This window comes from Elaeis guineensis, chromosome 10 (assembly GCF_000442705.2).
Source record: "Elaeis guineensis isolate ETL-2024a chromosome 10, EG11, whole genome shotgun sequence".
Classification (NCBI taxonomy): Eukaryota; Viridiplantae; Streptophyta; class Magnoliopsida; order Arecales; family Arecaceae; genus Elaeis; species Elaeis guineensis.
Genome location: NC_026002.2, coordinates 33,706,991 through 33,851,169, shown reverse-complemented (window position 1 = coordinate 33,851,169; position 144,179 = coordinate 33,706,991). Strand labels below are relative to the sequence as shown.

The 144,179-nt window shown below is 36.6% G+C and overlaps 1 protein-coding gene and 1 pseudogene across 1 annotated transcript; both read left to right on the top strand.

Moving 5' to 3' along the window:
• The first annotated feature begins 55,073 nt into the window (after positions 1-55,073).
• LOC105052473 (BTB/POZ domain and ankyrin repeat-containing protein NPR5-like) lies at positions 55,074-69,284 on the top strand. The gene is made up of 5 exons (XM_073245179.1): positions 55,074-55,215; positions 55,301-55,322; positions 60,907-61,015; positions 61,931-62,867; positions 69,202-69,284. The coding sequence occupies exons 1-5, from the start codon at positions 55,074-55,076 to the stop codon at positions 69,282-69,284; spliced, it is 1,293 nt and encodes a 430-aa protein (XP_073101280.1).
• Positions 69,285-83,222: 13,938 nt separating this feature from the next.
• Positions 83,223-116,911, top strand: LOC114914571 (BTB/POZ domain and ankyrin repeat-containing protein NPR5-like; annotated as a pseudogene).
• Positions 116,912-144,179: the final 27,268 nt, after the last annotated feature.

Here is a 144,179-nt window from a genome sequence, read left to right as displayed (position 1 = left end):
TGATGAAAATTTATTTTTTATCATAAAACTAGCTTATTTATGATGAAATATTTTTATCACAAATAATAATCAACTTTTATTTTTTTAACTATTGATGATGAAAATATTTTCATGAGAAATAATACCATATTTATGATAAAAATTAATTTTTATCATAAATACTCAATTATTTATGATATAATTATTTCATCACAGATAATCTATAATTTTTGAATTTTTTAAATTTTTTATTTTTTTCAAATATTGGTGATGAAAATATTTTCATTGGAAATAAATTTAGTGCCGATAAAAAAATGATTTGCATCATAAATACTTAAATTATTTATGATGAAAATATTTTCATCATGAATGTTTGAAAATTTAAAATTAAAATAAATTATGAATTATTTATGATAAAATTTTTTATCATAAATAATTTGTATTTATGATGAAATATTTTTTTCATCACTCATATGCAATTATTCACGATAAAAAAAAATTTCATCATAAATATTTCATTATTTACGATGAATTTAGTTTTTCATCGTAAATACTATTATTGATGATGAAAATATTTGCGTTACAAATAATTTTATCGTAAAAACTCTCTTTTCTTATAGTAATAGTACAAAAATCTAATATATGAATATATCTAGTATCATAATACATACTTAAATATGGGTATCCATTTCTCTTTTCACTCTCAGCCCTGACTGTGTTGCTACAATACCTTCTGTCGCAAGGGATCTTAGAAAAATTTACACTTATATCCCATGGTGGGTATCTCAAGTCCATGCTTACGTCCTGTAGTAAGCATCTCAAGTCCATACTTATGCCCCGTAGTAGACATCTCAAGTTCAGACATCATATACAGTAGGCTGAGAGTCAGGTGATACATATATCATTAACTACATATCAATCAAAATTTCTTCTCTTTTCGATACATCTTTTATACAGATTTGATCCAACTTGATATAGCTATGATACATGCATTTCAATAGGCAACAATCACAATTCATCAAGCTTGATTTGATCATAGCATGTAACATCATTCAATTCAACTCATAAGTCTCAATTCATTAATCAATAATTCATAACATATAAATTTCAGATATATTTAGATCGAAAATCAATTAAAGTGATATATGTCCAGTCAAGGAGATAATATACAATAATTTCATATATAACCGGATCTGATTGAATTTATTATAGTCTGTATCATCTCAAATAAATAAAATGATCTTCACTTGATTTAGATTGCTTAAGATAAGATGCGATTGTCAGTTATAATCATTTATTTCATGTCAAAAATATGATATACATTAGTTTCAAGTGCCATTTGATCAGAATATAATTATCATCACTGATCGAGATAATTCTCACTTAATTCAAGATGAACGTGATAACATGTCAATGATATTTGCAATCATCTATATCATATCAAAGGATGATATAAAAATCCATTCAATTTAGTCTAATTATAGATGTATATGTTACTTACAATGATTAATGATATATCAAAAGATCATCCAAATATCCATTTAATTCTGATTAATTACAAAATATAAGTGTTACTTACCTCCAAGATACCGATAGCCAACAACTACTCACTCTATCGTGATTTATTGAAATATGATAATTCACAACCACGGCTAAGTTAAGAACCCCTAATATTATTTTAGATTACTTTCTAATAACATTTTCAACCTTCCTAGATTTCATTAATTTTCAAAATATCTCTACTTTGGGAAATAGAAAGAAAGAGAAGAGAGGATGCTACAACCTCTCTTTCATCTTTCTTCCTTATAATAGTTCTTTTTCACTAATTATTTATCCTAGCTAGATTCATCCAAAAATTCTCAAATCTTATCTTTAAGTCGACTCATAAGTCAACAATCCTTAATTAAAATTTTAGATTAAATTATCTAGTCACTACGGAATTAAAATTCACCAACTAACTTTGGACAGAATTAATCGATTCCCAAATACAAAACATCTCTCTTTTCAAATTCTTTCTATTTTAATATTTAAAATTTTTATTTTTTTTACCACATTACTCATTTCATCATCTACTAACTTATAATAGAAATCAACTATATTACCTCTACTCATTAGCTTTTAATTGAAATCAGTCTAAATAAATATAAAAGAATGATTAATCATATCTACTAATGAGTTGACCCATGACAGCGATGCAACCTACGGCAGCGACGAAAGGAAGAAGAGAAGAGAAGAGAAGAGAAGCGAAGGAAGAAGTGAGCAGCGACAAAAGGAAGAAGAGAAGAGAAGAGATGGGAGGAATAGAGAGATTTTTTATTTTTTGTTTTTTTTATTTTCTTCTTTCCCACCCCCTCACACACACACACATCCACGTGCGCGCGCGCAGAAAGAGGGAGAGGGGTTCGATTCTCCTCTTTCCTCTCTCTTTTTTTTTTTTTTCTCCTCCTTTGTTCCACCTCCACCACACACAAACACACACACCGGGGGGGGGGGGGGGGGGGGGGGGGGGGGATCTCACGCTACGCACACGCGCATACAGTGGGGGGCTTGGGAAATAGAGAGAGAGGGAAAGAGAAAGAGGGCACTAGAGAGGGAGTGAAAGAGAGAAAGCGAGAGAGAGAGAGAGAGAGAGAGAGAGAGAGAGAGACAGAGAGAACGCGAGAGAAAGGGAGAAGATGGGAGGGAGAGATGCGGAGGAGGGGCTTCCCTTCGGAGTGGAAACAGGGGAGGAAAAAGGAGAGGACACGAGAGATTGAGAGAGAGAGAAGAGCTGGAGAGAGAGAGAGAGAGAGAGAGAGAGGCGGTTGAGGGGGCTTCTGTTCCACGAAATAAGGAGGGGAAAGAGGGGTTTGGGTTTTTATTTCTTTTCTTTTTCTTCGGCGGTGTGTATGCGTTTGCTCCTATGAGAAGCCGCGGTCCGCGACCCCGCATGGCACAAAAAGAGGCTCTTTGGCTCTGTCCTCGTAACCCTATCCTTTTAAATAAATTTTATTTTTTAAATTTATATATTCACACTTAAATCACATTCTCAATTCATCGTTACTCAGCCCACACAATTAATTACAAACTCTATCGATAAATTTCATCATCATTGCTCATATACTAGTTTATGACTAAAATTTTAATGATGGACCTTACTCTTAAGATTTCTAATATCTAAACTTATTGGAGTTCTTATAAATTTTTAAAAATACTTATAAATAATTAATTTTATTAAATTTCACATTAATTCTTGATGCCAGTATCTAAAATTTAGTATCAAAAATTAAAATTCCTTGTTCTGGCCATAAGAATCCTATATTAGCTAGTCTTGGCAAATTTCAAATATTTTATAATTAGAGTACCAAATGATAATCATTTCAGTGTATTAACCTAGATCATCAGAACCATTTTACCATTTATACCAACATAGTTCTCCTCTCTTAACTATCTTAATTTCAATTTCAACATTCCTTCTAATATCAAACTTTTTAGAACCTATTAGTTTTTCCTTCCGTTTCTTTAACAACCTATATCGACATTTATGACATTGGATTCTGTATATTCTTCTACATGACATGCTGGAATTAAACCTTTGTTAAATTCATTTACTTTCTTTTTATAGTGTTACTATAATCAGCATACACTTAACTCTTTCTAAAATAATTCCAATCTTTCATAACTATGTACATATTTATACTATATCTTACGCAAGAAATTATATAAGTAGTAGAATTTTAATTTAAACTTAGTATGTCATTTCTTATTCATTCCAAATCTTAAATTTATTTTCAAGTTCATTAAAAATCTTAATCAACTATCAATCTTTTAAATACATAGATATCACCTTAAGTCTTTTTCAAACCATAGCAAGCATATGGGTTATGGGCCCACCATACTTCCACTGCGCTACTCTGATCATAAAAAAAAAAAACTTTTCAATGCTGCAATCAGAATATATGATAAATAACTATGCCTAGAATAACAAAGAAATTATTATTATTATTATTTTACATCCTATTGTCTAATAACTATCCCACTTACATTCAACGTATGCCTTGATTCTAATATATTTCTATAAACTAAATCTATACTCTGATACTACTTTAACTATCATGCCCTCGATTTATAATTTAAATTAAAATAAAAATTTAGAGGATGTGAGCTGCCACTGCATACCTATAGAATATTGATCCTATAGGCATGCAAGGCTTCCAATCTGACAAAACATCAATATAATATTCAAAATAACATACTCCAGGTAGTGGTAATAACATAACTAATTATCACAAAAATAAATTTTAACTTCAACTTTTTACAACATTACATATCAGTTTTACATTGGCATCATAATATACTTATTGTCTCAAAATTTGTCCCCAAAACTAACCACTTACAACAAACTGGCCTCACCATCTAAATACAAACCTCCAAAATTTTTTAGGTCTGGTCTCCCCAAAAATAATCCTAAAATCTAAAAACAGCAGGTGAAAGTTAATTTATAAGCTTCATGGCTCAGTAAGTAACAGATACATCTATAAAATATATCTAAATCATGATGATCTACAATTCAAATATATCATAAGAATGCGATATCGATCTGACCAAGATCAAAGTTATGAAGTTAAAAATATCCAAGATACAATCTCATGTCAATTTTTCTATAACATGAAAATTAGTAAATAATATAAAGATCCAATATATGTATATATCCAGTATCATAATACTATACTTAAGTATGGATATCCATTTCTCTTTTTACTTTCAGCCTTTACTATGGTGCTATGATACCTCTTGTAGCAAGAGATCTCATAAAAGTCTATGCTTACACCTCGTGATGGACATCTCAAATCCACGCTTATATCCCGTGGTGGGCATCTCAAGTCTGCACTTATACCTCGTGGTGGGCATCTAAAGTTTGGACATCATACACAGTAGGCTAAAAGTCAGATAATACATATATCATTAACTATATATAAGTCAATTTTTTTTCTTTTCGATACATCTTTTATACAGATTTGATCCAATTTGATACAGTTATGATACATACATTTCAACAGACAATAATCATAATTTATCAAGCCTGATTTGATCATATCATATAACATCATTCAATTCAACTCATAAGTCTTAATTCATTAATCAATAATTCATAGCATATAAATTTCAGACATACTTAGATCGAAAATCAATTTAAGTGATACACATTCAGTCAAAGAGATAATATACAATAATTTCATATATAATTAGATCTGATTGAATCTATTGTAATCTGTATCATCTCAAATAAATAAAATGATCTTCACTTAATTTAGATTGCTTATAATAAGATGCGGTTGTCAGTTCTAATCATTTATTTCATGTCAAAGATATGATATACATCAATTTCAAGCACTATTCAATCGAAATATAATTATCATCACTGATCGAGATAATTCTCACTTAATTTAGGATGAATGTGATAACATGTCCATGATATATGCAATCATTTATATTATATCAAAGGATAATATAAAAATCCATTCAATTCAGTCTAATTATAGATATGCATGTTACTTATAATGATTAATGATGTATCAAAAGATTATCTAAATATCTATTTAATTTTGATTAATTATAAAATATAAATGTTACTTATCTCCAAAATACCGATAGCCAACAACTACTCACTCTATTATGATTTATTGAAACTTAGTAATTTACAACCATGGTTAAGTAAACAACCCATAACATTATTTTAGATTACTTTCTAATAACATTCTCAACTTTCTTAGTTCTCATTAATTTTCAGAATATCTCCACTTTCGGAAATAGAAAGAAGAAGAAGAGAGGATGCTACAACTTCTCTTTCATTTTTTTCTCTCACAATAGTTCCTTTTCACTAATTATTTATCCTAGTTAGACTCATCTAAAAATTGTCAAATCTTATCCTCAAATCAACTTATAAGTCAATAATCTTTGATTAAAATTTTATATTAAATTACCTAATCACTACATAATGAAAATTCACCAACTAATCCTGAACAAAATTAATCCACCTCCAAATACCAAATATCCCTCTTTTCAAATTTTTTCTATTTAATATTTAAAATTTTTATTTTTTTTGTCACACTACTCGTTCTATCATCTACTAACTTATAATAAAAATCAACTATATTATCTCTACTCATTAGTTTCTAATTGAAATCAGTCTAAATAAATATAAAAAAATGATTAATTTTACTTATTAATGAGTTGACTCATGATAGCAACACAACCCACAGCAACGAAGAGAAGGGAAAGGAAGGGAAGAAAGAAGTAAGAAGGAGAGAGAGAGAAAGAAAAAGAAAGCAAGAGATTTTTTTTTCTTTTTTTTTTTCTTTTCCACCTCCTCACACACACATCTGCACGAGGGAGAGGGGTTCGGTTCTCCTCTTTCCTCTCTTTTTTTTTTCTTATTCTCCTCCGTTCCACCCACACCATGCACAGACACACACACACACTGTGGGAGGGAGAGGGAGGGAGAGAGAGAGAAAGAGAGCTCCCCCCACTCTATTTCTTTCTGTTAAGATTTGATACCTCAAGATTCAGCTCACATTGAGCCTACAACGAGGTTTGTGATGAAAAATGGAGCCCAACGAGATCAAGATCACCCCAAACGGAGTTTGGATGGAGGAGATACGAGCTTTTGAAGTCGGCACGAGATCCGAGGCGGCAGAGGACTATCGGCGGCCGGCGGTGGGCTGGCGGAGTGGCGGTGGTGCGGTCGCAAGTGGTAGTGCATGGCCCAGGCGGGGCCAACGTGTGGGATGCACGACCCAGACGCACGGCCGAGGCGGGCGGACGGCCCTGCCAAGCACGCGGCCCAGGCGAGCGGGTGGCCCAGCTGGGCGCGTGGCTCTGGAGGGCATGCGGGTGCGGCCCAGGTTCGTGCGCACAGGCCGGCCCAGACCCAGGCACCTTGCCTGGGCCCTGTACCCCGATCCATCGTGGATTGGGCGGTCCACGGTTGGGCCTGTGGACTGCGTGGGCATTTTTCATGCGTATCTCACGATCCACGGTACTATTCTATGGACCGATCGTGATCAGACAGCTCAGAAAGTTTTCGATCTTGATCCGACGATTCAGAGGCTTGATTTGGGCTAATTAAGGAGTCTTGAACCTAATCTAATTGGGTTTAAGCCCTTTAAAAGGCCTGTACATAGGAACAGTGGGTGTGGTTTTGGTTTTCTCCCGTGGATGCCCCGTACGTAACCCGAAGAAGAGAGAGAGGGTTGTGACGCTGAGAAGAAAAGCAATAGCAGGGCTCTAGAGAGGCTTTTGGACAGCGGACGTCAGGCACTTCAGGGGTTCAGGGGGTCTTCCAAGAGAGAGAAAGCTTTTGTGAGAAAAATTTTTAGTGAGAGAGAAATTGAGTGTACAAGGGTTGAGGGTAAGGTCTCCTCTTGTAAATTTTTTTTCATAGTAAAGTTTGTATGCCTCGTGGAGACGAGCCCTTTTGTCGCTGATCCACGTATTTTGATTATTTTTGTTTTGTTTCTTCTTTCTTCTTGCTATATCACGTGGTACTGAAAAGGTCTTGGGAGGTGGTGTCCTGGCCAGACATACACATGCATGCATACCTAAGAATTTTAATAGTAGTATTAGAGCCACGAATTTCATATGCATGAGATTGATATATATGTTTTGAAAAGTATTTCAAAATTTGATCTTTTTCTTGATACATGAGATGTATGAATATTTAATTTAGATCTAAAAATTATTTTAGATCTAATTTTTAGTTCATATGTAGGTTATATGAAGGCATGCGTAGATCTGAAAATTATTCTAGATCATTTTCTAGTTCGTATATGTGATATATGTTTGCATGCATAAATCTGTAAATTATTAAGATCTGATTTATGATTCATATATGAGATATATGATTGTATATCAAGATCTAAAAATTAGTTTAAATTTGATTGATGATTTATATATAAGATATATGATATCATGTCAAGATTTGAATTTTAGTTTAGATCTAAATTTTACATATATATGAGATATATGCTTGTATATTGAATCTGAAAATTACTTTTGAGACTAAAAACTTATCTTTCAGACAAAGAATTTAGAACTGAAATTTAGATTTAAGATTTAACATTAGTGTTTGTGCATAAGGGTATGGTCATGGGTAGATCAAAAATTAGATTATGTAATTAGATTATATCTAAAATTTTGATTTGATCATAATGGATCCAAATCGATTTAATAATTGATCAAACCAAGTCAAGTATTAATTAGAATTAGATCAATTAAGTTTTAGATCATACAATTTGTTGTTGATTGAATCAATTAAATTCAATATGTAGAATCGATTAACCTAAGGACCTAATTCGGCTCAATGGCTTGAGCCTGATTCGCTTAAGCTAACTTATTTGGATCAATTAACCAATTGATATCTAAGATAAGTAATTGAGAGGTGGTTATTTAATTAGAACTCTGAATTTATCAAGGGGGAGCCTCCCATCGATCTCTACTTATCTGACCAATTTAAAAAATTGAGTATTGAATATGGTTGCTTGGTGGTTTGATTTAGCCCATGCTGATTAGATCAATTATCTGATGACTGATTAGATGAGATCTAAACCTAAATCTCTTCATAAATATTAAATCTAGAGATCTTCCATCATTGTAAAAGTACAGACGTGCTACTGATATTGATTGTTCTCGGCTGGTTCCAGTGGTTCAGTTACATTGAGAACACATAACCACTTTATTAGTAAAAAATTGATCCAAAGCAAGGATGGGGTTGGGTCCAATATCTATTAGGTGAGAGACCTAATGATAGCTTTGCACTTACTTATGAATGGTGGGTCGAGCTTAACTAAGGAGTGTGGTCAATATCTGTCAGGTGAGCCCACATGACTTAGAGATCAAGTTGCTGCAACATACTCAGAGAAGCATCTGGATAACGAGTTGTTTATGCATCTGTGTGCATGTTATCAATATCTGTCAGATGAGGTACATGACATCGTGGAACCACAGTACCCATAAGAAATTTAGTTGTCACATTAGGGTTTTCACTTCTCCACCCGGAGAGTGTAGGGATCCAAAAAAATAATGAGAGTTTTGTTTGTTTCTTAAAGTCTCTAGAGTAAATATAAAATTTAAAGTATAAAAGTCTAACTTGAATCTCTAGTCTCTCAGTTAAACCATGTCATCTTCGAACCCTTTAGCCCACGTCCTTGAGTCTAATCATTTGATTGGAACTAATTTTAAAGACTGGCTAAGAAACCTCAAGATTGTTTTGATTTCTGAAAAATGAGAATATGTACTTGACCAGAGCCCTCCAATATTATCAAACTATCCTAGTCTATGTAAAGAGTAGCATATGATAAATGGACGGATGAAGACAGTCAGATTAAGTGCTATGTACTGACTTCCATATCAAATGAGTTGCAGAGCCAGCATGAGCATATGTCTACTGGTAGGGCTATGATCACTCACTTGCAAGGGTTATATGGTGAGCATAGTCGTACTGTGCATTTTGAGATCTCTAAAAGACTCTTCAATATGAAAATATATGAAGGACAGTCGGTCCATGAATATTATATGACAATGATCAAGGATCTTGACGACCTTGAGAAGCTCAGACTAAATATACAGAGAAAATTGCAAGTAGATTTGATCCTCTAATCCTTTATGAGTTTATATAATCAATTTATTATAAATTTTCATATGAATAAACTGGACAGTACTATATCCGAATTGATCAACATGTTGGTCGCTACTGAGAAAACTTTGAAAAGTTCAAGGGGTACTGTTCTTGCTGTGGAGTGAACTTCTTCATCTAAGAGAAAGTTTAGCTGGAAGAAGAAGAATAAATCCATGAAGAAGCAAAAAAAGGAGAGCAAGCCAAACAAGGATGCTCTGAAAAAGGCTGCAGTGAAAGAAAAATATTTTCACTGTGACACTGATGGCCATTGGAGGAGAAATTGTCTACTCTATCTGGAAAGCCTGAAGACTAAGAAGGGCGACACACCTTTGGAAGATATGTTAAGTTTGCTCGTAATTAAATCTAACTTAATAGTTTTTTTACTTCTAGTTGGGTATTGGACTCTGATTCTAATACTCATTATGTACTTTAATGTAGGGTCTAATAGAAAGTAGGAGGTTGAGGGAAGGTGATATGATACTTTGGATCGACAATGGAGCAAAAATTACTGTAGAAATCATTGCCACTTATCCTCTTTGATTAACGTCAAGATTTAGATTAAATTTAAAAGACTATTACTTTGTACCTACAGGTAGTCAGAATTTGATTTTCGTATTTATGATAGCACAAGATAGTTTTGATTTTAATTTTAGTAAAAATTTTTATTATATTTATGTACAAAATAAATTGGTTGCATGTGATCTTTTAATTGACAGTTTTTATCACTTGTATATTGATGCGATTGTGAATATAAACAAGCAAATAGTGAGTGCCGTAGGTCAAAAGAGATCTAGAGATAAAATTAACTAAAAGTACCTGTGGCATCTTTGGCTAGGCCATATTAGAAAGAATAGGATAAATAAACTGAAAAAGGATAGGATCCTTGACTCTTTTGATTCTGAGTCTTATCTAGCTTGTGAATATTATCTTTGAGAGAAATGACCAAGCTATCCTTTGTAGGACATGGGGAAAGGACTATTGAGATACTTGCCTTAGTACACACCGATGTGTGTGGACTATTTGATGTGCAGACTAGAGATGGTTATAGCTATTTCATCATCTTTACCGATGATCTGTTATGGTACGGATATATATTTCTGATGAGAAATAAATCTGAAGTCTTTGAAAATGTAAATAATTTAGAGATGCAGTAGAAAATCAAACAGATAAATCCATTAAGATTTTTTGATCGGATCAAGGAGGTGAATATCTTAGTCAAAAATTTTTGAGATATCTTAAGGACAATGGCATAATCTCTCAATGGACTCCTTTTAGAATACCTCAACTTAATAATGTATCTGAAAGGAGGAATAAGATCCTATTAGATATGGTCAGGTTTATGATGAGCTTTATTAATTTACTCATATCTTTAGGGACATGCCCTGTTAACTATAATATATCTCTTCAATAGGGTACCATCTAAATATGTTCCTATTATACTATATGAGAAATGGCACAGTAAGAAGCCGAGTCTAGGTCATCTGAAGACTTAGGGATGTCCAGCCTATGTCAGAAAATAAATGGCTGACAAACTAAAGGATAGATCTATCATAGCTCATTTTATAAGTATCCAAAAAAAATCATAAGATACTACTTTTACCTTCCATAAGATCATAATATAATTGCGAGTCATCATGCCAAATTCTTAAAAAATTAGTTTATCGAGGATGCTGAGAGTGGGAGATTAATTGAGCTTAAAGAGAAGATCTCTGAAGAGCAACGAGCTATAGATCCTCAAGAACTCATTATTCATGAGTTAGTAGTAAATATTTCTCCACTACCTCATAGATGTAGTAGGATCTCCCGTCTGTTGTGCAAGGTTCCAGCGCACATTTGGTGAGACCCAAGGAGAGGTTGGTAGCCGAAGAGGACTCGATGAGACTCTAGGAGAGGATGGTAGCCCAAGAAGATTTGGTGAGCATGTTAGGACCGTTGCTCCTAGCCAATTTCTCAAAAGGCAAATACCCATTGGGAGGCTGGGTTTATTAGCCTCTATCCACTAGGCACAGGGGCTTCACACCTGAGTTGACCCGTATCAAGCTAGATCATCCTCAATCAGCAGGCTGGACGGTTAGACCCATTTAATCTTACCAATCAGGCATCAGTCGATCCTCCTTGTCGACTCTCATAATTGTTGACAATACATCAGCTATCTTCGGCTACCAACTTTAACCTGAGTCTCATCGAACCTCCTCGGCTACCATTCTCTTCTAGAGTCTCATCGAGTCCTCTTCGGCTATCTCACCAAATCTCCTCAGCTACTATCCTCTCCCAGAGTCTTATCGAGTCCTCTTCGGCTACCAACCTCTCCCTGGATTTCACCAAATGTGTGCTGGAACCTTGCACAACAATTCCTCTCCCCAGCGATATTTTTTTTTAACACTCTGAGGGCCTGCTGAGTTTCGAATTTGCAACCTTGCTCTGATACCACATGTTAGGACCGTAGTCCCTAACTAACTTTTCAAAAAGCAAATGCCCATTGGGAGGTGGGGTTTATTAATCTTTATCCACTAGGCACAGGGGCTTCACACCTGAGTTGATCCATATTAAGCTAGATCACTCTTAATCAGCAGGCTGGATGGTTAGATCCATTTAATCTTACCAACTAGGCACCAGTTGATCCTTCTTGTCGACTCCCATAATTATTGTCAATACATCAGCCACCTTCAGCTACCAACCCCAGCTTGAGTCTCACCGAACTCTCTCAGCTACCATCTTCTTCCAAAATCTCATCGAGTCCTCTTCGACTACCTCACCGAACTCCTTCGGCTACCATCCTCTCTCAGAGTCTAACCGAGTCCTCTTCGACTACCAACTTCTCTCTGGATCTCACCAAATGTGCGCTAGAACCTTGCACAACAATTCCTCTCCCCAGCGATATTTTTTTTTAACACTCTGGGGGCCTATCAGGTTTCGAATCTGCAACCTCGCTTTGATACCACATGTTAGAACTATAGCCCCTAACCAACTTTTTAAAAGATAAATATCCATTGGGAGGTGAGATTTATTAGCCTTTATCCACTAGGCACAGGTACTTCACACTTGAGTTGACCCGCATCAAGCTAGATCATCCTCAATCAGTAGGCTGGATGGTTAGATTTATTTAATCTTACCAACCAGGCACTAGTCGATCCTTCTTATCGACTTCCATAATTGTTGTCAATACATCAGCCACCTTCGACTGCCAACTCCAGTTCGAGTCTCACCAAACTCTCTCGACTACCATCCTCTTCTAGAGTCTCATCGAGTCCTCTTGGGCTACCTCACCAAACCTCCTCGGCTACCATCTTCTCTCAGAATCTCACTGAGTCCTCTTCGGCTACCAATCTCTCCCTAGGTCTCACCAAATGTGCGCTAGAACCTTACACAATACCATCCTCTTGAAAGGTACATGGGTATGCTTACGGAGAATGTAGAAAAAATATTTCTTATAGAAGATAAGGATCATGAAGGAAAAACTATCTTTTTCCTTGTAGGATCTTTCAGATTTCATCAAATCTGAGGTGAAATAATTTTAAAAAAAATTTTATCTTATATTTATTTCAGATATAAATCTCTAGATCTAATTTTATTATCTGATATTAATTCTAAAATAAATCTAAAAGTATGAGGAAACATGAAATACCTCAAAGGTAATCTGATTACCCTGTAGATGATCGCAGCAAGCTTAAGGTTCTGATTTAGCCACGCAGTCGCCTGGCCTCTACCAGTATCCACTCGAGCAGGATCTGAATCATCTTCTCCTCATGAATCTCTACTCCAAAAATTAGAATTAAATCTGATTAGGAAGATCTTCAAAAGTCTTTCTGAAGTTGGAGCAGCAGCCTATCGAAGAAGTCCTGTAGCCTTCCTGTTCAAGGCGTCACCATGCCTTGATCCTTCACCAGATGGAAGTCCAACACCTTGGACGTGAAGAGGGGAGGGAGAACTTTAGATGGGACATGGAGAAGAGGAAGGGGGCGGCAGCTTTGATGGTTTTTCATAAAAACTTAAAACCCTAGGCGCAGATAGGGTTTATGTAGACCCTGCTGTGCTGCGCAGTGCCACATCATTCGACCAATCAAAAAATTTTCATTAATTCTGAAAAAATTCTGATTGGTGGAGTGATGTCATCTGATCACATCAGATAAGAACCCCCACCCTATCTCCTATGTTGGCACCAACTTTGGATAAGCACAAGCAAGGGTTGGTGCCAACTAGTCCATGTTTATCAGGACTCTCCATCTTTATCCACTTGGGGCGCCCACTTAATCCAATTGGGCTCACACCATAATTTGATTATGGCATCCAATTTGATGTGGTTTGGCATGTGGACACTCCACAAAAATTTTTCAATAAGTTCTTGCCAAGTGGCCTTCAGTTTAAGACCCATATGTCAACATTTGACAGATGTCCTAAAATAAAAATGGCAGGTGTCAGGAATTAGCAAGTGTTGCCTTAAATTCATCTCATGAATTAAGACAAGACTTTTTTGAGCTAGACAAGCTTCATTTAGACTGAGAAAAATCTTCTCAAGGTTCTCTGGGTGAGTCAAATCATATTTGGCTCAATCGAGATGAAAAAAATTGCACGAGGAGAAAGTTAGGCTCAATCGTGTGCTAGCATGATTTTCTTGAACCTAATTGGATCTAATCCAAATCAATTGGGCTAGCCCAATTGATGACATCCAGATCCTAACCCTTATTAGTGTGACCCAGTTAGGTTCAATTCTGTATGGTAATGAGACATGTCATGATCTCATCATCGACATCATCAAAACTTCTTTCGATGGACCAGAACTCTTCTGATTCATACAATTAGAATGATCGATCATCAAGATCATTCTAATTGCTTCCAAAATTCATCAGTGACACCTAGCAGTATATGGTGGCAATCCATCAGAACTGAAGATGAACCCCTCGGTGCAGCTACCTGTGTGATTGAGTTCCTCTATCATGAGTCCCGATTGAATTAGGGTTAAGGTGAACTCGTCAAACCCAACATCAGTCATATGAATTAATCGATTGATCTGAGTCCGATGTGAAATCCTAATGAAAAACTTTTTTTCCATTATTTCACTCTGCCATGGCTATGGACTTAAGGACTCGATCTTTCGATCATCATAGGACTACTTCTCTCATCTATCGAGGTTGATAGATCCCATCTTGGTGCGATCTAGTTCCTACAATGAGTATGCTACAGCCAACATACACCTCAGGATTTCGAATGGCTAGAAGATCGAGTTATGGTGTAGTCAAACTATAACACACTCAAGGTGAACTGTCGATGCACCTCAGATCAAAGAACTAGACACATTACTGCAGCATCGAGCTAGTCATCGACGAGAAGGTAGACTTTCTTATGACTGCTCGATATGGTCATGCTTAGTACTCTCGTTCTCAATGAATATCTATACTCTCATTTTGATGTCTCCACACCATAGACTCAAGACACATCTACCCTAAGAAAATGATCGTACACCAACCTTCCGGATCAATTACCATCCTCGTGATGATCCTATGGTCAGGAGCTGTTTATGAGTTAGTTATGTAAATTTATGCCTTAAATTTTCAACTCTTGAAAATATGAATTGACTTTCCTACTAACTCAAAGGATGTATCACAAACACAATGTACACAATGTAATAGAAGAATAACCTATTTATTGATTTATAGTCAAAATTATAAATTTATCCTTATATTTGTACAGGAATATGTCAGCCAATCTGGCATCTAAGGCACACATCTAACAGATTATGGAGATGATCCAAATACCTTTGATGAGATGATATCTGAAATTTTGAGAAATGATTAGATGTAATGAAGTTAGAAATTTACTTGATGCATTTGAACTAAGTATGGACCTTAGTGGATCTACCTGATGGTATATTATCGATCCATTGGATATAAATGGATCTATGAAAAAAAAAAGTGTAGATGGTAAGATAGAGACCTATAAAGTTTAGATCATGGCAAAAGGTTATAGCCAATGTGAATAGATTGACTATCAGAAAATTTTCTTACCTATAGCCATACTAAAATCCATCTGCACTCTACTTGCTGTTGTAGCTTGTTATGATTATGAAATTTGACAGATGGATATGAAAACTGTTTTTCTGAATAGATATCTTGAGGAAGATATCTATATGGAGTAGCCTTTGGATTTCATATCCAGTGATGGTGATCATCGAGTCTGCAAGCTATAAAGATCCATATATAGATTAAAACAAGCTTCTCAGAGTTGGAATCTTTATTTTGATAATGCAATCTAATTGTTTAGAGGAATCCTGTATATACAAAAGAGTCAGTGGGAGCATCATAATATTCCTTGTATTGTACGTGATGATATCCTCCTTATTGAGAATGATATTTTCATGCTGACCTCGATCAAAAGATGGTTGTCCAAAAAATTCTCCATGAAAGATCTAGGAGAGGCATCCTATGTTCTTGGAATAAAGGTCTATAGGATGGATCTAAAAGGATACTAAGCCTATCGCAAAAGCTGTACATAGAGAAAGTGCTGGAGAGATTCAGCATGAAAAATTCTAAAAGAGGACTTCTACCTCTTAGGCATGGTATTCATCTTTTCAAGATGATGTATCTGATCACATCTGAGAAAGTTCAGTGCATGAGTAAGATTTCTTATATCTCGATCATAAAGAGACTCATATATGCCATGCTTTGTACTCGATCTAATATTGCCTTTGCTGTAAGTGTCACAAGTAGGTATTAGTCGAATCTAGGAGAGGAGCATTGGATAGCTGTGAAGAACATCCTTAAGTACTTGAAAAGAACTAAAGATTTATTCTTGATCTTTGGAGGAGATTCTGAGTTGTGAGTCGAAGGTTATACTAATTTAGAATTCATATCTGATCATAATATAGAAAGTCTACATCAGGATATGTATTTGTATGCAATGATGGCGTAGTTAACTGAAAGAGTTTCAAATAATCCATCATAGCAGATTTGAACATAGAAACTGAGTATGTTGCTACTTCGGATGCTACAAAGAAAGGCTTCTAGTTCAAAAAGTTTATCGCAGAGCTTGGGATAATGACATTGGATACCATACCACTGTATTACGATAACAATAGAGCCATAGCACTTACTAAGGAGCTGAGGTCTTATCAGAAATTTAAGCATATCGAGCGACGGTTTCACATCATATGCGACTATCTCGAAAAAAAATATATCAAGATGTGAAGAGTCAACTCCGCAGATAACGTGGCGGACCCATTGATAAAGTAATTAAGCCAGTCAAAGATGAAAATCCATCTTGAGAAGATGAGACTTAGATTAATGATCAATTGGCTTTAGTCCAAGTGGGAGATTGCTGGATGTACGTCCTAGAAGCCAATATGGCTGACACATTATAATAACTCTAAGGCATAATTTTATATTTAAAATATTAATTTGATTAATAAAAAGATAAAGTTTTATTTTCATTCAAGTGTAATATATCCTTGAATTATTCATAGAATTAATACTTACGATACATATTCTCAAGGTGTTGAGAATTAGAAGTATGTATAATTAATTTCTAAAGTGCTCTTAGTCATAGTATCATTATGAGGATGGTGATCAATCCGGATAGACCAGTGTATAGATCGCTTCCTCAGGGTAAATGAATCTCTAGTCTACAGTGTAGAGATACTGAGCGATAAGTGCAGGTAGTTGTTAGAGAACTAGTACTGAGCATAATCATATAAGAGATCACATAGATTTTTACTCAATCGTCAATGATCATCTCGATGCTGTAATTGTGTGAATGGTCCTTTGATCTGTGGTAGCATGATTACTCACAGTAAGACTGTTGGAGTTTGACTGCATAAAAATATGATCTTTTGAATCTTTGTAGTGTATGTTGGCGATAGTTGATCCACTATAAAAGCAAGATATGCATCTAGATGAAATCTATCGATCTTGATAGAAAGAAATAGTCCTATAGATTTGAGAGGCTAAGTCTAAAAATCTATGGCTATAATAGTATAATTGATGAAAAAGAGTTTTCATGAGAATCATAATTGGACTTAAGCTAATCGAATCTATCAATGACTGATGATGAGATTTGATGATTTATTCATGACTTGCCATCAAGTCGAAACTCATGATAGAGGGATTGAATCACACGAAAACTATACCTTGAGTTTTTTTTAGTAATACTGGATCACCACTACATATTGCTAGGTGTCACTGATAGATTGTGAGAGCTCACTAGGGTTGTTCAGGATCGACGATCTTTATTGAGTTAGAGTGAAATCATTTCAATCTATTGAAAAGAGTTTCAATGATACTATGATAGAGATCATAAAATATCTCACTACCAGATAGAATTGAACCTATGGGTCACACAACAAAGAAATTAGATCTGGATTAAGCAATTGGGCTTATGAAGTCTTAATTGGGTTGGAAAAATCTTATTGGGTTCAGGATGACCTTGCTAGCACAAGGTTGAACCAAATTCCTCATTTAACTTGAATTGCTTATTTAATAAGAATAAATTCAAGTTAATTACCTGCATTGAACTTAATTGGATTAGATTCAATGGGCTCCATATGATGGTTGCCTAAGAGTCTTGGATCAAATAATTATGGAGTTCAATCACCTAGATTATTCCTTGATTGTTTGGATTAACTCAATTGGGGCACCACTTGATTTGATCAAGTTGGGTGTGCCCACATGATGATGGCATGAAAGATAAGGGAGGAGCTCACCTCCTCTTCCCTATGGTGTGTGAGAGAGAGGACTAGAGGATGCCAAGTGTTGGCACCCACTTGGTTCACATAGGCGTGGTCAAAGAGTAGGGATTACAAGGAGTCTTAATGCAATTAGGACTCATATAAGGTGGCTGATTTGATTTTGATTAGGAGTCCAATTACTCCTCTATTTAAAGGACCCTCGTTTATTATCAGAATTTTAGCAAGCTCCCAGCCACCCAAACAGCCCCCCATGCCTCCCTCTCTTCCTCCCTTTTGGTTCACATGTCCAAGCCCTTGGACATCCCATCATCACAACGCCCAAAAGGAGTTTGGGCGTCCCTCTTCCTTGCTGGTTTCAAGCTCTTGGTTACTTCCAGATCAAGAAAAGAAGATCAAAAAAGAGAAGAGAAAAGAAAGATTAATGATTGATTAAAGAGTTGATCAAAGAATCTAGGCTTCGTTCAGATTCGGAAAGATCTACATCAAAGAGGACTGATCCAAGTTGATCCTGAATGGATACCCATAGAGGCCATACACTTTTGTGGCTAAGGGAGAATCCATCTTTTTTCAGATCTAGATTCGAAGAAAGAATTAGTGAAATAGGTATGTGATCCGATCATATATTTAATTTCAGCATAAACTCATCATATGTTAATTTTAGCATACGAAATACATCTTTGTGTGTTATGTTCTTATGCATGCATGTTTTAGATTAAAAGAAGTTTTAATCTTTAATTTGATTATATTATTTTGAAAAAAAAAATTAAATACACATGCATGTGTACTGAAGAAATTTCAACAGTTACACCTGATCTTGTTATGATCATCCATCTAATTTTCAGTGCTTTCCATTAGTCGGTGGTTGGATAGTTTGGTAACACTAGAGTTTTTTGATTCTTGACATAGCTAAGCTTCTCAGATCTCAAAATAACTTTCAAGTTCCTGAGCCTGTCCTTATAATTAGGTCGGTTAGTCGATTATTTTCTAAAAACAGAAATAAGGTTGGAGGCAGAGAAATCCTAATAGAGAGAAGAAGATTCTAGTTAGATTTTTATAATTAATTTATTTAGTTTATTTTAGAGATTTTATTTTAAAAATAAAACTATCTCCCACTATTTCTTCAGATCCAAACACTCCTCAGGTCAGAAAGCGAAAATCCTTTCGTGAGTTAGGATTCCTAGCAAGTATTGCGATCTCATCAATTGCCACACCACCTCATCTAACAGATCTTGATGAATGTGTCAACTAATAAGTAGATAACTCTTGTCCAATGCTTCTCAAGTAAATTGCAACAGACTTGATCTCTAAGTCCTGAGATCTCATCTGACAAATCTTGACCTCATTCTTTAGTTAAGTCAGACACACCATTAAGCATGAGTGAAGCCGTCATTAGACCCTCACTTGATAGATCTTGGATCCAACCCCATCTCCACCCCACATATAGAGTGATTGCTTCTCTCCTGATGCAACTGAACTATTGTATCCAGCTGAAAATAATCAATATCGAAGAGGGCACAGTACTCTACAATGGTGGAAGACCCATCGACTGAATATTATTGAGGAGATTTTAATTTAGGTCTCTTTTACATAGTCATATACATCTCATGTACATGACTAGTCTGGTTCAGATCAGCACATCTCATATCTGACTAATTTGATTTAAGTCAGCACATCTCATGTCTGATTAAACTGATTTAGATCAGTATATCTCATGTCTGATAAATCTAGTTTAGCATAGATGAACTCGAATGATTAAGCAATCTTATTTAAGACTTAATCGATTAAGTTAGCCAGGTAAGTGAGATCGCTGAGAGAATCACCTATGCTTGCCTTAGATACTAATTGGATTGGCCAGATAAGCATAGTTTCAATTAAAAACCATCAGTCGAGACTTGTCTTAGACACCAATTGATCGATTAAAATTGAATAGGTCAGCCTAGCGACTCGGGCTCGTTCCACTAAGCCAATTCGATCTTGAAGTAATTAATTTACATCAAATATGAATCGATGTGACCAACTACAACTAAACTCAATCTTGAGCCCCTTTGACCTAATCTTAATCAACATTAATTAGGTTTGAACAACTGCTCAAGAATTGAAAAAGGTTCTAACCTGATCTATCAATAAATCCTAATTATTGCCTAATCACAAGACCTAATTGTTCAACCCATACCCTCATGCACAAACTTAAATTTAGATTCTAAAAATAATTTTTAAATTATATTTAAGTACATGAATTAATGGTTTATGATCTCAAAATATTTTTTAGATCTAAATCTAGAATCATATATTACATATATGGTATTTTAGATCTAAAATCTATGAAGTATATATCATATATATAATTTTTAGATCTAAAACTAATATGACACATATCTCATACATGCAAAACTAGATCTAAAAAGATGATTAAAACTATTTGAAAACACTTTTCAATATCTTACTTTTAGATCTAATATATTTGGTTAGCTTGTTTTGAAAATAGTTTCTAAAATCGATAAACTTTTCATAGTTCTTCCTCTTGATTCATGTAGGCACCCCTTCCACCATAGTCCTCTATAGCAGGATGACCTTTACTATGGATCTCGAAAAGTATTAGGGTACCAAAAATTTAATCTACACATATCACATATGCATCGATTTTATATATTTCATGTATAAAGAAAATCTAATACATCACATGTATCTAAATAAGATATAATTTAATTATTAAATCTGATTTTCAGATCTAATGATCTGATTTTCAGATCTTAAAAATACATGTGAATGATAATCTGACTCTAATACCATTTGAAGAATATCGCACATCTGGGATCATGCATGCATAAATCAGAGTATGCAGATTTTTATTTTTTAAAGATTTGAATGTAGTGGAATAAGATCTGATCTAGATTAAATAATTTAATCTATCTAACATGTATGAAGTAGATTTAATCTATATGCAATAGGATCGATCACATGCTTTTAAGATGCTAAAAAATTAGATGTAAATGAAATCAAAAATTAGAGATCAGATCTCCATACCTTGTGCAGGTCGACAATCTCTGCAGCTAATGATCATGATAATCCGATGAGGTCTTCGTCGAGCCACATATACGTTCGATCTCTATGGATATCCACACGAAGCTTTCAATCCGATCAGAGATTCATTGCTTCATCGGAGTGTTAGCGCCCTTACAAAAGCCACCTCCCGATGGTTGATGCAGAGTTTCTCCATCATTTCTCTCAAACCCTCTCAGAGAACAAGGAGAAGAGAAGGAAGAAGAAGAGGAAGAGGAAGAAAAGATGAAATTCTTTCTTTATTTTTCTCTCTTCCTAAAACACATGCCTGGATGTGCAGCCCCATCCCATGGAACTCGCACCATAACATGACATATCCTAGAGAGGAGATGCCTCTCTTCTCTCTTACGCAACAAAAGATGTCTGCCACCCCATGGAACCCACGGCCTCTTTTTCTTATTTTCTATGGTGAAAATAGATCCTTTTTCACATGAAAATCAAATCCCCACACCCTCTTAATTCCTTCTTATATGGTGTTAGTTGGTAGATTAAGATAAGGTTAAACCATATCTTGATAAGTCATTGGGATGGCGTCCAACTCTGGGACACCTCCATCTTTTGGGTTTCATGCTAATAAGAAGAGAGAGCACATGAGATGAGAGAGGGGTGTGGCTTCTTTCTCGGTGAAAATTATATTTTCATTGCACAAAGTAAATGCCTTTTATGGTTTGGCATCAAAGAAGGATAAGGTTAATCCTTATCTCATAAGGATCCATATCAAATCAAAATCGCTTTGGAATTTGATTTCATTCCTAATCCAAACCTTAAGCCAAGAAAGGTTGGCATGTAAAGAAGACTGTAAGAGGGATGAGGGCGTGAAAAACTTCATGCAAAACTCAAGAGGAGCGGTGGTTAGCATGATATGGCGTGGAAGGTTTTGTGGCGCCTAGGGTGAGAGAGAATCCTAGTGTATTTGGACTCTTTAGGTGGCTGATTTAAACTCTAATCAAATCCTAATCTAATTAGAAATTGATTGAGCCTAAAGAGAATGAAATTCTAGTCCAACTAGGAAGCCAATTTCTCTTGATTAGATCTTAATCTAATTAGGAATTATATGGCACCCAAATCCTAATCAAATTAGGAATTGATCTCTCTTTAAATTGAGTTATCTCATAATTCAATTAGGCTTGATCTAATTAAATCCAAACTAATCTAAATTGAATCTAATTCAATTAGACTTGATTTCAGTCCCATTACTCAGTCAAATTGACTTAATTAGCAATCCAATTGCTAATTAATCCTTCTACAACTCATTAACATTTAGCGAATTACTTTATTGTAACTCTTGCATTGGATCAATCACATGATAATTAGATCCTTTTGTGATTCATAATCACAAATCAACCATCTGATCGGATAAAGATCTTTTTTGTATATGATCCCATGGATCCTATTTTGTCTATTACTGAGATATACTGTGATCCCCATCATAATATCATCGAAACTCCTTTCGATGGGTTGAAATGATTCTAACTCTGTCTATCAAGGGTCATCGATCATCAAGACGATGCTTGATGAGTCTCACAATCCATCAGTAATATCTAGCAATATGTAGTAGCTATCCAATAGAATGAAATATTGAACCTCTAGATGTTGTTACCGTATAATTCAGTCCTTCTATCGTGAGTCCGATAAGATGGAGAATATAGATTACTCGTCAAATCCCATCGTTTGTTATATGTAATATTCAATCGATTCAAGTTCATAAATGGAACTCTGTGAAAATCTTTTTTCATCATTCACTCTACTATGATCATGATCTTCTGAACTCAGTCTCATGAATAACATAGGACTACTTATCTATCAAGATTGATAAATTTCTTCTAGATGCACATCCTACTCCTATAATAAACCTACTACAGCCAATGTCCACTATAAGAATCCATATAGTTAGGGATCAAGTTTATGTGTAGTCAAATTACAGTAACCCCACTGTGAGCAGTCAAGATACTATAGGTCTGAGGACTACTCACATCACTGCAGCATCAAGTATATCACTGACGAGTGGATAGACATCTATATAACTACTTGTATTGATCACGCTCGATGCTATTATTTTTTAACAATCACCTGCACTCTCACTCCAATATCTTCACATTATAGACTTGAGACTCGTCTATCCAGAGAAAAGCAATCTATGCACCAATCTAATCGATCAATCACCATTCTCATGATGATTCATCGATTGAAAGTATTTAAGAATTAATCACCAATGACATATGTCCTAAGTTCTCAACTCTTGAGAATATGTGTCATCATCCTATTAATTTTTTAGATGATTTATGAACACATGACTCAACATGAGTAAAAATTAATCTGATTTATTTTATTCAATTACAAAACTATGCGACTAGAAAGGTTACATGTGTCGGCCGACTAGACTTCTAGAGCATACATCTAACATCAACTAGACATTTAGATTCTCTATTGGTCTATAAAATTTTTAGAGATAGAAAAATCCATAAAGAGAGAAAGAATCTAGAGTGAGAAATTTATAGAGAAAAGTAGAGAGAGAAAATAGATGGAAACTCATAGAGAGAAAATGGAGAAAGAAGGTAGAAAGAGAAACTCTCTCTTTGCTTTTTTTTTTCTTTTTACTTTTTTTTTTCTTTCCTCTTCTTCTCTTTCTCTCATTTTCTTTCTTTTTCATTGAAATAGGAAAAGGGGGTCCTAAGCTATCACACCCTGAACCCAGCACCTAGATTGGATATGTAACGGTCGCATACTTCCTAGGATATGTCCTCAAAAATATGAAAGGCTTAAATAATAAATAAGTCTATAAGAACACCAAAAAAATTATAAAGTTTCAATCATATTTATCAAATCAAAAAAATCCATCTTTATTGAATAATGTTTACACACTACAAGAGAAGAGATTTTTAGCGATGAAATTATTTACGACAGATAGAATTTCTGTCACAAATAATAATATCAATGATGGTAAAAAATTTTCATCAATAATAAAAAAATATTTATGGTGAATAAATTTTTTCATCACAAATAAAAATAATTGGTGACGTAAACATTGCTTGCATCGTAATAAACAAAATATTTGTAATGAAAATTTTTATCATAAATAAAAAAATATTTTTAAATAAAAAATATAGAGATATTATCGATGAAATTATTTTCATCAGAAATACTAAAAGTTTTTTTGATGAAATCAGGTTTTGCATCGTCAATAACATTATTTACGATAAATTTTTTTCATCACTAATAAGTCAAAAAAATTAAAAATTAGATATTTTTAATTATTTATGATGTAAATTTTAGTCACAAATAATTTAACTATTTACGACCAATAAAATTTTTTTATCATAAATTAAAAATATTAATGATGGATAATTTTATCATTAATAGTTTAAAAGTTAGATAAATTAAAAATTTAAAACAATACAAGAAAAGATATTTTTAGCGATGAAATTATTTATGACAGATAGAATTATTGTCACAAATAACAATGTCAATGATGGTAAAAAATTTTCATCGATAATAAAAAATATTTATAATGAATATATTTTTTCATCATAAATAAAAATAATTAGCGACATAAACATTGCTTGCATCGTAATAAATAGAATATTTATGATAAAAATTTTTATCATAAATAAGAAAATATTTTTAAATAAAAAATATAGAGATATTATTGATGAAATTATTTTTATCACAAATACTAAAATTTTTTTCGACAAAATCAGGTTTTGCATCATCAATAACATTATTTACGATAATTTTTTTCATCACTAATAAGTCAAGAAAAATTAAAAATTAGATATTTTTAATTATTTATGACATAAATTTTAGTTGCAAATATTTTAACTATTTACGACCAATAAAAATTTTTTATAACAAATTAAAAATATTAACGATGGATAATTTCATCATTAATAGTTTAAAAAGTTAGATAAATTAAAAATTTAAAATAGAATAATTATTTATGATAAAAATATAACATTGTAGATAACAAAATATTTGTGACAAAAAAAATTTTTGTCAAAAAATATGGGATATTTACGATGAAATATTTCATCACTAATAATTAAAAAATTTAAAAATTTTAAAATTTAAAAAAGTAAGTTATTTGTGATGATAATAAGCTTTTTTTCATGACAAATTTTTTAAAAAATATTTTCCATTGTAAATATTTAAATTTTAAAAATTTAAAAATAAAAAATAATTTATGATAGAAAATTTTTATCATAAATAATGAACTATTTACGATGATAAATCATATTATCATTGTAAATCTTCGATTATTAATGATGAATTATTTTCATCGCTAATATTTAAAAAAATAATTTTAAATTTAAAAAATTAAACTATTAGTGATGCAATAAGTTTTTTCCATCATTAAAATGAGTTTTAATGATGGAATATTTCATCGCTAATGGTTAAAAAATTTTGAAAATTTAAAAAAGCTTTCATATTGAAGGATATATATTATAATAAATATTATTATATTTATAAAAAATTATAAGATAGTTTTTAAAAATAATATGTGTAAAATAAAGTTACGTAGAATATCAAGATATGTGTATATAAAAGGCACGTGAAAAGTCATAGTCTATGAATATTATGTTGTCGCAAATGTTGGGGCATGGGAGGGTCGAAGTGGTGGGGTTGATGAAAGCATGCTCCAGGTGATTACTTTTATTTCTATTCCTACTTTCTATCATGGTATTTTTTCTTATGATTTTTGTCATTCTAATATGCCTTTCTCGAGTCTCTAATTGTTTACATTCAAAAGTTATATTTTCAACCTTTAATTTTGATCTAGAAATAAGATAGATAAATATCAATTTATTTAGTGCAAGATATAAAATATTGTTCTATTTATATTATATAAAGTAACATATAATTTTGTATATATAATCAATATATAATATTGGTCTGGAGTAAAATGAATATGTCGATTAAAATTTTTTTTCTATCTTTGTTTGATTAGTCCATTTTGTGTTTTGAGGTTGCCCTCTCCAAAATACCCCTGGATCCCTAAAAGTAGAGATAAGATTTGATCCCATTTCAGTTGATCCAACAACCAAAGACTTTACCAACTTAATATGTGTACACACACACACACACATATATATATATATAGACACACACATATACATACACATATATATATATATATGTGTATATATATATATATATATATATATATATATATATATATATATATATATATATATATATATATATATATATATATATATATATATATATACATATATCACATATATCATTGCATTATCCAAATTAAAAAAAAAAATTTTGAATGATTATTAGTGATGGAATAAAATTTTCATCGCTAATTATATAAATAGCGATGAAACAGTAAATTTTCATCATAAATAATATTTTTTTGGGGCATGAATTTTTTCAGCAAAATTTTTTTTTATGGCGGGAATTATTAGCAATGAAAAAATTTTTCCATCACTAATAACGTTATTAGAGATGAAAATATATTTTTCATCGCAAATATTTTTTTGTTCAATTTATTTGTGATGAAAATTAATTATTGATGATAAAAAATTACATCGCTAATACCCTGCATCCCTTCATGTCCCATCAAAAATCCATTTTTTATTTTTTATGACTAAAATTTTTTGTCATAAATTAATATTATTTACGATGAAAATAGACTTTTCATCATAAAATATTATCAATGACGGTATTTTTTGCGATGAAATTGTAGCGACGAAATTTTTGTCGCTAATTATTATTAGTGATGAATTTAGCTTATTAGCGATGAAAATTTTACGTAGCTAATAACTTATTTTCTTGTAGTGACAAAATTAAAATATTATTTAGTATCAAAAAATTAACTAACTAACTAACTAAAAACTCTATTGCTCGAAACTCTACGCCCAACCCGATCGATACTATGCATCCTACAAGTCTGAAGAAAAAGGAGGGTGTCAGCTTAACAGCCTAGTAAGAATTCTCCATACTCACATCAAAATGAATATGAAACATCTTTTAACAAATATACACAACTGATAAGAAAATAATAAAATTCATACATCATCAATTTAATAGTTGAATAATATCATCACAATTCTGGTCAAGACATCACATGTCATCAATCAGTAATTCTATTCAATAGTCTTTCAAAGAAATTGCTTATTATTAATTGGTTAATACAGTCTTAATCCACACAACATTATTATTTCGGTACTGAACTAGACCTGCTTATGCTCCAGTCCATTGCAGGCCAACACATACCATATTTTCATTCATGACCTCCACTCACGACTGACATCATAAACATTATGTTTCACACATGCTGACTAGTCGAGATACCCTTCAATTAGATTCAGTTCATCATCTTGATTTGATTTTAGCACTGGACTGGTCACAACTAGACTCCAACCTATGGCAGGCCAAACATCTCAGCCTATGGTTAATATGCCATGTTTTACACATGGCTGACCATCTATATGCTCCTCTTTCTCATCTTTTATGTTTGTCTTTTAAATATTGGACTAATTACAACAATGCTCCAACCCATGGTAGGCCAAACACATGCTGCATCCTAGTTCGAGGTTGACCCAAAACACACACACCATGTTTCTTGCATGGCCAAATAATCCAAATACCGCTCATGCCCCATTCATATTATTAAAGTCATAATCTGATTTTCGGCATTAGATTAGTTACAGTCATGCTTCAACTCGTGGCAGATCAAAATAATGCTGCAATCCAATCCGAGACTAACGTAGTAAGTACACCATGTTTCTTGTATGATCGGTTAACCTAAATGCTGCTCACCCCATCAATTATATTAAATTATATTTTTCTTACTTACCAATCATTAAGCACCAATTAATCATAATTCAGGCAACATCAATTCAACATGTATACACATACCAATAGATATAGAATATACATCAATCATACAGATTTAATTTTTCATAAACATGTAGGTGATGGTGTTGAAGAACTCTTACCTATACTAATGATTGACTCAAACATAGTAAGCGATAAACTTCTCGATCTACGAACTCCAAAATAGAATATTCTGCTCGACGCCTTGTGTGGACAATCACACCTTTATATGATCAGGGTCAAACATATGAATCATAGATGATTAGGGATGGTGAAAAAATTATAGTAAACAACCCTAATATCATAAGTCTAAGATCCCTCCTAGGGTCAAATAATTGATTTAGACTATTTCGATATTTGGACCATCCACTAGTCTAGAAGACAACTAGATAGAGTATATATATATATATATATATATATAATATATATATATATATATATATTCATAAAGAGAGAAGGAATCTAGAAAAAAAAAATTTAAAGAGAGAAAGTAGAGAGGGAGAAAACCTTGTAAAGAGAAAGCAGAGAGAGAATGCAGAGAGAGGAGAAAGGAAAAACTCCTTTTATCTTTTTTTATCTTTTTCTTTTTCTTTTCCTTCTTTTCATTTTCTTCTTTTCTTCTTCATTGAAATAGAGGAAGGGAAGAAATTAAGGCCGGCCACCTTTATGGCCAGGACCCTCATTGACAGCAACCCCCAATAGCTCCAATAGGGTGGCTCCGACCCTCGATGACCCGAGCAAGGCCATCTTCTATTGTGATATCATCTTGCTTTAATATCAGTTATTGTGGCTCTGTGATATCACTTATTGTATAGGATCCGATACCACCCATTACAGCAAGAAGAAAAAAGAAAATAAAATAAAAAATACACAATCAAGTACGTAGAACAGCCCAAGTGCTGCCTCCACAGAGCATGCAAGCTTCACTATGAGAAAAAAATAAATACAAGAGGAGAACATCCACTCTCAACTCTTCATACACATCTCTCTTAATAAGAAGCTATCCTCATAAAAGCTCTCTCAAAATTTTTCAAAGAGATCCTCTCACAGGCCTGCCAGTATCAGGATCCTTGATGTCCCTGGATGCTTCTTATGATGGATTGTTACATCATGCCTTTCCATAGCTGCCCTGCCTGACAATCTGTTAGGCTCTGCCTGCATCTGCTTTGCCTACTGCTCATGCTCGGTGCTATGCCGGACTCTCTCCTGACAACTGCTTGAGCTCCCATTGGCTTCTTCATGGCTCTCTGCTAGCTACCTCAGCCCATGCCTCTGTTGCCACAGGGTTTGGTTATAGGCCTCAGAACCCAAACCACATCAAAATTAGACTCCTGATCGAACTCTATAATGTCTCTAGCTATCCGATTCATGCCGCGACCATTGCTACATGTCCGATCATGCAACCATGCTTAAAAACGCACCTCCCAGCTTCCGCAGCCATTCAATCAAACCTAGAATCAACCCCTGCCATCTGATCGCACCATGTGCCTAGTGAAATGCTCATCGGTCCATCGTGGATTGCGAGAATCGAGAGGGAAATGGGGTGTTTGCTGCATGGACTGTGCTCCATCACCTGTGGACCGTCGATCCACGTGAACCACGTGAGAATGCAGGCTTGTGCGTGCTTGTTGGGCTAGGTTTGCGGTCGGCCCACGCATGCCCGCTTGGGCCATGCACCCATGGTCAGCCTGTGCATGCCTACGCTGTCGGGCCTAGCTCGCTCCATTGTCGGCCTGCACCACCCGCGGGACCCTCCAGTGATCCATGGGTTGTACTATCTCATTTTCGAGCTTCTTTCGTGCGTATCTTCACCATCTGAACTCTGTTTTAACTGTTCTTGAGCTCGTTGGATTCTGTTCGTCATCTTGGACCTCATCCTAGATTTATTATAGATTGAATTTTGAGATATTTTTCTTAACAATCTTCACTTCAACTCGACATTCAGTCTCCATCTGACTTTGAGAGCTTTTGGATCTCACTCCCTTGCCTTGGGGCAATCGTCCGCTACTCATGGATGGACAAACATGGGAGTCGAACCAGGTCACTCGATCCCATCTACATCATATGCTATGCACCTCCTGACCTGAGACCTGCTTCGGGTAGCCTCCTGATGATGTCGCCTATCATCCTTTCGAATCTTCTATCCTGTGCCCGATCCATCTCTACCTGGAGCTCCACCTCGCACTGAGCTTCAGTTGGCGTCCTCCATATAGACGGTTCCTCCTTGCATAAGAAAGCATCGATCAATCCTTCACAGTTGATCTCCACTTTGATGTACCTGTCTTCTCCATCTTCAATCTTGATCACCACCGCCGCAATCTACATCTGGTACCAATCCAGCTCTATACTAATTATTGTGATATCACCTTGCTCTGATATCAATTATTATGGCTCTATAATACCATTTGTTGTATAGGATCCGATACCACTCATTGCAGCAACAAAAAAGAAAAAAATAAAATAGAAAATATATAATTAAGTATGTGGAATAGTCCAAGTGCTGTCTCCACAGGACATGCAAGATTCACTATGAAAAAAAAACAAATATAAGAGGAGAACACCTACTCTCAACTCTCCATAGACACCTCTCTTAATAAGAAGTCACCCTTACAAAAGCTCTCTCAAAATTCTTTAAGGAGACTCTCTCACAGGTCTGCCAGTACCAGGATCCTCGATGTCCCTGGATGCATCCTGTGATGGACCACTATATCATGCCTCTCCACAGTTGCTCTGCCTGACGCTCTGCTAGGCTCTGCATGCATCTGCTTTGCCTGTTGCTCATGCTCAATGTTTTGTCAGACTCTCTCCCGATGACTGCCTGAGCTCCCGTCGACTTCTTTACGGCTCTCTGCTGACTACCTCAGCCCACATCTCTGTTGCCACTGGGTCTAGTTATAGGTGTCAGGACCCAAACCACATCGAAATCAAACTCCTGATCGAATTCTACAACATCTCTGTTCATCCGATCCATGCCACGACCATTGCTATCCATCTGATACCGTGCAACCATGCTTCAGATCATGCCTCTCAGCTTCCGCAGCCATTTGATCAAACCTAGAATCAACCCCTACCATCTGATTGCACCATATGCCCAATGAAATGTAGAGAAATGCTCGTCGGCCCATTGTGGACTGCGACAACCGAGGGGGAAATGGGGTGTCTGCTACGTGGACCACACTCCACTTGTGGACTACCAGTCCACGTGAACCACATGAGAATGCAGGATTGGTGCGCACCCACTGGGCTGGGTCCGTGGCCAACCCGCGCGTGCCCGCCTGGGCCATGCACCCATAGCCAGCCTGCACGCACCCGCACTGCCAGGCCTGGCCTACTTCGCCATCGGGTTGCGCCACCCGTGGGTCCCTCCGACAATCCATGGATTGTACTACCTCCTTTCCAGAATTTCTTCACGTGTATCTTCTCCGTTTGGACTCTGTTTGGGCTGTTCTTGGGCTCGTTGGACTTCGCTCATCATCCATCCTAAGCTTATTATGAATCGAATATCAAGATATTTTTCTCAACATCTTCAGCAATGATGACCTATCTAGCAGAAGGAAAATTAAAAGGAAAGTAGGGGAGGCTCAGTTTCAAAGTAAATCTAGCGACCATAGTCGGCGAGGGCATCAAAGAAGCTAGGAAGAAGGAGAAAGAGGTTCAGAGGCCATATCTCATCTTTGATGAGGTATTTGATCCTCCTTCCTGGGAAAAATTCATGATGGCTCTTGAAAATACTTGGCAAAAATCTAAGAAAATCCCATGGATTTCGTCGGTGACTGATTGAGGATCGGAAGTCGATACACAAGGGAAAGATTTGGAGGCCTTATATTGATCGATTCTTAGGGCTTTTGCCGAAATCCAATGAGCCTTAGATTTTCTATTCCGGATGGAAAATGGAGAAGGAACTAGACTCCATTGGGAGTCTACCTCCCTGCCTCACATGTCAATCACTTGATGTTTTAAAGTTTTTTTTTTTGGTTTCTTCTTCTTTGCTTTGAGATTCATGCAAGGGGTTTAGGCTTAAGCTTTTTTTTTTTGTAGCAGGTTATTGCATAAACCAACCACCTCCTGTAGCCATTGCCTTCTTCGATAGTGCCTTGGGCAGCTGTGGTGTGGGTGTGGCTCTATCTATCGACGATCAAGACAAGGCCACAACCTAACAACTGCAGCCGGTCCAACGGAAAGAAAAGAAGGGAAATAAAAATTGGAGAGGTCCGATCCCTTATGAAATCTGATGGCCGATGGCTTAATCCAACTATCAAAAGCTCCCTACAATTCGAAAAATAGAAGAGAAAGGATAATAGAAGTTTGTTACCTCAACTCCGATATTGGCGGTGGCTCACCAGAAATACTCTACGAAAAGAACTCTCTAATCCTCATGACTCCATCGGCAATTGACTAGGGATTTTAGGGAGATGACAAAAAAATTTAAAGGCACAGATCTCAAAATCTTCATCGGAGTTTGATCAGCCATAGGATTCTTCTTTCGGTGAAACTCAAAAGAGGAGGATGGACTCCATCAGGAGTCTGCCTCACGTGCTCGACACATGAGGACAAAATATTTTTTTATTTTATTTTTTTTAAATTTTTTTCTACTATAAGATTCATGCATAAGAAATTTTTGAATCTAGATCCTTATGTATATATGCAGAGAAGCCTCCAACATATTCGACCAAAAAAAGGGGCGGTAAGTTCCCTGTTATTTCCTTCAGAAAAAAAAAAAAACAAAAAGTTCCCTGTGAGAAAACGTGCTGAGTAGTTGTTAAGATGCATTGCACTTGTCAGGAGAAAGCATAGTGAATCTATGTCAGAATAACTTGGCATATACATCGCCTGTTGCTTTAATTTTAAGACGTACGTACCCGTCAAACTTTTCCATTTCTTTTGGCCGCCTTCTGATGTGGACTGTTCGGCCATTTTTGATCAGAGACACAATAAAAGGATACTGTATAACAAAACAGCACGTACGGCAAAATGGTACGTCCTTTTTTTTTTTTCTCTGGCACGAAAATGCTCCCTTTAATCTTTTAATCTACGCCACCTCGCTGTTAAAACTAAAGCTGGTCTCCTTGTCACAATGTTAAGGTGTTGCTAATTTTTTTTTATCCAAAACATCTTACTGCATTGGAATAGCATTTTGATGTACCAAAAAAGCAAAAACAGGATGCTCCGTGCTCGTGGGAACAGTCCCCATATCCCGCGTCACAAATGTTTTCCAAGGGAGGCCTTATCTGAGATGATTTTTACTTGCATTGCAACCTGGTGCAATAATTTCCATCCTTGCAAACCCTTTTTTTTTTTTAAGCGCGTGTCTAGATTAGACATTTTAAAAGAAAGAAATGTCCATGGCTAGCAAGATTTCTAGACATGGAATGCATGACAAATAGCATGGAAGAAGATTTTTGCATCTCTGCATTTGAAGCAACGGTTTGGATTGTATTTTTTGCAGGAAAGAATGGTGCATCTTTTTATATTACACAAATCTCAGGGCACACCAACCATCCTCTTCCATTTGCCTATATCGATCTCCAAGCAAGCATTGTGCAATCTAATGGTGGATGCCACGATAGAAGGTGAATCATTCTTTCGCACCAAAGATACAATCTGAACCCTTGAGGCAAAGACAGTACTTCCTCTGTTAGGACACAACATTTCAAGAACAAAATGTATTATGGATCAAATTATATGAGAAATAAAATTTTATCAGATGTTGAGAGGATAGGTGGGCCGATGAGATTTCCATGTTTCAAAAAGCAGTAGACCTCGAAATGTTGGCTAAGAGGGGGTACTTGTTTTTTCTGGATTTAAGAGATCTATTGATGAGTCCATGACAGATTCCTTGAGATCTTTCACATTGCTTTCCTTTTTACTCCTTTGTGAATGCTCATGGAGATGGATGTTTCTTTGAAGTCTCATGAGTGTTTCTATTATACGTTTCTTAATCTTGGTGCCTGATAAAGTGAAAATTTATCACGGCTTGCTACTAGAAACAATATTCTCACGAAAGAGAATTTGACGAAGGGAGATAGAAACATCCCAAATGGTCCCTCTATGTGAAATATATATTGAGAGATGGGACTATCGCTCATCTACCAAATGTAGAACTAAATATCTTTAACTTTGCTTGAGACATAGGCTTATTGAACTTTAGGATCCGACATTTTACTTCCAGGGAGAAGACAGTGATGAAGGAATTTATCAAAGGCCAAGACTCCAGTGCTACAAGTTGCCGATGGTGAAATGAAAAAATTGTAGGATTTTTTTGTTAATTTATCAAAATTATTGGCCCTCAAGAATGTCATATATTCTCATATGGTTCTGGACATGGTAATATAGCCGTTTCCAAAGTTCAAAGGATCATTTACAGTACCCTTTCTCTGAGTTGACTTTAGTTGTCCTCTCTCAAATAAAAAAGAAAGAGTTTAGTTGTTCTCTGGCTATTTTTCTTGACCATGTTTTTCATTTTTAATAAAAGAATATGTTGGGGTGAACTATTATCTTTTAATATGCACCTATTGGTATATAAAAATATTTAGGATATATTTGGATGGTTAGATCCAAAATTCTATAAAATTCGTGTGTTGGGCCAATATAATCAACAAAATCAAACTGAGCTAGACCTATATTAATAAATAATCAAAATATTTTTAAAGTGAGCCGGTCCAAATTTCTAACCTCTTCAGTCCAGCTCAATAGTGTATACCTAGTTCAATTCTTTGAAAACAAATTTAACTCTGTTGTATTTTGCTAACGGAAAACAAATGGTGCATAGCCAATGACATTAATGGAGAATAGAAGGTGCTACTGGAGATCATTTGAGGCAAGCAAAGGATCAGAAAATGAATTCAGAGATTGTTAAAATGATCAAGGGAATGTCATTTTTGAAATAACACAACTACTTAATTCCATGCAATTGCTTGACAGGATAAAGTATCACTTATCTGGAGTAGCATTTTTAGTAATCCATCAAGTGCATCATGCAAGGAAAAGCATGCATTAGCAAGGCTTCTACATATAACTATTATTATCATATGATAACATGAAATAACAATTGCTTCATCCTAGTTATCCAAAAAACATTTATCTTATTATAATATTTTTTATAAAATAAGTTATTATGTTCTAAATGAATAGAGATTTGAATATTTGGACCACTGTGTTTAGATTTTTTCCATGCAATCACAATAACTCAATAATTTATGAGCCATAATAATAACAACACCTTAACATGAAGTCCTTGATGTGACAAAATTGCAGTTATTGCTCTTGTTTGTGAACGATTATATTGCTAGTGGTAACTGGGCTGCCCCTTTTAACTATTTCCCCTAAGAATATAAACACAATGTAGTCATACACATACATATGCACATATATAAAGCCCACTTTGTTTCTATTATATACCAAAAGATCTACTTTATTTTTACTTTTGCAAAATAGGTTAACTTTTATATATTTATTAATTTAGTTGGAAATATATTGTTTTGGGGTCAAGTGACATATTATTTGCCTTCCCCAAACACATTTAAGTCATAGATGCAGATTTATTAATTATGGATGTATATATGTCGCATGGGGGCATACGAACAGAAATGGAAAAATGCAGTACTAATATTCTTAACATAGTTATAAAAGTAAGCTTGAAAATGCATCTCATGTGAAAGAAAGAGGGAACATCTTTGACAAATTTTCAAATTATCTAGTTAAATCAAATCAAATTAAGGTTGCAATTTTTTTTAAAAGTATTGCTAATGGCAATTAATTGAAAATGCTTGGTCAACATTTTTAAAATTTTCCCCCTTCTCTGTATTGCATACACCTTATTTTGAATGGTTCCTTTTAATGGGCAAAAGCAATGTTAAAAGTGATCTCCCAAAAAATGAAATTATATCTAGGAAGCAACATAAACAACAAAATGTAGCTTGATTATTCTAATGTTGTATAGAAAAAATTGATCAAATAAAAAATCTCTTGCCTACTTTGCGTGTACCTAATATTTATATATGTTAGCAAATGGACTTTTGTTGATAATAATTGACTTAAAAGCACCATTTCTTGATGAAAAAATCCTCACATATATTAAATTAATATTATATTAATTATATTATATATTTAATATTAATTATATGAATATATATTATATTAATATATTATAAATATATTGATTTATAGATAAATAATATCTATTATATTTATGTATTATTATATTATTAATAAATATTTATTAGTTATGAATAAATCTTACATAGGATTTAGTAATAATCAATATATTTATTTATATACCAAAACATATTAAAATTTTTTCATAAAAAATGTGTTTTCTAATATATATGGATACTTGAGTTAAAAATATTTATTAACTCATTTAATATATATATATATATATATATATATATATATATATATATATATATATATATTCAATATTTAAAATAGTCAATATTGATAATATTTATATAAGTAAATCATAAATGACTGATAAATGGATTGAAGAAAATATCAATACTTGAATTATTTATTCAAGAGTATTATTGAGAATGCGACAATATTTTTATATAAAATTATTTTTAACTAAATATAATATTTTTTTTTGATATTTTTTTTAAAATAATTTTTTTGATACCTAAACATGATAAAATTTATTTTTACTCATAATTATTTTTTAAATAAATAATTTTTAGAAATTATCTGACATACTCCAATCCAACGACTCTCTTGAGTAGTGTTTAAGATGCATTGCACTTTTCAGGAGGAAGCTTAGTGCATCAATGTCAGAACATCATGTAGTCCAAAATGCTCCCTTTATTTTTTACTTTAATCTGTACCTTATCCATACTAACAATAAAGCTGGTCCTATGTTGCAAAGATTAAAATTAAGAAAAATATTTTGTGGCTCAACTATTATTAAAGAGGATTCTAGTTGTATACTAATTGATCTTTTCGAGATGTTGACTGTCAGGTACTGCTGTGCATAGCTCAAAGTAGCTCGGACTTCTTCATTTTTCTGTATACAAATTTCGAAGCAATTATTGCACGATCCAATGTATAGTTGATTGGTGTGAAGGAAGATGAATTTTTTTTTCTTACATGAAAAATTTAATTTGTGTCCTACTAAAAATACGATCTAAATTGACATGCCATGTGGCACAAAAAATTTGGTGTTGTATACAACATGCATTACATCTGCTCCATAAATTGTGAGAAATTTTTGTATAAATTTAGTCTACAATAAATATTTTAGATTAAGTTAATAAAAATAAAAATCAGAATCATATTTTTTGATTGATGGATGGTTGAGAGTTGAATTGCACCAGTGTTAATGTTGAAATAACTAACTTTGAAAAAAATTAGCCCCAAAACATCACCTTTCGTCCAAATTTTAAGCCACCAAACTTTAAGCAAAAGATAAGCCTAGCCACCGCCAGATGATGCCAAATTTGGCACAGACAAAGTTGCCAGCGAACACGTTTAGACAATATGGGAAGCACCAATAGCCAACCAAGCCATCCTTTTGGTCATATCCATTGGTGCGTCTCATGTGAAGAATGACACATGTACCCAAAAAGTTGGGTTTTTAAGGTGTCTTTGCATTTTTTTCACCGAAAAATGGTGCTACTGCACTGGAATAGCGTGTTTGATGTACCAGAAAAGCAAAAACAGGATCCTGCATGCTCGTGGGAACAGTCCCCATACCCGCATCACAGATGTTTTCCAAGGGAGGCCCAATGTGACATGATTTTTATGTGCAATTACTGCCAGATGCAATAATTTCCATTTTTACATTTTTTTTTTCTTTTTTAAAGGGCGTGTCAACATTAGACATTTTAAAAAGAAGAAATCTCCATTGCCAGAACGCATGAAACATAGTATGGAAGAAGATTTTTGTATTGCTCTGCATTTGAAGCAAGTCTCTCTGCCATGACACAACATTGCAAAGACAAAACGTAGCTTTCCTTATGGATCAAAGCTTTATATGAGAAATAAATTCTTTGTCAAATGTTGAAAGGATAGGTGGGTTGATGAGATTCCCTTGATTTAGAAAGCAATAGTTCTCGAAATGTTGACTAAGAGGGGTATCTGTTTTTTCTTTTTTCGGGAGACCCATCGATGAGTCCATGATAGATTCCCTGAGAGCTTTCACATTGCTCTCCTTTTTAACCCCCTTGTGAACGTTCATGGTGGTGGATTTTTCTTTGAAGTTTCATGAGCGTTTCTGCACTATTATATGTTTTTTAACCTTGGTGCCTGGTAAAGTGACAATTTTATCTTGGCTTGCTACCAGAAACAATATTCTCATGAAAGAGAATTTGAGGAAGAGAGAGGAATATCCCTAATGGTCCCTCTGTGTGAAACATATCTTGAGATGATGGACTATCACTCATCTACCAAATATAGATTAACTAAATATTTGTAACTTAATTTGCTTGAAACAAAGGCTTATTGAAATTTAGGATCCGGCATTTTACTTCTACGGAGAAGTCACTGATAAAGGAATTTATCAAAGGCTGGGACTGCAATGATGCAAGTTGTCGATGATAAAATGAAAAGTTGATAGTGTTGGGTGGATGTCTGGCCAGGACATCACCTCCCAAGATCTTTTCAGTACCACGCGATGTAGCAGGAAGAAAGAAGAAACAAAACAAAACAACCAAAATACGTGGATCAGCCACAAAAGGACTCGCCTCTACGGGATATGCAAACTTCAAGTTTTTGTTTTGACAACTTGTCAAAACAAAAACTCGAACAAGCAAACTTTCTCTGTGGTATATTTCATTGTGTAATGTGGGTTTGCTGTAAAACAAACCTTTTTCTCGAAAGATATGAAAGATCTCCCTCCAAGCCGTACATACGACTTTCATCGGTGACAAAACCCTATACTTTTCATTATAAATTTTTCAGAGTTTCTTATGTTGCTTTTTTCATTGCAAAATACTAGAACGATGCTGTCCATAGATCAAATTATTTCGTGGATTGGATTTCACTCGAGAGTTTCATGGCACTTTGATTATCGCAATCTCATTTTCTATAAAAAAAAATTTTACAAGAGGAGATCTCACCCTCAACCCTCGTACACCCAATTTCTCTCTCACTAGAAGTTTCTCTCACAAAAGCTCTTTCTCTTGGAAGACCCCCATGAACTTCTGAAGCGACCGGCGTCTGCTATCCAGAAGCCCTGCTCCTTCTCTCTCAGCATCAAGCAACTCTCTCTCTCTCTCCCTCGAGTTCCTTCTCAGGTTCACGCAGCCACAAGCACTCACGGGTCTTCGTGAGAAAACCAATCCAAAAGACCACACGAGACCACCTTCACCGTTCAGGCCCTTTTATAGAGCTAAAACACAATTAGATTAGGTTTAAGAGTCCTAATCAAATCCAATTAAGACCCCAAACCGTTGGATCATCGTCGGAAACTCCCTGGGCCGTCCGATCATGATCGGTCCATGGAATAGTGCCGTGGACCGTGAGAAACGCATGGAAAACACCCACACGGTCCATAAGGTCTGCCATGGATCGCCTGGTCCACGGTGGATCGGGATACAGGGCCCAGGCAAGGCGCCTGGGCCTGGGCCGGCCCGCGCATGCAGACCTGGGCCGCGCCAGCATGCGGGCCCGCGCAGGGGCTGGGCTGCGCGCCCGCGCCTGGGCCGCGCATCCCGCATGTTGGCCCCACCTGGGCTACGCGTCGCTGCCTGCAGCCGCGCCGTCGCCACTCCGCCGGCCCGCCACCGGCCGCCAGCGGTTCTCCACAGCCTCGAATCTCGTGTCGACTTCAAAAGCTCGTATCTCCTCCATTCAAGCTCCATTTGAGGTGATCTTGATCTCGTTGAACTTCATTTTTCATCGTGAACCTCGCTGTAGGCTCAATATGGACTGAATCTCGAAGCGTCAAATCCTAACAATCTCCATCTCGACTCGATATTCGGCCTCCTCCAAACTTCGAGAGCTTCTGGATCTCCTCGCCCCCATGTCCTGGAGCAATCGCCTACTGATTATGGATGGACAAACATGGGAGTCGAGCCAGGCTGCTTGATCCCATCTCCGTCGTATGCTGTGCTCCTCCTGACCTGAGACCTGCTCGGGGTATCACCCTGCGGTAATAGAAATCTCACCTTACGACGTCGCCTCTCGTCCTCCCGAGTCTCTTGTCTCGTGCCCGATCCGCCTCCACCTGAAGCTTCACCTTGCTCTGGGCTCCGCCTGGCTCCCAAAGCTTCACCTCACACTGGGCTCCCCACCAGGTAAAAATATCCTCTGCTCCCCTTCTTCTCCTCCAGCACAATCCTATCGCCACGTAGCACTCTCAGGATTCCTCCATCAGCTACCATCCTGTAGCCTCTCGAATCCAGTCTGCTAAGTGAGATAAGATTCTGCCTGAAATCGGATATGTATCAGACCTCTCCCAATCTCTTCACTGCACCGTCATGTGTCCTCCAGTTGACCATCCCGATACCTCTGATTGCACAACTCGATCCATCCGGTAGATATATAGTGCCCTCACTGTTCTTCAGAGAGTCAAACTGCTTCTCTCTGCAACATACATGATAGGAGCATGCAGAATCTAATATCCATTACTGAGAAGAAGTAGATACCTCGTCAGATATCTCTAGGACATCTCCATCTGAATCGCTGCCAGCCATCGCTATAGCAGCCACCATCCGATTTTTGAGTTGAAAGTAATCTCTAGCTAGATGCCCCAACTCCTCACACCGGTAACACTTGATTTTGCTCAAGTTCCTCCTGGACTTAGACCGCCCTCGTTGCGATTTCTTGTCGCTCCGTCTACCGCCTCCTACTCTTCCAAAAGCTACCAAAGCTAAGCTACCGCCACCTGAGCTCAAAGCCGGGTTCTCCCTCCTGAGAACCTCATTCTGGAGTATCGCCGCGGTGACCTCGTCCTTCTTGATAGTGCTCTTCCTCACTAGAAGAGCAGTCATCAAGGACTCGTACGAAGGTGGAAGCGATGCTAGCAAAATCAGCATCCTGGTCTTCTCCTCAACATTCTCACCAATGCTGAGGAGGTCGGTGAGGATCTTCTGAAAGTGGCTCAGATGCTCCTGCACACTCTGTCCCTCAGTCATTCGCAGTTGGTAGAACTGCCTCCAGAGAAAAAGAGTGTTGGTGAGAGATTTTGCCATGTATAACTCCTTGAGCTTCGACCACAGCACCGTCGGGAAAGTCTCGCTCAGCACATGGATCACCACCTCATCCGTCAGGTACATGCGGATGGTGCTTACCGCCTGTATTTGTAGCCGTTTTCAATTCCGCACCTCCATGGTGGTCGGATTCTCATCGCACAAGAGAGCATTGATCAACTCCTGTTGGATGAGCACGTCCTTCATCCTTGCCTGCCACAAGGAGAAATTGCTCTTACCATCGAACTTATTGATCTCCATCTTGATTATTCTTGTATTCTCCATCTTCAGTCTTACTCACCACCACTGCAATCTGCGTCTTTGTACCGTCTTGCTCTGATACCACTTGTTGGGTAGATGTCTGGTCAGGACACCACCTCCCAAGATCTTTTCAGTACCACGCGATGCAGCAGAAAAAAAGAAGAAACAAAACAAAAACAACCAAAATACGTAGATCAGCCACAAAAGGGCTCGCCTCCACGGGGTATACAAACTTCATTATGAAAAAAAAATTTACAAGAGGAGATCTCACCCTTAACCCTCGTACACCCAATTTCTCTCTTACTAGAAGTTTCTCTCACAAAAGCTCTCTCTCTTGGAAGACCCCCCTGAACCCCTGAAGCGATCGGCGTCCACTGTCCAGGAGCCCTACTCCTTCTCTCTCAGCATCAAGCAGCTCTCTCTCCCTCGGGTTCCTTCTCGGGTTTACGCAGCCACAGGCACTCATGGGTCTCCGTGAGAAAATCAATCCAAAAGACCACAAGAGACCACCTTCACTGTTCAGGCTCTTTTATAGGAATAAAACTCAATTAGATTAGGTTTAAGAGTCCTAATCAAACCCAATTAAGGTCCCAAACCATTGGATCATCACCGAAAACTCCCTGGGCCATCCGATCGTGATCGGCCCATGGAATATTATCGTAGACCGTGAGAAACGTGCGAGAAACGCCCACATGGTCCACAAGGTCCGCCATGGACTCCCCGGTCCACAGTGGACTGGGGTACAGGGTTAGGCAAGGCGCCTGGGCCTAGGCCGGCTCGCGCATGCGGGCCAGGGCCGTGCCTGTGCATGGGCCCGCATAGGGGTTGGGCCGCGCGCCTGCTTGGGCCATGCGCCCGCCTGGGCCGCGCGCCCGGCTGGGCCGCCCGTCTGCCTAGGCCGCGCGCCTGGGTCGCGCATTCCGCACGTTGGTCCCGCCTGGACCGCGCACCACCGCCGCTCCGCCGGCCCGCCGCCGGTCCTCCGCTATCTCAGATCTCGTGCCAACTTCAAAAGCTCATATCTCTTCCATCCGAGCTCCATTTGGGGTGATCTTGATCTTGTTGGACTTCGTTTTTTCCCGCGAACCTCGCTGTAGACTCAATATGGACTGAATCTCGAGGCATCAAATTCTAACAGATAGTAATTTTTTTTGTTAATTAATCAACATTATTGGCCATCAAAAATATCCCACATTCCTTCTCTTAGTTGACTTTAGTTGCACTCTCTTACATCGGAAAAAAAAAAAAAAAAAAAACTTTAGTTGTTATCTCGCTTCTTTCCTTGACCATGTTTTTCTTTTTTACAAGAGAATCTGTTGGGGTGTAAACTATTATCTGGTACTCAAAAAGTACCCCACTTGGGGAAAGAAAGAAAAAAAAAAAAGAAGTAAAAGAAAATAAAACATGATCTCTCACTATAAATTTGACAAGAAATTCATGGGACATCCATTTCGACGGAATATATTGACATATAGTAAAAATTATATCATATAGATCCATAAGGTGGGCAAATTATATTTTTCTACACCTTATGCACCAACGTGACCATATACTATACCAATCAACTAGTCTTACCTTCTTGTAGGCATCAATGAGTCAAGCACATGCTGAATAGGGCTTACAAGAAGAAGAGAAGGTGATTGATGTGGTGCACGATGGCATGGTGCATACAGTGTCACATATAATTTCTCCGATAGGGGTTTCAATATCATCCGATCAGGCTTTGAGCTATTTTTAGTCAAAAAAAAAAGTTTGGGTCTTGAATCATAGAAAAAACAAGGAAAAATATATGTTTAGCATAAAAGAGAATGTATGAAAATACTTTTCTACACACATCACTTGGCTTATCTAATAAAATAGACCTTGATATATTACCCCTTGTTTTGCACCACAGGCTTCTTATTTCTCGCCATTTCAATAGTGTGATGTTGATTCCATACACTAGCACATAAGTTGTTCACGATCTTTTTTCTTGACTTTCATGTTGCAGTCTTCATTGACGAAAGTATATTGTTCCCCCAACTATTTTCATGAAAAGAAAAACTTGGAATTTTCACAGACAGCAAAGGGCGGCCCACCATACCCACCACCTTCCTTGCCCAGACCCAAAAAAAAAAAAAAGCATTAATTTGATTGGTCATTGTACGTAGAACTATAGTATGACTTGTTTTATCACAATATATAAAAGTCCAAAATTGCAACTGAAATTTAATTATTATCAAGATTTAATTGTCAAATGTGGGATTTAAAGTACAAAAGATCATTGTAGAGGAATCGTTCACTACAAAAAATCTAATTTTTTACGATGAATGAAAATTTTTGTTGCTAAAAATTTATAGAAAAAACATCATAGCAAAAGATCTTAACGATGAAAAAATTTTATTTCATCGTCAAAAATAGTCAACTGAATGACGGAAAAGTTCGCAGCATTAGCGACGAAATACTTTTGTCACAAGAGCTTAAACTTTCATCGCTAAAATTACGACGAAAAATATTTTCGTCGTCAAAAATCAATTATTACTCGTTTGAAATTTTTATTATTATTATTTTTTAATTTTAGCAATGAAAAATAATATTTCGTCGCAAAAATTGACGATGAAAAAAAATTTTTGTTGCTAATTTAGCAATGAAAAAAATTTTGTCACTAATTTAGTGACGAAATATTAAATTTCATCGTTAAATTTGCGACAAAAAAAAATTCATCATAATTTTTGCGACGAAATAAAAAATTTTGTCACAATTTTTGTGATGAAAAAAAATTTCACCAGAATTTTTGCGATGAAAAAAATTGTCGCAATTTTTGCGATGAAAAAAAATATTATCATAATTTTTGTGATGAAAAAAAATTTTCGTCACAAAATTTACAATGAAAAAAATTTCATCGCTAAAAAAAATAAAGAAAAAAATAAAATTTATGATAAAAAAATTTATTTTTAGCGATGCAAATTCTTTTCGTCGAATTTTAGCGATGAAATATAAAATTTTGTCGCAATATATAGTAAAAATTTGAATATTTTAGGATCGTCAAAATTTTTTAATTATTTTTTACAATAAAATTAATATTTCATCACTAAATTAAATTATGGATGAAATAAAATATTTTTTATTTTTTTATCATGAAAGTACCTGTTTAAATATAAATTTTTATCAGATCAAATATATTTTACATAAAAATATATTAACACAATAAAAATATTCAAATTATAAATAGCAATTTCAAATAGCAATAAGTTTCATAACCATCATTGTCATATACAAAATATGAGTTCATATATCATTTAAAATTAAAAAAAACTATAAATTATGTATCATCAGAGTCATTAGCCTCGTTCCCTCCTCCTGCATCAATCTCTGGCATGATGTGTGTCGCGATGGCTGTGCAAAAGCAACATCATACGGCTATAGACGTACTAACTCGGAGGCATCGATACCGAACCGTCCCATCATTGCAGCCACTATCCTCTCGAGCATCTGACTACGATTCATCCAGTAAGTAATTTGATTTTGCATCATGCTCATCGACAACCTAACTGCCTCTAGCATCGAGGCATCATTAGACCGGCTGAACGACGAACTGCGAGATTTTTTTGATCGCATGCTATGCCCAGATCCTAACTACCATCTAAGGATGGCATCCAGGATCGTATCATCTATCATCGAACAAATCTACTGCGATCCAGTATCACTGTCAGATCCAATCTCCCTCATCGTCTGCTCTCTCAATTGTAATATTTTTTTCTTCATAATAGATCAAATAACACCATAAATTTATTTTAAAGTCTTTAAAAGTATTCAAAATGTAGAGTAATGATACTTACATGATGTTGCTTCACCTCCTCGATCACAAACTCATTTTGATAGAATTTACCATAGGCATCGACCCCGGATAGTCCTTATTCAAACAAAGAAAAAGAAGAAAAAAGATATCAAAATAATTTAAATATTTAATAAGAACTTATAAAGTATAATTACAAATCCTCTTCATTTCCTGTGCAAAAGAGGCACTTTCTTGTGTATGAATAAAATCAATCTCTCCTATTCACCTTATTCACCTTCGATCGTCGCTACAAAATATATATAATTATAACCAATAAAAGACATAATAATATCAAAATAACTTGAAACACTAAACATATATGAAATGCCTCACTCCCAAAATGCTTGCATAACCACCGTCAATCGTCACTAGACCCAGCCCAATTTCTATAAGGCTGGGTCACAGGGTCAATCTCCTTCATCTGCAGCTGATTGCAATATTTATGAAGCCTATATCGTCGATCTCTGTATCTATTTGCAGCCATTTTGAGAATATATGCCATCACTTATTCATTGGTGCAATCCTTGAAGTCAATATTATCCTACACATATGAACATTCATCATAACAAAAAGCAAATTTATAGAATTATTCACATAATAAAGAATTATCTATATAACAAAAAATAATATGGATCGTATAATGATGTGCAAGACATTCGAAGTTAATTCTTACCTTGATGTGAGATACTAGGGCATTGCAGTATCGAGGGGTTATATGCTTGAAACTTTTGACAGTCCATAAAAATTTTTTTAATATAATATAATTAATTTTAAATTTTTATTATCATATTATCTTTAGATTTTTAATTATAATAGATATTACAAACCATAATTCATTATGATTAATTAAAATAATTTTTAAAAAATATTTTAATTTTTTTTAAAAAAATAAAATTAATTATTTGTGATGGTATTAGCGATGAAAAATATCATCGTTAATACTTATTAACGACAGCATTAGTGATAATAGCACCATATCTAATATTTTTAAAAAATTATTTAATTTGAAAATTTAAAAAATTAGAGATGACATTAGCGATGATATTTTTTATTGTTAATAATTGACGGCATTAGCCATGAAAATATGTCACTAATATTTTTTTAATTTTTTTTAAAAATTTAATTTAAAAATTAAAAAATAATTAGTGACAAAGTTATTATATCGCTAATGCCATCGCTAGTAGTCATATTAACTATGGTGATGTTATCCATCGCTGATAAGAATATTTAGTGATAATATTTTTTTCAGATTGACTGTTACGACGAAATTAGCGATGGCAATATTATTAGTGATGGCAGCTGGACTATTGGTGATGGCTATTTAGCGATGGTAAATAGCCATCGCTAATAGTTTGGATTCTTGTTGTGACCTAGGCTTGGTCAAAGAATGAAGATTACAAGGAGTCCTAATACGATTAGAACTTATATAAGATGACTGATTTGGTTTTGATTAGGAGTTCAATTGTTCCTCTATTTAAAGAGCCCTCCCCTAAGAGTTTATTATCAAAATTTTAGCAAGCTCCCAGCCACCCAAATAGCTTCCCATGCCTCTCTCTCTTTCTTCCATTTGGTTCACACATCCAAGCCCTTGGACATCCCATCATCACAACACCCAAAAGGAGTTTGGGCATCCCTCTTCCTTGCTGGTTGTAAGCTCTTGGTTACTTCCAGATCAAGAGAAGAAGATCAAAAAAGAGAAGAGAAAAGAAAGATCAAGGATTGATCAAAGAGTTGATCAAAGGATTTAAGCTTACTTTCATTTTAGTATCATCAATATACTACATGAGTCTTGCTTACTTTGCAAAAATATAAAGAACACTTTCATACCACACGTGACCAGTGTGGACATTGATGAGTTAAGGGTCTATAACAATTAGCCTATGTCGTCCTAAATCATACCATCGATACTTGAATAACACAATTCATCGAAAATCACTATATCTTAACTCTATAACCTCATGCAGAATATCAAAAAAATCTATTATTTCACCCTTGTGCTAACCCTCCATGCTTATTCCATAATTTTTGTGGTTCGATAGCGATCGTGATTTTTTGTTACAAACCGCACACTATTGACTATGCATGCTAAATATGCCGATATACGTCTGTCAGATTTTCATACAAGTGCAGCTAAGTCATCACTGATACAGTTAGGATTGTCTATACATAGCTGAGCTATCTACAATTAAAAGAACAATAAGCAGGTTAAGTTTGACAAAATAAATACTATATAAATGAACCTTTAAATCATGGTGAACATTAACATAACTTACTCGTTCGTCAAACCATGATGCGAATTGATTCCTATGTCGTGTCGCTGCTAATGTAGGATTGATTCTTTTGAGCTCACTTTCGTGCCCACTGAAGTAATACAGTAATAACATGTATATTTTAATTTAGAGTTTACGAGAATGTACATTCATACATATATCAATAAAAAAAATAAATGTATATACTCACATCATATATGCTTCCACCTCCTTGCAATTGTTTAGCACATACCAATGCATGTCGTCTGTTTTCTATGGTGTCAACATTCGAAAATTTTTCTTACCATATGATCGGGCAACATTGGAGAACATGGACAATCCATCGGTCAGAATATCGTCAACATCGACATTCTGTTGTAGCCTCATAAATTTGGTCTCCACTTTTTGAAGGTATGTAGAGTAGAATGTCAGACATTCATTCATAACGTGCCTCCACTATTGAACCTTCGGGCCGTGCTTTATTAGCAACAGCACTCTTGTATTCTCGCATCTCCCTATCCAATAAATTATCAATTGATATATATATATATATAATAAAAAATATAATAATTAATAATAAATATTACTATATCATGCAATTATCTTTCAATTGGATATATTCATTTTGTATGTACTGGCCCACCCAATCTAGTCTCATGTAGAAGATGAACTGAAAGATGCACCATGATATCAAAGAAGACAGGAGGAAATATCATCTCGAGCTTACAGAGAATAATGATAATCTTCTTTTCTAATATGTTGATCTGACTTCACCTCAATGTCTTCGTACATAAGTCCCGAAAATAAATTTTCAGATCAAGTAATGCATCGCACACATTATCCGGCAACAATCCATGCAAGCCAACTGAGAGCACATGTTGTAGAAGCACATGACAATCATGACTTTTCATTCCGATGATCTTCTTATCTTTTAGCTTAATGCACCATTTCAAGTTTGAGGCGTATCCATCGAAAAATCTCACTGATCTCAAATATGTAAAAAATTAATTTCTTTCTCTTTAGTTCAGTATATAACATGCCAATGGCTTCACCAACCTATTCTCCTGTCGAATTAAATGTAATTCTTTTATAATCCACATGTCTTCTAAGTCAAGACGAGCCTTCATGATATCCTTCATTCTTCCTTCGATATTGAGGATGGTATAAAATACATTATCAAATATATTTTTTTCAATGTGCATGACGTCAAGATTGTGCCAAAGAAGAAGTATTTTTCAATATGAAAGATCAAACAACTTGCTTCTTTTTCTTCAATTTTTGATACTCGTTCGCATGCCTAATTGGCTGGTCAGATCCTTACCAAATATGACATCCTATGGGTCGGGTAGCTGATTTAAAATATTGTTCATAGACCAGAACCTTAGCTGGGCACGTCGTTCATGCTTTCCGTTAAACTTAAGATTTTTCCTCTATCTATGATCATCTGGCAAGAAACGTCGATGGCCAGTGAAACAAATCTTTCCACGAATACGGCCCGATATAATATCATCGTTACAAGTTGGGCATGCTTTATACCCTTTTGTACACCATCCAGAAATATCACCATATGCAAGAAAATCGTTAACTGTCCAAAGCAGTGCCGCATGCATGCGAAAGATGCCTGCTGCAACATGATCATACATTTTGCACCCTTTTTCCAACAAATATTGCAACTCTTCGATCAATGGCTCTAAACATATGTCTATGTCTCTTCTAGAGGCATGGAGATCCGGGATCAACAAAGCTAGTAGATTAAAAGGTGATTTCATGCACTTTCAAGGTAGTAAATTATAAAGAAACACCATAACAAGCCACATACTGTATATAGTGTTAAGATTACTATATAGATTAAATTCGTTTGTTGCCAATCCTAGTCTGATATTTCATGAACCAGCTACAAATCATGGATATTCACGATCGAAATATTTTCATGCATCTCCATCTAATGGATGTCTCATGACATCATCGTCGATGTTGTTTTCCTCTTTATGCCATCGCATGTCACAGGCAATATGCTTTAACATGAACAATCGACGTAATTGTGGTGTAATCAGAAAGTACTGCAAAACCTTGTATGGTATTTTTTTTTTCTTTTTATCCTTATCATGACTTTCTTTTCATCTGCTTGAATGACAAATCAAACATGCTTATAGATCTTTTTTGTCCTTCCGAAATGGAACATAATCATTCAAACATGCATGTATCTTTTCACAGCGTAGGCCCAAGTCATCGATTCCTAACCTGAGTCTTTTCAATAATTTTTTGGCTTCATAATGACTTGACGGAAGTAACTCTCCCTCAAGCAGTAGGTCCTTCAAAAATTTGAGCAACCAATTAAATGAGTTGTTTGACCACTTATCCAGTGTCTTCATATGTAATAACTTTATTACGACAGACAATAGAGAGTACTTCTTACAACCAGAATAAACGTCACTTTGTGCATCTCTTAATAGACGCTCGAATCTATCATTCACAGGCATGTTACTGTCCTCTTCAGCTTCTTGTCTCAGAATGGGATGCTGATGTTCTGCTCCCGCTTCCACATGTGCTTCAAATAACTCCAAATAAAAATTCTCCAAAATTTTTCTATCTTCTACACCGAGTTTTGCCTTTCTCGACTGGATGATCCACCTACTGACAACAGATTTGTGGGACTCTTAGGGAACATGCTCGAGCTAGTTGGTAAATTTTCACCATAACAAGTCCATCTCTTGTAAGTCACATCTATATCATGTTCGTATAAATGATTTTGAATGTCCAATAGGGTACATCAAAATAAATTTTTACATCGACAATACGAACAACGAGCTTTTCCATCTTCTCTAGTGTGATTGAATGTCACATTCATAAAAGACGTCATACCCACAATATACTCAAGATAGAACTTATCGCACAATAACATCTAGCCACGATTCATGCCTACATGTTTATGATGCAAACTATACAATCAATCTTATGTAATAATAGTTGACTAACTCCTTATATCTCCTACCTATAGGGTGATGGTCCTATCCCATTCAGGAACGTAAGAATTTAATATTACAATATATGTCTTCTACACAAAAAAAAATTTGGCAACATTTCGACGTAGTTCCTCAGATACACAAACACTAAAATTGTGCATGTATGTAGAGAATATGACTGAAAATACCGATAAAACTCTCTGACGTAGAAGCACATGATATGTAATATAAAATTCACTCACATGCCCAAACTATCCACAAAGACAATTCGAGGATAGTGGGTACAACATCAATATTTTTTCATTAAAGGATAAATATTGGTTCATGCATGCTATCCTTGAACAAAAATTCTAAGATTTATAAATTTGTTATGCTATGATTAATATATTATTACTATTATTTTTATTTTTAAATTATTTTCAGATCATGAACTATGCTCCAGAGTAGAATAATAAATAATCATGCCTAACGATTAAAATCAATTAAAAAGGGAGAATAAAAATTTAAAAAATTATAAAAATTAAAAAAAAATTGGGCAGTCGGGGGCGACATGGGGTGGGGATGGGGTCGGAGGTGACACGACGGTGCCACGGGGTTGGGGAGGGGGTCGCTCGGGGAGGGGATCGATCGGGGAGGGGTGGGTGATGGCTGGGAGGGAGGAAGGGAAGAGAAACGAGGGGGGAAAAATAAAATAAAATAAAAAAATAAAATATTAATTAAATATTTTATTATTTGATTAATAAAAATAAAATCTGGATCACGATCCAAATTGGATCGAAGTCGAGATCCGAGTTGAAATCCCGATTCAAATTGGAATCCAGATTAGGATCTGATCAAGATCCGATTGGGATCTGGGTCGTGGGGGGTTGGAGAGGGCAACGGCACTGCAGGGGATGGGTCATGAGGGGTGGGTAACGATGGTGGCATTGCGGGAGCAGGGGTCGAGGGGGCCGAGTCCGGATGGTGCAAGGTGGGTGACGGCACCGGCATTGTGGGAGCAGGGGTCGTGGGAGGTCGAGTCCAGAGCTCATTTAGAAAAAAAAATATTTTAAAAAAATATTTTTAGATAAAAAATATTTTAAAAAAAATAAAAAATCATTTATTATTTTTAAATAAAAAATATTTAAAAAAAATAAAAAATCATCAAGCCTTTGGGATTAGGTTTCGTATTATTATTTTACGTTAATATTATTTTGCATGCTCAACTACTTATAGTTTATTTCATATTTATTGCATAAATTTTTTAATGTTACTGCTGTAATTTATAATTTTTTTTTGTTCCACTAGCATAATGCATATTGCTTTTGCTTATTATAATTTAATTATTTTATATGCTGTTTTGTATGCTTTTGCTCATTATAATTAAATATAAAAAATATTTTTATTTTAGAGAAAATTTTACTGAAATTTTTGATGAAAAAATTTCAATACAGAGTTACTCTTTTTTGATGGTTTACAAATCTATCTTTGGATATACATTCAGAGATGGTAGTTAAATTGCATTGAGCAATAGATTTTCATTCAAAAGTCAATCTTAATCGAGATTGACTCTTGGATATCCCGTATTCAGGCTTTTTGAAAAAGTAATAATCTTATTATTGTTAATAGTTGATATTTTATTTCATTATGTGGTACTCAGTAGTTATCTATCCACTATTTTTCAGGTATATGATGGATAGGATGCGTAGATACCATATTCACATCGTATACTTAGAGAATCATGGAGAGATGCTATCGAAAGTACTATTTATTTTTATGTCACTATTGGTTCTGGGTCTGAAAGCATTAGGTAATGAAATTGATGTATATCTACAATCATTAATTGATGATCTGAAGGAACTATGGGAAAACAAAGTACAGACATATGATTCTATGAGTCGAAAGAATTTTAAGTTGCATGCTTCAATTTTATGGATCATAAATGATTTTTTCGTATATAAAAACTTATCTGGATAGAGCATCAAAAGATATCTGGCATGTCCAATATACAACAAGGATGCATCCTCCTTACATTTAAAGCATGGATAAAAAATATGCTTCATTGGTCATCGGCAGTTTCTACCTAATAATCATTCTTGGAGGACCACCCGTTATAACCAATACTTTGATGGTAAGTCCGACCGACGTCCATCACCTAAGGAGTTAAGTAGAGTAAAAGTTTTAGAATAACTTAAAGTCATTGAAAACGTTCGATTTGAAAAAATATCAAGTACTCGCAAGCAAAAGCGTATTGAAGCTGAGCTGAATTGGATGAAGCGAAGTATTTTTTTCAAACTACTATATTGGAAGCAGCTATTACTTCATCATAATCTGGATGTAATGTACATTGAGAAGAATATTTATGATAATATTATCGGTACTGTATCGAATATCTCAAAAAAAATAAAAGATAGTACAAAAGCTCGTCTTGATTTGTAGGAAATAAAAATTCGATCAGAGTTGTATTTAGTTCATCGAGGTGATAGATTTTTTATGCCACCTGCATGTTATTCACTGTTTGGTAAAGAAAAAAGAGTTTCTATGGATGGTTCAAAACTGTAAAATTTTCCGATGCATACGCTTCAAACATATCATGGTGTGTTAAGAATAACGACGGTAATATCTCTGGCATGAAAAGTTATGACTCCCATGTGATGATGCAACGCTTCCTTCCTGTGATCATGGGTGGCTATTTGAGTGGTGATGTTCAAACTTCATTGATTGAGTTGGGAGTGTTCTTTCGAGAACTGTATTACTGAAAATTAAAGATTAACTTACTTGAGAAATTTTGAAAAGGATATCGTACTCATTCTTTGTAAGTTAGAAAAAATATTTTCACCATCATTTTTTGATGTTATGGTGCATTTGGCTATTCATCTTTCAAAAGAAGCTCTTTTGACTGGATCGATATATTATCGGTGGATGTATCTTATTAAAAGATAAAAAAATTATACACACTTTATCATATCAGTTATAAGATGTAAATATATTTCTAAAATTTAAATTTATTTTTATTTATAAATTCTTATGTACCCTAAAATGGTATGTGCGCAATAAAGCATGGCCTAAAGGATCTAGAGCGGAAGTATACGTAGCTACGGAGTGTGTCACATTCTGCTCGATATATCTTGACGATATCGAAACAAGATTCAATCGTATATATCGTAAAGCAAACCATGAATGGGGTGATAATGAACCGATGCTGTCTATATATAAACAAATGGTTCGATCAATTGGTGGAAGGAGATATGAATTTATGGACGTGAATGAGCTATTCAAGGTATATTTTTATATTCTAAATAATTATGAAGAAATTAAAAAATTTATTAAATATCATCTTAGCATACTGTTTAATATTCTAAATAATTTTTTTATATCGATGTAAAATTAAAAATCATGATTTATTACAGTGAGCACAAGAGTATACTATGTAGAGAAAATAATATAGATGCTGATGATCGACATATGAGAAAATTTATAAAATAATTTGGTGATCTTATAAGTTGCACTAATAATATATTATTTTTAATAATTATAAAAATAATTATTTAAACCAACATAATTTTTTATATTATGGTGTAGATGTAAGTATTTCAATAAAGAAGAAGATGCGATCAATGAGTTGTATGATTTAGCATGTGGTCCCGATCAAAGGGTTAACCACTACACATCTTGTATCATTGGAGGAATAAGATTTCACATAAGGAAGCTTGAGATACAATAACAGATCCAGAATAATGAGATTGCTACGATAGGATATGAAGGAGAAGAAGAAATTAAATATTATGGAGTACTTATAGATATCATAGAACTGAAGTATAGATCAAGTAATTCTGTATTTTTGTTTCAGTGTGAATGGTGCGATATTAACAATAAAAAGATCGATATTCATATCGATCCAGACTTTATCAGTGTAAATTTTATACGAACATGATACCAAAATGAGCCGTATATATTAGCAACTCAAGCAAAACAAGTAATATATTTGAAAGATCTAAAGTATCAAGGTAATTGGTATGTCGTACAAAAAATAACACCTAGAGACGTATATGACATACTAACCCGATTAGAGATGAATGAAAATTCAGATTTACATGAAGAGGAAACTTTTCAAGAGGAAGAACAAATATTAGCCGAGCTTCTTATTGATGAAGATTTTGTAATAACTCCTTTGAATAGGGCTAATCTGCCGCCCAACGAAGTTGAAGCTGATTTTGTATTTAATCTTGATGAGTCAGAAGGCGACGATCAGTTCATAAATGACGATGAGATAGAAGACGATATATATCGATTATTATGATTCGAAGGAGGATCTGCACATCGAGGAAGATACGAATATTGATGAGTAGATCTATATTTTTTGTTCAATCTTCTCTTGCAATAATGGTATGCGATATAATTCTATTTATTAGAATATAATTTATTTATTATTATTATTATTTAATATTATATTTATTTATATATCAAGAATTACAGTTATGGCATCAAGAGATAGACGACAATGTTTGCGTTCGCAGTCTATCCCGGAGGCTGAGGCACCTTCATCGATTTTTACTATCATACCAGCTCTGTTGTCAGAGAATCCTGCACTAGCTGGTTTCAGTGAGGCGGATCCAAGTGGTATTATTATATTTTTTATATAATAAAATTTAATTTTTTTATTTGGATGGCTATCATATTAATGATTTATTGATTGTTATTTCAGATCAGTCTCCACCAGCAGTGAGGTGAGGATGAGGTCCATCGAAGAATCTCACTCTAAAGTGTTGGAGATGCGAGCACCCGGGACAACATCTCCGTATTGAGATGCCATCTGGCTACACCAGGCCCATTAGGAGATGTGCAAGCTGTGGTAGATCAAGCTGGGTATCATATGCCGCAACTATGTCCTCGTGATGCTTTTCAATTGACATCATGTTGTACTGGCTCAGAGAGATTTTCTACATCCAGTTACAGATAAAATAAATTATACTATAAATATTTAATTAGCATGATATTCTTCTAATATTTGTTATTGACAGAGTATATTTGATATTATTAATTTTGAGAAGGATCGCATGCAGCGAGCAGTGGATGCTCATTTATCTTTGTATTTCAAGGAATATCACCACTGCATCCCTCAGTATTGGTACCATATGATGCAGGATCATGAGGTAGTCAGTAGCGGCCCTATGACAGCATCACTATGGATGATTGGACTATCATATGCTGGCATTACGAGGATCCGACATATCAGATTACACATCAAACTTTTTTGTTTTAGAGTTTAATGATTGAATCATTTATTCTTAGATTCAGTTTATTACCTACTAATTTGATTGCTAATTATATAGAAAAGATGTGCTCAGAACATCACGAATCAGATGAGACAGATCGTACCATATTATGGGGATTCGAGGTCGTTCGCTCGTCACATAGAGTAGATGGTAAGTAATTTTTAATTAGTATATTTTAACTCTCTAACTATTTAAAAAAATTTTAATTAATTATTCTTAAATTACAGAGAGATGCTGAGAGTAGCGAGCTTCCTGATAGGATCGATATCTACCAGCGAACCCACCAGTGACAGTCAGAGGAGTGGACAACGGAGAGCCAAGAGCTTTTTATAAGTTTTTTTAATTATTTTTTTCATTCGTAGTTTGATTTTTAGTATGAAACTAAAATAACTATAACTTTAATTTTCAAGATCATATGATAGACATTAGATCCCAGCCTACCCCTGAGGGCTTGATCGCACCCACAGATAATGAGATCTATGATCAGATGCTTGGTACGAGATCCTGTTATGTTAGGGATCTAGGGCATAGGATCACTGCTCTCTCATCCTCATGCTCATCTAGGGCTGACATCCATGCTGCCTGTAATACTCAATTGGTGGAGGTGCAGAGGCAGGATAAGCAGCGAGCTGATGAGTTGACTACATGCGTCAATAAGTACCAGCATTTTTAGATCCAAATGATGGAGCAGATAGCGTAGATAGAGCAGATGATGCAGCTAATGAAGCAGTAGCAGGCTGGTCCGAGCTCATCCGAGTGCTCCCCTTTCCCAGCCCGTTCTCCTTCTACGGATGCTGACACTTGATGGTCTATTTGTATAGCTTTTTATTTTTATTTTAGATCTCTTATAATTTTAATTTAATATAATAAAATAATAAAATTTATTTATAAATTTATTGAGTAAATTTTTTATTTTTAATTTATAAAAAATATTACAAATATAAATTAAATATACATATTCATAAATTATTTTTAAAAAAATATATGTAAATTATTAGTGATAAAATTATTTTGGATAAAAATATTGGTCACCAAAAAATATATTAATGAAGAAAATTGATCTTAAATAATTTTTTAATAAATTTAAAAATATAAAAAATTTATATTAAATTAATAGTGATAAAAATATTTTCATCATAAATAATTAAAATTTTATTATCGATAAAAAGTTATATCAAAAACTATAATATTTACAACATAAAATTTACATCACTAATTTTTTTTAAATTTGATTTTTGTAAAAATTTTTAATTAAATTAATAGCGATGAAAATATTTTCATTGTAAATAATTATATTTATGATGAAAAATTTATGTTGTTATTTTTTTTTAAAATTTGATTTTCATAAAAAATTTTAATTAAATTAATAGTGATGAAAATATTTTCATCACTATTAATTTATTATTTATTAATGATAAAAATTTATGTCAAAAATTATCATATTTGTGATAAAAATTTATGTTGCTACTACTTTTTTTAAATTTAATTTTTATAAAATTTTTTAATTAAATTAATAGTGATGAAAAAATTTAATGTAAATAATTATTTTTTTATTAGCGACATAATATTTCATCATAAATTATCTATCTTTATGATTAAAATTTTTATCCTACATAGTTTTTGAAAAAATAATTTTTTAACGATAAAAATTTTTCATCGGTAATATTGATTATTTATGATGAAAATTTTTTTTATCGTAAAAAATTATCAACAACGTCATTATTTATGATTAAATATTAACGATGATAATTTCATCGCTAAATATTAGTGACGATAATTTCATCGCTAATACTATTAGCGACGAAAATTCATTATTAGCGATGAATTTTTTTCATCGCTAATATTCTGTGTTGTTGTAGTGAGGAAGCCATAGCTTCAACAGAGAAAAAATAAAGAAAAATCATCGGTGTTCGTCAGTGTTCGTTGTGGCCAGCCTTAGAGGAGAGGACAGAGGATTTTATAGGGTAGAGGGGAGGTTGAATCCTTTTCAGATTTGACTTCCTCTCTAATGAGGTCGCACGTAAGAAGACTCCCGGCAGGAGTTTTTAACATTTTCTTTTTTTTATCTCTTTGGCTATTTTGAGATTCGAATTATCACATTCTACTCCTCTTAAAAAAAAATTTATCCTTAAAACTTGATATATCTTCACTCTTTTATCAATAGAAATCTTAATCTTCATACTATCTTTACTATACTCTTAGATCTGGTTCCATCAATCCTAACTTCCTCATCTAAAATGAGATAATTTTTTTTTTAAACAAGATATTGATGAAAATAATTTTTTTAAGAGAAGATATAACATATAGTAGCTTATTCAATTCTATATAGTTATTACTTGGAAGATGTAAAAGAATGAGAAAATTCATAATCAAATAGCGTATGAGCATCTATGGGTTGACTAGAATGGTACTTGTAACTATTTGATTGCTTGCACTGACATCTTGTTCCGTCAAAGCAAATCTCCATGTATTTTCTTATTATTTTTAATCTGCTAGCTTGAAAGTCTTTAAACTATTCTTTTTCTTAATAGAACAATCTCATGCCATATGTTCTATTCTGCGGCATGAAAAGCATGCTCCCAACTTTTTGGGACAAAGTTCATAATGATTTTTGCCACAATATTCACAGATCATAACTTCTTTATTATTCTCTGCAATATTAGTAGAATTTTTTTGTTGATTATTACTCTTTTTCTGTTCTGATCTTTTTATCTCGGATTCTACTTTCAAAGCTCATTCTAGCACATCTTTATAATTATTAAAAATATGAAAAGACAATCGAGACCAAATCCCATATCTTAATCCTTACTCAAATCTACTAGTTTTGCTCATTTCAGACTCCACAAGCTGGGGGCAGAAACGACTTAACTCATTGAATTTATTTGTATACTCTAATACTATCATTTCATCTTTTTATCTTAAAATTAAGAACTCATTCTTTTTTACTAATCTCATTATCTCGAAAAAGTATTGATTATAAAATATTTTTCTAAACTTCTCCCAAGTCAGCTGGTCATCGATATTCTCATAGACAGTCTTTATTGCAATCTACCAAAACTCGACATTCCCTTTTAGCATAGGTATGGCTAATCTGACTTTCATGTTCTCGAAATACTGTAAGGTATCGAACATCTTCTCTATCTCCCGAATCCAGATCTCTGCAACTAAAGAGTCAGGTCCATCTTCAAACAGTGGTGAATTAAGCCTTCTAAATCTCTCATAATATGACTCTAAAAATGGTATAGATTGAGGAGCGGCTTGTGTCTGCTGTTGTTGCTGAATAAGCTAAGCCACCACTTGACATACTCCAGCAATATCTGTTTGAGTGGCTGGCGCATTAGGAGCATGCTTAGCTGACTGATTGACATCTCCCCTCGTAGTTCTTCTTGCTCCTCTCTTTCTACTGACAGGATTTATTGAGACTTCATTCTCTCTGTTGCTTATTGTCACCTAAAAATACTAACATTAATTAACTTCCTTAAATGAGCAACAGAAACTTTAAGAAAAACTTATCTATTCTTATTCAATTAAATATGATCTAGTTAAATGAGATCTATCTATCCATTACTGGACTTTAAGTCTACCAATGATCAAACCTATTGCTCTGATACTATAAAAATCATATCTCAAATTTGAAACATAACATGGCCATGCTATCAAGGAATACAGCCCATGACAACACGAAGCCAACATTCACTTTTTAAATATAATAACAGATGCATCATAAATAAAAATAATAATAAAGTTTAATTTAAATATTTAATTAAATTAAAATTAGTTCAGAGCATCTAAATTCAAAAGTAAATATCAATCTAAATCTCAAGATTCATAATTAAATAACTATAAGTCCATGATCATAAAATAAATTAAACTTTCACTATAAAATTTTCAAGCTTGCTTTAAAGATCTCCAAGTCTGGATTCTCTTCGTCGGTTCTAACCTTATTCTTCTGTAAAAAAAAAATATGAGCTACACTAGCCCAATAAGTAGAACCTACGCTTTTTTATCGGATCCGACATAAGTTTTTCATGATAATATAATATTTAAAAAATAATAGATAATATAAAATAAAATATTTCATAGAATATATAATAAAATAAGTCATAAATCAATCATGCATGTATAAATCATGAACATTACATAAACATATTTCGTAAATCATTCTTGTCATGTGTCTATGTCATGTTTCTAAATCTTGCTCATAGATATTCATACTATGATCACTTTATATCCGTGACAGGGTCAATATTCTTAATCAACAAGTTTATATTTTATGTGCCAACTTTATACCTGCTGGTAGAGCCTGTGTTCTTATGGATGCTAGCTCCAGATGTCGATCTTTCCATAGGAATTCGTTCATAGCTATCTGAGAGCCTTTGAAATCTTTATCTCTTTTTTCTTAAAACATACATATACATAGGTGGAAATCAATAAAATTTATACTTCATAAATATTTTATTTTCATTAAAATATATTCATAAAATTAATGTTCATAATAAAATATATTTTTTTCATATGTCATATGCTGATTCTTATTTTATAAAAAAAATATGATTTCATCATCAATAATTCTTTGCATGAAAAATATGATCATTTAAAAATAAATAAGAAACATAAGATCCACTTACCTTGATCGCTCTAGATCTTTAATCTTCTTTAAATGAAGTGGGTAATCCTATTTAAAATATTAAATTATGATTAATTTTTTATTCTATATATTCAATAAAATTAAATAATAAAAGAAAGTAGTTGACTGGATGGTCAATTTGATAGACCATCCGGATACTAAATCGATTAGGAGTCATCTCACTGAGGTCAACATGGGTCCTTAAAAGAGGAAAGGATGGCTCGATACAAGATCTGTAGATCTTTCTTAGAGAGAGAAAGGAGGAGAGAGAAATTTTAAAGAGAGAGAAAGAGAGAGAATCCTAGAGGGATTTTAAGAGAGAGAGAAAGAGAGAGAAAATTCTCTCTTTTTTTCTTTTTTTTTTCTTCTCTTCTTTTCTTCTTTCTTTTCTCTTCTTTGGCCAAATAGGAGAGGATCTGAGGGAGGTTTGCCCGTGGTTCGGCAGGGTGCGGTGGCACGGTCGATGGTCTGGCAGCGGCGACTAACGACGGTGGAGCCAGAGATGGCTGATGGTGAGGTTCGACCGACGAAAAATTATGAAAAAAAAATTATTTGAAAAATAGGGCATCCTTTTCTTCTCGATTTTTGGCAAAATCGGTGGCCATCAGTGAGGTTTGGGGCCAGAGGAGAAAGGGAAGAGAGAGAGAAAGAAAGGTCGGAGCCTTATCTGAGCTCCGATGGCATCTCCGGCCTCTGTTTTTCGGTGAGTACAATAATAGAAGGCCGCGACTTTAACGAAGAAAAGAGAGAAAAATTGTCAGTGTTCGTTGGTGTTTGTCATGGCCAGCCTTAAAGAAGAGGAGAAGAGATTTTATAAGATAGAGGAGAGGCCGAATCCTCTCTGAATTTGACTTCCTCTCCGATGAGGTCGTGTGAAAGAAGACTCCCAACAGGAGTTTTCAATGTTTTTCTTTTTTTTTTTATCTCTTTGGCTGCATTGAGATTCGGATTATCACACAATCTATCCGAATTCACTGTAAATTATGGTTAATTTTAATTTTAAATGATTTATATATGATAAATGATTGATAGTGATCGATTAATTTTTTTTTAATCTGATTGAATTAGATCGGATCCAATTTTTTTTTTTCCGACACAGATTAGTGTTCTGTCCTAGCTGTCAGTTTTGGAGAGCTGGGCCATCATTTCCATTTTTGTCACCATACTTCCTCTTACATCACACCTCAGCTCCAACTTAGGGTTGTCATTTTGCTTTTCTCTTTGCCGTACTGTGTCCTCTTCTCCATCAATCCCAAGTTCTTGAATTGGGTGACTCTATATCTCTCCCCTCGGTCACTATCTCTATCCCTCTCACCAACTTCTACATTCTTCCTTCTATATTTAACGCAAAGTAAAAACCTAGGATTCTTCCTCTCACCACAGTAACTACCATTGATCCACTTTGGTTTTCTTCGTTGATCTTTGAGTGCAGAAGCAATTGGAGAGCATGGTGGAGAAAGCATCCATCAAGGATGTGATGAAGATCCTCGTGACCTCACACAAGCAGGACATGCACCAGCTCTGGGCCACCTGCTCCCACCTCATCGCCAATTCGGGCCTCCCGCCGGAGGTCCTCGGCAAGCATCTCCCCATCAACATCGTTGCCAAGATCGAAGATCTCCGCCTCAAGCCCGGCCACCACTCCTTCCACACCCATCACAGCCCCTCCACGCATCACCACTTCCCAGCCGCCCCCACCACTGGACATGACGACCACCACAATATCTCAAGCATAAGCCGTGCTCTCGACGCATCCGACATCGACCTCGTCAAGCTGATGGTGATGGGGGAGGGGCTCGACCTCGACAATGCCCTCGCCCTCCACTATGCCGTACAAAACTGCAGTCGTGAGGTCGTGAAGGCCCTGCTCGAGCTCGGAGTAGCCGACGTCAACTGGCCGGCAGTGCCTGCCGGCAAGACACCCCTGCCCATTGCAGTCGAGATGGTGAATCCCGACATGGTGTCGGTCCTCGACCACCATGCTGATCCGAACGTCAGGACCATCGATGGTGTATCCCCGTTCGACATCCTTCGCAACCTGACCTCTGACTTCCTCTTCAAGGGAGCACTCCCGGGGCTATCCCACATTGAGCCCAACAAGCTGAGGCTGTGGCTCAAACTAGTCAAGTCTGCTGCGATGGTCTTATCACGGGAAGAGGAGGCAGTGGGAAGCAATCCTACCGGTGGAAGCAATCCTAACACAGCCATCTATCAGTCAATGAGTACGGAAGGGAGTGATTGCAATATTGCCAGTCACACTTACAGCAGTATGGTATGCCGTAGTTTGGATTCAAGGATGGTGTACTTGAATATAGGAATGGCTGGTACTTCTCATATAGGTTGTACAATTGGTGATGGCTGGCACGGCAGTAACCGTAGTAGAGTTTTTTTTTTAAAATAATATAAAAAAATATTTATCTAAATAATATAAATTCTAACTTATTTATGAAATTAATATAAAAGAGGTAAAATATTATTTTGAATGGTATTTTCTCCAAGCCATGTCACCCACATTTTCCACATAGGCATCATTCAAAAAAAATAAAAATAAAAAACACCATCTTAAATGGTATTTTTAAAAATACCATTTTGAATAACGTTTTTAAAAATGCCATTCAAAATAGTATTTTCTAATTTTTTTCTAAAAAAAAGAAAAAATAGAAAAGAATGAGAAAAAAATAAATTTTAAAATTTTAAAATTATAAATAAATAAAAATTTTAATTTTGAATGAGATTTAAAATATAAAAATTTAAATTTTTAATTCAAATAAAAAATATAATTTTAGATGATTTTTTTCTTTTCAAATTATTTTTTTTAAAAAAATATCTAAACAAAAATCTTACAAATTTAAAAAATTAAAAATATCATAGAAAAAAAAAGAGAAAGAAATGTGAAAGAAATAAAAATTAAAAATTTAAATTTAAAAGAATAAAAATTTTAAATTTAATTCAAAAACATCATTTCAATTTTTTTTCAAAAATGTTCAAAAAAATAAAAAATTAAAAAAATAAAAAGTGCCATTAAAAAATCAAAAAGTTAAAAAATTAGAAAAAAAATAAGAATTATAACTAGAAATTTAAAAAAAAATAAAATTTTTAAAATTAATTAAAATAAAAAATATCATTTTAAATTACTCTCCTAATTTCAAATTAATTTATTTAAAAAAATATTCTAAACAAATAAAAAATAGCCAAAAAATTTCATAAAAATAGGAAAAAATGAAAAAAAAATCAAAAAAATATATAATTATAAATTTGAATTAAAAAAATTAAAATTTTAATTTGAATTAAATTTTGATAAAAGAATAAATGCCATAAAAAAGTGAAAAAAAGAGAAAAAAATGTGAAAAAAAGAAATTTATAAATTAAAATTTAAAAAAATAAGAATTTTAACTTTAATTCAAATAAAAAATATCATTTCAAATTATGTTATCCATTTCAAATTATTTTTTAAAAAAAGTATCTGAAGAAAAGAAAAAAATGTTGTAAAAAAAATAAAAAATACCACAAAACAAGAAAAAAAGGAAAAAAATAGAATTAAAAAAAATAGGAATTGTAATTCTAATTGAAAAATAAAATTTATAATTTTAAATTTTAAGAAATAAAAATTCTAATTATAATTGAAATAAAAAATATTATTTTAAATAACTAAAAGAAATGGAAAAGAATGGGAAAAAATAAAATATATAATTTTAAATTTAGAAATAAATATAAATTTTAAATTTAAATGAAATTTAAAATTTTTTTTTCAAATTAATTTTAATTAAAATAAAAAAGATAATTATAAATTATTTTTTTTAAATTAATTTTTTAAGAAAATATATAAACAAAAATCTTAAAAATTTAAAAAATTAAAAATATCATAGAAAAAGAAAAAAGAGAAAGAAATATGGAAAAAAATAAATTATAAATTTGAATTTAAAAAAATTAAAAATTTGATTAAAAATTTAAAATTTAAAATTTAAAAAAAATAAGAATTTTAACTTTAATTCAATAAAAAATATCATTTCAAATTATTTTGTCTCTTTCAAATTATTTTTTGAAAAAAATATCTGAAGAAAAGAAAAAAATTGATGTAAAAAAATAAAAAATACCATAAAAAAAGAAAAAGGGGAAAAAAATAGAATTGAAAAAAAATAAGAATTATAATTCTAATTCAAAAATAAAATTTATAATTTTGAATTTTAAGAAATAAAAATTTTAATTATAATTCAAATAAAAAACATCATTTTAAATAACTAAATTAATTTAAATTTAATTTTTTAAAAAATATTTTAAATAAAGGAAGAAAATACCTAAAAAATGCCAAAAAGATAAAAATGAGAAAAAATGAGAAAAAAATATAAATTTAAATTTTAAAATTTGAAAAATAAAAATTTTAGTTTAGTTTCAAATAAAAAAAATAATTTCAAATTATTTTCTCCTTTTAAAATTTTTTCTTAAAAAAATATTTCAAAGAAAATCTTAAAAATTAAAGAAGTAAAATATACCATAAAAAAAGAAAAGATGAGAAAGAAATGGTAAAAAAATATAAGGTATAATTTTGAATTTAAAAAAATTTAATTTTAATTTAAATAAAAAATATCATTTCAACTTACTTTTCCCATTTAAAATTAAATTTTTTTAAAAAATATCAAAAAAATAATAAATTAAAAAAATAAAAAGTACCGTAAAGAAGCCATAAATATAAAAAATAGAAAAAAAATAAAATTAAAATTTTAAATTTGAAAGAAATAAAATTTTTAATTTTAATTAAAATAAAAAATATAATTCAAATAAGAAACATCATTTCAAATTACTTTTTCTATTTAAAATTAATTAATTTTTTTTTCATACCACACCGTACGTACCTGTTCGTGCCTATATCAGATCGAGATGTACCAATACGATCCGATTCATCTCATAATTAAATTATTCGATATATTATTATTATTTATGTTATAATTTTTATAGTCCTTTTAGCATAATTTTTTCTCTCCTAATGTTCTGAGACACATTCAAGTATGTGTATCCATATGCACAAAGCATAATATTCGATCACTTGAAATTAAATAATATAAAATAAAATTAATATTTAATATTATTAAATAGAATAAAAATATCAAACATACAAAAAATAGTACAATAAAAATATAAAAAATACTAAATATAAATATAACAAAAACTAAGTCCCACAAGGACGTCGCGATGCCCGTGGTCGCTTGGACCTTCTTAGGAAGGTCCTCGCCGGCTGCTCCTGCTATGATGGCTCCTTCCCTATATCAGTGGAAGAGATCTGCTGATCATGTTGCTCAGGAATAACTGATGCTGTCGGATCATCTATGGACTGAGAGACCCGTTCAACCCTCTCATCTGGATACATGGATGGACATGAAAAGAAAGCATCATACTCATGTGGCCAACTGATATCCGGTGATGTCATCTGGGGGATGTAGGAAGAAGAAGGCACTGCCATCTGTGGATCAAAAGGTGGTGGCATCTGTGCAGCATCTAATGATGACATCTGCGGAATATGCGGTGATGGCATATGTGAAACATATGGTGACGGCATATATCTCACATCTAGCGCCGGGGCTGCTCCATACCAAGATGCATAGCTATATGGATCAATACCTCGCCACTAATATTTCGAAACTTGTTCTCTCCATCTCCCGCAGTATCCGAATCCGTTCGTCCCCATCAATCGTAGATAAAGCACGACGAGCGTCCAACACAAGATCCGACATAGAATCAGTCTACAAAATAAAAATAAAATAGTCAGTATAGTGTAAAATATAAAATAAAAATATAACACAAATAATATAAAGTAATTTTCATAATCTTACCAAAAGATGCACAGCAGAACTCTCGCCCTCGTATCCGAAAACTGCATACCGAGGCTGTCCAATGACTCGCACCGTAATGCTAAAAAATCAAGCCATTTAGTCATAGGTATATGAACGACCTCTCAAAATAGGATCATCATGAACAATGTGATCTCGACGTGCATCCCAAATATTGATGCTCTGCATGTCTGATACATCAGTCAATACGAGCTCTCCCTCGTCGATCAATACAATGAAGTCCCTGGCTGGTATCAAACTGCTCTGGGATGCCCTGAATCTGACCAAACTACCGTAGGACACGATCGAAAAGATGCCACTTTACCACATCAAAATAAATAAGTGGCACCCTAGCAGTCCATATGTCGTGTCCAACTGTACACATCTGCAGTAGTATAGCCAATATCTCATCTGTATATGGCTCCCACAAAAATTGATAGAGTTAAAATAAAAAAATTAGTAAGCTAAAATTTTAATAGATTATGAATACTGTAAAATGATATTTGTAAAAAATTTAAAATTTATCCGTCTATATGTATCAACTAATGTATCCAACTGGCACCTATAAACCCGTGCCACTCTCGTCGATACGTGATGAACGTTGAATAAAACGTTCCATCTGTTTCACAAACTACTCATGTTAAATAAATTTTATCGAATTTAAAATAGTAAGTTTGGAATAAAAAAAATAATATTTTGATACCTATATCTCAATGGTCCGTCTAGTCTGAATGGAACATCAGAATCCTGCTGCTCTGATGGCACTCGAGCAACTGTCGTCGTAATGGACTGATAGTCGGCATACGCTCCCATATCCAAATCTACAAATTTTAAAAAAATCATACATGATATATCCAATGTAAAATATAATTGAATATTATAAATAAAAATTTTTATTCACATACCTGTAATAATACAAGATAACCACCAATCTCACTCTGATCAGCATAAGAACCCCGACCCATAGCTCTGTATAGGCAAGCTAGTACTGCACTGCCCCAATTGAGTCGACGAGCGAAGTCTAAATCCTCTAATAATGGCAAAAACATCAACTTCATCTTATTCGATGAAGTATCGGGTAACAGGACACCACCTAACAACTGCAGCACCTGACCCCTAACATACTGCTGCACCATCTCCTCTGGTGCATCATCCGCAATATGAAAATATCAATAACGATCATCCAAACACTCAATCCTGAGTCGTGAATGATCGAAAAAATATGCGTCAGGCTCAAACCCTAGCAATCGCAAGCACAAAGCCTGCCACTCCAGAATGGTAAGCGTAGGATCAACTCTGATAACTGGATCGCCATCAACTAGTAGTCCAGTAAGGATGCTGACATCCTGTAAAGTGATGGTCGCCTCACCAAATGGAAGATAAAATGTGTGTGTCTCTGGATGCCATCTCTCAAGCAAAGTAGTAATAAGACCAACATTCATCTGTATACGACCAATCCGATATACTCCATAAAATCCCAGATATCGTAAATAATCTAACACTCTATGTGGGATGTCTTCTGTTCTCCAGAAGTCAGCATCGGATTGTCGTAGACGAAGGCGTCTGGGCTCCTACAATAAAATATAATAATTAGATAATGTATATGACTTTTAAAATAAAAATTTAAATAGTAAATAGGATTGAAATGCTTACGCCGCCATCTAAAATAGTCTGTGATCGATGGTGCTCCTGCAATATAAGAATACTGCTGTCTCGAGGACTGGGATACCGCAGATCGTAAGCCATAATACACTAATGAATTTAAAATAACGATATTATCACACGTGTATTAAAAAATAAGACACAATATATTTTAAGAGAAATATATTTTAAATACAATATTGTCACACAATACAACTTAAACACCACTTAAACACAATACAACTTAAACACAATACAACTTAAAATTTTTATTTTTTTTAATTTTAATTTACAAATTTTTTTTCACATTTTTTCCTCTTTTTTTCACTTTTTTATGACATTTATTTTTTTATCAAAATTTAATTCAAATTAAAAATTTAAATTTTTTTAATTCAAATTTATAATTATATAATTTTTCTATTTCTTTTCATTTTTTCCTATTTTTATGAAATTTTTTTAGGATATTTTTTTTATTTGTTTGGAATATTTTTTAAATAAATTAATTTGAAATTGGGAAAGTAATTTAAAATGAAATTTTTTTATTTTAATTAATTTTAAAAATTTTATTTCTTTTAAATTTTAAATTATAATTCTTATTTTTTTCTAATTTTTTTAAATTTTTGATTTTTTAATGGCACTTTTTATTTTTTTTATTTTTTTGAACATTTTTGGAAAGAATTTGAAATAATGTTTTTGAATTAAATTTAAATTTTTTATTTTTCTTAAATTTAAATTTATAATTTTTATTTCTTTCACATTTCTTTCTCTTTTTTTTCTTTTTCTATGATATTTTTAATTTTTTAAATTTTTAAGATTTTTGTTTAGATATTTTTTAAAAAAAATTAATTTGAAAAGAAAAAAATCATCTAAAATTATCTTTTTTAATTTGAATTAAAAATTCAAATTTTTATATTTTAAATCTCATTCAAAATTAAAATTTTTATTTATTTATAAATTTAAAATTTTAAAATTTATTTTTTTCCATTCTTTTCCATTTTTTTCTTTTTTTTTGAGAGGGAAAAATTAGAAAACGCCATTTTAAATGGCATTTTTAAAAACACCATTTAAGATGGTGTTTTCTATTTTTTTTTTTTTTTGGACAGTGCCTATGTGGAAAACATCATGACGTGGCTTGGAGAAAATGCCATTCAAAATGATGTTTTATCTCTTTTGCATTAATTTCGTAAATAAGTTAGGATTTGTATTATTTAGATAAATAATTTTCTTTTATATTATTTAGGAAAAGGACTCAACCGAAGTAGATCTAAAGGAGGCAGTGGAATTGGCCCGCCATCCATGTTTTCTCCGCAGGACTTCCCGTAGCCACATTGTAAGCTGGAGCAACTGTTCCTTAACTCTCTCTCTCTCTCTGATCGTGCTCCACCCCTTTCTCTTCCGGCGACCCAATTCTATATATATATATATATTCTTCTCTCTTTGTATCTAGGCAAGGCAGGAACTAGAATGGGATTAGTTTAGGGTGGAGGAGATAAGATCTCCTTCCTATATAGGTGTTGGGATATACCGACTGACCGGCCGACCGACCGATCGACCGACTGAAACCGGCCGACCAACCGAAGGTACGTCGGTCGGGCAGACCCTTTCTGCCCTCCCGACCGACTGTACCAGGAGGTCCGATGCCCGACTCCCATGACACGCCCGACTGACCGTCGGAGGGTCTGAATCTCTACCCGACGCCCCTCCGCTGGCCACCGACCCAAGGTCGGTCGACTCCTCCGATCGTCGTACTACTGTCAGAGACTGTCGGTCCTGACAACAGCATGCGGCACTGCCGCCTAGGGGCATTATCCCACCTAGAGCATGGGTCAACCCTAGCGATTTGACAGCCTCACGGTGATTTGACACCTTTACGGCGACTCTGACAGTCTACGGTGAATTGACAATTCTTCAATTGTCCGCGCCATTAATGACGGCGCCATACCGCGCTCCACTATATATATCGGGGAAGGCAACAGTGCTAGGGGCTCCGAGGAAAAAACTCCCAGGCTTGCTCTCTCTCTCTCTCTTTCCCTCTCTCGATTGAGCTCTCTGTTGCCCAGTCTCCTCTCTGACTTGACTGTCGGAGGGTCCCCGCCGGAGCCGCCTCCGGTCAGTGCGGACTTTCTTTTGCAGGCGTTCGTTCCCGGCGACCAGGCGACGAGGGGATTGGCCACAACAGATTGGCGCGCCAGAGAGGGAAAACACAAGCAGTAGATACTAATGACAAAGACAAGAGCTCAACGATCGAGAGTCACCGGGTCGGCGAGACGCTCTTCCCCCCGGGAAGAGACCTCTCCGCCACCCTCCGCAGTGGAACCTAGCTCCCCGCATCCCGCGGTCACCATGGAGGCGCAGATCGCGGCGATCGTATGGCAGATGACCGTGCTGACGGACGCCGTCAAAAGCCTCCAGCAACAACCCGCACGGCTGTCGCCATCACCGGTCGGGCAACCAGCGGCGCGTCCGATGCCCTCCAGGAGCAGCCGCCGACGCCCACGCCGATCTTCGTCGTCTCCGCGGGAGCGCCTGCCACAGCGCTCCCACAGAGGGGAGGAGGCGCGGTCGCGGTGCGATGCCCATCGGTCCCAGCAACTTTCTCCCTCCCAGCTGGAACGAGTAAGGAGGGAGAAGCGACCGCGGACGCCGTCCGCCTCCCTCTCGGAATCTTTCGGAGACTTCACTCCTGAGGTCTCCTAGCACCAACGGACGGACGACTACGAACGCCGGTTCGAGAAAATCAACCGTCGGCTCGCGCAGTTGCAGATGGACGGGCGGAAGTCTTCGAACGACGTTGACTTCCAGACCGCCCAACCTCTCTCCTGACTCATCCTTGATGAACCGATCCCCGGTCGGCTCAAGATGCCGCACGTGGGGCCCTACGACGGCTCCACTGACCCAATCGACCACTTGGAGAGCTATAAAGCTCTCATGATGATTCAGGGGGCAACTGACGCTCTCTTTTGCATCGGCTTCCCCGCCACGCTCCGCAAGGCTGCCAGGGCCTGGTACTCTGGTCTTCGATCGAAAAGTATCCACTCCTTCGGGCAGCTCGAGCACTCTTTCGTGGCTCACTTCAGTACCAGCCGGAAGCCGCCGCGAACGTCGGACTGCCTCTTCTCCCTCAAACAAGGAGAAAATAAGATGCTCCGACACTTCGTAGCGCGATTCAATACGGCCACGCTCGAGGTCCGGGATCTCAACGAAGACATGGCCATCTTAGTCATGAAATGGGGACTGAGGGCATCCCGATTCACCTACTCCCTGGACAAGACCCTCCCCCGCACATATGCCGAACTGCTGGAGCGCGCGTACAAGTATATGCGCGTAGACGAAGGAGCCTCCGACCGGCGTTCAGCCGAGTTCAAGGGTCCGAAGGAAAAGCGAAGGAAGGGTCGGGACCCCGCCGAATCTAGCAGACCCCCGACCGATGATCGGGTCTCGCCCCCGCGACGAAACCAAAAGTCGCCCCGACGGCAGACTCCAAGGCCGATACGCCCCAGGTATGACTCCTATACTCCACTCTCCGCTCTCCGTGCGTAGATTTTGATGGAGATCGAGGGGGAAGAATACCTGCGACGGCCTCCGCCTCTGAAGGCAAAAGGCCTCGACCGATGAAAGTACTGTCGATTCCACCGGGGCCACGACCATAATACCGAGCAATGCATCCAGCTTAAGGATGAGATCGAAGCTCTCATCCACCGAGGGTATCTCGATAAATTTCGGAGGAACCCGCCGACTCGGCCAGTGGCCGACCGACAACCCCAGCCGACTGAGGAAGCGACGACTAATCAGCCGACGGTCGGGGTCATCAATATGATTTCCAAATGACTTGGCCCGGGGACGACTGCTGGAGGGGAGCCCACAAAGAAGCTGCACCCGGACGACGTGATTACTTTTACGGAGGAAGACGTTCGGGGCTTCCAAACTTCCCACGACGACGCTGTTGTTGTCTCGACAACAATAGCCAATTATGATGTAAAAAGAATTTTTGTAGATAATGGAAGTTCAACAAATGTTTTGTTTTACTCGACCTTCTCCCGGATGCAACTATCAACCGACCGACTCAAGAGGGTCCCTGCGCCCTTGGTAGGCTTTGCCGGGGACGCCGTCGCGACGGAAGGTGAAATTACCCTGCCCGTGACGGTCGGCACCGAACTACGGCAAAGCACGGTTCATTTGACTTTCACGGTTGTCCAAGTGCCTTCGGCCTACAACGCCATACTTGGAAGACCCAGACTTAACGCCCTCAAGGCGATCGTCTCGACGTACCATCTCCTAGTTCGATTTTCGATCAGGAACGGAGTCGGGGAGATGCGCGGAGACCAACAGCTCGCTCGCCGATGCTTCCAGATCTCCGCTCGGAGCGACGAGTCGAGGGGCTCCCTGACGATCGACAAACTGGACCAACGGGAGGAGGAAGAACGGGGCTCATTGGCCGAACAGCTCGTGTCAGTCCCGATTGCGAAAAACCCCGACCGGAAGGTTTGGGTCGGGTCTCAACTACCCGACCCAGAACGGCAACGGTTGACAGAGCTGCTGACGGCCAACGCCGACATATTTGCTTGGTCGACAGCAGATATGTCGGGCATCCCCCCAGAGACAATAACCCACTGACTCAACATCGACCCGACGATGAGGCCGGTGAGGCAGAAGAAAAGGACTTTTGCTCCCGAAAGACAGAAGGCCATCGACGAAGAAGTGGACAAGCTGCTCGAGGTGGGCTTCATCAGAGAAGCCACATATCTCGATTGGCTCGCCAATGTCGTCATGGTCAAGAAAGCCAACGGGAAGTGGAGGATTTGTATTAACTACACTGACCTGAATCGGGCCTGTCCAAAAGATAGCTTTCCACTTCCAAAGATCGACCAGCTGGTGGATGCGACGTCTGAATTTCGACTGCTCAGCTTCATGGACGCCTTTGTCGGGTACAACCAGATCCAGATGGCGCCCGAAGATGAGGAGCACACTGCCTTCGTGACCCCCAAGGGCCTCTACTGTTACCGGGTGATGCCCTTCGAGCTGAAGAATGCCGGCGCCACCTACCAAGGACTTGTCAATAAGATTTTCAAAGACCAGATCGGGCGCAACATGGAAGTATATGTGGACGACATGCTGGTGAAAAGTGTGCAGATTCCGAATCATGTTCAGGATCTCGAAGAGACCTTCCGCACTCTACGACAACATCGAATGAAGCTGAATCCGACTAAGTGCGCTTTTGGGGTGACCTCAGGGAAGTTTCTCGGATTTCTGATTTCTCAGCGAGGGATCGAGGCCAACCTTGAGAAAATAAAGATGATCATCGACATGCGTCACCCAAACACCAAGAAGGAGGTCCAGCAACTGAACGGAAAGATCGTTGCCCTCATCCGATTCATCTCTCGATCGGCTGAAAGGTGCCTCCCGTTCTTCAAAACTCTGAGGCAGGCGAAGGGCTTCTCTTGGTCGGACGAGTGCCAACGGGCCTTTGAGGATCTGAAGAGGTACCTGGCTTTCCCGCCGCTGCTAGTAAAGTCGGGGGTCGGGGAGACATTGTATCTCTATTTGGCCACCTCCCCAGAGGCGGTCAGTTCGGTGCTCGCCCGAGAAAATGAGAGCTGAACCCATCAGTCCATCTACTATACCAGCAAAGTGCTCCACGGCGCGGAAGCCCGGTATTCGAAGACGGAAAAGATGATTTTCGCCCTGACTGTCTCCGCACAGCGACTCCGACCATACTTCCAGGCACATGCCATTGTGGTTCTCACCAACCAGTCCCTGAGAGCGATATTGCATCGACCCGATACCTCGGGACGACTAGCGAAGTGGGCGATGAAGCTTAGCGAGTTCGACATACAGTACCGACCGCGACCTGCCTTAAAGACCCAGGTCCTGGCCGACTTTATCGCCGAATGCCCGACGGCCGACCAAGGGTCGGAAGGTATGGACCCGGGACGAGACGCGGTCTCCGAGCCAGACCCGATCTCCATCTGGGTACTGCACATCGACGGAGCTTCGAACGCTCAAAGGAGTGGGGCTGGGTTCCTGCTCACCAACTCGGATGGGGTAGTCATCGAGTACGCCCTTCGATTCGACTTCAAAGCCTCCAATAACCAAGCCGAGTATGAAGCGCTCCTTGCCGGCATGAGGATGGCGAAGGGACTTGGGATCGACAGCCTCCGGACGTTCTCCGATTCTCAACTGATCGTGGGGCAGGTCAAAGGTGAATTCGAGGCGCGAGACCCAGCCATGGCAAAATATCTTTAGAAAGTGAAGGATCTCGTGACATGCCTTAGATATTTCAAAATTTCCCACATCCCTAGGACGGAGAACGCCCGGGCCGACGTACTCTCCAGACTGGCGACCTCAGCTTTCGACTCTTTGGGCCGGACGTTCGTGGAGAACCTCGAGCAGTCGAGTATCGACCGGACCGAAGAGATGCTACAACTGACAGCTGAACCAAGCTGGATGGACCCGATTATCCGGTTCCTGACCGACGGGATCGACCCTGAAGATCCCACGGAGGCCAGGCGGCTCCGATGGTCGGCCTCCCGATATATGATCATGGATGGCCGACTCTACAAAAGGTCGTTCTCCCTTCCCTTGCTCAGGTGCTTGGGACCGACCGACGCAGATTATGCTCTCCGAGAAGTGCACGAAGGAATCTGCGGAAGTCATCTGGGGGACAAATCCCTAGCCTACAAAGTCCTGCGACAGGGTTACTATTGGCCCACCATGAGGAAGGATGCGGCTGAGTTGGTCCGGAAGTGCGAACCTTGCCAGAAGTACGCCAACGTACAGCACCGACCGGCCAGCCAAATCGCTCCTATTGTCGCTCCATGGCCCTTCGCTCAGTGGGGGGTCTACATTCTCGGTCCTTTCCCTCCAGCATCGGGTCAAAGAAAGTTCATAGTCGTCGCCATCGACTACTTCACCAAGTGGGTGGAGGCCAAGCCCCTGGCGCAGATTACCAAACGGAAGATGAAGGACTTCGTCCAAAAATCCATCATCTTCAGGTTCGGATTGCCACATACCATCATCACCGATAATGGACGGCAATTCGACAACCAAGACTTCAGAGACTTCTACGCAATGTTTCACATCATGCACCGACTAACTTCAGTTGGGCACCCACAGTCCAATGGCGAAGTCGAGGTGACCAACCGGACCATACTACACGGGCTCAAAACCCGACTAAATGAAGCCAAAGGCCTCTGGGTCGACGAGCTAGGCTCCGTTCTGTGGGCTTACCGAATGACCCCCCGTGTTCCGATCGGGGAGTCACCTTTTGGTTTGGCCTATGGGACGGAGGCGATGATTCCACTCGAGATTGGACTGCCATCTAACAGGGTCGAGCGGTATCGAGAGCCGGACAACTCTGATTGTCGGAGGGCCGACCTAGACCTCCTCCCCGAACTGTGGAACGAGGCCCAACTTCGCATGGCTTCATACCGACAGATGGTAGCCCGGTATTACAACACCAAGGTCAGACCAAAGCTTTTCAGGCCTGGTGACTTAGTCCTGAGAAAGGCAGAGGTCTCGAAGCCCCTGGACCAAGGGAAGCTGGCTCCGAACTGGGAAGGGCCCTACATGGTAGCAGACACCTATGGGCCGAGGGCTTAGCGACTGGAGACTCTGGAAGGGAAACCCATTTCCCGGACCTGGAACGCCGACAACCTGAAGTTGTATCACCAATGAACCTTGTACTTGTTCATTCGAAATACAAATCCAGTTCGAAATTTCAGAGTTCCAACTCTTCGACTGACGATCGGTGCTCACCAAGAAGGTCGGGTCCCGACGTCCCGACTCGGACTCGGTATCCGCGTGAAACCGACGACCCGACCGCCAACGACGTATCGAGCGCTCACAAAGGCCATCCACGGCGACGGGAGTTGACACTCCTTCTACGGTTGAATTTTCGAGCCAGACCGTCGGCTAACCTACCGACTGAGCCCCGACCAAAGAAAGGCGAAATGCCTACGCGATCGCCCTCGCGACTTACCGATCGAGCTATGGCTGGTCGAAGGATATTCGGCTTGCCACCGTCTATCACACAATGCGACCTCAGTCGCATTCATGACTCACCGACCGAGCTACGGCCGGCTGGAAGATATTCGGCTTACCACCGTATATCATGAGGCACAGTATAAATACCCGACATAAGGGTATCGGGATCCGACTTATCGTCGATCCCTCGACTAAATGCGCCGGACAACATTCGACTGAATGCGTCGGAAGAGACCTGACTGCCAAACCATTATCCGGCGGTCGGTCGGCTTTCGACTCAACGAACGCGCCCGACTCACGGCATGGGGAAGGATGCCCGACTTACGACCTCGACCATCGGAGGCCGATCCAAAGTCGGGACTTGTTCTACCTTCGTGGCGGCACGAGTTGCCGAACGTCTTAACCGATCTATATGGGTTAGCGACTTACGTGTTCGGATGCATTCTACAACACGTGAGAAAAGAGAAAAACAGGCAAAGGAAAAAAAATTAAGTCCAAGACTTTGATTTCATTAGAGATCAAAATAGGCTTTACAAAATCGGGCCGAAGCCCGATTACAAGTGTTCTAAGAAAAACAAAAAGGATAAAAGAGGACGAGGCCACGGTCATCCTTTCGAGTCAATCTCCTCAACCGACGAAAGCTCGGGGATGACCGGCGTGTCCACCACGATCGGCACTTGGTCGACTGCCGGAACAGGATTGTCGATCGGCAACAGACTGGCGGTCGGTGCCGGATCACGAGTCGCGGCCGTCTCTCCTTCGAAAATCTGTTCCTGGATGGCCTCTCCCGCCACGGCGACACCTCCCGACGACAGGTCGGCCATCTCTTTCGTGGCTTGGTCCTCGACTCCCGACGGGATGATGCTGCTGAGATCCAGCTCCGGGTACAGGGCTTGAACCGCATCCCGACCATCCTCGTACCCCACCCGGTACGACGCGAAGCTGGACTCCAACATCTCCTCTCGGTACTGGCCGGTGCCGCGAAAGTCGTCCACCGCCCGACTCGCCGACTCCTTCGCTGACCTTGCTTCCGCTTTTGCCCGATCGAGAGAGTCCTTCGCTGACTCCGCCTCTGCCTTCGCTATGTCAGCATCGGCCTGGGCGATCGACAGGTCCTCCTCAGCCCTGGCGAGCTTCTCCAGACTGACCCAGAGCTGCTCGCGTTCGCCCTCGAGTTCGGCGGCGACGCCGTCCTGCTCGCACCGTAGACGGTGAGCAGTCTGACCCTTGCGTTTGGCTTCTTTTCGGGCCAACTTGAGCTCGGACCCGAGACGAGAGACCTCGTCCACCAACTTCGCCTTCCGATCGGTTGACTGTTTCAGGTGTTCGACCAGCATTGCCCAATCGACTTCGACGGCCGCCGCTCTGTCCTTCCAAGCCGCCCGGATGTTCCCGAATCTCCGATACCCGGCTTCAAGTTCAGACATGGTATAGATCAGCTGCGAATGCGGGCACTACGTCAGGAAAATGAAATAATGAAGACACTAAAGAAAGGGGAGGCGAAGTAAAACTTACCCCGACCATGGTCGGGTAAAACGAAGATAGCATCTCGGTTACTTATCGAGACCTCAGCACCTCCACGTCGGTCGGGAGGAGGATCCCCTGGCACAGCCTCCTGGCCAGGTTGTGGTCGGCCAGCACCGACGCTCCTTCGGGGAACTGAGCGCTGGGCGGCACAGTGCGACTCCCTGACCTTGTGTCATCAGCGGGGTCCATCGGGGCTTTCCCCCGATCGGCCACCCCAGCCAGCGGATTCGGTAAGGAGGGGATGCTCGAGTTCGACGCGGCACCCCCCGTTGCAGCCGCAGACGCCGTCGGATGGTGTTCGGGTTCCCGAACGGTATCTGACGCCACACCCGCCGGCGAAGCCGCCGACGTCCCTTCAGCCGCTTCCTCCGCCCGCCGCTCCTCCGGTTGCACCGTCGGAGCCGCGAGTGCTATCACCGGCTCCGACTGGTCGGTCGTCGATGCCTCGACGATCGGCGCCGCTGTGGAGGGTTTCTTCGATGGTCGTGAAGGTTCGGCCCCCGATGCCGGCCTCTTCCTCACCGCATACTGCCAGATTTCGACGTCGGTCGGCCTCATCCTCGACGGTGTCCCTGCGATACCGACAGAAATATTAATATAAGCAAGAGAACGAAAGCCAAATGAAGAGACGACCGGTGGATCGGGCGATACCTAGACGGGGGACCAAGCTCAGGCCAGCGTCATAGAGGGCTTGTTCGGTAACAAGCTCCCTCTGCTTCGGGACCGACATGTCCTTGAGTCGGTGGAAGTCCTCCCGGTCGTCCGCCTCCACCCGGCTGTTCTCATTCGCCTCGGTTCGGGGCACGCCCCAGTGAGAAGGGAAGCCCCAGGGAGAAGAAGATGAAACAAAGAAAAACTGGTTCTTCCACCCGTGGATAGACGATGGAAGGCCAGTGATGAAGGAAAGACCCTTCCGGGGGTTGAAGAGCCACCACCCTCGGGCCTTAGGGTGGGGTCGGAGGATAAAAAATGCCCGGAAGAGAGAGATACGAGGGTTGGTCGGCAGAAGCTGACACAACAGGGCGAAGCTGATTATTAGACGGACAGAGTTCGGCGCCAGTTGCACCGGACAAAGTCTGTAATAATCCAGCAGATTTCGGATGAACTCTGAAATCGGAAGCCGAAGACCCGTGCGAAGATCTTCGACGTACAGCGCCACCTGGCCCGACGGAGGGTTGTTAACCTGACCGCCGACCCCGGGGGCAGAAAGTTGGAACTGCTCCGGGATACGATACTGATCCCGAAGCCGATCAACGTTCGGCCCCGAAAGCGAGAAAACCTCAACTTCCGGAGCCGACCGAGGGTCATCGGTCGGGTTTTCCGATCGAGCCCCCCGAGATGAGTTTCCGGCCATCGCACCAGAACCAAGAAAGGCGAGACCAAAGAAGAAGGAAACGGAAGGAAGGAGGTTTAAAGGAAAGCTAAGGCAAAACAGGAGGAAGCACGAACCCTGGGTGGACCCTTGCGAGAGCGGAAGAGAAGGCAGCTGCCGGCGACGACGGAAGAAGCACTCAGGCAGAGTCTCCACAGCAAATCGTCAAAGATGGGGCTTCAAGCGCAAGTGGTCCTATATATATAGGGCCGTTCGATGGCCAAGATGACCCCGCGCCGACGAGATCTCCCGGATGGGTGACACATGGCGGCATCCCGGGAAGGCCGCACCGCCTTCATTAAATGCAGAGGATGCCGGCCCAACGACCTCCGACATGTGGCGAAAGGGCCACGGTTCAGAGTTAAATCGCCCGCGGTGATTAGCATTCCCGATGGGACGCCTGACAGCGCCCCACGGTCTCAGAACCGGCGCTGGGCGGCGGTTTGCGTTCCCCAAAAAAGCATCGGACGCCCGGTCGTCTGACACCGAATCATCCGGCACCCGATCGTCTGACATCGAATCGTCCGACGCCCGATCGTCTGACACCGAATCGTCTGGTGCCCGATCGTCTGACATCGAATCGTTCAACGCCCGATCGTCTGACACCGAATCGTCCGACGTCCGATCGTCTGACATCGAATCGTCCGACGCCCGATCTCCTGACACCTAATCGTCCGGCACCCGATCGCCTAGCACCAGATTGTTTGACGTCCCATCATCCAACAACGGGACGTCTGACATTGACCTGACCGGACCATCTGTCGGTGTGATCGGCAAACTCGATCCAGGACGTGGCAAGGAATCCACTCCTTTCGCCTGCGTGGTGGCACGGGGTAATGCGACGTCAGGCTCAGGAGTGAGGGGGGCAACTGTTGGGATATACCGACTGACCGACCGACTGACCGATCGACCGACCGACCGATCGACCGACCGACCGACCTTCCGATCGACCGACCGACTGAAACCGGCCGACCAACCGAAGGTACGTCGGTCGGACAGACCCTTTCTGCCCTCCCGACCGACTGTACCAGGAGGTCCGATGCCCGACTCCCACGACACGTCCGACTGACCGTCGGAGGGTCCGAATCTCTACCCGACGCCCCTCAGCTGGCCACCGACCCAAGGTCGGTCGACTCCTCCGATCGTCGTACTACTGTCAGAGACTGTCGGTCCTGATAACAGCATGCGGCACTGCCGCCTAGGGGCATTATCCCACTTAGAGCATGGGTCAACCCTAGCGATTTGACAGCCTCACGGCGATTTGACATCTTTACGGTGACTCTGACAGTCTACGGTGAATTGACAATTCTTCAATTGTCCGCGCCATTAATGACGGCGCCATACCGCACTCCACTATATATATCGGGGAAGGCAACAGTGCTAGGGGCTCCGAGGAAAAAACTCCCAGGCTTGCTCTCTCTCTCTCTCTCTTTCTCTCTCTCGATTGAGCTCTCTATTGCCCAGTCTTCTCTCTGACTTGACCGCCGGAGGGTCCCCGCCGGAGCCGCCTCCGGTCAGTGCGGACTTTCTTTTGCAGGCATTCGTTCCCGACGACCAGGCGACGAGGGGATTGACCGCAACAATAGGTAAATATTTCTTCCATTCTATATTGTCTTGAGGTTGTGGTTCCGTTTTCATTTTCTCATGTTGGAATAGTTAGCAAGGTTCAAGTGTAGTATTAAATCTAGTATTTAATCTTGGATTTCTTTTCTATTTGAGAACTTCAGTTCCATCTTTTTATCTGTTTAATACTGTATGAGTTTAGGCTATGAGGGGTGCAAGGGCATGTGAGGCATTTGAAGAGGGAGACAAGGAGGAATCTATGCAGGCATTGGATGATCAAAGAGATAAAGGTCAATCTAACCCCATCCCCTCCTCCCTTTGCTCTGTCACCCCTTTTCTTGTTGGTATATATATGTGACATGGGCTATAGATTTATTTTGTTAACTACATGTTTTGGTCCCAACTCTCCACACATTCAAAGCACAAATCTCCATCCTCACTGTTTGAGTTGAGTTCATCTTCTGCGCTGCTGACAGGTTGCCACTCCTAACGTAGAGCAGTAGGAATAACATATCCATTTAATAGGGTTTGAGTTCCTCTTTCTTCACTACATTTATTTAATTTTATTTTGGATATTGGGATAATATAATGAGTTGAAAATAAAAAAAATAAATAAGCCTTTTTTTCTTTCCTTCCCACCAATGCTGCTTTACTGCATGAATAGTTTTTCTTGTTTGATCAGCATAATTTTCTATTCATCATGATCTTCTTTTTGGCTACAAGTTACCGTTATAAGTAGAAAAGATACATCATTCAGCTACAGACAGACAGCATCCGCTATAGACAGTATCTTGTATCATATGAATGCAACATTGTGTGTGACTACCGAATTCAGGATTTCTTATTTCCTTCTTGTTTGTTATGTTCAAGGCTTAAAAACATTCCTCTCAGAATGAGAAATCATATATATAGACATGCCATGTATTGTCTTAGACCGAATAGTATGTCTGCCCTGATCTATCATTTTTCTCCTCCAATCGTCTGTGCACACTATTTTTTTTTTACTTCAGGAAAATATTGTGGCACCATTATCACAAGACAAGGATTTAGGAAGCTTGACTAGTGAACTGAATTAGATTGAGATGAAGAAATTCTTACTTATTGGAGAAAGAACTATTATTACAGTTAATATATCTTGGAATTTTAAATTTTGAACTACTAAAAGAGTAACCCATTTAAAAAAAGTAATTTCGCATTACATGTGTACTGTCACTACTTACAAATTCATGAAATTTTTTTTTATAGCATATTCTGGTAGTATATATGATTTCTTCTACATCATCTATGTTGTATCTTCTTGCTAATTAGATTTGCATCTCTAGCCCTTTCTTATTGCATGTTACTGTGAATGGACACCAGTATTATAGAATTAGGGCTCCTTTGATTCATCAGAAGAATTTTTTTCTTTCTCAGAATGTTATTTTTGAAAAGTTAATTTTCTGAGAATATGATGTTTGAAAAGTAATTTTGATATATTTGACTGATCATGAAAAAGTGACTTATATTTGATTGAGTATTTACTTTTCTAAAAAAATTATATAAATATTTATTATATTTTTAATACAAAAAAAATCTTATACTATTATATACAGTATGGTTGTTTACAAATAAAAAATTATGATGATTAAAGATATTTTTGACCATAGATCGTAATGGAGAAAGGTTTGAGGTGTGGTGATGAAAAGAATATTTATTTCAGTTGTAGATCTATAGATGGCTTTTAAAAGGGTATTTTCAGGAAAAGTTCCTTCAATTTCCATCCAATGAAAATTTCAAAAACCCATATTCTACATGGATTTTTCTTTCACATAAATCATGAGAATTGTATTATCATAAAAATACTTTTTTCATTTTTTTTTTCAAAAATTTTAACTAAATAAAAAAATTTTTCTACTTTCTGTTAACCATACCCCCCCCCCCCCCCCGCCCCACCTCCCCAATTTTCCGTAAAACGAAACCAGTCCTTAGTTATTATTAATTTTCATATTAATTACTATCTTTTTGCTTTTATTTCTAATTTGTTATTAAAGTGTTCTTTGATTTGATATGCTTATATATTTTCTTACCGTACAATAAGAAATTATTAGTAATGTCACATATATAAGACTCCTAATTTAATGATCAAATACACACCAACATATAATAAATGGCCTGCATGGAAAAAATAATAATAATAATATTGATGTGGTTAACTTGGTTCTTCCCGCCCGAGACTAACTCATTTTCTTTTCTTTTTAACCCTCCAACACAAACACCATCCAATTATTTGACACTTGCATAAAATTAATGTTATTTGTAGAAAAAATGTCGTAAATCATCAATAGATTTAAACAATTTCCATATATAAATTATACCCTCTGATCTCCAAATTTTTGCTTTCTCTCTCCGGCACACACATGACGCCTTCTTCCATAGTGGCACCCACTCGGTCAGTGTCACTTTCCCTCTGATTTAAGCATCCTATTGTCCCCTATGTCCCCCCAATTTACTCTCCCCTCTTTCCTCTCCTGGAGACAAAAGAAGAAAGAAAGAAAGAAAAAAGAAAAGAAAAGAAAAAAAAGAGTTCGCCATCCCACAAGACTCAAGTAGTCACAGCTGGTGGTGAATGTACCAGTGCAGTAGAAAGAAATGGGGTCATGAGAGAGAAAGAACTCTCACTCCTCTATGTCTCCCCTCCCTCCTCAGATTTCTCTTGGTCCTGTCTCTTTATATCTCCCAACTCTCATCCATTCCTCCTGAAACGATCTATAGCTAGCTCATAATTAACAGTTGGAGTCCCTCAAATCTCTCTGTGGACTACCTCAATCTCCTCATCAATGGCCAAGCCTTCAGCGACGTCGCATTCAACTTTGACGGCCACCTCATCCACATGCACCTGCGTCCTTGCCGCACACAACCATTTCTTCCGCCGCCTCTTCTATGGCCCCGACAGCCCACCAGGGCTTAACCTGCTCGACCCTCACCACCACCAGGACCTGCTTAGCTCTTACTCCCCCTTCGAGCCGGCCTCGGGAAGAGTGGGGGTGAAAACTGGTACGGTGATCCTGCTGAATTCAATGGGTTCCGAGGCATTCCTGCTGCTAATCAGATATTTATTAAATTAAATTAAATTAAAATCAAATATTTATATAATTATAAATCATAAAGATTATAAATTATTATATTTTATTAGTATAAATAAGTATTATAAATCAATAAGAATAATAATAATATTTTTAATGAAATGATAGTTTGGTAAAAATGTCATACAAATATCATCCTTTCTTTCATTCCTCCTTCTATCCATCTTTTTATGTTTTATCAAACATATAAGAAAATGGATGGCAAATCCATCTATCCTCTTGCTCATTCATCCTTCCTCCTCTATCCATTCTTTTTTCAATCTATCCTTCGTATCCAAATAGAGGGTAAGTAAACTAAGAGTTAGATCAAAGAATTATTTTTATATAAACTAAGAGTCATATGGAGATCAAAAATCCAATTTTGCATCATTCGTGAGTGGGGGCCTAAGAGTCATCTTTTATATCTATAAATAGATGGATTGGAGTCTTAGTATGGACAAGCCATTAAGGGCCTCTTGTATGACTCTATATGTTATGCATGAATGAAAATCCCCATACTTTCCACTAAAAAATTCTTTCTTTCATCTTGTTCCCTATATTTCTTGCACCCAACAAAATTGATATCATAGCAAGGTTCTCTTTTCTCTCTAGTTGTCATCTAAAGCCTCCAAACTCCATCTCATATCATCTAACTAAGATCTACTTGTCAACTCAATTCTATTATGGCAAGAAGGCCTTGTGCAAGTACAAACAATACTACCATCAACTACATATAACCTAGCCTAGTGCTAGTCTTCGATAGTGAAAGCTAAGATTTTTGGAGCATTTAAATAAGGACTTCATCTCTCAAACTTTGTGGGACTTAGTTGAAGGTGACTATAAAGAACCATCAAATGAAGAAGCATTTGTAGTATGGAGTCAAGCAAAACAAAGAGGGTATGAAGAGAACCAAAAAAAAGATGCATGAGATTTACTTCTCATTCAACATGAGGTAAGCAAAACTATCTTTTCTAAAATTATGGGTGCAAATAAACCTAAAGATGCATAAAAAATTCTAAAAAAGAGTTTTAAGGCTCTGACAAAGTTATCTCGATCTATTATGCTTTAATCCTCATAGAGAGATTTTGATAATTTACCAACGAAAGATCATAAAACAATCAAAATTTTTTTCTTAGAATTGTTAGAACTATTAAACAAATTAGAAGCTATAGTAATACTATTCAATATAAGAAGATTATTGAGAAAATTCTAAGAAGCTTGCATGCTAAATTTGATTATATTGTTGCTACAATCGAAGAATCAAAAGATTTATCTATTCTCATCTTGTATAAATCAATGGGGTCACTTGATCCAAATGAATAAAAAATGAATACATTTTCAATTCAACATTTTGAGCAAACATTTCAATCCAAGCTTACTACAAGAGAAAAAAAAAATCTACAAGTATGGAGCAAGGAGGAAAAGAAAGAGGCTCATCCCAAAGAAAAGATCAAGGGAAATAGAAGTAATCTTCTAAGGAAGCATGAGGCAAAAGAAAACACATTTGAGGTCAATCCAATCAAAAAATGATAATACCAATTTGTTGTGCTCTGATACCACTTGTTAGGGGAGGAAGAAAGAAAAAAGAGAGAGAAAATATATCATAAACAAATCAAGATAACGTAGATTGACCTCAAACCTATCTCCATGGGGCATGCAAACTTCACTATGAAAAAGAAAATCAAACAAATATGAGAGAAGCTTACTACTCAACCCTTAAATAAAGATCTCTCACCGGGAAGTCCCAAAACTCTCACACCAACCCCACTTACAAGGAAAAAAGCCTCACTTTCTCTTCTCTTCTCTTTTCTTCTCCTTTTCACAACCAGCCATCTTCTACCAATCATCTTCATGCCAAGAGCAGGAATTGAAGTAGATTCAGCAACAAGCAGCCATATTATCTTTAATTTATAATAATCTCTATTTTATTTGCTGTTTTTGTTCTTTTCATCGTGAACTAAATTTTTTTTGCTAAAACTAAGATGTAACCACTCTTTTGATACAATATTTAATATGATTGGATTCTAGATTTAATTTTTGTTCATGAGTATATATGCAAATCTATTTTTAATACTTTTAGATTATTGATCATCTTCTAATTGATCTAATGGGCATAGATGATACGGATCAAGTACTTCTATGTTAATGCTTCTTGATTTGTATACCTTGTGTTTGAATTAAATTAAGGTTCCTATGCATGCCGTAACTTTAGTACGCTTTGCATGTAGCATGTTTTAATTAGAGGGTTTCATAGAAATTAATGCATCATTGCTTATTTAAATTATGCCTGGACCAAAGGGTAGTTAACAAGTAGTGATAGTTTTGCTACACCTGGACCAAAGGGTAGTGAATTTTTTAGAAAACTCCACCATCACATGAAACAAAAATTGATCTAGTTTGCATGATTATTTGAATATTGTATTGATTGAGTTGGTGAACTGATTATCTTGTGTTTATCTGCTCTTGATTTCAATCCTAACAATCACATCCTTTTTGATTTTTATTTTATTTGCATGTGTGTTCAGTGCATGACCCGTGTTGGATATAGTGACATGGTGCCATTTGATCCAGAAATAGAGAGGATAATCTGAAGACTAAATCGCGCTCAAGAAAGAAATATGGCAACTGAAGATCCGGGATTAGATATAGTAGCTGAGGAATGGCAAGAAGCTATCCAAGTAGTACATCATTCGTTGAATGATTATATCACACCATCGGTAGCCGACGCAGCTTCGAGCATTAGGAGACCGTCCGTGCGAGCAAACAACTTCGAGATAAAGCCGGCGATAATCCAGATGATTCAAGCTACTGTCTAATTTAGTAGACATATTCAAGATGATTGAAATGTCTATATTTTAAATTTTTTTAAATTTTATGATACTTTTAAAATTAATGGGGTGTCGAATGATGCTATTAGATTGAGGTTATTTTTTTTTCTTTACGTGACAAAGCTAAAAGTTGGCTTCATTCTCTTCCTGCTGGTTCTATCACCACATAGGATGCTCTAGCTCAAAAATTCTTAGCTAAGTACTTTTTATCTTTCAAGACTGCAAAGATGCATAATGATATTACTTCTTTTATGCAGATAGAGATGGAGTCACTGTATGAGGCTTGGAAGCATTTTAAGGAGTGCTAAGGAGATGTCCATATCATCAATTATCTGTTTGGTTTCAGGTACAAATTTTTTATAATGGTTTATCTCCTACTAATCATTCTATGATTGATCTTGTTGCAGGAAGTACCATTAATCGAAAAACTGAGGAGGAAGCTTTTGATTTGATTGACGAGATGACATCAAGTATAATATTATGAAACTATATATATATATATATATATATATATATATATATATATATATATATATATATATATATATATATATATATATATAACTTTTGTACTATATACTGATTTTCATATTATAGCAAAGCTAACGGTATCTCGGATATCTTTAATTTCATAACTTTGATCTTGATCAAATTGATATTGCATTCTTATGATGTATTTGAATTATATATCACTATGATTTAGATCTGTTTTATAGATGTATCTGTTACTTACTGAGCTATGAAGCTCTTATGATTTTTAGATTCAAAGACTATTTTTGGGATCAAACCTTGACGTTTTGGGATTTGTGTATACAGATGAGGTCGGTCTATAAAAGATGATTATTTTTGAAATAGTTGGGCTTAATGATGTTGTATAAACTTATATGAATTACTATAAAGTTAAAGTTAAAATCGAGATAGAAAATGGTTAGTTGTTCTATTATTATCACTGCTTGGAGTATGCCATTTTGGATATGATATTAAAATTTTATCAGGTTGGGAGCCTTGCATGCCTATAGGAATAGTATTCTATAGATATGTGGTAGCTGTTCACATCCCTAAATTATATTTTAATTTATATTCTAGATCGGAGGCATGATAATGTAAAAACCTAGGATTCTTCCTCTCACCACCATAACTACAAATCTATTGTTTTTGGTTCTCTTCATTGATCTTTGAGTGTAGAAGCAATTTAAGAGCATAATGGAGAAAGCATCCATCAAGGATGTGATGAAGGTCCTCATAGCCTCACACAACCAGAACATGCACCAGCTTTGGACCACCTGCTCCCACCTCATCGCCAATTCGGGCCTCCTATGGGAAGTCCTCGGCAAGCATCACCAAATTGAAATCGTCGCCATGATTGAAGAGCTCCGCCTCAAGTCCTATCATGCCACAATAGCATACTTCAGATAGTGGTAATAATAGAACAACTAACTATTTTCTATCTTAATTTTTAATTTTAACTTTATAGTAATCTATATCAGTTTTATACAATATTAAATATAACTATCCCAAAAATAACCATCTTTTACAGACCGGCTTCATCTCTATACATAATCTCAAAATGCCAAGGTCTGATCCTCAAAAATGATTCCTAAATCTAAAAATCATAGATAAAAATTTATGAACTTCATGGCTCAGTAAGTAACAGATACATCTATAAAATAGATCTAAATCATAATGATATATAGTTTATATGCATCATAAGAATGCAATATTAATCTGATCAAGATCAAAGTTATGGCATTGGTTATTTATAACCACTGCTATAGATCAAACATATGGCAGGTTTAGTGATAACCGCTGCCATAGATTCTACGGCAGCAGTTCCAGGAGCTACCATAGCCTCTTATTATAGTAGTGGTACTCACTTTTTTTTTGCCTTTAGCCCTTACTATGGTACCATGATACCTCTCATAGCAAATGATCTCAAAAAGATCCATGCTTATGCCCCATAGGGGGCATATCAAATCCACTATTACGCCTCATGATGGACATCTCAAGTTCGGACATCATACACATAGGCTGAGAATCAGATGATATATATATCAATAACTATATATAAGTCAAAAATTTCTTCTCCTTTCGATACGTCATTTATATGGCTTCAATCTAACTTGATACAACTTGATACTGCTATGATACATGTATTCTAACATGCTATAATCATAATTTATTAAGTCTAATCTAATCATAGCATGTAAAGTCATTCAGTTCAACTCATAAGCTCCAATTCACTAATCTAGGTATCATAGTATATATATGTTTCAAGAATAATTAAATCAAAAATTAATTAAGTGATTCACATCATGTCAAGGAGATGATACAAGTAATTTCATGTACAATCAGATCTGATTGCATATACAATAGTCTGTATTATTTTAAATGAATAAAATAATTATTATTTGATTCAGATGGATCATGATGAAATGTAAATATCACTTATCATAATTTGTATCGTGTTATAAAGATGATATATAATAATATCATGCATAATCAGATCTGAATGTCTCCATAATAATTGATATTATTTTAACTGAATATGATAATTCTTATTTGATTTAGGTTGATCATGACAACATATCAGGGATATTTACAATAATTCAAATTGTATCAACAGATGACATAAAAATCCACTTAATTCAGATCACTTAATCATAAAATGTAATGGTTACTTATCTCAAAGATGTCGACAGCTAAATAATTAACTACTCTATCATGATTTGTTAGAACCTGATAATCCACAATCATAATTAGTTTAGCAATACATAACAATGGTATGAACTATTTTCTAACAATTTTCTTTTTCAACCGTCTTAAGTCCCAATTCTCAAAATCTCTCTATTTTGGCGAATAGAAATAAAGAAGAGAGGATACAATCACCTCTTCTTCATTTCCTTTTTTTCGCAATAGCTCCCCTTCCACTAATTATTTCCCCTAGCTAACTCCTTTCCAAAATTTTCAAATCCTACTGTCAAGTTGACTCATCAATTAACAATTTCTAATGAAAATTTTAGCTTAAATTATCTCTCCAATAAGGAATTAAAATTCATAATTTCAATCTGGACCGAGTCAATCCATCCCTAAACATAAAGCATTCACCTTCTCAATTTTCTTCTTATTTTCTTTACCCATTATTCATTCTATTATCTACTAACTAACTCATAATAAGAATCCACTATATACAAGAATTCTATCATCTAATATTTATTTTTTAATAAAAATTAACTACATTCTAGAAATTCTAACACCTACTCATTAATTCTTAACTGATAATATTCTAAAAAATATAAAAAAATAATTAATATTTTTATTTGTTCAAAGCTCGTCTACGGTAGGAACCATCACCCATGCCAGCGATAAGGAGGAAAAGAAGGGAAGGGAAGGAAGAGACGAGAAGGAGGGAGAAAGAGAGAGGAAGAGAGGGAGATTTTTCACTTTTTTTTACTTTTTTTTTTTTTTTTTTTTCTTTCTTTCTGTTATGTTTCTCTTTTCCACCCACTCAGACACACATCCACGCACGCACGCACGCAAGAAGAGGGAGACGGGTTCGGTTCTCCTCTTTCTTTTTTTTTTTCTTTTTTTTTTTTTTCTTTGTCCTCTGTTCCACCCACACTACACACGGTAGGGAGGAAATGAGCAAGAGAGAGAGGGAGAGCGGGAGAGAGAGCATGCGAGAGAGAGGGAGAGCGGGAGAGAGAGCATGCGGGAGAGAGAGCATGCGGGAGAGAGGAGGCGGGAAGGCGAGAGCATGCGCGAGAGGGAGAGAAGAGAGCGAAAGAGATAGAGATAGAGAAAGAAAGATTTCTCTCATTTTTCTTTCTTTCTTTTTCTTGTTCTTCTTCCTCTTCTTCTTCCTCTGTTTTTCTTCTTTTCCGTTTCCCCACTCACACAACACACACACATGCAGGGGGCTTGGGAGATGGTGAGAGAAAGAGAGAGAGGGTGCGGAAGAGGGAGAGAGGGCATGGGAGAGAGAGAGAGCGCGCGGAGAGGGAGCGAGCGAGCGAGCGAGAGTGCGTGAGAAAGAAAGAGGATGGGAGGGAGAGAGATGCGGGAGAAATAGGCGGTTGGGAGGGCTAGCTTCTGTTCCACGAAACAGGGGGAGGGATAGAGAGGGGGCTTTCCCACGGCCTCCCGTGCCCCACGTGGCATGACAATGGCCGTGCCTCGCGTTCTTAACCCCTTAAATAAATTTTATTTTTAAAATTTATATATTCAAACTCGAATCACATCCTTGATCCGTCGTTACTAAATTCATACAACTAATCAGAAACACTACTAATAAATTTCATCATCAATACTCACGTACTAATCTATGGTTAAAATTTTAATAGTGAATCTTACTCTTAAGATTTTTAATCTCTAAGCTTATTAAAATTTTTATAAATTTTTAAATATACTTATAAATAGTTAGTTTTGCTAAACTTCATATTAACTCTTAATACCAGCATCTAAGATTTAGTATCAAGAATTGGAATTTCTTGTTCTACCCATAAGGATCCTATATTTGCTGATCTTGGCATTTTTCAGATGTTTTATATTTAGGGTACCAAATGGTAATCATTTTCATATATTAATCTAGATCATCAGAATCATCTTAATGTTTATACCAATATAGTCCTCTCTTAACTCTCTTAATTTCAATTTCAACATTCCCTCTAATATCGAACTTTCAAGAACCTATTAGTTCTTTCTTCTTTTTCTTTAACAATCTATATCAATATTTATTTCACTGGATTCTGTATATCCTTCTACATGTTGTGTTGAAATCTTTGCTAAAATCATTTCCTTTCTTTTCAAAGCATTATTGTAGTAAGCATACATTTAGCTCCTTCCAAACTGATTTCAATCTTATGCAAGAAATTATATAAACAGCAGAATTTTAATTTAAACTGGTATGTTATTTCTTATCCATTCGAAATCTTAAATTTATTTCTAAGTTCATTAAGAATATTGATCAGCTGCCAATCTTTTAAATATATATATATATATTACCATGAGTCTTTTTCAAATCATACCAAGATATTCAACTAATTATAAAAATTTTTCAATCATATAATTCAAATCATACCAAGCATGAGGGTTATGGGCACATCACACTTTCACTGCACTACTTTGATCCTAAAAAAAACTTTCTAATGCTGCAATCATTACCATTATACTGCCAACATTCATAAAATTTATTTCAAAATTCTAAATAGATTAGAATTTATGATCAATAATTATGCCTAGAATAACAAAGATAATAATTTTTTTATATTCTATTGTCTAATAATTATCCCACTTACACTCAATGCATATCTGGATTCTAATACATTCTTATAAACTAAATCTAGACTCTGATACCACTTTAACTATCATGCCGTCAAACCAAAATATAAATTAAAATAAAATTCAAAAGATGTGAACAACCACCGCATACCTACAGAGTACTGATCTTATAGGAATGCAAGGCTTCCAACTTGATAAACTTCAATATAATATTCAAAATAGCATACTCCAGATAGTGATAATAACATAACAACTAACTATTTTCTATCTTAATTTTTAATTTTAATTTTACAGTAATCCATATCAGTTTTATACATCATTAAGTATAACTATCACAAAAATAACCATCTTTTATAGACCGACCTCATCTCTATACACAAAAATCTCAAAACACCAAGGTCTGATCTCCAAAAATAATTTCTGAATCTGAAAATTACAGGTGAAAGTTTATGAGATTCATAGCTCAATAAGTAACGGATACATCTATAAAATAGATCTAAATCATAATGATATATAATTTAAATACATCATAAGTATGCAATATTAAACTAATCAAGATCAAAGTTATGAAATTAAAGATATCTAAGATACAGTCTCATGTCAGCTTTGCTATAATATGAAAGGCAGTATATAGTACAAAAGTCTAATATATATATATATATATATATATATATATATATATATATATATATATATATATATATATATATATATATCCAGTTCCATAATATTATACTTAAGCATGGGTATCCACTTCTTTTCGCCCTCAGTCCTTATTATAGTGCCATGATATCTTCCATAGCAAGGGATCTCAAAAAGATCCACGCTTCCATCCCATAATGGGCATCTCAAGTCTATGCTTACATCCGATGATGGACATCTCAAGTCCAAACATCATACACAGTAGATTGAGAGTCAGATGATACATATATCAATAACTATATATAAGTCAAAAAAAAAAAAATTTTTCGATACGTCTTTTATATAGTTTTAATATAACCTAATATAATTTGATACTATTATGATACATATATTCTAATATACTATAATCATAATTTATTAAATCTGATCTAATCATAGTATGTAAAGTCATCCAGTTCAACTCATAAGCTTCAAGTCACTAATCAATGTGTCATAGTATATATATGTTTCAAGAATAATTAAATCAAAAATCAATTAAGTGATTCACATCATATCAAGGAGATGATACACAATAATTTCATGCACAATCGGTTTGATTGCATATACAATAGTCTGTATCATTCTAAATAAATAAAATGATTATCACTTGATTCAGATGGATCATAATGGAATGTAAATATCACTTATCATAATTTATATCATGTCATAGAGATGATATATAATAATATCATGCATAATCAGATCTGAATATCTCTATAATAATTGATATTATTTTAACTAAATATGATAATTCTTATTTGGTTCAGGTTGATCATGACAACATGTCAGGGATACTTATAATAATTCGAATTGTATCAACAGATGATATACAAATCCACTTAATTCAAATCACTTAATCATAAAATATAACTGTTATTTATCTCAAAGATGCTGATGGCCAAACAAGTAATCAGTCTATCATAATTTCTTAAAACCTGATAATCCACAATTATAATTAGGTTAGCAACCCGTAACAATGGTTTGAACTCCTTTCTAACAATTCTCTCTATCAATCATCTTAAGTGCTAATTCTCAAAATCTCTCTATTTTGGGGGAAAATAAAAGAAGAGAGGATACAACAACCTCTTCTTCATTTTCTTCTTTTCGCAACAGCTCTTCTTTCACTAATTATTTCCCTTAGCTAACCCCTACCAAAAATTTTCAAATCTTGCCATCAAGTTGACTCATCAATTAACAATTTTTGATTAAAATTTCAACTTAAATTATCTTTTCAATAAAAAAATTAAAAGTCATAATTTTATAATCTGGGCAGAGTCAATCCACCCCTAAATATAAAGCATTCACCTTCTCAATTTTTTCCCTATTTTCTTTACCCATTATTCATTCATCATCTACTAACTAACTCATAATAGGATCCACTATATACAAGAATTCTACCATCTAATATTTATTTTTTTAATAGAAATTAACTATATTCTAAGAATTCTAACACCTACACTTTAATCCTTAACTAATAATATTCTAAATAATACAAAAGAAATGATTAATATCCTTACTTGTTCAAAGGTCATCCACGATAGCGACCACCACCCATGGCAGTGACAAGGATGAAGAGAAGGGAAAGGAAGGAAGAAATGAGAAGGAGAAAGAAAGAGAGAGGAAGAGAGAAAGAGATTTTCCACCTTTTTTTTACTATTTCTTCTTTTTATTCTCTTTTTTATTTTTCTCTTTTCCACCAACTCACACACACATCCATGTATGCACACACATAGAAAGAGGGAGAGGAGTTCGGTTCTCCTCGTTCCTCTCTTTTTTTTTTTCTTCTCCTCTGTTCCACCCACACCACACATAGTAGGGAATAGGGGAAATGAGCGAGAGAGAGAGAGAGAGAAAGAGAGCGCATGGGAGAGAGAGAGAGAGGGAGAGCGGGAGAGAGAGAGAGATGGAGCATGGGAGGAAGAAGGTGGGAAGGAGAGAGCATATGAGAGAGGGAGAGAAGAGAGAGAAAGAGAAAGAGATATTTTTCTCTTTTTCTTTTTTTCTTTTTCTTCTTCCACTTCTTCTTCCTCTATTTTTCTTCTTCTAGCTCCATTTTCCACTCACACAACACACACATGCAGGGGGCTTGGGAGATGGAGAGAGAAAGAGAGAGGGTGCAGGAGAGGGAGAGAGGGCATGGGAGAGAGAGAGCGCATTGAGAGGGAGCAGGAGAGGGAGTGCGAGAGAAAGAAAGAGGATGGAAGGGAGAGAGATGCGAGAGAAAGAGACGGTTGGAGGGGCTCTTACAAAAAAATAAAATTTTTGTGACAGAATTATTTACTATAAAAATATTTTCATCATAAATATCTATATTCATGATAGAAAAATATTTACGATGAAAATATATTTTCATCCTCAATATAGTTTATTTGCGATAAAAAATTTTTATTATAAATAATCGATAAAAATTAGAAATTTTAAAAAATAAATGATAGATTATTTACGATAAAAATATTTTGTGACAAATAATTATATATTTATGATGTAAAATATTTTTTCATCATAAATACTAATTTATTTACAATGAACATTTTCTGTTACAAATAATCGATGCAAAATTAAAAATTAAAAAAAAATAAATGATAGATTATTTATGATGAAAATTTTTTTCTGCCGACTTTTGCCCCGCTTCTCTTTCTCTGCCGACTTTTACTCCTTTATTGTACTAGCATTCTCTTTAACCAACCACAAAACTCAGACTTGCAGCTATCCAAACCACTCATCCCATTCATTTCCTGCCTTTTTCTTTTTGTACTAACTCCCAAATTTTAAGAGTTTTTGGACCGTCAGGCTTACTCAAAAAAAAAATATTGATTTGAGCATAGCAAAAGTCGAGGGAGATGAATCGTTGATGGATGTTATACTTTCATCGCTAATGCCCTATTATTTATGACAAAAAATTTTAAATTGGTCTAATCGGATTGATTCGGATTGGGTCACAGGTCAACCTAGCTCATTTGCACTTTGAAGATCGTGGCCATCGACTAGCATTTATCCCGCATTGTATCAAACGGCATGCATGCCACTTCACATTGAACTGTCCAAAAATTGTGAAATTTTTGTACTCTCTACATCACAACGGAGTTCTCATCGTCTTCATTTGCAATCATAATATAGATGGCGTGCATCTAATCCTATCCATCATATGCCATGCGAGCCCACATGCATATGCATCGAACGACGTGGACATGCTCTGTGCATTGACTAAAAATTTATTTATGATAGAAAATTTATTTTTGGATAAAATTTATTTTAAAGAAAAATAATTTTTAGATATTTTTTTTATGGAAAGTATTTGCAATGTAAAAATATTTTTCATCGTTAATTTTTTGGTTAAATTTTTTAGAGAAAAAAATTTTTAGAGGGAAAATTTTTTTTATCAAGAATTATTAGCAATGAAAACATATTTTTTTCATCACTAATAATGATTATTAGCGATGAAAAATTTTATTTTATCTCACAATATTTTTTTATAAAAATTTTTTGTTAGATTTTTTTAGACAAAAAAATTTTAGAGGGAAAATTTTTTTAAAAAAAAAATTATTAGCGGTAGAAAAATATTTTACATCACTAATAACATTTATTAGTGATAAAAAATTTATTTTTTGTCCCAAATTAATTTTTTATAAAATTTTTTTGATTAATTTTTTTTAGAGAAAAAATTTTTTAGAAGAAAAGAAATTTGATGAAAATTATTAGCAATGAAAATGAAATATCCATTGCTAATAATAGTTTTTCGTGATGGAAATCACCTTACGTCGCTAAAAGTTCAATAAAAATCCAATTAGACCGTGAAACCTCCTCTTGAAAATCACCTACCTCTCTTGGTTCCCATAAAACCCCCTCCTTTCTATCTCTCTTGGTTCCTGCGAAACCCCCTCCTTTTGAAAATCACCTACCTCTCTTGGTTCCTGTTGCCGTCGCCGCTGCCTTTGCTGACTTTCAAAGGTAAACCCCTTTTTTTTAGCTCGCGGGGAAGGGAGGAGCGAGGGGGTGGGGAGGAGTGCCTGGGCAGGGAGGAAGGAGAGGGAGGGGGTTGTTTGGTAGGGTTGGGATAAGGGTGGGGGTCGATGGTGATAGGCATAGACCCACTTGGTGGGGCGGAGGGGCGCCACCCGAGGGGGTAAGCAGAGCAGACCCAACACCTTGCACGAGTGAGGTGGAGCAGAGGGGCACCAGTGGGTGTGGGTGGCCGGGGGGTGGAGGATGGGGGGAGGTTTGTGTTGCCACAGACGACCGTCGGGGCTCGAGGGGGAAGAGAGGGGAGTTGGTCATGTAGAAGCGGGCTCGGGGACTAGGGGCCAGTGTAGGGGGTCACGTGGATGGCTGGGGGGCCAGGGATGATGCCGGAGATGCGACAACCAGCAGGCCAAGGGTGGATGGTCGGGGGGTCGGGAGCGGAGCGGTCGGGGTTTTCGGTGGGTTGTGGCGTACGAGGGAAGGAGAAGAAAGGGAAAAAAATAAAAGAATTATTTTTTAAAATTAATAATTTAATAATAATATTAAATATAAAAAATAATAATATTAAATAAAATAAAAAAATATTTAAAAATATTTAAAAATAAATTATTTTTATAATAAAAATAATTAAAATTTTAAAATAATGATAAAATATTATTTTTAAAAAAATAAGTTTGAAAAATGTGAGGGGGGCACTGAAAGGAGGGGTCGGTCCATAGGCTGAATGGGTTGGATTGGCCCGGCCCATAGGGCAAATGGGCTAGCCCATGGTGCCTGACCCATTTTTAGGGCCAAATGGGCGCTGCAGGGGTTGGAAGGAGATCTTTTAATGGATTTCAAACTTTGGGTTTCAATCCAAAATCTGAATCCGATTTGCTTCATTAGGTTATATGCTATTTTTGTATTTTAGACTCTATAGATTGTAATATTTGATCTCAGTCCTCAATTATTTACAGTTTAGTCTCTATTATGGAATTTATTGCATAAAATTTTTTATGTTACTGTTTAGTTCCTATTGTTTAATGCACATTGCTTTTGCTTGTTATGTTTTGTGTGCTATTTTATGTACTTTTACTTATTATAATTTAATATAAAAAATATCTATATTTTAGAGAAAATTTTATCAAAATTTTTTTAGAAAAATTTCAATACAGAGTTATCTTTTTTTGAAAATTTCAATGCAGAGTTATCCATATTAGTGATAAAAAAAAAAATTTCATCATAAAATATTTTTTTATGAAATTTTTTTGGTTAAATCTTTTAGATGAAAAAATTTAGAATTTTTTTGGTTAAATTTTTTAGACAAAAAAATTTTTAGAGGAAAAAAAATTAACTAGGATGAACCAAATTCTTTAATAAATTTTTAATGCATATGAACTGTTGTTATTGATGAATTTATATTTTATAATTATATATTAATTTAACTAATTAATTAGATATTTATTTTTATAAAATTTATATTATATAAAATTATAGACCCATCTTTTGATTAATGTATACATTCTATGGCATCCGTATATTTATATATTTTTATATAGATGAGAAAATTATGTATATTGATCAATTAATTATTTAGTTTGGATAGTTTAAGAACTATAATTAATTCTATAGGTAATTACAGTAATCAAATGGTATGTTGAGGGTTTAAAAAAAATTTTGGATAGTATTTTTCTTTAGTTCTCCTCATACATCTTCAGCCTATATGAAGAACTAAAAAAAATACTATCAAAATTTTTTTCGATCCTTATTGCATATTATTTGATTCCTATAATTAACCTATAGAATTAATATAATTTCTGAATAGGATAGGATGAAACTTTACCTATTAGTTGGTGATAGGATGCATTTATTATGGAAGTTATTTTAAATAATAAAATAATTAGATATTAATTGTATTATATTTATATTTATTATATTAGTCATTTTAAATGATTCGAGTCGAGATCTAGTCAGAGATTCGGGTCGGGATCCAATTCGAGATCCAGATCGAGATCCAGTTCGGATGAATGTCAAGAGTATTTTCTTTGTTATTAATAATTTTCTTTGTTATTAGATGGATATCAATAAAAGTTAGATGAATGTCAGAAATATTTTTTTATCTGAATATTAAAAAAATATTCAAAATTTTATTGAATTTGCATTGCATAAGGCTGACAGTGCCAGTAGGATAAAGTGACCATACAAGAGATGTGTCAATATGGTATATCATCATATATCATTTGTTGAGGAGCATCTGCTACATTATGGTATGGACAAAAAGTATACTTGCTGGATATGGCGTAGGGAGGGTGATCCGAATAAAGTTGTGCATGATAATGATGATATTAAAGATGATTATAATGCTGCTGAATCCATCGAACATAATGGTATAGGTTTACTTTTAGATGATTTACATCAAGGTGTTTGCTCAAATGTATCCATGAGTACCAGTACATCTGAAGGCAGTTCTAATCATGAACACGATATTAATGAGGTAGAAGAAGCTTCTGAATAGTTTGTAAAGCTTGTAAGGGATGCACAAGAGCCGCTCGATCCAAATTATGTAAAATTTTTCAAGTTAGAGTTTTTGATCAAATTACTTCATATTAAAACTGTGAACCGATGGAGTTAGAAGTCATTTAATCAAAATTTGATATTGATTAAAGCAGCTCTTTCCAATGAAGAGAGACTTCCAAAATCATATTCTAAAGCAAAAACATACATGAAAAAATTGACACTTAACTATATTCCTATACATGCCTGCAAAAATGACTGTATATTATTTTATAAGGAGAATAAACAAGCAAGTGAATATTCAAAATGTGGTGAGTTTAGGTACAAAATCGATAATAAGAAAGGAAACAAGATATCTCATAAGGTTTTGAGATATTTTTCATTGATTCCAAGACTTCAAAGGTTATGTATGTCCACAAAGATAGCTGAAGAAATGAGATGGCATCATGAGCAGTAGATCTCAGAGGAGAATATACTTAGCGACTCTATAATATGGAAAGATTTCAATGCAAAGCATCCGCACTTTGCAAGTGATCTGTGTAATATCCAGCTTGATCTAGCAACAAATGGATTTAATCTCTTTGATAATTTGAGTACTTTCTACAGTATGTGGCCTGTGATGCTAATACCATATAATGTGTCATCTTGAAAGTGCATGAAAGAATCATTTATTTTTATATCATTGTTAATTTCGAGTCTGAAAGCATCAAGTAATGAAATTGATGTATATCTATGACTTTTAATCGATGATCTAAAGGAACTATGGGAAAATGGAGTACAGACATATAATTCTGTCAATCGAAGAAATTTTAAGTTGCATGCTTCAGTTTAATGGATCATAAATAATTTTTTTGTATATAAAAATTTATCTGGATGGAGTACCAAAGGATATATGGTATATCCAATATGCAACAAGGATACGTCCTCCTTATATTTAAAGCATGAAAGAAAATTTACTTTATGGGTCATCGACAGTTTCTACCTGCTAATCACTCTTGGAGGATCCGATCGATGTCTGCGACCTAAGGAGTTAAATAGAGCAGAAGCTTTAGAATAACTTGAAGCCATTAAAAATATGAAATTTAAAAAAATATCGAGTACTCGCAAGCGGAAGCGTACTGAAGCTAAGTTGAATTAGATGAAGTGAAGCATATTTTTCAAACTATTGTACTGGAAGAGCTACTACTTTGTCATAACCTGGATGTAATGCACATTAAGAAAAATATTTGTGATAATATCAACGGTACAGTATTGAACATCGCAGAAAAAATAAAAGATAATTCAAAAGCTCATTTTGATTTGCAAGAAATGAAAATCCAATCAGAGTTGCATTTAGTTCACTGAGGTGATAAATTTTTTATGCCACCTGCATATTATTCACTATTTAGCAAGAAAAAGAAGAGTTTCTGTGGATGGTTCAAAATTATAAAGTTTTCTGATGCTTACACTTCAAATATATTATGATGTGTTGGCAATAATAGTGGTAATATCTCTGATATGAAAAGTCTGACTCTCATGTGATGATACAGTGCTTGCTTTCTGTGGTTATGCATGGCTACCTGAGTGGTGATGTTCTAGCTGCATTGATTGAGTTGAAAGTATTCTTCTGATAATTATATTATCAAAAATTAAAAATTAACTTACTTGAAAAGTTTAAGAAGGATATTGTGCTCATTCTTTGTAAATTAGAAAAAAAATTTTCATCATCATTTTTTGATATTATGGTGCACCTAGCTATTCATCTCCCAAAGGCAGTTCTTTTGGTCAGACTGGTACATTAGCGATGGATGTATCCTATTGAAAGATAAAAAAATTATAATCCCTTTACCATATAAGATATAAATATATTAATTAAATTTAAATTTATTCTTGTGTACCCTAAAAAAATATGTGCACAATAAAGCATGGCCTGAAGGGTCTATAACGGAAGCATATATAGCTATGGAGTATGTCACATTTTGATTGATATATCCTGATGATATCGAAATAAGATTCAATTGTGCAGATCATAATACAGGCCATAAATGGGACGACGACGAACCGACACTGTCCATATTCAAACAAATGGTTCAACTCATAGGTGGAAGGAGATATGAATTTATAAACGTGAATGAGCTATCTGAGGCATACTTCTATGTTCTAAATAATTATGAAGAAATTAAAAATTTTATTGAGTAAGTACCATCTTAACATACTTTTTCATATTCTAACTAATTTTTTCGTATCGATATAAAATTAAAAATTATAACTTGTTATAGTGAGCACAAGAGTATACTATCCAGGGAAGAATAATACAAATGTTGATGGTCAATATAGGAGAAAATTTGAAAAATAGTTTGGAGACCATATAAGTTCTACTAGTATTACATTATATTTTAATAATTATAAAATTAATTATTTGAATCAATATAATTTTTTATGTTATGTTGTAGATGAAATTTAAGTATTTTAATAAAGAAGAGAGTACGATCGATAAGTTATACGATTTAGCATATGATCTTGATCGAAGGGGTAACCACTACACATCCTGTATCATTGGAGAAATAAGATTTTATATAAGAGAGCTTGAGATGTAAAGATGGATCCAGAATAGTAGGATTGCTACGATAGAATATGAACGAGAAAAGAAGATTGCAGAATATCTTGGTGTATTAATAGATATCATAGAATTGAAGTATGGGTCCAATAATTTCATACTCTTATTTCAGTGTGAATGGTGAGATATTAGCAATAAGAAGATCAATATTCATATCGATCTATACTTTATCAATATAAATTTTGCACAAATATGGTACCAGAATGAACCGTATATATTAGCAACTCAAGCAAAACAAGTAATATATTTGAAGGATTTGAAGTATCGAAATGATTGGTATATTGTATAAAAAATAATATCTAGAGGCATATATGACATACCAACTTGACTAGAGATAGATAAAAATTCAGATCTACATGAAGAGAATACTTTTCAAGAGGAAGAATAAATATTGATCGAGCTCCTTATTGACGAAAAATTTGTGACAACACCTTTGAATAGGGCTAATCTGCTGCCCAATGAAGTTAAAACTGATTTTATATTTAATCTTGATGATTCGGAGGGCAACGATCAATTCATAAATGATGATGAGATAGAAGACGATACATTATCAATTATTGTGATTCGGAGGAGGATCTATAAATTAAGAAGGATACGGATATTGATGATAGATCTATATTCTTTGTTGAATTTTTTTTTTACAATAATGATATGTAATATAATTTTATTTATTAGCATTTATGTATTTTTCACTATTATTGTTCATGATTATATTTATTTATATGTTAAGTTAGCTATATGCATGGTTTAAGCATTGCAGGCATGGCACCAGGAGAGAGACGATCACGTTTGAGTTTCCAGCCTATCCCTGAGGATGAGCATTCCCCCATTTCCACTGTCGCACCATCAGAGCCACCAGAGGATGCTGTAGAGGTGGGTCTGAGTGGTATTTTATTATTTTTTATATAATAAAATTTGATTTTAATTATATCTGTTAGGTTTTAGATAGTTATCATACTAATGATTTATTCAATATTGTTTCAGACCATTCTCTGTAGGTGGTGAGGTGAGGGCAAGGTCCGTTGAAGAACCTCACCTTGGAGCATTGGAGACGCGAGCACGAAGGACAGCATCTCTATATCAAGATTCTGCCCGACTTCACTATGCCTATCAGGGGATGGTGCGAGCTATGGCAAACTGAGCTGGACATCATATGCCGCAGCTATGCCCCTATGACTCTCTTCGATTGGCGTCACATTACACCAGCTTAGAGAAGGTTTTCTATAGCCATTTACAGATGAAATAATATTTAGTGAAATATTTAATTAGCACTGTATTCTTATAATATTTGTTATTGACAGGCTATATTTGATATTATTGATTTCGAGCATAATTACATGCAACGAGCTATGGATGATCATCTATGTTCGTATTTCAAAGATTACTGGCATCATATTCATCATCACTGATATGCTGTAATGCAGGACTAAGGGGTGGAGGCAGCGCGACAACGACCATATGACAGCATCAGTATCAAGGACTGGACTATCATATGCCACAGATATGAGGATCCGACATATCAGATTAAGCATCCAAAATTTTTTATTAGTTACTAACTAATTTTGACTGTTAACTACACAGGATCGATGTGTCCAAAATTCTATGAATCGGGCAAGATAGACCATCTAGCACTGTGAGGGTTCGAGGCCATTCGCTCGCCATATAGAGCAGATGATAAGTAATTTCTATTTAGCATATTTTAACTCTTTAACTATTTAAAATTTTTTTTATTAATTATTCTCAAATTACAGAGAGATATAAAAAGTAGCAAGCTTTCTAGTAGGATCGAGATCTATTAGCGGACCAACCAGCGACAGTCAGGAGAATGGACGGTAGGGAGCTAGGAGCTTTATATAAGTTTTTCCATTTTTTTCATTGGCATGCATTTTGATTTTTAGTACAAACTTAGAATAGCTATAACTTTAATTTTTAGAATCGTATGATAGAAATTAGATCCCAACCTACTCCTGAGGGCTCGACCACATCAATAAATGATGAGATCTATGATCAGGTGCTTGGTACGAGATCCTATTATGTTAGGGGGCTAGAGCATGGGATCAGAGCTCCCCCATCCTCATTCTCATCCAGGGATGACGTCCATACTGCCTGCAATACCCGACTGACAGAGATACAGAGATAGATTATTGAGGATCGACAATGAGCTGATGAGTTGGCTGTATGTGTCAACTCGCATCAGTTATTTCAGACGTAAATAATGGAGCGGATGATGCAGATAGAGCTAATGAGACAGCAGCAGGTCAGTCCGTTATACTCCATCTATTTTTTTTCTCCAGATGCTGATGCTTAATGGCCAGCAGCTTGTTTTTATTTTTTTTATTTTTATTTTGGACATCTTGTAATTATTAAATTTATTTTTGTTGCCCAGCTATGCAACCCAAGAGGGGGGGTGAATTGGATTTAAAAAAAAAATTTAAACTTAACTTACAACTATGAAGATTATTTAACAATGAGCAAGATAAGTATGGAGAGTGTAATTTATGCAAGGTGTAGAAGTTGGATGCAAAAATGCAAGAGGATAAAGAAATTTAAAAGGAGAGCAAGTAAGCACAACACAAACAAGAAGATTTATAGTGGTTCGGTGCCAACCTTGCACCTACATCTACTCCCCAAGCTCCTACTTGAGAATTTAAATCCACTAGACTGTATTCAATCCGAATACAACATCGGAACCTCCGACTCTAGCTATCCCAAGCTAGAACACTTATTTTTCAGGTACAAGCCAACCCAATACAATCCGATTTAAGGTTCGGATCAACCTTTCCACGTTTTGGATTTCTTCCAAAATAAAATAAACAACTCAAAAATAGAGTATAGGAGTTAATCACACATAAAAGTACAGATGTAGCTCTTTTAATGAGCAAATAATGTTTTAAATATATTTTACACAATTAGAAGGAAGCTCTTTCTGATTTTCTCAAGATGGTTGGAGACTTGAATGAGCTCTTGAGGAGTTGGTGAACTTGAAATAAAAGCTTCTTAAACTTTTTAAGTGGGCTCCTGCTTAGGGTTGAAATGAATGCTTGAAGAATCTTTTTCAAATCTCTTTCTTATCTTTGATTTTCTCCTTTAAGTATCTTTTATAACTTCAAATAATGGTGGAGAGTAATCTGGGCTGAAATAGAGCCATTAGAGCACATTAAATGAGTATTAAATGCAATCGAAATGGATTAAAAACTAGCCATTGCGAAAATTTTTCGTCACAGGGGTCGACTCATAGGGTCGACTCATGCTCATGGGGTCGACCTCTGTGGAAAAGAGCAGAAAATGACTGTTTTGTAATTTGGCCTGTAGAGCAGTAGAGGTCGACTCATAGGGTCGACTCATGCCAAGGGGTCGACTCATGGGATCGACTCACAGAGTGTGCCAGCCAAAAATTTTGTATGCCATTCAGCCCTTTTAGCCATGAGTCGACTCATGGGGTCGACTCAAAAATATAAACCTGATTTTTTTATAAAATATACTTCCAAAAATATTAAAATTGCCTCCAATAGATTACACATCTTTTGTTCTTGCTCTTGAGGCTTCCGAATCAGGTCTGATAAAATTATGATTTTGCCCCTGAAATATAATAAATTTTTTTCAAGCCAAAATCATTAGTAATCTCCTCAAATGCTTTGTAATCATCAAAATCAATTCAAGGAGCAATAATTTTTTTATAATTATATTTTAATATAATAAAATGATCAGATTTATTTATGAATTTATTGTGTAAATTTTTTATTTTAATTTTATAGATTATAAATATAAAATATTAAAAATATAAATTAATATATATTTATTTATAAATTATTTTTTAAAAAATATAATTAGCAACAAAATTATTTACGATAGAATATCCATCACAAATAACCTTATTGCGATAGAAGATTTTCGTCACAAATCAATTATATTTTTTTTAAAATTTAAAAATTTTTTAAGATTATTTATGATCAAATATTTTCATCATAAATAATATTTTTTATGATGTAACTATTTATGATGTAAATTTTTTGTTGCAAATAATTTATTTTACTTTTTAAAAAACTTAAAATATATTTTTAAATTATTTATGATGAAAAATTTTGGTCACAAATAACATTATTAGAGATGAAAATAAATTGATCACTAATATTTTTATTTATGACATAAATTTACATCATAAATAATTTATTTTATTTTTTAAAAATTTATTTTTTAAAATTATTTGAGATGGAAAAATTTCATTGTAAATAAGTGCTTTTATAATGGAAATATATTTTCATCATAAATAAAATTATTTAACCCTAAAATTTTCATCACAAATAATTTATTTTATTTTTTTAAAATATTAAATTTATTTATTAAATTATTGATGATGAAAATTTCTGTCATAAGTAATTTTATTTATGTTGAAAATATATTTTCATCATAAAAGCACTTATTTGCGATGAAATTTTTCCATCATAAATAATTTAAAAAATTAAAAAAAATTGATAAAAATATTTCATCGCAAAAAAAGATTATTAGTGATGAAAATTTTAATTTCATTGTCAAATATTATTTGCAATCCTATTTTTAGCGGTGAATTATTAGTGAGGAAATTTTTATCATAAATAATTATTTATAATAAAAATTTAATATTTGTGATATTTTTTTGCACTGTAAATTTTTATTTTTATTTTTATTTATTTATTTATTTATTTTGTGTTACGGGGGCTTGTGTTCTGTGAAATGGCGAAGGAGAGGGTGTTTGGGTTCCTTTCTTTCTTTCTTTTTTCTTTTCTTCATAGTGGGGGGGGGAAGGATGCGGTTGCCCCTGCGAGAAGCCAGCTCTCTGGCCTCACATGCCCATCCGCCACTCCTTCCTGTCCCACCACTCCCAACCCCACCCACCACTACTTCCCAGCCACCCACACCCCTGGGTGCGTCAACCACCTCAAGATCCACTGCATGCGCCGTGCTCTCGACTCATCTGACATCGACCTCATCCTCGAAAATGCCCTAGCCGTCCACTATGCTGTGCAAAACTGCAGCCACGATGTCTTGAAGGCCCTGCTTGAGTTCGGAGCAACCGACATCAACTGCTTGGTGGGGCCATCGGGAATACACCCTTTACATTGTAGCGGAGATGGTGAATCCCGACATTGATGGTGTATCCCCCCTTGACATCCTCCGCAACCTGACCTCCGACTTGCTCTTCAAGGAAGCAGTCCCAGGGTTGTCTTGTTGGGATATATCGACCGACCCCTCTACGCCGACTCTACCGATCGGACCGACCGACAGCTCCGATAATGACTGCCGGCAATGACTTTCGACGATATCCGATCGAAGGTATGTCGGTCAAACAGACTCATACTATTTTCGACCGGCCAAGCGGCCTTGCCCAAATCACTGACCCACCGTCGGGGATGGCACCCGATGCCTGACTTCCGCTAGGCACCAGACCAGCCAATGGTGCCCCTGGGTCATCACCCGACATCTCAGCAGTCGAATACCGACATATAGTCGGCCAGTCCACCCAAACACCGTACGGCCGCTATGGGCAGTTGTCCTGTCCAGGACATGCGGCATGGCCGCCCTGGGGCGTTGTCCTATCAAGGACATAGATTGATCCCAGTGACTTGACAGCCCACAGTGATTTGACAGCCCACAATGATTTGACAGCCCTCGATGATTTGACAACTCCTCAGTTGTCTGCACCATCAATGATGGGACCCTACCGCATTCTACTATAAAATGGGGTAAGGTAACAGTATTGGTAAGTTCCAAGTCCTAAGGTCCCAAGGGCTGGGTCTCGAGAAGCGCCTCTTAGCTCTTGAGCTCTCTTTCCCTCTCTCCCACTGAGCCCCTGATTTTTTGTCTGTTGCCTAGTCTCCTCTCTGACTTGATCGTCAGAGGGTCCCCGTCGGAGGCATCTCCAGTCTGTGAGAATTTTTCTTGCAGATGCGCGACACCGACGATCGGGTGACGGGGGGATTAGCCGCAATAGATTTTGGTGCACCAGGTAGGGGGTACTCGACATAGGTAAGCCAGCAAGCTCCATAGGGCTTGAAAAATCTCTCGAAATGATGAAAATCAGAGCTCAATGATCGAGAGCTACCGGGTCGGTGAGGTGCTCTTCCCATCGAAAAGAGGCCTCTCCTTCACCATCCATGGTGGAGCCCAGCTCTTCGCACCCGGTGGTAACCACGAAGGTGCAGATCACGGCGATCGTGCGGAAAATGACCATTCTGACAGATGCAGTCAAAAACCTCCAACAGCAACCGGCTCAGTTGCCGCATCCACTGACGGGACAACCGGCAGCGCACCCTATGCCGTCCAGAAGCAGCTGCCGACGTCTGCGTCAACTTTCGTCTCCTCCTCAAGAGCAGCCGTCTCAGCACTCCTATCGAGAAGGGGTGAGGTGGCCACGATGCGACATCCACTGGTCTCGACATCCTTCTCCTTCCCAGCTGGAGTGGGCGAGAAAGGAGAAGCGGCCGCGGACACCATCCGCCTCACTCTCAAGTTCATCGGGAGGTTCGACCCTCGGGATTTCGCAACACCGATAGTTGGACGACTATGAACGTAAGTTCAAAGAAATCGACCGTCGGCTTGTCCAACTCCAGATGGATGGTCAGAAGTCCTCGAAAAATATCGACATTCAGACCACCCAACCTCTTTCCCGATTTATCTTCGATGAACTGATCCCTAATCGGTTCAAGATGCCTCACGTGGAGCCTTACGACAGCTCCACCGACCCAGTTGATCATCTGGAGAGCTACAAAGCTCTCATGACGATTCAGAGGGCAACCGATGCCCTCCTTTGCATCGGCTTCCCTGCCATGCTCCGTAAAGCTGCCAGGGCCTAGTACTCCGGCCTCCATTTAGGGAGTATCCATTCCTTCGGATAGCTCGAGCATTCTTTCGTAACCCACTTCATCACTAGCCGGAAGCCGCCATGAACCTCAGACAGTCTTTTCTTCCTCAAATAGGGAGAAAATGAGATGCTCCGACATTTTATGGCCCGATTCAATGCGGCCATGCTTGAGGTCCGGGACCTCAATGAAAACATAGCTATCTCGACCATGAAGAGGGGGCTAAGGAGATCCCAGTTCACATACTCTTTGGACAAGACCCTCCTCCGGACGTATGCCGAATTGCTGGAGTGCGCATACAAATACATGCACGCAGATGAAGGAGCTTCCGACCAGTGCCTAACCAAAGGCGCGGGCCAAAAGGAGAAGCGGAAGAAGAACCAGACTGCTGCTGAACCCAGCAAGCCCTCGACTAATGAACGGGTCTCGCCTCGACGATGGAGCCCGAGATCCCCCCGACGTCGAAGTTCGAGACCAGAGCGACTGTAGCTGATAGAGCTGTTGAAAGCTAACACCGACATATTCGCCTGATCGGAAGTGGATATGTCTGGCATACATCCAGAAACAATGACTCACCGACTCAACATCGCCCCTGGCGCGAAGCCGGTGAGATAGAAGAAATGGGCTTTCACCCCCGAAAGACAGAAAGCCATCGATGAGGAAGTGGACAAGTTACTCGAGGCGGATTTTATCAGAGAAACCACGTATCCTGACTGGCTTGCAAATATCGTCATGGTGAAAAAAGCCAACAGAAAGTGGAGGATCTGTATCGACTACACCGACTTGAATCGGGCTTGCCCGAAGGATAGCTTCTCCATGCCGAAGATCGACCAATTGGTGGATGCGACGTCCAGTTATCGACTGCTCAGCTTCATGGATGCCTTCATCGGGTATAACCAAATCCGAATGGCTCCCGAGGATGAAGAGCATACAGCCTTCGTGACTACCAAGGGCCTCTACTGCTACAGAGTGATGCCCTTCGGTCTGAAGAATGTCGGGGCCACCTACCAATGCCTCATCAATAAGGTCTTCAAAGATCAAATCGGGCAAAATATGGAGGTGTATGTGGATGACATGCTGGTGAAGAGTGCACAGGCTTCAGATCATGCCCAAGACTTGGAAGAAACTTTTCGCACTCTTCAACGACATCGGATGAAGCTAAATCCGACTAAGTGCACCTTCGGGGTAGCTTCGGAGAAGTTCCTTGGATTTCTCATTTCTCAATGCGGAATCGAGGCCAACCCCGAGAAGATAAAGACAGTCATCGACATGCGGCACCCGAAAATCAAAAAAGAGGTGCAGCAGCTCAATGAAAAGATCATCGTGCTCAGTCGATTCATCTCTCGATCGACTGAGAGATGCCTCCCATTCTTCAAAACCTTGAGGCAAACAAAGGACTTCTCTTGGCCGAATGAGTGCCAGCAAGCCTTCAAAGATTTGAAGAAGTACCTAGCTTCTCCACCTCTACTCGCAAAGCCAGAGGTCGAAGAAACACTATACCTTTATTTGGCCACCGCCCCGGAGGCTGTTAGTTCGGTGCTCGTCTGGGAGAACGAGAGCCGAACTCACCAGCCCGTATATTATACCAACAAAGTGCTCCGTGGGGCTGAAACTTGGTACACGACGGTGGAGAAGATGATATTTGCCTTAGTCACATCTGCGCAATGACTCTGTCCATATTTCCAAGCACATGCCGTCGTGGTCCTCACCAACCAGCCCCTAAGGGTGATCCTCCACCGCCCCGACACATTAGGACGATTGACGAAATGGGTGGTGAGGCTAAGCGAGTTTGACATCCAGTATCGATCGCGATCTACTTTGAAAGCCCAAGTTCAGGCCGACTTTATTGCAGAATGCCCGACAGCCGATCAAATATCGGAAGACAGGAGCTCCAAAGAAGCTGCAACTTCTGAATTTGACCCCGGGTCAACCTAGGTGTTACATATAGATGGAGGTTTCAATACCCAAGGGAGTGAGACCGGGTTCCTTCTCACCAACTCGGAGGGAGTGGTTATCAAGTACGTCCTCCGATTCAACTTCAAAGCTTCTAATAATCAAGCCGAGTATGAAGCGCTTCTCGCCGACCTGAGAGTGGTGAATGAGCTCGAGATCGACAGCCTCAGAGTCTTCTCCAACTTCCAGCTGATTGTGGGGCAAGTCAAAGGCGAATTCGAAGTGCGAGACCCGACCATGACGAAATATCTTCAGAAGGTGAGAGATCTCGTGGCACATCTCAAGTATTTCAAGATCTCCCACATTCTCAGGTCGGAGAATGCTCGGGCTGATGCACTCTCCAAGCTTGCGATATCTGCCTACGATACTTTGGATCGAACACTTGTGGAGAGTCTCGAGCAATCGAGCATCGATAGGACTGAGGAGGTACTACAACTGATGATCGAGCCAAGCTGGATGGACCCGATCATTCAGTACCTAACCGACGGAACCAGCCCCGAAGATCCCACGGAAGCCAAGTGACTCCGGTGGTCGGCCTCCCAATATGTAATGATGGATGGGCGACTCTACAAAAGGTCATTCTCCCTTCCCTTGCTACGGTGCTTGGGACCGACGGATGCAGACTATGCACTCAGAGAGGTGCATGAAGGGATCTATGGGAGTCATCTGGGGGGCAAATTTTTGGCCTATAAAGTCCTGCGGCAGGGTTATTACTGACCCGCCATGAGGAAAGACGCGGCTGACTTGGTTCGGAGGTGTGAGCCGTGTCAGAAGTACGCCAACTTACGACACCGGCCCACCAACCAACTGACTGCTATTGTCGCCTCATGGCCCTTCGCTCAATGGGAGATCGATATACTCGGCCCTTTCTCTCCAGCATCTGGCCAAAGAAAGTTTATGTTGTCACGATCGACTACTTCACTAAGTGGGTGAAGGCCGAACCTCTGACGTAAATCACCGAGCGTAAGATGAAAGATTTTATCCAGAAGTCCATCATCTTTAAGTTTGGACTACCGCACACCATCATCACCGACAATGGGCAACAGTTCGACAATAATGATTTCAGGGAGTTTTGTGCAAGATTTCATATCATGCATAGGCTGACCTCGGTCGGCCACCCACAGTCCAACGGAGAAGTCGAAGTCACCAACCGAACCATTCTGCATGGGTTGAAGACTCGACTGAATGAAGCCAAAGGCCTCTGGATCGAAGAATTGCATTCGATCCTGTGGGCATACCGAACGACACCCTGGGCCCCGACCGAGGAATCTCCTTTCAACCTGGCCTATGGGATGGAGGCAATGATCCCACTAGAGATCGGGCTACCATCGACTAGTGAACCGGGCAATACTGTGAACCGGCAACTCTGAGTGTCGGAGAGCTGACTTGGACCTCCTGTCCGAGCTCCGACGTGAAGCTCAACTCCGCATGGCTTTCTACCGACAAAGAGTAGTCCGATACTACAACGTCAAAGTTAGGCCAAAATCTTTCAGACCCAGAGACCTGGTTTTGAGGAAGGTGGAAGTCTCGAAGCCTCAGGATCAAGAAAACTATCTCCAAACTGGAAAGGACCCTACAAGATTGCAGACACCTGCAGGTCAGGCGCCTACCGACTTGAAACCCTGGAAGGGATGGCCATTCCTCGGACTTAGAATGCTGACAACCTGAAATTATATTACCAGTGAATCTTGTATGCCCTTCTCGCTCGAAATACAATACAATATCAAAACTCCAGAGTCTACAAAGTTTGGCTCCTTGCCGAAGGTCAGCCCATGTCAGAAATACAAGCCTCGATGTCCCGACTTGGTCCCAGCATCTCGTTGGGAATCTATGACTCAATCATCGAATTTACGACTCGATCGTCGAATCTATGACTCAATCGTCGAATCTACGGCTCGATTGCCGAGCCCATGGCTCGATCGCCGAACCAACGGCCCTCGCCTCTAAAGGCAAAGGGCTTCGACCAACGCGGCTGGCTAACTTGCCCACTTAGCTTTGACTAAGAAGGACAGAATGCCAAGACGATCGTGATGTACCTGCTCGACCAAGGTCCGGACAACGGGTATTCGACTTGCCACGAACTGACTCGGTTACGATCGATCGAAAGATATTCGGCTTGCCACCGTTTATCATGCACCACGACGTACCCACCCAACCAAGGTCTGGGCCATGAGTATTCAACTTGCGACAAACCGACTTGGTTACGATCGGTCGAAGGATATTCGGCTTGCCACCATTTATCATACGTCCCGACGTGCATGCCCAACAAAGGGTCAGATAATGGATATTCAACTTATCATCATTATTCTATCCAAATATGTCGGGCACCACCCGACTATTAGACTCTACGGAATGATTGTGTCGACATGTCACGTGCGGCGATTAGCTGACGTTCGGCCTGACATACACGCCCGACCAAGGTTCGGGTGGCGAACACTCGACCTATAATCAGTGCGGCACTCGACCATCGGATCCTACGCTATCTGTATGACGGTCAGGATATCGGCCTGCGATCGGGGCTTGCACTGTCATTGGCACGGCGCACGCTACTGACTATCTTGATCGGCTATGCTAGATCCTACCAAGCGTCCTAGTGGGATGTGTCGGAGCTACGACCTATGCACCCGGATATGGCTCGGACGATCAAACACATTCAACCACATGCAAAAAAAGTATGAAAAGTCTTTGATTTTGTTAAGTCGAAATGACTTACAAAATTGGGACGAAACTCGATTACAAATATCAAAGACAAAATAGAAATAAAAAATACAAAGGTAATGGAGCAGGTACTCCGACTATTCATCGAAGTCGACTTCTTGCATCGGGTGGAGTTCGGGAGCAACCGACGTGCCCGCTCGGGTCGGGGAGGGATCGGGAGTTGGAGCCGCCTCATCCTCGACAACTCATCCCATCGGCAGTGGGTCGGCCTCCTCCTCTGCGGCTTGGTCCTCCGACTCTGGAGGGACGATGCCGCTCAAGTCCAGCTTCGGGTGTAGACCCTGAATCGCATCCCGAGCATCCTCGTACCCCACCCGATAGGAGGTGAAGCCACTCTCGAGGAGCTCCTCCCGGTACTCGTTCGAGCCATGGAAGCCCTCCACCGCCCGACTCAGCGCCTCCTTGGCTGACTCCGCCTTCGCTATGTCGGCGTCGGCTTGGGCGGAGGACAAGTTCTCCTCGACCTTGGCCAGGTTCTCCAGGCTAACGCGAAGCTGTTCGCACTCGACCTCGAGCTCCCTGATGTAGCCGTCCTGCTCCCGCTGCAGTTGGTGAACAGAGCGGGTCTTGCGCTGGATCTGCTCACGGGCCGACTGAAGCTTGACCTCCGAGGCAGCTATGCCATTGGTGAGTTGGGACATTTTCTCCTCGAGCCTAGTCTCACGATCGACCGACAGCTTCAGCTGGTCGACCAACGTCGCCTTCTCAGCCTCGACGATCTCGGCCCTTCTCTTTCAGGCCGCCCGAAAGTCGTCGAACCTCCGATACCCGACCTCCAGCTTGGACATATTGTAGATCAGCTGCAAGTAGAAGGCCGGTTGTCAGAAAATTGAACTGATAGAAAATAATAATAAAGAGGAAAGAGAAAGAAGAGGAGCTCACTTGGATCATAGTTGGGTAAAAAGAAGAAAGCATATCAGACACCAACCGACTCTTCATGATCTCCCGGTCAGCCGGGAGAATGGTCGCCTGGCACAACCTCCTGGCCAAATCATGGTTGGCCAGGGCCGATGCCCTTTTGGGAAGTTGAACATCGGATGACGCGGCACGGTCGGCCGACCTTGTGTCGTCGCCCGACGCCATCGGAGCCTTCCCTCGTTCGGTTGCCCAGACCCAAAAATCAGAGAGGGACGGGAAGCTCGAGCTCGACTGGGTCCCTCCCGAGGCTGCGACGCCTGCCGCCGCAGGTCATTCGGGCTCACGTGCTTCGGCTCGAACCTCTTCCATGGGTGGGGGAGCCGACGCTCCTTCGGCTGCCCCCTCAACCACCCCTTCCTCGGACGGCACTTCGGGTGGCACCGACAGGGCGATGACTGGCTCGTAACTCGACACATGTTCAGTGTCGGGCTACGCTGCCACCATCGCAATGTCGGTTGGCGATGCCATCTGGGGCCTCTTGGGAGGCCACGAAGGCCTGACCCCGGGTGCCGGTCTCTTCCTCGCCGCATGTTGCCGAATGTCGGCATCGATCAGCCTCACTCTCGGCGGCATCCCTGCAATTTTAACAAAGGGTTAGCACAAGTCCAAAGATGGATGAAAAAGATAAAGGACGACCGACAGACCGAGATGTACCTAAATGGAGAACCGAACTTAGGCCGACGTCATACAGAGCTTGCTCGGTGACAAGCTCCCTCTGCTTCAGCACCGACATGTCCTTCAGTCGGTGAAAGTTCTCTCGATCTCCATCCTCCACCTGGCTGTTTTCATTCGGCTGAGTCCGAGGGTCGCCCCAGCGGGAAGGGAACCCCCAAGGTCACGAAGAGGAAGCAAAAAAAAATTGGTTCTTCCACCCATGGATCGATGATGGAAGATCGATGATGAACAAAAGACCCTTCCGGAGATTGAAGAACCATCACCCTCGGGCTTTCGGATGGGGTCGAAGGATGAAGAACGCTCGAAAGAGAGAAATACGAGGAAAGGTCGGCAAAAGCCGACACAGCAATGCAAAACTGACTATCAACCAGACTGAGTTCGACGTCAGTTGCGTCGGACAAAGCCCATAGTAATCTAAGACATTCCAGATGAACTCTAAAATCGAGAAGCAAAAACCTGTCCGAAGGTCCTCGACATAGAAGGCCACCTAGCTTGGAGGCGGGTTGTTAACCCGACCTTCGGCCCTAGGGGCGAAGAGTTCGAACTACTCCGAGATACCATACTGCTCCCTGAGCCGTTCGACGTTCTGTCCCGAAAGTGAAGAGCCTCTACCTCTGGGGTCGATCGGGAATCATCGGTCGGGTTCTCCGACTGACTTTCTCGAGGAGAGGTCCTAGCCATAACGCTAGCCCCAGAAAGAAGAACAAAGGAAAAAATGACAAAGAAGAAAGGAGGCAAAGAAATAGGCACAGAAAGGAAAACTTCGAAAGGAGCTTTCAAAGGGAGAGCATGAAGACAACTACCTAAGACTGGGGGACAACTCGACAAAACCTCAGCGCCAGGAGCAGATCTGCAGCAAAAGTGAAGTTTTGGATGTAAGTGACTGCATATATATAAGGCCCTTCAACGGTCGAGATGAAAGCATGCCGGACGAGGGCTTCCCGGATGCTGACACGTGGTAGAGCCTGAGCCCTCCCTCAGTCCGACGGTCTGACGCACCTGCTCCCAGATCGAGCCATGTCGCCTCCATCCACGTGAATAGTTTCGGCCCAATAGCTCTCTGACACGTGGTGCGTCTCGGGATTCATTAACCAACGGTGGTTCATGTTCCCAAGGAGACGGCGGTTCGTGTTCCCAAGGAGACGACAGTTCGTGTTCCCAAGGAGACGGCAGTTCACGTTCTCAATGCGACGTCTGACATCGGATCGCTCGTTGGTACGGTCGTCAGAGTTGGAGCACGACATGATGGATGACCACTCCTTTCGCCTGAAACCACCGCCCGCGTGGAACCGCTGGCCAACACGACATCTGACTCAGGAGTGGGGGGGCAACTGTTGGGATATACCGACTGACCCCTCTACGCCGACTCTACCGATCGGACCGACCGACAGCTCTGACAATGACTACCGGCAATGGCTTTCGACGATATCCGACCGAAGGTATGTCGGTCAAACAGACTCATACTTTTCCCAACCGGCCAAGTAGCCGAGCCCAAATCACCGACCCACCGTCAGGGGTGGCACCCGACGCCCGACTTCCGCTAGGCACCAGACCAGCCGATGGTGCTCCTGGGTCATCACCCGATGTCTCAGTAGCCAAATACCGACATATAGTCGGCCAGTCCACCCAAATGCCGTACGGCCGCTATGGGCAGTTGTCCTATCCAGGACATGCGACATGGCCCTCCTAGGGCGTTGTCCTGTCAAGGACATAGATTGATCCGAGTGACTTGACAGCCTACGGTGATTTGACAGCCCCCGATGATTTGACAACTCCTCAGTTGTCTGCACCATCAATGATGGGACCCTATCGCATTCTACTATAAAACGGGGTAAGGTAACAGTATTGGTAAGTTCCAAGTCCTAAGGTCCCAAGGACTGAGTCTCGAGAAGCGCCTCTTAGCTCTTGAGCTCTCTTTCCCTCTCTCCCATTGAGCCTCTGATTTTCTCTCTATTGCCTAGTCTCCTCTCTGACTTGACCGTCGGAGGGTCTCCGTCGGAGGCATCTCCGGTCTGTGAGGATTTTTCTTGCAGATGCGCGACACCGATGATCAGACGATGGGGGGATTGGCCGCAACATGTCCCATATTGAGCCCAACAAGCTCAGGCTGTGTCTTAAACTAGTCCAGTCAGCTGTGATGGTTTTATCCCGAGAACAGGAGGTGGCTGCTGCTGCCACCACCGCCTCCACTACAGGAGATCGTGCTCGCGGTGGAAGCAATCTTAACATAGCCCTCTACCAATAAATGAGTACAGAAGGGAATGATTGCAATATTGCCAGTAACACTGATAGCGGTGTGGGAAGCCTTAGTTTGGATTCAAGAATGGTGTCGTTGCATCTAGGAACGGCTGCTGCTTCTCATTTGGATTGTATGATTGATGATGGAAGGCAGGGCAGTAAAGGAAATAGGTCTCAAGGAGGCAAGGGGATTGGCCATCATCCATGTTTTCTCATCAAGACTTCCCATAGCCACATCATAAGCTGGAGCAAGTGTTCCTTAACCTCCCTCTCTCTGTCCCTACCGTCCTCCCTACCCACACCCCACCGTGCGCCCCCCTCCCACACAAAACCCCACCCGACCATCTAGAAAGAATGGGATTAGTTAGGGTGGAGGAGATGAGATCTACTTCTTATGTTGTCATGCCTCCGATCCAAAATTTAAATTAAAATAAAAATTCAGAAGATATAAGCAACCACCGCATACTTACAAAGTACTAGTCCTATAGATATACAAAGATTCCAACCTGACAAAACTTCAATATAATATTCAAAATAGCATACTCCAAACAGTGGTAATAACAGAACTAATTATTACAAAAATAAATTTTAACTTTAACTTTTTACAATATTACATATCAGTTTTACATCGATATCATAATATACTTACTATCCCAAAAATGGCCCCAAAAACTAACCACTTATAACAGACTGGCCTCACCATCTAAATACAAACCCCCAAAATTTCTTAGGTTTGGCGTCCCCAAAAATAATCCCAAAATCTGAAAACAACAAGTGAAAGTTTATAAGCTTCACAGTTTAGGAAATAACAAATACATCTATAAAACATATCTAAATTATGATGATCTATAATTCAAATATATCATAGGGATGCGATATCGATCTGATCAAGATCAAAGTTATGAAGTTAAAGATATCTAAGATACAATCTCATATCAGTTTTTCTATAATATGAAAATCAGTAAATATACTACAACAGAATGGGATATTAGTGATGAAAAAAATTCATTGCTAATAATGAATTTTCGTCACTAAAAGTTATTAGCGATGAAATTATCGTCGCTAATATTTGGTCATAAATAATGACATCATTGATAATTTTTAATGATGAAAAAAAATTTTATCGTAAATAATCGATATTACCTAAGAAAAATTTTCATCATTAAAAAAATTATTTTTCAAAAATTATTTATGATAAAAAATTTTAGTCATAAAAAAGATAATTTACGATGAAATATTACATCGCTAACAAAAAAAAATTATTTATGATGAATATTATTCATCATTATTAATTTAATTAAAAAATTTTATAATTTAAAAAAAATATTAGCGATATAAATTTTTCATCATAAATATGATAATTTTCGACATAAATTTTCATCGCTAATAAATTATCAATTATTTATGATGAAAATATTTTCATCATCATTAATTTAATTAAAATTTTTTATAAAAAATAAATTTAAAAAATATATTAGCAACATAAATTTTTCATTGCAAATAAAAAAATTTTTGACATAAATTTTTATCACTAATAATTATTTACGATGAAAATATTTTCATCATTATTAATTTAATTAAAAATTATAAAAATTAAATTTAAAAAAATAATAGAGATATACATTTTATGTCACAAATATAATAATTTTTGACATAAATTTTTATCGATAATAAATTTTTAATTATTAGCGATGAAAAATTTTCATCAATATTAATTAATATAAATTTTTGATATTTTTAAATTTATTAAAAAATTATTTATGATCAATTTTTTATCGCTAACATATTTTTTGGTGACCACTATTTTATCAAAAATAATTCTGTCACTAATAATTTACATATATTTTTTTAAAAAAATAATTTATGAATATATATTTAATTTATATTTATAATATTTTTTATAAATTAAAAATAAAAAATAAAAATAAAAATTTTACATAATAAATCCATAAATAATTTTTATCATTTTATTATATTAAATTAAAATTAAAAAAAATCTAAAATAAAAATAAAAAACTACATAAATAGGCCGTCAAATGTCGATATCTGCAAAAGGAGAATAGGCTGGGGAAGGAGAGCGCTCAGATAAGCTCAGATCGATCTGCTGCTGCCTCATCAGTTGCATCATCTGCTCCATCTGTACTATCCGCTCCATCATCTAGATCTGGAGCTGTTGGTACTCGTCGACGTATGCAGTCAACTCATCAGCTCACTGCTTAGCCTGCCTCTGCACCTCCACCAGCCGAGCATCGCAGGCAGCATGGATGTCAGCCTTGAATGAGTATGAGGATGAAGGAGCAGTGATTCCATGCCCTAGATCTCTAACATAATAGGATCTCGTACCAAGTATCTGATCATAGAGCTCGTCATCTGTGGGTGCAGTCGAGCCCTTAGAGGTAGGCTGAGATCTGATGTCTATCATACGGTCCTGAAAATTAAAGTTATAGCTATTTTAATTTCATACTGAAAATCAAACTGCGAATGAAAAAATAATTAAAAAAATTTACAAAAAACTCCTGGCACCCCGTCATCCACTCCCCTGACTGTCGCTGGTGGGTCTGTTGGTAGATATCGATCCTACCAGGAAGCTCGTCACTTTTTGCATCTCTCTACAATTTGAGAATAATTAATTAAAATTTTTTTAAATAGTTAGAGAGCTAAAATATACTAATTAAAAATTACTTACCATCTGTTCCATGTGATGAGTGAATGATCTCGAATTCCCACAATATGATACGGTCTGTCTCGTTCGATTTGTGACGTTCTGGACACATCTTCTCTGTACAGATAGTAGTCAAATTAGTAGATAACAAACTAAATTTAAGAATAAATGATTCAATCATTAAACTCTAAAAAAAAAAAAGTTTGGATGTGTAACCTGATATGCCGGATCCTCATAATGCCGGCATATGAGAGCCTAATCATCCATAATGATGCTGTCATAGGGCCGCTGCCACGCTGCCTCCACCCCATGATCTTGCATCACATGGTATCAATGCTGATGGATGCGGTGGCGATACTTCTTGAAATACAAAGATAAATGAGCATCCATAGCTCGCCGCATGCGATCCTCCTCAAAATCAATAATATCAAATACACCCTGTCAATAAGAAATATTAGAAGAATACCGTGCTAATTAAATATTCATAGTATAATTTATTTTACTTATAACTGGATGTAGAAAATCTCTCTCTGATCCAGTATAATGTGACGCCAAGCAAAAAGCATCACTGAAGCATAGCTGCGGCATATAATATCCAGCTCGATCTGCCATGGCTTGCACCATCTCCTAATAGGCCTGGTGTAGTCGGATGGTATCTCTATACGAAGATGCTATCCTAGATGCTCATGTCTCCAATGCTCTAGAGCAAGGTTCTTCGATGGATCTTGCCCTCATCTTATTACTGGTGGAGACTGACCTGGAAAAATAATAAATAAATCATTAGTATGATAGCTATCCAAATACAAAAAATTAAATTTTATTATATAAAAAGTATAATAATACCACTCAAACCCACCTCACTCGGACCTGCCTCACTGGGATCTACCAATGCAGGACTCTCTGACGACGGAGCTGGTATATAAAAAAATTTCAAAATAATTTCATCAAAAAAAATAATTTTCTCTTAATCAATAAAAATTTATATAAATAGTTAATTTATAATTTTTTCTTCAAAAAAAATTTTTTCTCTAAAAAATTACGTACATAAAAAATATATTTACGATAAAAAGTTTAATTTATGTCGCTAATAATTATTATAACAATAACTCTTCGACTTCCACAATGGAATGGGTACTATAAGAGATCAATAGCTTTGAGGTCTTCGATCTCCAAAGAGCTCGTTTTCTTCTTGAAGTTCTCATTTTGAAAGTCGGAGTCTTTATTCCAAAAGCTCATATATTGCATGCATGTAAGGATCGAGATTGAGAAATTCATCAGGAATTATGTGAGCATCAAAGATCTAGCAATTAACCAGAATCAAAGTAGACCTGCGAGTAGTGCCAATTTTGTTATAAAGTACAAGCTCATATTTATGCTTTGTATTGTTAGAAAAATAAGTGCTCGTATTATTTGTCTTCTCATGATTAAAACTCTTACAGAGATATATTTGAGCGTCGATCGATACAGAAAGCGTGGTACCTTTCGAAATCATGAAAGTCATGCTAGAATGCACTGCTAAACTATATGGTTTTTGCATGAAAGTAGGCTCCTTTCATACAGCTTAAGATAGATATTCCATCAGAAAGATTCATTGATATCACTAGTAACAGTCACAGCGATGAACAAATAAATTTTATATGTAAATAAATATATAGCTCATTTCATTCAAAAGGATCTATTCATTCTAAAGTTCAGTCTGGATCATAACTTATATTTATTTTTTTATCATATAAAAAAATAAAAGATATATACAGCTGCTATAAAAAATAGATGCAGTTGCCTTATATAAAATTAAAAATTTAAATTTAATAATTTTTTTTAAGTTTTAATTTTTTATATATTAATGATGAAAATATTTTTATCATAAATAAATATATTACGATGAAAATAAAATTTTTATCAAAAATAATCATTATTTATGATGGAAAATTTTATCATAAATAATAACCAACTTTTGATTTTTATATTTTTTTAATTATTTATGATAAAAATATTTTTATTATTAATAATCTAATACTTATGATGAAATTTTTCATCATAAAAAGGTATTATTTACGATAAAAATTTTATCATAAATAATGATCAACTTTAGATTTTTTTTTAATTTTTGCTTTTTTTAACTATTGGTGATGAAATTATTTTCATCGATAATAATCTCATATTTATGATGAAAATCTTTATTTCATCATAAAAAATATTTATTTATGATAAAAAATTTTCATCATAAATAACAATCAATATTTGATTTTTTTTTAAATTTTTAATTTTTTAACTCTTGATGATAGAAATAATCTCATATTTATGATGAAAATTTATTTTTCATCATAAAAATAGTTTATTTATGATAGAATATTTTTATCATAAAGAATAATCAATTTTTGATTTTTTTAACTACTGGCGATGAAAATATTTTCATCGAGAATAATATCGTATTTATGATAAAAATTAATTTTTATCATAAATACTCAATTATTTATGATATAATTATTTAATCATAAATAATCTATAATTTTTAAATTTTTTATTTTTTTCAAATATTGGTGATGAAAATATTTTTATTGAAAATAAATTTAGTGCTAACAGAAAAAATGATTTACATTACAAATACTTAAATTATTTATGATGAAAATATTTTTATTATGAATATTTAAAAATTTAAAATCAAAATAAATGATAAATTATTTACGATAAAATTTTTTATCATAAATAATGATTAACTTTAAAATTTTTTTTGAATTTTTGATTTTCTTAACTATTGGCGAAGAAATTATTTTCATCGATAATAATCTCATATTTATGATGAAAAATTTTTTCATAGAAAAAAGTATTTATTAATGATAAAAAGTTCTCATCACAAATAATGATCAACTTTTGATTTTTTTTTTAATTTTTGATTTTTTAACTATTGGTGATGAAAATATTTTTATCGAGAATAATCTCATATTTACGATGAAAATTTATTTTTCATCATAAAAGTAGCTTATTTATGATGGAATATTTTCATCATAAATAATAATTAACTTTTGATTTTTTTAATTTTTTATTATTTTAACTATTGATGATGAAAATATTTTCATCAAAAATAATATCATATTTATGATGAAAATTAATATTCATCATAAATACTCAATTATTTATAATATAATTATTTTATCACAAATAATCTATAGTTTTTAAATTTTTAAATTTTTTTTAAATATTGAGGATAAAAATATTTTCATTAAGAATAAATTTAGTATCGATAAAAAATAATTTACATCATAAATACTTAAATTATTTATAACAAAATATTTTTATTATGAATATTTAAAAATTTAAAATTAAAATAAATGATGAATTATTTATGATGAAAATTTTTATCATAAATAATGATCAATTTTTAATTTTTTTTTTAATTTTTATTTTTTTTAACAATTGATGATGAAACTATTTTTATCTGCAGTAATCTCGTATTTACGATGAAAATTTTTTTCATCAAAAAAATTATTTATTTATAGCAAAAAAATTTTATTGTAAATAATGATCAACTTTTAATTTTATTTAAATTTTTAATTTTTTTAACTATTGATGATGAAAATTTTTTTATCAGAAATAATCTTATATTTATGATAAAAATTTATTTTTTATCATAAAACTAGCTTATTTATGATGAAATATTTTTATCATAAATACTAATCAACTTTTATTTTTTTTTAAATTTTTTATTTTTTTAATTATTGATGATGAAAATATTTTCATGAGAAATAATTCCATATTTATGATAAAAATTAATTTTTATCATAAATACTCAATTATTTATGATATAATAATTTCATTACAGATAATCTATAATTTTTGAATTTTTTAAATTTTTTATTTTTTTTAAATATTGGTGATGAAAATATTTTCATTGAAAATAAATTTGGTACCGATGAAAAAATAATTTGCATCGTAAATACTTAAATTATTTATGATGAAAATATTTTCATCTTGAATATTTAAAAATTTAAAATTAAAATAAATGATAAATTATTTATGATAAAAAATTTTATCGTAAATAATTCATATTTATGATGAAATATTTTTTTCATCGCTAATATGCAATTATTCATGGTAAAAAAAAAATTACCATAAATATTTTATTATTTATGATAAATTTAGTTTTTCATTGTAAATACTATTATTGACGATGAAAATATTTGCGTTGCAAATAATTCCATCGTAAAAACTCTCTTTTCTTATAGTGATAGTACAAAAATCCAATATATGAATATATCTAGTATCATAATACATACTTAAATATGGGTATCCATTTCTCTTTTCACTCTCAGCCCTGACTGTGTTGCTACGATACCTTCTGTTGCAAGGGATCTTAGAAAAATCTACATTTATATCCCGTGGTGGGTATCTCAAGTCCATGCTTACGTCCTGTGGTAAGCATCTCAAGTCTACGCTTATGCCCTATGGTGGGCATCTCAAGTCCAGACGTCATATACAGTAGGCTGAGAGTCAGGTGATATATATATCATTAACTACATGTCAATCAAAATTTCTTCTCTTTTCGATACATCTTTTATACAGATTTGATCCAACTTGATATAGCTATGATACATGCATTTCAACAGGCGACAATCACAATTCATCAAGCCTGATTTGATCATAACATGTAACATCATTCAATTCAACTCATAAGTCTCAATTCATTAATCAATAATTCATAACATATAAATTTCAGACATATTTAGATCGAAAATCAATTAAAGTGATATATGTTCAGTCAAGAAGATAATATACAATAATTTCATATATAACCGGATCTGATTGAATTTATTATAGTCTGTATCATCTCAAATAAATAAAATGATCTTCACTTGATTTAGATTGCTTAAGATAAGATGCGATTGTCAGTTATAATCATTTATTTCGTGTCAAAAATATGATATACATTAGTTTCAAGTGCCATTCGTTCGGAATATAATTATCATCACTGATCGAGATAATTCTCACTTAATTCAGGATGAACGTGATAACATGGCAATGATATTTGCAATCATCTATATCATATCAAAGGATGATATAAAAATCCATTCAATTTAGTCTAATTATAGATGTACATGTTACTTACAATGATTAATGATATATCAAAAGATCATCCAAATATCCATTTAATTCTGATTAATTACAAAATATAAGTGTTACTTACCTCCAAGATACCGATAGCCAACAACTACTCACTCTATCATGATTTATTGAAATATGATAATTCACAACCACGGCTAAGTTAAGAACCCCTAACATTATTTTAGATTACTTTCTAATAATATTTTCAACCTTCTTAGATTTCATTAATTTTCAGAATATCTCCACTTTGGGAAATAGAAAGAAAGAGAAGAGAAGATGCTACAACCTCTCTTTCATCTTTCTTCCTTATAATTGTCTTTTTTCACTAATTATTTATTCTAGCTAGATTCATCCAAAAATTCTCAAATCTTATCCTTAAGTCGACTCATAACAATCCTTAATTAAAATTTTAGATTAAATTATCTAGTCACTACGAAATTAAAATTCACCAACTAACTTTGGACAGAGTTAATCCATCCCCAAATACAAAACATCCCTCTTTTTAAATTCTTTCTATTTTAATATTTAAAATTTTTATTTTTTTTACCACATTACTCATTCCATCATCTACTAACTTATAATAGGAATCCACTATATTATCTCTACTCATTATTTTTTTATTGAAATCGGTCCAAACAAATATAAAAGAATGATTAATCATATCTATCAATGAGTTGACCCATGACAGCGATGCAACCTACGGCAGTGACAAAAGGAAGAAGAGAAGAAAAAAAAAAAGAAGGAAGAAGTGAGAAGGAGAGAGAGAGAAAGAGAGAGGAAGAGAGAGATTTTTTATTTTTTATTTTTATTTTCCTCTTTTCCACCCCCTCACACACATCCACGTGCGCGCGCGCACAGAAAGAGAGAGGGGTTCGATTCTCCTCTTTCCTCTCTCTTTTTTTTTTTTTTCTCCTCCTTTGTTCCACCCACACCACACACAAACACACACACCGAGGGGAGCTCTTTTTCAAAATAATACAAAAAAAAAAACTTAAATACCAAAATCATTCAAAACCAAATTTTTTTACCAAACTAATGCAAAAGGAAAAAATGCCACTTTGAATGGTGTTTTTCCCCCTTCCACGTCACCCTATTTTCCACGATGGCATCGTCCCAAAAAAAAAAAAGAAACGCCAAATGAAATGGCGTCTTTAAAAATATCATTTTCAATGGTATTTTTAAAAATGCCATTCAAAATGACGTTTTCAATTTTTTCCACCAAAAAAAAGGAGAAATAATAGAGAAATAATGAAAAAAAAAATTTTATAAAATTTGAAATTAATAAATAAATTAAAATTTTAATTTTGATTGAAATTTAGAATATAAAGATTTGAATTTGTAATTCAAAATAAAAATTAATGCAGATATTTATTTTTCAATTTTTTTTAAAAATGTGAAAAAAAATCTTAAGAAATTTAAAAATAAAAAATATCATAGAAAATAAAAAAAAAGAGAAAAAAATATGAAAGAAATAAAAATTTGAAATTTAATTGAAAAACATCATTTCAAATGCTTGTCAAAAAAATTAAAAAAAGAATTTAAAAAATAAAATGTAGCATTAAAAAATAAAAATTTTTAAAAAATCAAAAAAAATAAGAATTATAAATTAAAATTTAAAAAAAAATAAAATTTTAAAGATTAATTGAAATAAAAACATTTTTTCAAATTATTTTCTCAAATTAAAATTAATTTATTTAAAAAAGATTCAAAAAAAATTTTAAAAATAGCCTAAAAAAATTTCATAAAAACATAAAGAATTGAAAAAAATAGAAATTATAATTGTAATTGAAGAACAAAGTTTATAATTTTTAATTTTAAGAAATAAGAATTGAAATTATAATTGAAATTAAAAATAACATTTTAAATAACTAAATTAATTTAAATATAATTTTTTAAAAAATATTTTAAATAAAAGAAAAAAATAGGTAATAGAATGTCAAAAAAATAAAAATGGAAGAAAACTAAAATTAAAATTTAAAATTATAAAAATTATAAATTAAATTAAAAAAATATTTCATAAAAGAATAAAATTAAATTAAATTAATTATAATTCCTTTTTTAGGGTATTTTATAAATGTGACTTAAAAAAATTTAATTTGAATTAAATTTTCATCAAAAAATAAATACATTAAAAATTTAAAAAATGAGGAAAAATATGGAAAAATAATTTTTTTAAATTATTGTAAAAAAATTATCTGAAGAAAAGAAAAAATATTGTAAAAAAATAAAAAATACCCTAAAAAAGAAAGAAAGGAAAAAAATAGATTTGAAAAAAAATAGAAATTGTAATTCTAATTGAAAAATATAATTTTTAATTTTTAATTTTAAAAAATAAAAATGATAATTATAATTGAAATAAAAAATATTATTTTAAATAATTAAATTAATTTAAACATAATTGTTTAAAAAATATTTTAACTAAATGAAAAGAATACGTAATAGAATGCTAAAAAGATAAAAATGGAAGAAAACTGAAATTATAATTTCAAATGATAAAAATTTTAAAATAAATTAAAAAAAATATCATAAAAAAATAAATAAAAAATAGTAATAAAATAGGAATTATAATTATAAATTTTAAAAAAATCTAATTTTAATTTAAATTAAAAATTATTATTTAAATTATTATTTTTATTATTTAATTAAATTTATTTATTAAAAGATTACAAATAAATAATTAAAGAAAATAAAAAAAATAAAAAAAATAAAAAAAAAGAAGAAAATGCCAAAGAGAATGTCATTTTCCCCTCCCCAAACCCCTTTTTCCTCCTCCTTCCTTCTCCCTCTTCTCTTTCTCCCTTCTCCCTTCTCCCTTCTCCCTTCTCCCTTCTCCCTTCTCGATATTCTCCGGCGTCTCTCCGGCAGCACGACAGCGAGCTCTCGGCGGCGGTGAGCTCTTCCCACCTCTCTCTCCCTCTTCCTCTTTCTCTCTCCCTCTTCCCCTCTCTCTCTTTTTCTATTTGTCTCATGTCGGCGGTGGGCAGTGCGTCCCGGCGACGGGCCGCGCGCCCCGACGGCGGGCCCCGGCCCCATCCTCTCCCTCTTCCTCTCTCTCTCTCTCTTCCTCTCTCTTTCCCTTCTCCTTGGCCGCCGGCCACAGACGGCCGGCGGCGAGCTGCGCTCCCCGGCGGCGGGCCCTGCGTCCCGACGGTGGGCTGCGGCCCCCTCCTCTCTCTCTCTCTTCCTCTCTCTCCCTTCTCCTTGGCCGCCGGCCACAGACGGCCGACGGCGGGCCGCGGGCCCCGACGGTGGGCCCCAGCCCCCTCCTCTCTCTCTTCCTCTATCTCTCTCTCTTCCTCTCTCTCTCTCCCTTCTCCTTGGCCACCGGCCACACACGACCGGCGGCGGGCTGCGCGTCCCGACGGTGGGCCGTGGGCCCCGATGGTGGGCCCCGCATCCCGACGGTGGGTCCCGACCCCCTCCTCTCTCTCTTCCTCTCTCTCTCTCTTCCTTTCTCTCTCCCTTCTCCTTGGCCGCCGGCCACAGACGGTCAGCGGCGGGCCGCGCGCCCCGACGGCGGGCCCCGCATCCAGACGGTGGGCCCCGACCCCCTCCTCTCTCTCTTCCTCTCTCTCCCTTTTCCTTGGCCGCCGGCCACAGACGGCTGGCGGCGGGCCGCGCGCCCCGGCAGCGGGCCCCGCGCCCCGACGGCGGGCCCCGCGTCCCGACGGTGGGTCCTGACCCCCTCTTCTCTCTCTTCCTCTTTCTCTCTCTTCCTCTCTCTCTCCCTTCTCCTTGGCCGCCGGCCACAGACGGCCGGCGGCCGGCGGCGGGCCGTGCGCCCCGACGGCGGGCCCCGCATCTCGGCGGTGAGCCTCGGCCCCCTCCTCTCCCGACGGTGGGCCCCGCATCCCGACGGTGGGCCACAGACGGTCGGCGGCGGCCGCGTGCCCCGACGGTGGGCCCCGCGTGGCAATGGGCCCGACGCGATGGGCTGCGATGACGGTGGGGCCCACGGGCTCCGACGCTCATTTTTTTTATCTCATTAATTTTTTTTTATTTTTATTTTTATCTAATTAGATTCAGTTGTATTTTAAATTTTTAAATATATTGCATTTCATGAAAACGTAGACCCGTCAATTGATCAATGTATAATATTCTACGTTATCCGTATAAAATATATGTGAAATATATATTTTTATATGGATATCATAAAATACATATATTGGTCAATTGATTATCCAGTTTGGACAGTTTGGGAATTGCATTTAATTCTATAGATAATTACATTATTCGAATGATATGCGGAGGGTTCGAGAGAAATTTCGGACAGTATTTTTCTTTAGTTCTCCTCACACATTTTGAGTCGTGTGGGGAGAACTAAGGAAAAATACTGTCGAAATTTCTTTCGGTCCTTTTTGCGTATCATTTGATTAATGTAATTAATCTATAGAATTAATATAATTTCCGAATGGGATAGGATCTATCTGTACCTATTTGTTGATGATATGATGCATGTATCATGTAAATCTTTTGAAATGATAAAATAATTAATAATATTAAATATTTTAATTTTGATTTTATTGTAGGTTTTTTTGAGAAAATGGCCAGTACTCGAGTTCGTGTATTATTGTATTATGATGGCATGATACAGAATGATCAAACTGGTGTGCAGTATAGTCACTCTGCAAATCGATGGAGGAAATTCCCATACTGTTACATTAGCTGAAAGAAAATATTCTTGTGGAAAGTGGAGCACGTACAAATATCCATGTTCACATATTTTAGCTGTGTGTCAAGAAATTATTGTATATTTTAGTGGTTTTGTGGATGATGCATATACAATTACAACATATATGAATGCTTGGAGCGGTAATTTCAATCCACTACCACATGAAGATTATTGGATGCATACACGTATGTTCAAATGTATGCCTGATCATCATCGTTTGAGATCGAAGTAGAAAGGTAGACCAAAGTCAACGAGACTACGAAATGAGATGGATGATAGGCAAATAAGAAATAAGAACCACTGTGGTATTTGTAGGGAACAGGGTCATGATCGTCGTCGCTATCCTAGGATATTTCAACATACTTCAACTTCAAGCAGTGAAAGAAATTGAAAGCTTCGAAGATTTATTTTTGTCATTGTTTTATGAATTACTGTGAGATTGTATTTGAATTTACGTGTTTAATATGTTGGGATGAACTGAATTTTGTGTTTAAGTTGTATTGTGTGATAATATTATATTTAAAAAAAATTTAAAATATATTGTCTTATTTTTTTAATATATCTGTGATAATATTGCTTGAGACAGTGTATTATGGCTTACGATCCACGATATCCCGGTCCTCGAGACAGCAGCATTCTTACATTGCAGAAGTACCATCGATCACAGACTATTTTAGATGACGGCGTAAGCATTACAATCTTATTTACTCTTTAAATTTTCATTTTAAAAAGTGTCCAACTGTACACATCTGCGGCAGTATAGCCAATATCCCATTTGTATATAGCTCCTACAAAAACTGATATAGTATAGTTAAAATAAAAAAAATTAGTAAAAAATTCTAATAGATTATGAATACTGTAAATTGATATTTGTAAAAAATTCAAAATTTATCCGTCTAGATGTATCAACTAATGTATCCAACTGGCACCTATAAACCCGTGCCACTCTTGTCGATACGTGATGAACGTTGAATGCAACGTTTCATCTGTTTCACAATGTACTAATATTAAATAAATTTAAAATAATAAATTTTAAATAAAAAAATAATATTTCGATACCTGTATCCCAATGGTCCGTCTAGTCTGAATGGAACATCAGGATCCTGCTGCTCTGATAGCATCTCGAGCAACTGTCGTCGTAATGGACTGATAGTCGGCATACGCTCCCATACCCAAATCTGCAAATTTTAAAAATTAAATAAATGATATATCCAATATAAAATATAATTAAATATTAAAAATATAAATTTTTAATTCACATACCTGTAATAATACAAGATAACCGCCAATCTCGCTCTGATCAGCATAGGAACTCCGACACATAGCTCGGTATAGACAAGCTAGTATTGCACTGCCCCAACTGAGTCGACGAGCGAAGTCTAAATCCTCTAATAATGGCAAAAATATCAACTTCATCTTATTCGATGAAGTATCAGGTAATAGGACACCACCTAACAACCGCAGCACCTGACCCCTAACATACTGCTACACCATCTCTTCTGGTGCATCATCCGCAATATGAAAATGACGATAACGATCATCCAAACACTCAATCCTGAGTCGTGAATGATCAAAAAAATGTGCGTCGGGCTCAAACCCTAACAATCACAAGCACAAAGCCTGCCACTCCGGAATGGTAAGTGTGGGATCAACTCCGGTAACTGAATCTCCATCAACTGATAGTCCAGTAAGGATGCTGACATCCTGTAAACTGATGGTCGCCTCACCAAATGGAAGATGAAATATGTGTGTCTCTGGACGCCATTTCTCAAGCAAAGCAGTAATAAGACCAACGTCCATCTGTATACGACCAATCCGATATACTCTATAAAATCTCAGATATCGTAAATAATCTAACACTCTATTTGGGATGTCCTCTGTCCTCTAGAAATCAGCATCGGATCGTCGTAGACGAAGATGTCTGGGCTCCTGTAATAAAATATAATAATTAGATAACGTACATGATCAATAAAATATGATCGAATTGTGTCACCACGAGCCACCAATTATGTTTAAAAAGCATGCATCGTTAACATGCCACCAAGCTGATGCTTTGCGGTACTAAAGAGCATCACTGTGGTCCACCTAGTTTCAGCTAAACTATCATTTCAGGACCTGAATTTTTAGGTAATGTTCATTATAGGACATTAACTCTTCGAAATATAAAAAAAAATAAATTCTTTTAAAAAAGTTTCAGATATTAATAAAATGGGTCATGTGGCATTCAGATTACTCACCTTATATCTGACGTGGCATATCTTTTCCTTAATTTTTTTCTAGTCTTTCCTTAGCTTTCATTGATTTTTCCAATGTTTCCCCCCAATTTTTCCTCTATTTTTTCCATCCTCAAGAGTCGCAACTGGGTGGGAGGCTTGGACCGGCCAAATACGGAAGCCAAGAGCTGAGATTTTGTATTGATTTTTTCATGTTTTCCCCACTTCGTCCTCTATTTTTTCCATCCTCAAGAGTTGCAACCGGGTAGGAGGCTTGGAGCGGCCAAACAGGGAAGCTAAGAGCTGAGGTTTTGTGTTGATTTTTTTATATTTTTCTTCATTTGTCCTCTATTTTTTCCATCCTCAAGAGTCCCAACTAAATGGGAGGCTTAGAGTGGCCGAATATGGAAGTCAGGACGATGGCTATGGTTCTATGTTGGGTATTTTTTCCTCGAGAGCCCCAACCAGAAGGGAGGCTTGGAGCTGCTAAATACGAAAGCTAGGGAAAAAAATAGAGGAATCACTGGGGGGAACCAAAAAAATCAATGAAAATAAAAGAAAAAATAGAAAAAAATTTGAAGGTAAAAATCTTTTCCCACGAAGATTGATCAATTTTTTTTTCTTTTCAAGTCTTTTTTTTTCTTTTTTCAGATTTGTGGGAAGGAGGGCACTGAGAGAGATTGGAGGGGCTTCTTAGATTTCGATTGGAGGTTTTCTCAAGCATATGACAACATAAAAAAAAATAAGAAAAACAAAAGAAATACAGAAAAATTAAATGGTGGGACCTCTTTCTGCATGGATTGATTATATCTTGTTTTTCTTCATTTTTTTTCGCACCTGAGGTGGACAGAGGTGGATGGAGATATGTGAGAAAGGAAAGCAATGACGGAGGTGGGTGGAGGTGGCTGTTCGCGAGAACTCGGCAAGAAGAAGGTAGAGGAGGAGGAAGGGGAGAGGAGTAGGTAGAGAAGGGGGAGGAAGAGGAGGAGGAGAAGAAAACGGAGGTAGAGGCAGCAGAGAGAGCTCCAAATCCTTTACTTTCTCTTTTTTTTCAATTTTTATTTTTTTATTTTTTTATGTCAGATGGAGCCATGCCACGTCAGGAACTCATGTGCAAATCACGTGATTCATTTTGTTAACATCTTCTAACAGTGTTAACTCTTGTTGTTATCTGAAATTATTTTTAAAAAAAATATTTTTTTTGAGATCTCTAATAATTAATATTTTATAATAAATATTATTTAAAAATTTTAATCTTGAAATGATAATTTAGTCCCTAGCTTTCAAAAGCCTGTGACATTGATGTTGACTACCAATAGAAGAAGAGGCTTGACAGCTTGGAAATTAAGCCATCAGCGCGTTGAAAAATAGTGGACTCCATAAAACTCGCTGCAACGTCTGGTGTCCACTTACTAATCAGAAAAGCTACAATAGTCGAGTGCTTTACTTAATTAATTTTAAAAAAAATTATTTATAAAAATAATTTAATTTTTAATTTATTTATTAAAATAATACAAACAGTATAAAATATCATTCAAAATAATATTTTTTGATATCCATATCACCATCTTATTCCATCTATTTTTTATATAAATAAAAAAAAATTAAAATCATCAAATCAAATAGTATTTTCGAAAACGTCATTTCAAATGACATTTTTTAAAACGTCATTCCAAACGACGTTTTAAAAAACATCATTTTATTTGACGATTTTAATTTTTTTTCAAAAAAAATAAAAAAAATAAAAATTATAATTTTAAATTTATAAAAAAATAAAAATTCTAATTTTAATTAAAATAAAAATCATCATTTCAAATTAGTATCTCCATTTCAAATTACCTTTTTAAAAAAATATCTGAAAAAAAATTGATGTAAAAAAAAATAAAAGAATACCATAAAAAAAGAATTAAAAAAAATAAAAATTATAATTCTAAATTTTAAAAAAATAAAAATTTTAATTTTAATTCAAATAAAAATCATTATTTTAAATTAAAATCTTATTTTCAAATTAATTTTTTTAAAAAAAATCATAAAAGAAGAAAAAAATGAGAAAAAAATAAAAATTATAATTTTGAATGAATTTTAAAAATAAAAATTTTAATTTTAAATCAAATAAAAATATCATTTTAAATTATCTTCTTCATTTAAAATTAATTTTTTAAAAAAATATCGCAAAAAAATTCTTAAAAAATTAAAAAAATAAAAAATATCAAAAAAAGAAAAATGAGAAAGAAATGAGAAAAAAATAAAAATTATAATTTTAAATTTAAAAAAATAAAAATTTTAATTTTAATTAAGATAAAAAACATCATTTCAAATTACTTTCTCCATTTCAAATTAATTTTTTAAAAAAAATATGTCAAAAAAATAAAAAAATAAAAAATAAAATATGTAATAAAAAAATAAAAAATAAAAAAATTATAATTATAATTTTAAATTTAAAAAAAATAAAATTTTTAATTTTAATTAAAATAAAAAATATCATTTCAAATTACTTTCCCCATTTCAAATTAATTTTTTTAAAAAATATTTCAAACAAAGAAGAAAAAAATGAGAAAAAAATAAAAATTATAATTTTAAATTTTAAAAAATAAAAATTCAAATTTTAATTCAAATAAAAAATATAATTTCAAATTATTTTCTCCATTTAAAATTATTTTTAAAAAAAAATATCTCAAAAAAATCTTAAAAAATAAAAAAATAAAAAAATACCATAAAAAAGAAAAATGAGAAAGAAATGAGAAAAAAATAAAAATTATAATTTTAAATTTTGAAAAATAAAAATTTTAATTTTAATTCAAATAAAAAATATAATTTAAAATTATTTTCTCCATTTAAAATTAATTTTTTTAAAAAATATCCTAAAAAATCTTAAAAAATAAAAAAATAAAAAAAATACCATAAAAAAAAATGAGAAAGAAATGAAAAAAAATAAAATTTATAATTTAAATTTAAAAAAATAAAAAATTTAATTTTTTAAATAAAAAATATCATTTCAAATTACTTTCTCTATTTTAAATTAATTAATTTTTTTTCCATATCTAACCATACGTAGCTATTTGTGCCCGTACCAGATCGAGATGTACCAGTACGGTCCGATTCATCTCATATATCGGCTTGAACTTTGATGGTTCCCCACCGACTTATCTGATTTAACTTATTTTTAGATATTTTATGAAATATAATTAAATTATCTGATATATTATTATTATTTACGTTATAATTTCTATAGCCCTTTTAGCATAATTTTTTTTCTTCTAATATTCTGAGACACATTAGAGTATGTGTATCCATATCCACAAAGCATAATATCCGATCACTTAAAATTAAATAATATAAAATAAAATCAATAATTAATAATTAATAATATTAAATAGAATAAAAATATCAAGTGTACAAAAAATAATACAATAAAAGTTTCAAAAATACTAAGTATAAATCTAAAAAAGACTAAGTCCCACAAGGACATCGTGGTGTCCATAATCGCTTAGACCTTCTTAGGAAGGTCCTCAAGGGCTGTTCCTGCTCCTGCTGTGATGGCTCCTCCCCTATATCAGTGGAGGAGGTCTGCTGGTCATATTGCTCAAGAATAACTGATGCTGTTGGATCATCTACAGACTAAGCGACCCGCTCAATCCTCTCATCTGGATACACGAATGGGCTTGAAAAGAAAGTATCATACTCATATGACCAACTGATATCCGGTGATGTCATCTGGGGGATGTAGAAAAAAAAATACTGTAATCTGTGGATCAAAAGGCGGTGGCATCTATGCAGCATCTAGTAATGACATTTGCGGAATATGGGGTGATGGTATATATGGAACATATGGTGACGGTGTATATCTCATACTTGGCGCATCGACTGCTCCATACCAAGGCACACAGCTATATGGATCAACACCAATCGCCACCAATGTTCCGAAACTTGTTCTCTCTATCTCATGCAGTATCCGAATCCGTTCGTCCTCATCAGTCGTAGATAAAGTACGACGAGTGTCTAACACAAGATCCGACATAGAATCAGTCTACAAAATAAAAATAAAACAGTCAATATACTGTAAAATATAAAATAAAAATATAACACAAACAGCATAAACTAATTTTTGTAGTCTTATCAAAAGACGCACAGTAGAACTCTCGCCCTCATATCCGGAAACTGCATACCGAGGCTGTCAATAACTCATACTGTAATGCTAAAAAACTAAGCCATGTAGTCCTTGGTATATAAATGGCCTCTCAAAATAGGATCACCATGAACAATGTGATCTCGATGTGCATCCCAAATATCAATCTACTCTGCATGTCTGATATGCCAGTCAATACGAGCTCTCCCTCGTCGATCAATACGATGAAATCTCAGGCTGGTATCAAACTGCTCTGGGATGCCCTGAATCTGACCAAGCTGCCACAGGACACGATCGGAAAGATGCCACTCTACCACATCAAAATAAATAAGGGGCATCCTAGCAGTCCATATGTCATGTCCAACTATATACATCTGCAGCAATATAGCCAATATCTCATTTGTATATGGCTCCCACAAAAACTGATAGAGTTAAAATAAAAAAAATTAGTAAGCTAAAATTTTAATAGATTATGAATACTGTAAAATGATATTTGTAAAAAAATCAAATTTATTCGTCTATATGTATCTACTAATATATCCAACTAGCACCTATAAACCCGTGCCACTCTCGTCAATACGTGATGAACGTTGAATGTAACGTTCCGTCTGTTTCACAATCTACTCATGTTAAATAAATTTTATCGAATTTAAAATAGTAAGTTTCAAGTAAAAAAAGTAATATTTTTATACTTATATCCCAATGATCTATCTAGTCTGAATGGAACATCAGGATCATGCTGCTTTAATGGCATCTCGAGTAACTGTCGTCGTAATGGACTGATAGTCGACATACGCTCCCATACTCAAATCTGTAAATTTCAAAAAAATCATACATGATATACCAAATGTGAACTATAATTGAATATTAAAAATAAAATTTTTTAATTCACATACATGTAATAATACAAGATAACCACCAATCTTGCTCTGATCAGCATAAGAACCCCGACACATAGCTTTGTACAGGCAAGCTAGTACTGCACTGCCCCAACTGAGTCTACGAGCGAAGTCTAAATCCTTTAATAATGGCAAAAACATCAACTTCATCTTATTCGATGAAGTATCGGATAACAAGACACTACCTAATAACTGCAGTACCTGACCCCTAATATACTGCTGCACCACCTCCTCTGGTGCATCATCCGTAATATGAAAATGTCGATAACGATCATCTAAACACTCAATCCTGAGTCGTAAATGATCGAAAAACTGAGCGTCGGACTCAAACCCTAGCAATCGCAAGCACAAAGCCTGCCACTCCAGAATGGTAAGTGTGGGATCAACTTCGATAATTAGATCGCCATCAACTGATAGTCCAGTAAGGATGCTGACATCCTATAAAGTGATGGTCACCTCACCAAATGGAAGATGAAATGTGTGCGTCTCTGGACGCCATCTCACAAGCAAAGCGTAATAAGACCAACATCCATCTGTATACGACCAATCCGATATACTCCATAGAATCCAAGATATCGTAAATAATCCAGCACTCTATGTGGGATGTCCTCTATCCTCCAGAAGTCAGCATCGGATCATCGTAGACGAAGATGTCTGGGCTCCTACAATAAAATATAATATTAGATAATGTATATGACTTTTAAAAAAAAAATTAAATAGTAAGTAGGATTGGAATGCTTACCCCGCCATCTAAAATAATCTGTGATCGATGGTGCTCCTGTAATGTAAAAATACTGCTGTCTCGAGGACCGAAATACTGCGGATCGTAAGCCATAATACGCTAATGAATCTAAAATAATGATATTATCACAAGTGTATTAAACAATAAGAAATATAATAGCCATTCATTTTATGAGAAATATATTTTAAACACAATATTATCACACAATATAACTTAAACACAAAATTCAGTTCATCTCTGGATATTAAACACGTATATTCAAATACAATCTCACAGAAATACATAAAACAATGACGAAAATATATCTTCGAAGCCTTTAATTTCTTCCACTGCTTGAAGTTGAAGTGTGTTGAAATATCCTAGGATAGCGGCGGCGGTCATGACCCTATTTCTTACAAATGCCACAATGGTTCTTACTTTTTATTTGCCTATCATCCATCTCATTTCGTAATCTTATTGACTTTGGTCTACCTTTCTGCTTGGGTCTCAAACGATGATGATTTGGAATACATTTGAACATACATGTATACATCCAATAATCTTCATATGGTAATGGATTAAAGTCACCACTCCAAGCATTCATATATGCTGTAATTGTATATGCATCATCCACAAAACCACTAAAATGTACAGTAATTTCTTGACATACAACTAAAACATGTAAACATGGATATTTGTACATGCTTCACTTTCCACAAGTATTTTCTTTCAGCTAAAGTAACAGTATGGAAATTTCCTCCACCTCGTAACCCTGTGCTTGCTCTCCTCGTAAGCACTTCATATATGCCTCTTTGAAGGTTAAATGCTGTTACTCGGTGCTGGTTAGCTTTAACTTGATCTTCAGCAATCTTAATTACAATATGAGAAGTAAAAAGATTATTTGAATTCTCCTCTACATATTTCAAGGCTTGGGCATGCCTCGTATTGAAGTATTTCACAAGACGATAAAATGTCATTTGAACACAAGCTGTAATTGGCACATTTCTAGCTCCTCATAAAACACTGTTAAAAATCTCCGATAAATTTGTAGTTAAGACACCATAGCGCAGGCCATCATCATGTACCAACGTCCACTTCTCCTTTTCTATCTCGGACAACCAGCTCCAAGCCTTTTCATTCACTGTTCTGATCTTACCCATGATAAAGTTGAACTTGCAAACTTGATGAGTGCTTCCTGCTTGCCATACTGCTCTTTTCAGCTGCACATTTTTAAAATGAGTATTGAAATTACTGCAGATATATCTTAAACAGTATCGGTGATAGGCATGTGATGGACTCCATCCAATAGACTCATCTGCGATGGCATTTAATGTACCTAGATGCCTATCAGAAATTAAGCATATTCCATTTCTATCTTTGACGATATGTGTTCTAAGCTGGTAAAGAAACCAACTCCAACTTACAGTCGTCTCCTCATCCACAATTGCATATGCTAATGGAAATATCCTATTCTCTACATCAATTTCTGTTACAATTAATATCTTACCTTTAAACTTTTCATACAAGTGCGTGCTATCAATGCTGATTACAGGATGGCAGTGCGTAAAACCCTGGATTGATAGTTTGAAAGCCCAAAAAATATAATTTAAAACTCGGATATTGGAATTCACAATTTGAAAAAAATTTCATGAAACAACTGTACCGGGATTTGCATGTTGAAGTGCAGCCATATAATAGGATAATTTAGCATAAGACGGCTCTCATTCTCTATAAATATCAACCAAGGTCTTCTACTTTCCATACCATGCTTTTCTGTATGACACTGTATATTGAAATTGATCATTAACGGTTGCCACAATAACTTCAACTTTAACACTGGGATCTTTCTCAACAATATATTGGACTAGTATGCCAATCATCCTTCCACTGACACGTTTGTGGTCTTGACTCAACCCCATAAACAAACAAGTATGAGGACCCTCATATTTTGTGATTTGAAAATATTCATATTTTTTCAACAATGCAGCACGAAGCCTCCAAACTGGACAATCAATTGACCAATGTATATATTTTACGGTACCCGTATAAAAATATATAATTAAATTTTTAAATTAGGATCGAATCAAATTTTAAAATAAATCTGAATCTAATGAGACAAAAATAAAAAATAAAAAATAATGAGATAAAAATAAAAAAATAAAAAGATCGAAATAGAAGGGCGCCGCAAGGCCGCACGGGCCCGTTGCGGGGCCCACCATCAGAGGGCCGCTGCGGGATCGCGGTCGGGGGCCCGCCATCAGGGGGCCGCCGTCGGGGCCCACCGTGGCCCGTCGTCGGGGGGCCGCCATCGGGGCCCGTCGCGAGGGGGCCCACCGTGGGGCCCACCACTGGGGGGCCTCCACGGGGCCGCCGTCGAGGCCCGCCACGGGGGTCCGTCGTCGGGGGCCCGCTATCGGGGGGCCGCCATCGGGGCCCACTGTCGCGGGGCCACCGTCGGGGAGAGGCCGCTGCGGGTGGGGATGGGGCGGGGCGGCCGACCAAGGGAAGGGAAGGGGCCCGCCGCTGGCCAAGGGAAGGGGAGGGATGGGGCGGAAGGGGATCGCCGCCGGCCGGCTGTCGCTGGCGGGCCAAGGAAAAAGAGGGAGAGAGAGAGGAAGATAGAAGGAAGAGGGAGAGAGAGAGAAAGAGGAAAGAGAGAGGGGGCTGGCCAAGGAAAGGGGAGGGGAGGGCGGCTGTCGGTGGCCCACCGGTGGACCAACCGAGGGGGGCACGCGGGCCCGCTGTCGGTCGTCTGTCGCCGGTGGGCCAAGGAAAAAGAGGGAGAGAGAGAGAGGAAGAGGGAGAGAAGAGGGAGAGAGAGAGAGGAAGAGGAAAAAGAGAGGGGGCCAGCCAAGGGAAGGGGAGGGGCGGGGCGGCCACCGGCGGCCCACCGACGGACCAACCGGGGGGTGGTGCATGGGCCCACTGCCGGCCGTCTGTCGCCGGCGGGCCAAGGAAAAAGAGGGAGAGAGAGAGGAAGAGGGAGAGAGAGAGGAAGAGGAAAGAGAGAGGGGGCCGGCCAAGGGAAGGGGAGGGACGGGGCGGCCGCCGACGGCCACCGATGGACCAACCGGGGGGGCGTGCGGGCCCACCGACAACAGACGGGGCAGGGCAGTCACTGACGGCCCATTGACGGATCGACCGGAGGGGCACACGGGCCCACCGCCGGTCGTCTGTCGCCGATAGGCCAAGGAAAAAGAGAGAGAGAGAGGAAGAGGGAGAGAGAGAGGAAGAAGAAAGGAGAGGAGGGAGCTCACCGCTGCTGGGAGCTCGCCGCCGTGTCGCCGAAGAGGAGAAAACGCTGGAGAAATGTCAGGGAAGAGGGAGAGAGGATTTTTTTTTTTGGATTTTATGGTTCAAAAACGTCAAAAGGGATGGCGTTTTCAAAAACGCCATTCTCTTTGGTGTTTTATTTCATTTTATTTTTATTTTTTTTCTTTTTTTATGATATTTTTATTTTTTTAAATTTTTTTAGTTATTTTTATATAATTTTTTGATAAAAAAATTAATTTAAATTAGGAGGGGTGGGGTGGGGCAGTCGCCGGCCAAGGGAAGGGGATCGCCGCCGGCCGGTTGTCGCCGACGGACCAAGGAAAAAGAGGGAGAGAGAGAGGAAGAGAGAAGGAAGAGGGAGAGAAAGAGAGGAAGAGGAAAGAGAGAGGGGGCCGGCCAAGGGAAGAGGAGGGGCGGGGTGGCCGCCGGCGGCCCACCAGCGGACCAACCGAGGGGAGGCGCACGGGTCTGCTGCCGGTCGTTTGTCGCCGGCGGGCCAAGGAAAAAGAGAGAGAGAGAGAGAGAGGAAGAGGGAGAGAAGAGGAAGAGAGAGAGGAAGAGAAAAAAGAAAGGGGGCCGGCCAAGGGAAGGGGAGGGGCGGGGCGGCCGCGGGCGAACCAACCGGGGGGGGCGTGCGGGCTCGCTGCCGGCCATCTGTCACCAGCGGGCCAAGAAAAAAGAGGGAGAGAGAGAGAAGAAGAGGGAGAGAGAGAGGAAGAGGAAAGAGAGAGGGGGCCGGCCAAGGGAAGGGGAGGGGCGGGGCGGCCGTCGGCGGCCCATCGGCGGACCAACCGGGGGGGCGCGCAGGCCTGCCACCGGTTGTCTATCGCCGACGGGCCAAGGAAAAAGAGGGAGAGAGAGAGACGAAGAGGGAGAAAAGAGAGAGAGAGGAAGGAGAAAGAGAGAGAAGGGAGCTCACCACCGTCGGGAGTTCGCCGCCGTGCCACCGGAGAGGAGAAAACGTCGGAGAAATGCCGGAAAGGAGGGAGAAGAGGGAGAGAGGGGTTTTTTTTTTGGGAGGGGTTTTATGGTTCAAAAACACCAAAAGTGATAGCATTTTCAAAAATACTATTCCCTTTGGCATTTTTTTTCATTTTTTTTATTTTTTTTCTTTTTTTATGATATTTTTAATTTTTTTAGTTTTTTTTATATGATTTTTTAATAAAAAAATTAATTTTAAAAAATACTATTTGATTTAATAATTTTATTTTTTTTTATTTTTTTCATCGTCTATGTGGAAAATAGGAGAAAAAAGTAGATGATTTGGCCATCATAAAATACCATTCAAAATGATGTTTTATCCTGTTTGCATCAATTTAGTAAATAAATTAAAAATTAAATTATTTTTATAAATAATTTTTTTTTAAAATTAATTAGATAAAATATCCGACAATAGCTGAAGTTGGCGTACATACTTTTTAATATGCACGCCGGAATTTCAAGTGTGACGTCCCTGTAATCAGCTTTGTCGCGTCTTACTGAGACACTATACATGCCAAGTTCTGGATTCAGCTGATGCTCTGAAACTAAAGGCTTTAGAAGCAAAGGACCCATGTACTAGATTTGAAGAAGCGTCCACTACGGACAGGAGCACCGATTCTAGCCACCTTACAATGAGCAACCGGTATCTAATTTCAGTCCACGGAACCAAAAAAAAAAAAAGAGAGAGAGAAGCTTTACCTGTTCAAATCCAAGCAGAAGTACTGATTATTGACCCTGTAGCAGCTTTCAAGTGCCTCGTAGTCTATCTGGTTCACCTCAAACTGAGATCACCTCTTCCGTGCAGCACCAAAATGGAGCTAACATATGGTTCGGCTTCAGTCTCACCATCAGATCAAATTCTCAAGGAAGCATACCACGGACACCTCTGGCCGGCGACTGTTCAGCCATAAGCCTGAATTGTGCTGCATAAATGATTGCTCCACCAACCAGCCCTTTTAGGGATCTACACTGTTAGATGGGAGATCACTAAAGATGCATTTGATTAGTCATTAAAAAAATATTTTTTTATTTTTTAATTTTTAAAAAATAAAAAATAATATCCGATAATATCATGAAAAATAAAAAATAAAATAAAAAAATAAAATTATTTTATATGCAAAACAAAAAATTTTTATTTTCTAAAACTTATTTTTCTACTTTTTTTAACTTCCGTATATTTAAAACATCAAATCAAAAAATAAAAAATCTGAATCATTTTTTTAGTTGAGCTCTTCACCTCTCCATCTCCTTCTCCCTCCCTTGTTGAATCATTCTTTCTCATCGAGCTTTTCACCTATCGTCTTCGAACATTACTTTTTGCTTTATAGTAAGGTAGTTACTGGACATACTTTTTATTTTTTATTTTTATTCAATAAAAAATTAAAAAATTAAAAAATATTTTTTAAAAATTAAAATCAAATAATATAATCAGGCGCATCCTAAACATAATCCACCCAACACCAATGGCCGGGAACAGTGCTTTAATATCAGCAGCACTTGGCGGCAACAAGGATATTTTTTATTACGCAAAACACACGCACGCACGAGGGCTATTGAACATTCCAACACCTTGGAGCATCCAAATGACAAAGATATATTCTTTAATTGACCCTCCCAAGAATTGATGGATACATAATATAATTAGAAGGATCCAGCGTCTAGACTGGTCAAAGATAAATACAGTACCTTCACTGCCTGTGGCAAACTGCAATTCAGAGACAGCCATGATAGAAGAAAGACAACCAATAGGATTGGCCAACACTAGCTTACCCCCTTAGCCAGCACACATAATCTCCACCTCCACCCTTCAGTCCAAAAATCAGGTTCATGGCAGATGGGAAATACCAAAATAACGGCAGCGAAAGCACCATTTCAGCTATTAATTCAACTGTCAAATCTGCGAATTACTCTCGTACTCATGGATAGAGAAGTGCTTTTAGCCATTCAAATGAGTCTAAAACTTCCGTACAGTGGTTGCTCGTGGAGGGAATGGTTTTTAAAATTGCTAAAGTAATTTAGGCCATTCCTGAGCCCGCTCCATAATGTTTTAGGCTTGGTCCAAAAATCCCCACTATTTTTAGTTCTTCCTTTTAGTTTGGAAATAGCAAGTTTTTTTCTGAAATTGTTAAATTACTTTCTCTAATAATTCAAGGACGGTAAAATAGAAAGATCTAACATAGCCGAAAATGGCAACATGAGGTTCAATCTTCACCTTCATAAAATTTATGAACAGCTTTGTTATCAAAGGAAAGATGAAAAATGAAACATGAGGACATCATGAAAATAAAATTTTTTATGAAATGAAATATCTCTGACATCATGAAAATTACATCTTGATTTTTTCATTATCAGATTAGACAGATATAAATAGCTATGATGAAGATCATATTTTGATTCTCTCGACATCATATTAGATAGATATGGATAGCTATATAATCTCATATGATGGAAATCATTCCTTGATTTTTTTTGGTCGACCATGTAACTAGATTTAGCAGATATGATCAATCACATGAGATTGGAACCATTCCTAATTTTTCTAACTATATACATATTTATAAAGATTTTCATTATATAGATCATATTATTTCTTTGATGTAAAGATATTGATCCTTGTGATGTAGGGATTTTAATCCCATACAATATAATATAAGTACATTATTATAGATAATGAAATCAAGTCTTTTGGCTATAAATTTCTTCTTTAATATTTTTCATCAATAAATTTTTCTTAACATGGTATGAAAACTATTCAGTTTTTATTGAATATTCGGTACCACCATCTTCTTCCTCACTCAACAGACTACTTTTTTTTCTTGGTGGGCACCTTCTTCTCTTCCACTGATAACATC

Bases quoted from the DNA above. Each gene is read 5' to 3' on its own strand.
- LOC105052473 (XM_073245179.1), top strand. From the start codon at position 55,074: ATGGCATCAAGAGATAGACGACAATGTTTGCGTTCGCAGTCTATCCCG. The intron at 55,216-55,300 runs GTATTATTATAT...TTGTTATTTCAG, and splicing joins CAGTGAGGCGGATCCAAGTG to ATCAGTCTCCACCAGCAGTG. The intron at 62,868-69,201 runs GTAACCGTAGTA...TATATTATTTAG, and splicing joins TGGTGATGGCTGGCACGGCA to GAAAAGGACTCAACCGAAGT.